Genomic DNA, 144,179 nt, shown 5'->3' with positions numbered 1-144,179 from the left:
AACTCGCAGGCGTACCCTGTCTTGTCCCTGTCCTGCTTCCGTAGTGGTACCTGCCAAAAGGCCGAGCCTAAATCAAGAGTCGTAAAAAATTTTGCATCACCTAACTTCGAGAGGCTCTCATCAATCCTAGGTATGGGATAGGCATCCTTCACCGTGACGGAGTTCAGGTATCGAAAGTCACAACAAAACCTCAACTGGTCGCCTTTCTTTTTGGCTATCACTACTCCACACGCCCACGGTGACTTGGATGGTTCTATCACGTCATACTCTAGTAACGTTTCGATCTCTTTTCTACACGCCTCCGATTTGTGCGGGGTCATGCGCCTCGCCCCCTCCCTGTGCGGTACCGCGATCTCCTCAAGTTCTATTTCATGCTCAACGAAATTACAACACCCGATATCCGCTGTGTGCTTCGAAAAAACTTCTTCGTTCCGCTCTAGTACGTCCTTGATGGCTTCGAGCTGTTCGTCTGTCTGTTTGCCCCTCAAGTGTTCAATCTCCGGGAGAACCGGTTTATCAATTTGCATTTCATCTAGTGTTGGCCGCTCTGGAAAGTTCGAACAGCTCGACAGTCCATCGTCCGTCTCTGACTTAAGTGATTTAACAAGACCTGATGAATATTTTATTTCTTGTAATCGTCTCAAGATACAAATTTTGTCCCTATGATCGGGACAATCAACGACTTCATTCTGTTTTGAGTTTTCAGTCATCTCATATCGGGTTTTAACCGGTAAAGCATATCCCAGTTCCCTCCCTCTCTGTATCGTGATCGGTATATCAAGGGTATTCAACAAGACACTGACGCAGAGGCCGCTCTTCGTTATCGAGAAGGATCTTCCTAAAACAGCAGCACTTTGACTATTAGGATTCGGAACTATACACACTTGCTTATTTTCACTTAATTCATTGTAATTTTTCATCCGCAAGCCTACGATTGCCGCTTCATTCGCCTTTAGCCTCACCCTCCTACTCAAGAACACCGGTGCTTTGCTTTCATTTGCCATTATTAAATTTACCGGTTTGATTGCGTACCTCCTATCCGGGTTCCGTATCCTGAACATTGCGTTGTTTAGATCAATCGCTACATCAAAGTTCCTGATGAAGTCTCTGCCTAAAATAAATTGGTCAGACTCATCTAGGTTTTCTACTACAAGAAAACTCATCCACAGGTTACGTTCCCCCAGATTGAGCGCTATTATCGGCGTTCTGCCCAACACGCGCAGGGCCCCTTTGTTCGCAGCCGATAACCGTATTCTCGAATCTATCAAGTCATCTTTGTTGAAGCACATTCGTTCCCATACCGCTCCCGTATCAAGTAACCCACGTAACTGAGTCTTCTTGCCACTTATGTCTAGCACGTGCCCTGTCACATCTGCCTCTGTCCCGATGTGCATCGCATCTTCTTCAATCATGGCGCAGTGTTCAATCGATCTCACCTTTAACTCTTCCTTCCCTACGTAGATTTGCCCAATTAGGTCTTCATCACATGTTATCATTGTTTTGGTATAGATGTTGATTCCATCTATATTTAACATCACCTCATGTGGACCATAAGCTTCTGTGTATCTGTTATCAACACGTACCGACTTGCTACCCCCTTGCGTGAGGAGTGCTCTCAATGCTCTAGAAGTCGATTGTGGGCTTATTGAACTCAAGTAATCTGCGTACACATCAATGTGCATTATTGTCTGGTCGCTCGGTTCGCTCAAGTTTCTGGTTACCTCGTGGCCGCCCACTGTGATTATCGACATTATTCTAGCCCCGATTTTTGATATGCCGAATGGTTTTCCTGTCACCATCTTTACAGTGTTACAATTTCCAGTCTTTGTCGAGCCCGATACAGCCTCTGGTGCTGGCTTCGATCCAGCTAATGCTTCGTTGAAATTCTGCTTTTCGATCTCCTGCTTTAGTCGTTGTTCTATTTCTTTCGCTGCCAGATCCTGCTTCACTTTGTTGATGGCCTCCGCTGCCGCCTTTTCGTAATCTATTTCTGGGGCTTTCTTCGCCGTGGCCTCTGCTGCACTACCACATTGTGTTACAGTTTTCATTGATTTCGTTGGTAGCTCTACATTTGGTCCCTCAAGTTTCTTCGTCTCAAATTCACCTTGTCTGTTTCTCTGGTTCTGCACCGCTGCTAGCGCCAACTTGTGTTTCGGATGACTCTGATTCTTGACCGCTTCCCAAAACAACGGACAGTCCATCCTTAAGTGCCCTTCTTGGTTGCAGAAGAAGCATCTTGCTCCTATTTTGGTGATCAAGCCGCTATAGAACTCGTGTTCTTCCATCTGACTCATATCTTCCTCATCAGGTGCATATCCCAAACTCTTCATGCCCTGTTTGTATGTCGTGCAATCCGCCACATGATGATCAACTGACCCGCAGTTAGCACACGACCTGCGTTTGTCCATGTCATCTCTGGGCTTGTACCATGGCGACCTCTGTGGCTGACTCCCCCCTTGGGTGTTCCTGTTGTCTGAGTACGAGTATTTCTTGGGTTTCATCAGCATGTATTCTCTTGACTTCTGCCTCATCTCTTCTGGAGTTGGCGCATTATCTTTCGACAATGTGTAATACGTTGCTAACATCGTTCTCAAGTCATCACTCTTTACCCCATCAATGAACTTTGAGGCTATGCTGAAGTTTCTTCTATTGGTAGATTCTTCTGGGTCACTCCTTCTTCTCAAGCTCTCGAGATCATCTAGGAACCTGTCTATCGATTCGTCATCTCTCTGTCTCCTTTTTTCAAATCGCATCATCGCTTGATGACCCTTCATGCCTGAGCCGAATCTATTCAACAGTATTTCAAAGATTTTGTCCGCGGTATCACGTTCTTCTTCTTTCTTCGCAACCACGCATTTTAATGCCGTGCCTTCTAAATTGCTGAGTATGGCTGTGCATGCTTGTCTTTCATCGTTCAAGTTGTCCTGTTCTAGGTGTAATCTCATCACTTCCACCCAAGTATCAATGCATCCATCAGAGTCATCTTTGAATTCTTTTGGCTTTTTGAATGTTTTTCTGGATTTTCCCTCTCTTCTATCATTCGAGTCAGTGTTCCTCGTGGCGAAGGCCTCTAGAGTTCTATTCATCATCTCCCAATTGCTTGCCCATGTAATAGCATCCGGAACTGCGTTGCTGTTAGCTGTTGAGTCCCCCGGACCAGTCGTTGTACTTGACGTTCCATTCTTCATGATTGTTTTAGCAGCTGTTGGTGCTATGCTCACCGTATCCCGGGTTAAAGGCAACGGTGTCGATTGCCGTTTGTTCCTTTGTGGTTCCACAAAGTCAACTCTGGTGCCTTGCGTGCGATCCGCTGCTGGTCTTTCTTGTGAGGTAGAATTTCTCAAGATTGCATCCAATTTCGCCTGTATTGCACACGAACTTTCGGCCTGATTTTTGCTCATTGTGTCCATTCTCTTTTCCAGGCTACCTAATTGGCTGTTGACATCATCATATCGGTTTTTCAACTGTTGCATATCTTTTTTGACGTTCCTATCTCGTTCTTCATTGGTGGCTTCTACCTTATCTGTCATCTCCTTGAGTCTCTCGTCTGTTGCCTTAGCCAGGTTAAAATAACTATCCAGATACTCGTGTTTGTTGTATCTTAATTCTTTTCTTATCACTTCTCTGTCCTCTTCGCTGTGCTTCAGTTTTTTGTCGATCTGATTCAGTTTTGCCATCAAGTCACCTAGCTCAAGAGTAGCCTCTTCATGGTCAGCCGTCGGTCTGTCTTTGGCCGTTGCTTCTGCTTTAGTTTCTTCCTCTCATGGATTGGCTTCTGTCGTCTTCGTGCTCACTGTCCCAAATGTTCGTGCTCTTTCAGCTTTTGGTTCTTCAGTCATGTTTTCTTTCGTTTTTATTCCGACCATCATCGCTAACTTTTCTGTAAAAGATGTCTTTTTTACTTGAGAGTCTTCTTTCACCGTTTCTTCGGTGTTGCCTATTGCATCTTCCACATTGTCTATTGGTGAGAACTCTATGGGTTTCGGGTTTGGTTCTTCTGCATTGGGCATTGGAGTTGACTCCGTCGCCATTTTCCTTGTTTCATCCACACTTTGATCAGGTGTCTCTAGATCAATCTCGATGGTGGGTTCTACTCGTTCCCCTTCCGTGCCCTCTTTTGCTCTGTTCTCCGTTGTACTCCTTGTGCTGACCATATTAACTGAAAAGCTCTTCTTTGTTATCTTCGGACCCATTGATGTTGTTTTGCGTAGCGACGAATTATACTTTGTCTTTGCTTCGGTAGATCTTTTTTCAGCTACCGGTACCCTGCTCCGCCTCATTATTTACAATTGTTATTATTTACAGTATTATTATCTACAAAATTTCTACTCTAAGGTTAAAACTCTAAGTAAAAAGAAATTGACAATTCGCTAAAAACAATTTTTCTTAAACTCTTGAAAACTTTTATGTGTTAGGTTAGGATAGGGAATGTGTTGTTATAATTGGTTACTTCAACCTAACTTAGTACTCTTGTAGTACCCCCTTCCTAATACTGTTCCAACACTTTCTCTCTACCGTCCCAAGACTATTCAGTGTTGTCCCAGTACTTCTTATTGGTATCCTGAGACCAATGTCCCAAGACCAACGTCCCTAGACCAACGTCCCAAGACCAACGTCCCAAGACTAACGACCCGAGACCAATGTCCCAAGACTAACGTCCCAAGACTAATGTCCCAAGACCAATGGCCCAAGACCAACGTCCCAAGACTAACGTCCCAAGACCAATGGCCCAAGACTAATGTCCCAAGACTAACGTCCCAAGACCAATGGCCCAAGACCAACGTCCCAAGACTAATGTCCCAAGACCAATGGCCCAAGACTAATGTCCCAAGACCAATGGCCCAAGACCAACGTCCCAAGACTAACGTCCCAAGACCAATGGCCCAAGACCAACGTCCCAAGACTAATGTCCCAAGACCAATGGCCCAAGACCAACGTCCCAAGACTAATGTCCCAAGACTAATGTCCCAAGACTAACGTCCCAAGACCAATGGCCCAAGACCAACGTCCCAAGACTAATGTCCCAAGACCAACGTCCCAAGACTAACGTCCCAAGACCAATGGCCCAAGACTGTTTCGTACCAAGACTGCTCTGGTCCAAGACTGCCCCAAGGCTGCACTGTCCCAAGACTGTGTTGCCCCAAGACTGTCCCCAGACTGCAATGTCCCAAGACTTCTTCGGTACTGTCCCAAGACTCGTCACTGAGTGTCTGGATATCGGATCTCTTTCTTCTTCGTTGTAGGGACTTCTTGATTCACTGTACCTTGTACCACCACTCAAGCTCTAGTAAAAATTTTCCCAAAAACCCTCTCTTAATGGCCAAATGCTAACCCCCCTTTTTGAATTACCTCTTTTTCTATGTTCCAAGCAACTTGAAACCAAAACCTGTGCGCAGGTATCTTGTGATCACCTGTTCGTATAAAAACCAATCGCAAATCCTCACCAAAATGCAACAATAAATAAAAAAAATATTTTAAACAAGAAAAAATAATAAAACAGAGAAATCAACCCACCTAAAATTCAAAGGAGACAAATGTCGGCCTTCTGTCGAAAAAAAATGTCTGGTACCTAACTGCCACGCGTTTTCCTCCCCCCACTAGCGATCTTATGGGGTATCACAAAAACTATCTATATCCGTTCCCCCCTACCAATCCCACCAGCGTACCAATCTTAACTCGAGTTAAATTTTGGATATCCACCTATAATTACCAACGCGTGTTGATGGCTAATGTAACTAAATCAACGATGTCGATTAATTAGTTACTCTAATTTCCCCCTTTTTTACAATTTACAACCGCCAACCTTTAACCTAACCAGCCCCCCTACTAACCTCCCCCCTCTTTAGCCCCCCTCTTAAGCCGAAAAATCCCTTAAGCGCCGGGTGCTAAACCTCTCGAGAGAAAACCGTAGACCTGTTTCCAGGCCTGCTTGAGTAAAAACTGCCTCAAAACAATGGGACTCCGCTTATCCAATTTTACACTTATTTCCTATAATGTAATGTGGATTCTAACGATACCCGTTGTTCGACTTGAGAACACCCCTGTGCGTCCTCTTGTAGTGGTCCTGTGCTGGTTGTCTCTGTTCTGCACTTGACAGCAGAACCAGTTTCCCACTCGACTGGTCACCTCTTCCAATCAAGTCTCCTAGTGGTCAGTTTCGATCCTTGTGAACCACTTTCCCACTCGACTGGTCACCCTTTCGAGTCAAGTCTCCTAGTGGTCCGGTTGGGTCGCAATCTATCTGAAAACCCTTAACAACGCCCCCCACTCGGGCACCTTACTGAATTCACTGGTTTAAATTGCTAGATTGATCGAAACGATCGGTCTTATAAAACAGTATGTGTATACTATTTAATTAATACAAAGGTTTGATCCAACTAATTTGGTATCAAAGTCACTGTCTTTTTTCGTTTTATGGTTTTTGTTCCTTTTTGTATTCTTTTTTGCTCGTGTTTTTGTCCCCCTAGTTGCCCCCCTTCACTCGGTTAGCTAAGCCTCGTTCGGAGAGCGTACCAGGAAGTTTTCTTGAGTTTTCTTAAAAAGCTATCACGGTACAACCGGAAGGTTTACACGTTCCCGCTGAACCGTACCACCGGTACTCTAGAATGGGCATGTAAACCGGAGCTGTGTCAAGTGGGTTCGACTCCGTAGTCATGATGTCGTAAAAACACCCAGGAGCGCCATAAAAACACTATGTAACATTCGTCTACTGCAGTCACACATGAGGCTTAAGAAAAATAGGCCCTATAACCATTGGCTCAAGAGTCAGGGACACTATCTCTTGTGTTTTTCTACCTCAAATCAGTCGGAGCCAATTCGGTTCGTTTGTGACATGAGACTACGACCCGTTACAGCTTAAAGGCTACTACTAAAATATCCCCCACTCTAGAATTAGGAACGTCCCCATACTTAGGTCTCTAGATACCCAAAATACATGAACGCCGTTAAAAACCGGGTCGGAACAATCCGCTTAGTTACTTTTTATTGGACAGTGGAACTTTGATCCATTTCAGATGGATCAACCTAAAACTCGCCTTATCTCAACATAACTATCATAAAATACACTCGAGAAATTTAAATTGAGAACTCACATGTCGATGCGCTTGAGTATGAGGAGTAATTAAAAGATGAGCAGCTCGAGAATCAAATAATATAACTAAATAAGTTTGATGCTAATTAGTTTTAACAACAGAAGTAAGTTCTGTCTCAAGAATCAAAGTTTCTGTATGAACCATCGGGACACTCGAGTTGTCCTCTCTTCCATTGAATGTTCGCTCTGTTCCGTTCGAATAATCGTCCTTTCTCAAGTCTGTGTTCTATTCTCCTGTTTTCGGGATAAGACAGCTCTACTCTCTTATTATTTCGTATCGAGAAATTGCGAATAGCAATTTCCTGCCTTTTTCTTGAGTAGTTTCCCGCAATTGTTAATTCGGTCGTTCTGATTTTTCACTTTTTGTTTTCAGTTGGTTCGAGAAAACTGAGCATGACAGGCTCCATTCGAAATTTTTAAAATTAAAACTTCACTCCAAAATTACGTGTTTCTCAAGGTCAAACCTCCAGACATGACCGACTGGCACATAATCAAATGTGACTATTAGCTGTTTTTTATAAAGCATTTTCCGAGCCTCGTCGATTCGGTTGTTGCTTCAAGAGTAAACTGTGTGTATATGAAATTGAAAAGCACAAATCTTATCGTCAGTTCGTACATTTGTTGAAAGAGGGTTAAACTTGATAGACCCTTATCTAGAAGCTAAAGTTTTTTGTTGAATGTTTTTGGTTGGATGGCCATATTGAACTTGTGCGCTGACCGTCGCAGGTCCTGTTAAATTCATCTTTGTTTGTCTAGTTCAATGCCCTTGTGTTTTTGGTAAAACAAAGGCGTCCGAAAATTTTCTGCCCCAACTTAATAGAGTGCATGTTGCTCTTCCTCTCACAAGATTTGGCATCTTTTTTGGTGACAAAAATCAAACAAGAAAGTCATTATTTATGGCGTTTCCTCCAATTATGAGGCATCCTCCAATAATGAGGCATCTCGCCAAGTCCAGACTATCATGCATCCGCGCTCTCGGATCTCGAAAGTTGCTGATAAACGGGAGACAGAAGAGCTACCGTATCTTCGAGACACAGAATAGGACTGTCAATTCAGCGTGGAAACGCTTAATGCGTCCTGGAACCCATAAACTCAAAATTCTGACCTATATGGTTCATTTTCTCTGTCGCTTAATAGTTTACTTTAAGTTTTCTTTTGATTATGCTTTCAAAAAAATTATGACCTTAAAGTCGTCTTAAGTTCACAAGTTCAATTCTGGTCTATAGGCTTCGGCCTCTATCGACCAGCTCTTTCGTCGACGTCCATTTCGTCATTCCAAAAACGATGCGTCGTACATTTCGGACGCCCATAGTTTGTCAAGTCTTGCTCTGAATATGTTGACGTTCTCACTCGATATTATTCTTTCAGGCAATGAGTTCCAGTCGTTAATGGCTGCGATAGTGAAGTAGTTTTGTCTTGCTGTTGTTTTGGTTTTCCTATGGAATTCCATAGTTTCCGAAGCAAAGAATAAAATATCGATCATTCCTCTTACCGCGTGATTTTGAGCTTCTGCTGCTACCAGATGAATTGGTTACTTCCTTACAACGGAGTAACTGACTCAATTCCTGGAAAATCTACACGAAGGCAGACTATGAACATCATTTTTTGCTTCGTTAGCTTACTATTTGGAAAGACAAGCGATCACCGGTTTGTGCGTCTGCGCCAATATGATCATATAATCTAGTGAGCAAATCGTGTATAGAACTCGTATGGCTGTGGCTAAGTTAATATTTCTGGGTCGTTCAGTTTGTGGGACACATTTCCAGACACAAATATGTTTCCTCTTAGTCTCATGCTTTGCTCACCACGCTCTTGGTTCTTTCGAAGGCTGATTTACTCACTTGATCAAGATTCATTGAAAATTGAATGCAGTGGTTTGGACTATAAGCCACATCTTGAAAAATTGATGTCAACCTAAATGAACATTTTATACTCAGACTAAAAGATCCGTCTCATATATTTTTTCTGCTGTTGTAATCCATTTCTTATAATTATCACGTTTTTTAATCCGAGGATATGGTGGGACGATTTCTGAATGGGTGATTAATGGCACACGATTTTCTTGTTAGTTTGAAAGTGAAAGTTATCACGATAACAAAAGCTACTGCAAGTGTGCTTCATTGTGTCCATCAGTCAAAAATATTGGGACATCTATAGATCGTTTTGCAATTAAGTAAAATACTGTTAAAACTTTCAAGTTAGATTTGAGTTTTCGAAGCTTTCTAAGGTAAAATTGGCCGAACTGATAATAGGAAGGACACCAAATTTCCTTGGATAGCTCCAGGTCTTATATGTTTGTTGTACTTCAAACGAGTACCAATTGTACTATTTTAATTATTACATCCACCAGCTGTTTTCTGGATGATTTTTTCAATTACATTTTCTTTTCAGGTAAATTGATTTGAAATCTTATTGATTAAAAGTTGACACACCTCTCCTCTGTCGATAGGGCTTCATGCTTACATGAGATAAGAACTCGTAATGTTAATTTGATATTGTGAAGCTGGCTGGCATGAAAGTGTGAGAGAAACCTAGCAAGAGTGAGTTGCGTATCCATGAACGGCAATTTTTTAGTGAGAGTTTTTCTAATGTGTATAATATTTTGACTGATTCAGGAAATTCCTGAAGTGCAAATCGAATTGTGATCAGCATGAGTTGCTGCCTCAGCGAAGAGGCGAAAGAGTCGAAAAGGATAAATGCAGAAATAGAAAAGCAACTGCGGAAAGACAAGAGAGATGCCAGGCGCGAGCTCAAGCTCCTTCTTCTGGGAACCGGAGAATCCGGCAAAAGCACTTTCATTAAACAAATGCGAATTATTCACGGAAAGGTAAATAGACTTTTAAAACAAACTATGCGAAAAGATGAGTTAAAGTTGCTGGATCATCAAATCAATTATGTTATGTTTTGTGTTTTAGGGTTACAGCGAGGAAGACCGAAAAGCTTTAATCAATATTATCCACAACAACATTTTCGTAGCAATGTCTAGCATGTGCAGTGCCATGAGGACCCTCAACATTTCCTACTCCATTGAAGACAATTATGTTAGCCGCTACTTTATTTTTTTCATATTTTGTAGTCAACCAGCCCGGAGACCTAAACCGTAGGTTAATTATTATTACCCTTGCGATTAGCAAGGGTATTGTAATCGGGTATTAGACTTTTCCCGTAAAAAACTCTGTTTTGGAGTGGTCAAAAATAGAAATGATAAATTTAGGTTCCAAATTTTGTGCCTCCGGTGCACTTGGTCTGGAAGTAACGAATACGCCTGGGACGGCAAAGGTCTTGGGTTGGAATCTGACAGGACCTATTTTTTCTCAAACGATAAATTCTCGCTTATTGTTTGTCTGCTTATGTATTGTCGACTAAGTTGCCGCATCTTTGAATTGTTTTTTGTTGTTGTACATAAGTTATTGTTCCGACCATTAAAAATGGGGAGGAACTTTGGATTTGGGGTGTTTTTTACGCAAAATTAGCTACCACAAATAATCATCGGACAGGGTTGAGTGATATATCATATTAAAGCCATTTTAGTCGTGATTCGAACGACATTAAAAACTTCAAAAAAGTTTTTACTGTCACGAGAAAAATTGGTTTGAAATTTTTGATTTTTGGTCTAATTTCGAAATAATATGGCGTGAGCGTGTTTTGGCTTACAAGCTGAATTATGCCTAGCTTAAGACCTTAAAATTTGAATTTAAGCATGTAAATCTAGTTTTTGAGTTTTTTCAGCTTGGTTTTTGGAACCAAAAACTTCAAAAAATTCCAAAATTTTGGCAAAAAAAATTTGTTTGATTTTTTAAAAGTTTTTCTAATCATTTTTCTACAAAAGTTTTTGTCCAATTTGCTTATACTACAGTGACTGTCTTATATGCCTAAATGTTTTTTTATTGTCAGATCCTTTTATCACACCAAATAGAAAGGAACTACACGAAAAAAAAAACGTTCTAAACCGTAGTTTTCTAAAGACTAACTATGGTCGGAACATTCTGTGCTACCTGCTCACAAAATCGTAATTAAAAGTAAAGATTTTCATGACTACAATTTTTTTAAGATTTTTTCTTTTCCTTCTTTCCGCTTAATAGGTTTAGGCTTATATTGAATCGGCTTAATGGCCTCATATTGCGTCTTTGGACGAGCGAAAAAAGTTTGCATATGCGTGTTTTTTGAGGGCGAGAAGGGTTGATTATTTTTTTGTTGTTTATTTTGATTTTCTTTTTTCGGCTTAATAGGTTTCGGCCTATATTGTTTTGGCTTAGTGACCTCAAATTGTTTCACATGACAAGCGAATAAAGTTGGTGTTTTGAGGGCAAGCTTTTAAAATTTTTATAAGTCTTACATCTTGTTGATTTTTTTTGGCTTCGAGGGTTTCTGCTAAGATGTTTTCGGCTTTTTTACCGCTTTGTAATTTTTTTCCGATGCTAATTTGACAATCTTTCTTCTTGTTTTTTTTTTTTTCAAAACTAGTCTTATTCATTTTGATCTATCTAGTTTTGCCGACATTTTCAATTTTTTTCCGACTTAGCGGCTTTCTTGTTTTGTATCGCAAGTGGTGCGAAGCGCAGCTTCACCTCTGTGTTAAAGTTGACTAGAGCGCATATGACCAACGTTCATTAAGCTATGACTTGCAAGAGCTCACCTTGCAAATCTCACCGCTCGTGAGAGTTGCATCTGCAATCATCTATTAACTATCTGTTATCTATTTATTTATTATACCTGTCTATTATATGTTCAAATGAAGGCTTCACTATCTCGCCATTTGTAAGTTTTTTCAACGTAATATTTTTGCATGTTTGACAAAAAAAAAATTTTCTTCGCTTAAGCCATATCGTATATTGCAATGGTTAAGACATTTTTTTCGCTTTTCAGTTTGAATTCAGTGTTTATTTAACCGAGTGTAAAGTTAGCAACCCAATAATGGGATGCTCTCAGGATTTCTACAGAGATGGCAAATTTAGTCTCCAAATATGAATACCCAAATCCTTTTAGTTTACGAGATACGACGATTTTTGTGATTTTTTTTTCAAATTTTTCAGAAAGCTCAATTTAAAAAATAATTTACAAAAATTGAAATTCCTAGGCTTGTTGTTGGGTACTGTAGAAATACTCCCAGGAATTATAAGTTCTAAATCTTGCGTCCAAATGCGACTGCTCAAATGCTCTTAGTTTCCGAGATTTGACGTTTGTTATGTCTTTTTTTTTAAAAATTGTTCAAAGAACTTAGATATAAAAAACTTCACAAACTTTAAAGTTACCATTTTAAGAGTGAGGCTCCATCAGGGTATTCTCAGGAGTTGAGAATTTCGTCTCCAAATATGACTGTTTAAATCCTTGTAGTTTTCGATTAATAACGTTTTTTATGATTTTTTTTGAATTTTTCTTTAAGCTTCGATTTAAAAAATATGAAATTGCCAACCATGTAGCTGGGTACTTTCAAGAGTTGCAAATTTTGCGTCCCAGTGCGACTGCTCTTTTTTATGAGTTGTCAAAAATTCGAAGCACCCAAGGTGCGTTATATGCTAGCATGATTGATATGCACCATACTAATCACTACCGGATCGCCACAAAGCCACTGTTAAATCATTTCAAAACTTAATTCTCGCTTGATTCGCTGTTTACCGGCAATTGGAAAATGGACAATTGATGAAGCAAAAAAGTGTGAGCTTTAACACATAAACGTGTGAGCTGAAAATGTGAGACATGTTCAAAAAATTTTTGATTTAGACTATTGGAGATAAATTTAAGCTTGAAAAGTGATAACAAAAGTGAAATGATATATTTACATGTTTTTTTACAATTTTTTTCTTGGTTTTTCAACGGTGTTCTTTGTTGTTATATAGTTTCATAATATTTGATTTTTGAGCGATTCAAGTTTTTTGGCTATACAACGTCTTCGAAGTTGTGCACGTTTTAAGTTAGTTTAAAACTTGATTGAGGTAGCTGTCTTTTAAGTACACCTGAATTTGAATTGTATGGACGGTGTGAGTAATTGAACTGTTGTCTTATTGTTGCTGTGTTGTGTGTAGGAGCACGCGGAGTTGATCCGGAGTGTGAATGCGGCCAATGACACGAGTGTGCGTCTGGAGGCGAAACACGTGGTGGCCATCAAGTCCCTCTGGCAGGACATGGGCATCAAGGAGGCCTACGACAGACGCAGAGAGTACCAACTTCCAGACTCATCACACTAGTAAGCGCAACCAACACACACTACTAAACTCTAGTTAGCACTAGTAAGAACAACTCCAACTACTACTAAACGGGTAAAAGGGGGCAAATAATAACTTCTACTTAGCTAGTAAAAGGGGGCAAATAATAACCTATATATTTCAAATGCTTCTCGGTAAAGACGATCTTGGGTAATGTTGAAACATGTGGCGGGACTTAATTAATCCTCGTGCATTTTATCTCCAACATGAATTCAGTCCCTTTATCTTCCAAAGGGTTTGACGATGTCCATGATTTTTCTGAAGGTGTCTTCGACGCCATACATATTAAATCTGACGGTACGCTCTTTCGGAAATGCGCGTACTGAGATACATCCTATCAGTGCGGTCTAAAGCTTTTTAAAAAGGGGGTCTTACTTTTTTAACTTTTTTACTTTCTTACTCGTTACAGTTTTCCGCGCTTTAAATTAGTGTGTCGTTTTTCAAGTTTTTCGATGTGATTTTTATTTTAAAACCCTAAAGCGTCCCCTTTACTTTTTCTCAAGGTTAAAATCTGAAAGGCGATTTGAGCCCCCCCCCCCCCCCCCCCCCTCGACACACTCGACCCGCAGCCCCTCTCTAAAAGCTCCACTATCGTGTCAATAAAGAAGTGATGTTTAATGACGTGTGTTGTGTGCGTGGTTTCAGTTACTTGACTAGCATAGACAGAATCAGTAGTGGGGATTATGTGCCGACGGAGCAGGACGTGTTGCGGGCGAGGGTGCCGACCACGGGCATAGTGGAGTACACTTTTCTGATAGAGAACATCACTTTCCGCATGGTGGACGTGGGGGGCCAGAGAAGCGAGCGGAGGAAGTGGATCCACTGCTTCGAGAATGTCACATCCATCATGTTCCTAGCTGCTCTGTCCGAATACGACCAAGTTTTAGCCGAGTCCGACAACGAGGTACTCTTGCCACTTACTACACACATTCATTTCGCTTGCGGTTATGAACTATCCACCATATATCTTCATACACCATTAGTTTCGCTGATGCTAAATCAAGCTGCGTTCCTTCTCGAGTAATTACAGACGAAGTAAATCAGGAATTATACGTCGTTTCTTATAGATTCCTAGACGCTTTTGGAGTCTTTATGATTTACAACATCGTAACCTGAGCTAAAACGTTCAAAATGAGAACAAATTTTAGGCCAAACGCAAATGTTTTTCTAAGTTTTCAGATGTAAAGCCGACGGCTGGATATTAATTATCGCCTCATTTTGTTTAAGTTTTTGAGTTTGACTCCTTTGCAGAATAGAAGCCATCATTCATTACACAATTGAATTAAGTTTTAATATCCATTGCAATTTTTTTTTGGCTCAGTGCCATTATCACATGGCCCAGGCCCACGCTCATAATAGTAAGATAGCGATTGTAGGGGTATTTCTTTTTGCTACCAGGATGGAGGCCCTCTTGTTTCCTCTGCGAGTTAATGACAGTTTTGCAGATTGATTATTTAAACATGCGACTGGTTGTGTGAAATTACTGTGTTGATTTGTTTAGAATCGAATGGAAGAGAGCAAAGCGCTGTTCCGCACAATAATCGCATATCCTTGGTTCCAGAACTCCTCGGTCATTCTCTTTCTCAACAAGAAGGACCTGCTGGAGGAGAAGATCATGTACTCACACCTCATCGACTATTTCCCAGACTACGATGGTCAGTACTACTGCCCTCCCCGTCTCTTATTTAACAAACACTTGTCGTTGATTTATTGTTCCGACCGCTGGAAAAAGGGAGGGACTTGTAATCGGATGTGTTAGTTTTTTTCACGCAAAATTAGGTACCACAAATAATTATCTAATGGGTCGAATGAATTATCATATTAAGGCCCTTGATGTGAAGGACATGAAATTTTTTTGAAAATGCTCCGGTGTAAAAAAAAAACTGTTTGAAGTGTTTGAGTTTGTCTAATTTTGAGCAATTAGAGCGACCGAATAACGTTTGTTACTTGAAAGCAAGGCTAAGCAAACCTGATTTCACTGAAAATAAAACAGTTTTGAACGCTGTTTATAGTGCTTCCTTTTTTTATTTATTGTTTCTTTTTTGGAAGAAAAATTTTGTCGATGAACCTAGTTCAGACTCTTATATAGGTCGCGATGATTTTGTTTTTCAGGAAAAATCTTAAAATTTTGTTCTGGTTCAAATTTATTTTTTCGCGGTTTGACTTTGGATTTTTTAAGCACGAGACGAACTCCATTATCAAACGGCGTAAAGGTCACAAAAAACGCGATAAAGGTCTATTTTCGAAAACATAATTAAGTTATCCGATTTTGCAGCGAAATTGAAGATTACCTATTGGTTCATTTTTATCAAATTGGGTCAGTTTATCAAAAAAGTGTCAATAATTAATTGTTCTACAAATTCAAAGAGCTTCAAGGCAATTTTTTGGACGCTCAGAAGTTTCGAAAAACAAGCCAGTATATTTTTTTCTATTTACTTGCGTTCGTGGACTCTTTTCCAACTATCTGTTGGCTATGTTTCCTAATTCAATAACTTTTACTCGTTTGTATAGATGTCTTATTGCACCACGCACTAAAACGACCTCAATTTGATCAGGAAAAGAAAAAATGTAGTTTTTATTATGTGAATGTGGTTGGAGGCTATCTTTGTTTTCTGTTTTTTTTTGTTTTTCACGTTAAATCAGGCACCAAAAATAATCGTCGGAAGGGGTCCATTGACATATCATTTTAAAGTAAGTGTAGAAAAAACCTCAGTGCAGAGAAAAACCCTTTTAAATATTCGAATTTTGAGATTTTTGGTCTTATTTCGAGTCACGAAAGAGAGCGATCAGGCCTTTAATATGGGAAGAGGCATTTTCCCTAGAGCCTCTTTTTTCTTGCTCTTTTTACTTGACTCTTAATATTTGACCCATATTTTTTATTTCATTTGTTTTCTCAAGAAATACTTTTCTCAAATCTGAGGTTTTGGTTTCAATGAATGGAGCGGTTTCAAAAAGCTGCCTGCATGAGTGGCTACGTTCAATTGTTTTTGCACTTAAAGTTATGGACCTCGGAATATTCAACTTTTTGAATATTCTCGAAAATTGCTATGACATTTTTGAGATTTTGGGTTCAATTCAAAGAATGGTTTGTGAGAAGCTCATTTGCTTATGCGACTTCTCACATATTTTTCCGATAACGAAAATTATGGCCCTCGGAAAAGTCAAAGTTTTGATTTTTTTGACCGGTTTTTTGTTTTTAATATTTGACATTTCTCGAGAACTACCCTCTCAAATCTGAGATTTTGGTTTCAATCGAATTTACAGGTTACATTAAATCGAATTTACATGAAAAGCTATGAATCTCCGAAATGTCAATTTTTTGATTATTTGACCGTTTTTTGGACTTTTCTCACTTATATCCTATCAAATCTGATATCCTAGGTTCAATCGAAAGAGGTAGTTGAAAGCCCACCTTTATAACTGGGAATGCTCCGTTTTTATAAGAAAAAAGTTATGGATTTTAAACAAATCGAAGATGAAGTCCAACTTTTAAAATCGCATCAGTATAGCAAATTCACTCAACATCAAACTCATACCTCCGCCCTTAGCTGGGCCCCTAGTTGTTTTTAAATATTCATAAATTTGTCGTTCGTAATATTCCTTTCTAGACTTGTAGCGATGTGGGTGATTCATGTTTCAGGGCCGGAAAAAGATGCGGTTTGTGCGCGAGAGTACATTCTAAAGATGTACGTGGAGCTAAACCCGGACGCTGACAAAATCATCTATTCTCATTTCACTTGTGCTACCGATACGGAAAACATTCGATTTGTTTTCGCCGCCGTCAAAGACACAATTTTACAACTTAACCTGAAGGAGTATAACCTAGTATGAGTTGATTGGACACGACACGACTTCAATCTCCAATGATGTCGAGGCAATTCCTTCCCCTCGGAAATGACTTACCCAACACTCCCCAAAATACTCTTTCAATTAAGTTAGACAAACCAGGTACGCTTACTTGAGTACAATACAGATAATTTAACACTAATTTACGATAGAATTCGAATTATAGTAATTTATGAAGAAATTGTTGCCAGCTTGATTTATTGTTACAATAATGTCAAATTCGTTATTTTTGCAATGCGCCACTTCTGCTGTGAGAAAGTTTCTTTCTTGGGCGGTCAATTTCATTGCTGTAAATTTAGTGCACTCTACTAAGTTGGCGCACAGTTTTTGCAGTGCAGTTTTATCAATGGCTATTATAGCCAGTATGATGTTTTTTGTTCTATTCTCTTCTATTTTTTTGTCAAGGTTTTCGTTTGAAAGTATTTTTGATAGTTTAAGGGAGTAAAGTGATTTAAGCAGAGGTTTGAAACTATATAAATTAATATCTCAATTTATAAAGTTTGCTCAATTCAAAGTTGCTTTATATCATTGCAATAGCTAAGCAGTAAATGACAACAAGCCGACATCCTCTTTTAGAAGGAATTTTAGTTGAATATTCAGACAGAATATTCGCATTTTGACAAAATATTCGCATTTTGAAGAAAGAAAATTGTCTGCTTGTTTATTTAGAATCTAGTGTTTTGAGTTGGAAAACAAACGAGTGAATTGTCTCAGTAATTTTTTTAAACCATTTTACCAGGATTTCAAAAGATTTTCAGTCTCAGAAGGAAACTCCAATTCTCGAATTCGAAACACTTTTCAGAAAGGGGTAGTTCGAAAAAATTTTCTATGAAATGTCAGATAGAAATGAAATTAGATCCAAATCTGATACGTTATGAAGAGACATTCTCGTGTGAAATTTGGCTCAAAACTCGGCTCGTTGTAATCTCAACGCCGCTAATGTGCAGTTCATACAAAAAGGCGCTATAGTTCAATTTAGTATTCGATGTGCAGTTAATAATTAAATGAGGTTATTTTAAATAAATGCAATAAAATTAAACAATTAATGGAAAGAAATTTCGTCTTGGAGCTCAGCTTGTTTTTATTTTTCTATCTTACGCATTTTCATCATTGGTGTCATTTTCCTGAGTATTAACTTTGCTATTTTGCCAGCCGTACTTCAAATATTTATTTCAGATTATTACTAATTCCAACTAATTTTGGTCCAATATCCGATCATTGAAATTCAACCCGCAAAAATCATCTCTACTCAGCGTTGCAATAATTGAAAATTAAGCTTATTCTGGAATCTCAATAATTGGATTGAACTACGAGTGTTTGCATCTTAAAACTCCTGAAATTCGATTTTAAACTGTTTACGTATGCTTTTTTGCCAATAAAATAAGATTTTCTAGTAAATACAGGCCGTTTTGCATTCACAGTGTTGAAATTTAATTTTATAGTTCGCTTTATATTTGTATAAATTTAATTACAATTTTTTTTATAAATTCAAATGTCTTCAGTCTAACATCTTTTTCATCTCAAAATCCCAAAACTGTTATCACAAGTTAGAGCTAATTGCCATCATTACCAAGGAAGGATTCATGTAAGTACTCGAGTTTTAAAGGAATGTTGACAAAAGAGGATTTTGAATTCAGGATGTTAAATTAGGCAGTTATTAAAAAGCGGAGGGATTTATCACTTGCATAAGTCAGTCTGGTTTTTGTTCCGTTCAAATTGTGTATCTGAACTATTTGCACTTAATTCGACATCTGTGAGTTGTTTCGAAAGTTGCTAATTAATAGTCGATGAACATAAAGAAGGCATTTTGTTTGAGTTTCTTTCGGTAAAAGTCATTTTTTCTCAGGCTCAAAAATTTTCTCGGTTTGACTTTGATTTCTTTTGTGTATCTGAACAATTTATGATGGGCACTTTTTTTTTGGTAAAATTAGTTTACTTTTCAGTTCACTTCATTTCCTTTGTTGAAAGGACGGCACATTCCACTATCGAACTGCAAAAAGGCAAAGGGGACGTGGAGTTTATTTTTCGGATTTCCCAGGGGAGTAAAAACTCAACATATTGATCCAGTTATCTTAATTTCAGTTAATTTTATCAAAAAAGTCAATCATAAATTTTTCTTAAAATTCAAAGAGCTTTTAGGCCATATATTTTTTTCTTTGAAATTAAGTCTTTTTCGGAAAACAAGTCAAGTTTTTTTGTTTCCGTGATTTCAACAGTCTTTATCAACTGACTGTTGTCTATGTTTTAATGAATTAGCACCCCGTGAGTCTATTTTTAAGTGTTTGGTGCTTAACTGCCTGCGATGTTTAATTGTCGAAAATTTCGCATGGAGAAAAAAAACATTTTCTAAAACGTTTCCATGATGAAAAATTTGTAAATTATAATTCAAAAAGAAAAACTATTTAGAGATTTCGAAAAAAGAAAGTTGCCTGATAATTGTTCCTGCATGTTCCAGGAGCGGATTTAGGGGTGGAAGACGCACCTTATCCTTCAGGAGTTCGAACCTCAGACCGTCTAAAGGGTCCCCCTCCCTTGTTTCCAGAAATGTCTTCGGCGACAAAATAAATTCCTGTTTGATAAAATGGGTATTATGAAAATGTATGGGATCGGATTTTTTAATGTTTTAAAAGTTTTTTCAGACGTTCTGGAAAAGTTTTTCACTTTTCAAAAAATTTAGTTCTTCTCAAAAACTACTGTTTCGATTTTTAAAAAAAAGTGATACCAACGGAAGTCCGCCTACTACCCTGTGGGCTTGCATAATTCCAGAGGCTCTTTATACCTTACCCCGCTTTCTACAGCCTACTAAAAAGTCGGTGGGGGGGGGGCGGTGGAGGAGTTTCCACCTATATTTTTGGGTTTTTGACATTTTCTCAAACTCCCCTCCTAAATCTGAGATTTTGGGCTTAATGAAAAGAACGGATTGTGTGAACCTCCCTTGCATAAGCGGCTTCTCCCAAAACTTTCAGCACAAAAAGTTCTGGCCCTCAGAATAATTTTGACTTCTCTCGAAAACTATCCTCCCAAATCTGAGATTTTCGTTTCAATGTTGAGAACGGGTTGTAGGAAGCGGTTGCGCCCAAATTTTTGAACACTCAAAAAGTTATGACCCTTGGAAAAGTCATTTTTTTGATTCCTCGTTTTTTGAAACTTGATTCCTCTCGAAAATAATTTAATTTGATATCAAGTGTTTAATCGAGGCAACAGTTTGTGAAAAGCCTCCGTGCATAAGATGCTACGCCCTAAAAATGGTTCAAAAAATGTGTGTCTCTAGGAAATTTCCAAAATCCCAAGAATTTCCTTCATATTTTAATACAGCAATAACTAGGTTTTGGGCGGAGCCCATTTTCTAAATTTTTGAAAATTACCTATTTCATCCCGCATCAGAACAAGAAAATGAAAAATTATCAAACAGGTATCTCCAGCTTTAGCTGGGCCTGTAGTCATATTAGAGCTAGATGCTCGCTCCAAAATAAGAATTTTTTGGTCAAAAGTTTTCAAAACGGCTATTTATACCGTTTCTACATGAGATCATTTCGGCGCAGTATTTTTTTGACGAAAAGAGACTTGATAGTGTTTTGGGAAAGCTCAGAGAATCAAATTAATTGACAAAAATAATTCACAAAACTATGAAATCATTAATTCCAGCCTTATAATAGGGTGATTGCAGGGTACTCTCAGAGATTGAATTTTTTCCTTCCAAGTTTGACTGCTTAAATCATCTAAGTTATCGAGATAAACCTTTTTTTTATGATTGATCAATTTTTTCAAAAAATTTTATCTAAATGTTTTTTTGAAGTTTGAATTTCTCAACACTATGGTGGGGTGCTGTCAAGGAACTATCAGGAAGCGCATATCTGGACTACAAATATGAATCCTTAACGCATATCATTTTCCAAGATAAGACGTTTTTATGATATATTCGTAAAATTTCAAGTGGTTGAAAAATCGTATTGAAATAGTCGACGCATTGGTAGGGTGAAGTCTGGTTGCAGATGTGTTTTCCATTCTTATTTTTTCGCTCATTTTTTTTGCTTGAGTTTTCGAAATTGACATTTTCAATGATATTTCAAAAATGTTCATTAAACTTAAATTTAAATGAAGAAAAAAGAGTCTGATAGCTAAGAATCAATTACGCTTGATTATGAATCTCATTTATAAATTGAAGAGTTTGCAAATGAAATCGTTTCAAACGCACTTTTTGAAATTTGGGAACCTCAGTTATATGCTACCGGCCCTTTTAGGGTTTTTTTATGAGTTAAGAGTACGAAGATCTGAAACCCGGTATTTTGGAGATTTGACCATTTTAGTTTAAAAACCTTCAAGTTATATTCTTTTTCTCGTTCGATTTTTGAAAACAAAAGGGCTGTTACTTTCTCCCGTTTATTGCTCCGATTGCATTCATTTCGTTGTTTCTCTTAAATTTTATGAATAAGCAAGTTTCGCGGGCACTAATATCTTTGAAACGCCGCAGGTGCGTTACACGCTAGTTTTATCTAATTGCTACATCCGCATAAAGTAACCACATTACCTCATAACGGCTTGTTAAATCTTGGAATATGACATTGTTAGACGAACTGTCCTACAGTTTAATCAGGTTGAAAAAAACCAAATTCTGAACTATAGAAAATATCATTTTTCGGGCGATGTAATTTCAAAATTTTTGTCTTTTGTCCAGGAAGAAATTGTCCACGCTCGACCACTTCACGAAGTGAGAAGGAACTATAGCGTAGCTTTTTTTTCTCAGTTTCGAGAAAAGAGAAGAAACTGTATTTTTTCTAAACCCCGATTTTTTTCTTGAAAAAAGAATTGTACGAGGGGCCATGTTAGGCATTACATGAAAGCCAGCGGTGTTCGGTGTAAAAAATGCAAAAAATTTGTATCAGTTTCGAGAAGAAATGTTCTGAACTTTTCCTTTTTTCTGACTAATTGCTTTTCCTGACCAAGAATACCGGACTGAATTTCCAATCTAATTGTTCTGGGATTTGGTTTTCTGCTTACTGATCTGGTTGTTGCTCATTAACCAATTCAGTCTCCTCTAATTAAAATACAAAATATATAACAAAAAAAATTCAGAAATTTCGTAGGGGAGGGGAGGAATATTGTGCCATTTGCCCAGCAACCGTCTATGCTAGTGTGATAAAGCCTTCATAAATTTCATCGAACGAAATTGTAGAAAAAATTAATATTTTAATGGAATTTTTTTGAACGACCAGGTTTTTTAATTATTTTTCGGTTCACAAATTGTTTTAAAAAATCAGCTGGGTCTTTTGATAGCTTGGTTTCTTAAATTCAAATTTCTTAGCTTCTCCGGTACATTTAGTTATGAGGTAACGACGACGACTGAGACGGCAAAGGTTACTGGTTGGGATCTGACCAGGACACGTTTTTTTTCGAACTGGAAATATATCGTTTCAAAAAAATTGCTGAATTTTGTGTGGTGTCTGCTTATCGATTTTGGCTTAGGTGTCACATCACGTTGTTTTGTGCTGCAAGTATTTCTCCTTGTCTCATTGTAATTGGAAGTGTTTTGAATTTATTTCTATTATTTGTGAATCTAATTTTTCCTAATTTCTTTTTTTTCATGCTTTATTTTCCTCAATTGTTATTTCAAAAGATCAAGTTTTGTTTTTTATGCGTGGAAAGAAACTAAAACACACCCTAAGACAAACAAACAAAAAAGCCAAAACTGTGAGAAAAATGAACTTGCTTCAAAGTCTATTTAATATTCAGGTTTCCAGCCTAAAAAAGTAAATCACCCGTGTGTCCGGTTTTGTTAAATTGGAGTAATTATTTCAAAAGTTGAGTTGAAAAAAAGTAAGCAGTTTTCAGGCGTCTGTTTTGTCTTTTCCAATAATAAAAAACATCACATAAAAGAAGGCTGTCTAATGGTAAACATTTTGCATTTGTTGTTAAAGACTGTTTTTTCAGAGAAATTTGTCTCGAATAATCTGCCGAGTATTTTGTTCGATTGTTTAGTAATTTTGTTAGGCTAAACTAGCAGCGCTGCTGCTATCGGCTCAATTGTTTGTTTTCTTGATTTCGAAATTTCTCTCTCCGTATGTTATTTTTGCTCAAATCTTTTTCTTTTCTTTTTGTTATTCTTTATTTTCTATTAAACAGTTTCAACTGTCATAGGTCAAAATTTCAACTAAGAGTCTCCAGTATTTGCAGAGAAAACGACATAAACGTGAAAAGAAAAAGATTCTTTCAGTTCATTAGTTGAAAACTAAAAATTTCGTATTATGAGTCCCGTGATTACTATTTACTACCTCTCAACCTTAGATGATTCTGATCACAGTGATGTACGACTATTTGAGAATGGCCTTTCGAGAAAAATTGCCCCTTGAGCGCTTTTTATGTTCAAACTAAAAGATTGTTTGTTTTCGGCAGGGAAGAGCAGATTGAACCTGTTCTTCCCTGTAAAATAGTGTCTATAACAATTCAGAAAAAATGAGTCGGCTATTGTTGGGCAAAAATGCATAGCGTTTATTTGACCTCAGGGAATTATTGAGTACTTAAGTTTGAGCACTTTGTTTCTAGGTTTCTGTCTAAGAATCAGATGGTTTGATCCACGCTCACGCTCCTAGACCATTCTGTTATTACACAAATAACCCTTTTTTTGTTAAACTTCACATTTTCCAACCAAAGTCTAATCAATTTATTAGTCAGTTTTGTTGCTGCATATCAGGACATGGTTTTTTTTTGGGGGGGGGGGGGGGATGAACGCCCTACCCTCATTAATTTGACCCCTCACCACACATCAAAGGGTCTCCCCTTTGAAACTAATTTACGACATCCATTTTCGACTGACAGGCCCTGAAACTTTTATTTAGACGCTTGGGTGCCAATATGTAGTAATTTTCAGGGGGAGGTCGTGCAGGAAGCACTTGCTATCAGCTCATAAATGTTGATGTAGCATAGAAAGTTCACCGAAGTTGCGAGTTTGAGGAACTGAAGGTGCGTGTTCGAGACCTGAAAACGCCTGTGTCAACTCATTTCATTTTTTATTATTCCCCGGTCCTGCTTAACGCAGGACCAACCGAGGGAGGGATGATGTCATCCATTTCGCCGCAGCCGGTCGCACATTCAGGTCAACTAAACTGTTTAGAAGCTCACTTTCAGGTCTGTCAGATTTTTTTTTCAATCTAACTCGCTAAATTATAATTTTATTTGAATCCTATACAATTAAATTCACTAATAGATTTAAACTTTTTAGCAACAGTTTTTCTCAATATCGTAATTTCAGCAAATTTTTTGTGAATAGACAAGCAGTATGGTTCGTAATTTTTGTTGCATAGTTGAGATTTTGGGATTGTAATTTGAATGAGCTATATCCGCGTAAATACATTTGCGAGAGCAAGTGTCTTGTAGTCAGTAATTATAATTTTTTGGCGTAAAAAACTTATCGTGAAAATCTGAAAAAATAATTGTATTTTCTTTATTATAAAACTTAAATTATGTCCATTTACGTCCAGGCCTCTTCCTACTTGGTCTAGTGGTAAAAAAGAGTGCCTTCCCATCCTATAGTCTTGGTTTCGAGTCCGGTGGGACCTTGTTTTTTCGATATGTATTTTTTTTTAATTTTTGGTTTATGATCTTCGACTCGTTTCTTGTAGGCTTCAGTTCCATTATTTTTTTTCTAATGGTCAAGTCGATTTTGCTTAAAAATATTTAATTTGATGCTGAAATTTGTGTTTAGCAATATGTGTTCCTCAAAATAAGTTTAAATGATATGAAGAGTTTAAAATTAACGATCAGCAAGCGTTATCAACTCTGATGCAGATTTTGTTTTTCCGGCCTACAACTTGATTAATATCACTCAGATCGAATCCGGCCAAGACTTGTTTTTTTCAAACTGAAAAAATCGGTTTCAAAAAATTGATCTTGCGTTAATATTACGCTTTGTTGGCTTAGTTCCCGCGTCATGGAGTTTTCTTGTGCTTTAAACATTTGTCATTGTAGTTTCAAGTAAATGTGACAACATTTTTTTCGGTCTAATGGTTTTCGTTTCACTTTTTGTCTGCTAGTTTTCAATGCAAGGGTTGTTTTGGCATTGCAAATGGTGCTAAGTATGTGTATTGAGCGAGGCTTACTAGTGATTTTGATTTGTGGCCGGTGGGAAGTTAATGTCCCTGTAGGTCAGGGGTTCAATTCGGGATGAAGCCCCATGTTCTTAATTGAGATGTTACTGAAGCTTCTTCAAATCAGCCGTGAAATCTTGATTGGTTGCTTTTCGCTTAGGGAATTTGAAGTGAAACTTCACCCCTGAGAAACATCGTATCTGAAATGATTTACTGTTTGTGATTGATAACACAGATAAAAATTTATAAAAAAAAGTTTGTGTCGAGAAGAACTGCTTTGAAATTATTGATTTTTATTCTAATTTGAAGCTAATAAGGTGAGCGTACAGGCTTAAAAAAGCTTATTTAAGCTTTTATTAAGCCAATAAAACTTAATTTAGAGTAAAGTTAATTTAAGTAGTTTTTAGCGCCTTTTTAGGAATCAAAAACTTCAAAAATTTGAAAATGTTATGCAAAAAAAATTTTAAAGTTATTTTGAATTTTTGTAAAATAGTTTTTACTTTTTTTCTTGTTTTTCTAGTCGTTTTAAGTTTTAGCGGCTTTCTCTGCAAAAACCGTTTTTTTGATTGACCTATTTGACCATGACTGTCGCATTTGTCTAAATTTTATTTTTTAGTGTAGATTTTTTTACCACACCACACAAAAAGAACGATACTAATTTGGAAAAAAAATAGTATTTTTTGAAGACTATAGTCGGAACCTTCTGTGCTACATGTTGGTTTATGCATGTGGATGGTATGTATAATTATGGTATGTATATTTATGGTATGTTTATTTAATGGTTGTATATGGGTGGTATGTATGTATGTTATTTATAGTATTTATTTATGTTATTTATATTATTGGTATGTATATGAATGGTATGTTTAATTGAACAGAAGATGATCAATTGCAGCTCAGGGGTTGTGAGAGGATAGAATTACTCGAAATTGATACGTACATGTTTAACTTTAAGGAGCGCAGTGTATTGAGCTAGTGTTTCAACAATTAAAGAGCTATGTTGTTAGTAAATTGGAGTTTTTAATCATATTGGCACTTGAAAGTAAACTGAATTTGAAGCAACAAGAGTTTATGGAGAAAATTTATTATATTAACTTTAATAAAATGCGCACTATTGATCCGGGTCTAATTACAGATTCAATGAAAACCATCAGTATTAGTCTGGAAAGGAGATTTTAGCACGAATTATTCTCATCTGGAAATCGAATGGTTGCTGGAATGACAGCGAAATCGGTATGTTTCTTATGAATGTATTACGTTTTTTTTTCATCTTCTCCTGATTAGCTGCTTTCATCGTAATCTAATTGAAATCATTATCCGATGCGAACAGTAAATTTAAATAAATGAATATAATGACAAACAAAAAAACAGCTTTGTGCTTGCAACTTAGATTGGGCAACTAAATGCTATGCTTCCTTCCAGGGGCGGATCTAGGTTTTTCTTGAAGGCGGGGGGGGGGGGGTTGGATATTTTCACAGAACTCTTTTGTCGTCCTTTTTTGAATTGATTTTCTGAGCTCTCTCAAATCTCTACATCGACCCTGTTTTGCCGAATTTTGTGCGCCAAAAACAGTTCAACAAGCGTTTTTGGGCAATTTTTGGAAAATTTCGAGCAAAAAATGCGGTTTCATCCCTAATTCCGCTACTGATTTCCGATCATATGCAATTTTAACTAATAGTTATTTGACGTAATTCGGGTCGTTAAAATGTGCAAAATTAAGGACTTACTGACTGAACCTAAAATTTTCCGAGAGGCACCTTTGGCGCCAAATTTACCTGCGAATCAGAGACTTTGGTCAAAATGGGGTCTTTATAGTGATCTGAGAGAGCTCAAAAAATCAATTTGATCAATTTTCGAATAATTTTTGAAAATCACCAAACCCCCCCCCCCCCCCCCCCCTCGAGAAAACCCTAGATCCTCACCTAGTTCTAGGGATGTCAAATCATACGGACGCTTAAGCGTAAAAGAACCACTATTTAAAGAGTTTCTCGAAAAGCGTTGTGGAATGATGTTTTTTCCGAATTTTTTCAGCTTTCGACACGATATTTTCTTTCAAGGCATATATTTCAAAATTATTTCTCAGTACTTTTTTTCGAGCTGAGTTTTTTGAGTTTTTGTATGAATGATTTCCTTGTGGCATTGGTTCTGATAATTTGATTAGATTTTGTGTTCATGTAGGAGTCAAGTTTCATCATTTTTCAAATAAAAGCGTTGTTTTTTTCTTCAGTTTTCTTGTTTTTCGCTTTTTTCTGGGTTTTTACACTAGCGAACTTTAGTGTTTTTATTTAAGTGAACTATTCTTTTTTTCTAATCTAAGTCGCGAATATTAGTGCCACTTTTGGGGCACCTTCAAGGCTTTTTGATAGTCTGTGCTTGGACATTCGAATAGTCATAAGTTATCACCGTTGATACATCTTACATTTAGCAAATGAAACGAAAAAAGCTATTTGTTTCAAACAACATAACAAAAAAAAACTCGATTTCAGAATTTTCCTGTTTGAATATATCTCGCAACTAATTAAAATGCTTAATTGTTTCATAATGTGGCTTTGTGCTTTGCCGTTTATTACATGCCAAATTAGTGTAGATGCCTTCAGTTTATATTCCAAAAAATTACTTGCAAAACTGTGTCTATTTGTATTTGGTGCCATTTTTGATGCATAGCATCGGGAATTTGTTAGCATATGTAGCTGCGGTATGTGTGACTAGTGTTTGCCGGTTGCTAAGGGTTTATGACCTAGAGGGAAGGGCGTGGGACTCCAACTCTCAAAGCTCGCAGGTTCAAAGCCCATACGAAGCAAGGTTTTACTAATTCTGAGGCTTATTTCTATCTTTTTTTAATTCACTCCAAAAAACTGCTTGTGTTTGCGATACGCAGCTTCGCCTCTGTGTAAACTGTTGTTCACACATAAGAGCGCGCGAGCATAACTTTTTTCTTAGCAACTCTTACTTTTTTGTTCGAAGTTTAGTTGTTCAATAAATATCATGATCTAGTTATATCCGCTTTATTAAAAAGCAACAACTGATATATGCTGCCCTATGCCTACAAAAAATTGCGTGAAAGTAAGTAGCCTAGATCAAGCCGCAACGGCTAAGTATTTAAGGCACTAGAAGTATGATTTGCAAGTACCGAAGTTTCTGCCTGTTTCTTATTTTAAGTTGAGTGTCTTGAATGCTTATATATTTTCTTATTGTTTTTTCATGTTAGAGCTCTTTTTTGATTTTTTTGTTTTTACTCACTACTCAAGTTTTTTGCTTTGCGAACAATTTTTTTGTCGCAATGGTTTCAACTTTTTCTGATGATTTGATTTGCGCCTTTAGTTAAGCTGCATTGTGAGAACCAAACCGTTTCTAGATGTGAGTTGTTTTTGCTATACTGTTTCGTGAAATGGAAATCAGTGAAGTTCGTTTTCATTGTCAGATTTGTTCTTTTCTTGGGTACTTTCTCGTCATTGTCATAATCATTCTTGAACTAAAAATTTTTATAAGACATTCTTAAATAATAAGCTTCATCAGTTGGCAGAATTTCATTGCAAACACTTAAATTGCAAAGGAACTTTGTATTCGGCTATTACTTTCACCCAAATATTAAGTGGATTCGCGTTATCTACTAATTTCCTACCATTATATTAAAACTTATTAAAAATTGCATCGAATCCCTATTGTCGTTTAAATTGTTTTTTAAATGACTTTTATATTAATTCAAAATTTTTAAAGCGGTCAGTATCTAGAAAATTCACGGCGGATCTACAGAATTTGCGATGAGTATTTCGAAGGTTGCCTCTAACATACGTTTATGTTAGTGGGTTCAATAGATTTTACCAAATTGTTTTGTTTCCTTTCAGCAAAAATCTGCCCTCTTCTCTCTCTTGAAATTCTCGATGCCTCCCCGTTGCCAAAAAAGCAGTTTTTTGAAGCTAAGAAGTGATCCTTTGTTTATTTTAATCGTAGTTTTTGATATCAATGGCTACATAAAACAGGTAGTTTTGGGAGTGGGTTTGAAAAGTATCGGCGTGCGCGTAAGGGGTCTCTTCTTTAACTCTTACCATATTTACCCAAAAGCGCTCCTCTTGTAAATTTAACGCATGATTTCATCTGTTTTTGGCGGACGAGTTCAATTTAAACCAATCAGATTGGAGCATTTTCACTTCTGCTTTGAGTTTTTGAGATTTGTTATATTGGGCGGAACAAGTAAAAAAAATCCGGAGAATTATTATGTGTGCCGTGTTGTGATAGGTTCGTGTGAATGGTAAGTTGTCGTGTGATGGTGTGTTCACGTGGGATCATTCTGTGTCTTATGCCGACTCCGCCTCTACCTCAATTGCCATTCTGTTCACACATCTGAAGGAGTTCCTCCAGTTTCACCTGCATCAGCAGTAAGTCAGGACCACAACTATGATACATTAAGTTAATTATTTTTTTTTGGTTCGTACTTTTCGCGCTCTGATTGTGCTTTACTTACTCTCAAGCGCAACTGATCAACTGATTTGAAACCGTGGATTTTATCTACTGTTCTACATTTAAAAGGAAATACTTGACTTATAACAATGATGTTTACAGCTTGAAATGGTATGTAAATGATGCATTTTGCATTTTTTATCAGTCAGAACTGTAAATAGATTTTAGTTGCAGTATCAAGTTCTAGTTGCAATTACTGTGTTCTAGTTGCAGGTAGAGAATTGGATCTTGTTTGTGCTAATCAAAACGTAACGTGTCATTCCTGACAACAACCTATTAACAAACTTATGGACCTTATCTCCCGACATTATCTCCCATTATAATAACCGGGTGCCGGACATCAAGCCGACGGGACTTCAAGCCGAATAGTAAAATTAGGGACTTCAAGCCGAAAATTTTTTCTCCAAGTCATGAAATATGATTAATTTGAAAAATTTTTCAAAGAATTTCTCAATTTCGTGATCTTTATTCGGTAATTATTAGCGTTTTCATTAAATTTAAGTCTCCAAATGATGTTTAGGAAAGTTGACAAATATTCACGGTTGAAGGTAATTTTCTTGTCTATAATTTATGCATTTCAAAAATGAATATAATGACAAACAAAAAAAACAGCTTTGTGCTTGCAACTTAGATTGGGCAACTAAATGCTATGCTTCCTTCCAGGGGCGGATCTAGGTTTTTCTTGAAGGTGGGGGGGGGGGGGGGGGGGGGGGGTTGGATATTTTCACAGAACTGTTTTGTCGTCCTTTTTTGAATTGATTTTCTGAGCTCTCTCAAATCTCTACATCGACCCTGTTTTGCCGAATTTTGTGCGCCAAAAACAGTCCAACAATCGTATTTGGGCAATTTTTGGAAAATTTTGAGCAAAAAATGCGGTTTCATCACTAATTCCGCCTTTGGCGCCAAATTTACCTGCGACGCAGAGACTTTGGTCCAAATGGGGTCTTTATAGTGATCTGAGAGAGCTCAAAATATCAATTTGATCAATTTTCAAATATTTTTTGAAAATCCCCAAACCCCCCCCCCCCCTCGAGAAAAAAGAAAACCCTAGATCCTCACCTAGTTCTAGGGATGTCAAATCATACGGACGCTTAAGCGTAAAAGAACCACTATTTAAAGAGTTTCTCGAAAAGCGTTGTGGAATGATGTTTTTTCCGAATTTTTTCAGCTTTCGACACGATATTTTCTTTCAAGGCATATATTTCAAAGTTATTTCTCAGTACTTTTTTTCGAACTGAGTTTTTTGAGTTTTTGTATGAATGATTTCCTTGTGGCATTGGTTCTGATAATTTGATTAGATTTTGTGTTCATGTAGGAGTCAAGTTTCATCATTTTTTAAATAAAAGCGTTGTTTTTCTCTTCAGTTTTCTTGTTTTTCGCTTTTTTCTGGGTTTTTACACTAGCGAACTTTAGTGTTTTTAATTAAGTGAACTATTCCTTTTTTCTAATCTAAGTCGTGAATATTAGTGCCACTTTTGGGGTACCTTCAAGGCTTTTTGATAGTCTGTGCTTGGACATTCGAATAGTCATAAGTTATCACCGTTGATACATCTTACATTTAGCAAATGAAACGAAAAAAGCTATTTGTTTCAGACAACATAACAAAAAAAACTCGATTTCAGAATTTTTCTGTTTGAATATATCTTGCAACTAATTAAAATGCTTAATTGTTACATAATGTGGCTTTGTGCTTTGCCGTTTATTACATGCCAAATTAGTGTAGATGCCTTCAGTTTTTATTCCAAAAAATTACTTGCAAAACTGTGTCTATTTGTATTTGGTGCCATTTTTGATGCATAGCATCGGGAATTTGTTAGCATATGTAGCTGCCGTATGTGTGACTAGTGTTTGCCGGTTGCTAAGGGTTTATGACCGAGAGGGAAGGGCGTGGGACTCCAACTCTCAAAGCTCGCAGGTTCAAAGCCCATACGAAGCAAGGTTTTACTAATTCTGAGGCTTATTTCTATCTTTTTTTTTTAATTCACTCCATAAAACTGCTTGTATTTGCGATACGCAGCTTCGCCTCTGTGTAAACTGTTGTTCCCACATGGGAGCATGCGAGCATAACTTTTTTCTTCGCAACTGTTACATTTTTGTTCGAAGTTTAGTTGTTCAATAAATATCATGATCTAGTTATATCCGCTTTATTAAAAAGCAACAACTGATATATGCTGCCTGATGCCTACAAAAATTTGCGTGAAAGTAAGTAGTCTAGATCAAGCCGCAACGGCTAAGTATTTAAGGCACTAGAAGTATGATTTGCAACTACCGAAGTTTCTGCCTGTTTCTTATTTTAAGTTGAGTGTCATGAAGGCTTATATATTTTCTTATTGTTTTTTCATGTTAGAGCTCTTTTTTGCTTTTTTTTGTTTTTACTCACTACTCAAATTTTTTCCTTTGTGAACAATTTTTTTGTCGCAATGGTTTCAAATTTTTCTGATGATTTGATTTGCGCCTTTAGTTAAGCTGCATTGTGAGAACCAAACCGTTTCTAGATGTGAGTTGTTTTTGCTATAATGTTTCGTGAAATGGAAATCAGTGAAGTTCGTTTTCATTGTCAGATTTGTTCTTTTCTTGGGTACTTTCTCGTCATTGTCATAATCATTCTTGAACTAAAAAATTTTATAAGACATTCTTAAATAATAAGCTTCATCAATTGGAAGAATTTCATTGCAAACACTGAAATCGCGAAGGAACTTTGTATTCGGCTATTACTTTCACCCAAAAATTAAGTGGATTCGCGTTATCTACTAATTTCCTACCATTATATTAAAACTTATTAAAAATTGCATCGAATCCCTATTGTCGTTTAAATTGTCTTTTAAATGACTTTTATATTAATTCAAAATTTTTAAAGCGGTCAATATCTAGAAAATTCACGGCGGATCTACAGAATTTGCGATGAGTATTTCGAAGGTTGCCTCTAACATACGTTTATGTTAGTGGTTTCAATAGATTTTACCAAATTGTTTTGTTTCCTTTCAGCAAAAATCTGCCCTCTTCTCTCTCTTGAAATTCTCGATGCCTCCCCGTTGCCAAAAAAGCAGTTTTTTGAAGCTAAGAAGTGATCCTTTGTTTATTTTAATCGTAGTTATTGATATCAATGGCTACATAAAACAGGTAGTTTTGGGAGTGGGTTTGAAAAGTATCGGCGTGCGCGTAAGGGGTCTCTTTTTTAACTCTTACCATATTTACTTAAAAGCGCTTCTATAGTAAATTTAACGCATGATTTCATCTGTTTTTGGCGGACGAGTTCAATTTGAACCAATCAGATTAGAGCATTTTCACTTCTGCTTTGACTTTTTGAGATCTGCAATATTGGGCGGAACAAGTTCAAAAAATCCCGAGAATGATATTATGTGTGCCGTGTTGTGATAGGTTCGTGTGAATGGTAAGTTGTCGTGTGATGGTGTGTTCACGTGGGATCATTCTGTGTCTTATGCCGACTCCGCCTCTACCTCAATTGCCATTCTGTTCACACATCTGAAGGAGTTCCTCCAGTTTCACCTGCATCAGCAGTAAGTCAGGACCACAACTATGATACATTAAGTTATTTATTCTCTTTTGCTTCGTACTTTTCGCGCTCTGATTCTGTTTTTTTTTACTCTCAAGCGCAACTGATTTGAAACCGTGGATTTTGTCTACTGTTCTACATTTAAAAGTAAATACTTGACTTATAACAATGATGCTTACAGCTTGAAATGGTATCTAGTTGATGCATTTTATATCAGTCAGAACTGTAAATAGATTTTAGTTGCAGTATCAAGTTCTAGTTGCAATTACTGTGTTCTAGTTGCAGGTAGAGAATTGCATCTTGTTTGTGCTAATCAAAAAGTAACGTGTCATTCCTGACAACAACCTATTAACAAACTTATGGACGTTATCTCCCATTATAATAATCATCTATCGGATCTGTATATGATTTTAAGTTGGTCTGGTCGCTCTGTTAATCGTTTTTTTCTACAAAAAGGGCAGGAGTATGGATGCTGCCAAATTTGTCTGTGAGCGGGTTCTTAGAAATCTTTCAAGTTTCTATGAGCGAATTTAAGATACTTATTTAGGGGACAGTTATTTAGAAGACACTTATTTAGGTCATTGAACAAATTAGAGAAACTTGTTTAGGTCTTGTGACAGCTCAAATTTGATGATTTTTTGCAGACTAGCCTCTTTTTTCTTTTCTCCCAGCCTTCGTGTTTTTACAAGTAGATTTTTTGTTGACTTAACCCGATTGTTACAAAAATTGGCTTACAAAATTGGCCATGAAATTAATGCTTTATTAAGATGGGGCGGTGTGGGAGTTGAAAAAAGAGCCGCATATTGCATTATCCATTAACAAAAGGGTACCGTTCAAAGATAGGTAGCTGAAAAAGATCCGAAACTTTTCAAAAACTAGGGCACAGATCCAATTTCTAGTGGGCACTTAAATTTCTACCGTTTGTATCGAGATCACTAGATTTAAGAAAGTTTTCTAAACTCTTTGAATTGAAATTTATGAAATTCTTTTTTTTTTCGCAGGCGTGGTTTTTCGCCTAGGAAAATGAGCCTGAAGTCTTGCAAAATTTTTCTAAAAAGGTTTAAAACGCAATTTATAGTGGAGCGCAACTCTCTTTTGCACTAGCCAGCTTACGCGAGCGTAGTGTAATAGTATGACTATGCTTTTATTCCCAACCTAAGTCGCAAATATTGGTGCCACTTTTGATGAAACGTGCTTTGACGTTCAACTACTAATAAGTTAACACAGTTGATGCATTTTCTGTTGATCAAATGCGCCTAAAAAAGCTTTTTTTTTAAAACCACAGTACAATAATAAAAACTTGGTTTCAATAAATTTTCCAACTCAAAATATCTCCGTTTTTTTGAAATGCTTATTTATACAATTTTTGGCTTTATACTTTCCAATTTGTTACATGCAAAGTTAGTGTGGAGGCCTTCAGTTTGATATATTCCAACTTTTTACATGCAAAATTGTGTCTAATTGTATTTGGTGCCGCATCGCATTGGCAATTTATTAGCATAATTAGCTGCTTTATTTGTGACTAGCGTTTGCCGATATTTACGCGTTCGTGGCCGCGAGAGCAGGGAGTGAGACTCCTATTCACGAAGTTGCATGTTCGAATCCGATACGAAGCAAAGTTTTACGAATTTGAGGTTTGTTTCTACTTGATAGAGCTGCTTTTTTGCCCTGTTCTCGCTAATGTTTGCGAAGAACTGCTTCGCCTCTGTCTCTAAAATTAAAACCAATCCACTGAACTTTTTCTTTTGTTTCAGATCATGAGGTCGTTTTATTACGTGACCATTGTGTAAGTTCGGATATCTGCATTATCGGATAATTGACCTCTCAGATGTTTGATATAGCACCTTAACAAAAATGCAAATGGAGCGAAAAAACGTGAATGTTTTAAGTTCATAAGTGCATTTTGATTTTAAACTAGCCCAGCAGAATGAGAGAATTTATTTTTCTCAAATTGTGTTAGTTTCATCATGTATTGTTGTTGAAAGTCAATGAGCTTTAATTGATATAGTTTTTTAGAACTGGAAGTTTGATGAAATTTTGTAAAGAACTCTTGAGTAGTTTCAACTAATTAAGTCTTCTCTCACCAACTAAAATACACCACAAAATACTGGAAAAAAATCCGTTTCATTTATTTTTATATTTTGCGTTAACGTATCGTCTGGAAAAATTCTGAGCTACTTGAACAGCAATTAGTTATCCCTGGTTTTTGTTTTAATATTATGAGGGCCTTCATTGAATGTGGCACGTTTCGCCCCTGGTAAATTTCACCCGAAATGTCCATTTTTGCACTATCGGATGTTCGATAGCATTTTCTTCAAAATTTTGAGGGGCAAAATTTGTCAATAAATTCGAACAAGGCGAAAATTTTTGATGAGATAAATGGGCGTAGATCATCTAAAGGGGGCAAACGTTTTTCAGGCTACAAATAAAAGCTATGCTCCTTGCCCCTTATGAGTTTAAATCTAAAAAGTCTCCAGTTAAACAGGTGAAATCTCTGAATTTCCCAAAATCAGCAAAAATGTTACATGTTTTTCGATCTGAGACAACCATTTGATTTTCTCGTTAAATGTATTGGACTTTTTTAATGAGTGAATAAATTTACAGGGGTTACGATATCAATGATGCACCTACTGAACCCCAGCTAATCTGGACACCTTCTGACGATCAAAACTGGAGTTTAGACTCAGAATCGATGACGCTGGACTTCCTATGCGAGCTGGCTGACCATTTCGGGGAACTGAAGAAGAGCGAAAGTGAAGTTGTTCTCTCGGATGTAAATTTGATCTGTTGGATTTTTAATCCGCATCCATTCACAATGGGTTGGTTGATTTTTTAAGTGCTATTGAACGAAGAAATGTTTCACTTGTTTAAGTTGGGTTTTTTCAGAAAAAAAATTAACAAATTTTTTAGTGTACGCATGTTAACTCAATTTGAAATTGGGTTCAAAATTAGCATAGGTAGTAAATTTGAATCAGCTGATCCAACTACTAAAATCAGATCCATCACAATATTCGAGTCTGGTTTATTATCGCAAGTACAAAGACATTTCATTTATTCTGGCTGAACTAAACTCGGTTCGCATAACGACCGGTACAAGCTTTTTGCACTTGAATCAACAAGTTTTTATGTACCATCTTTGCAAATATGAACCCGATTTTCATTTGATAGTAGTTTTTTATATAATTCATTTGACGATTTGAGTCATTTGATTGTAGATTTTTTCCGGCGGAGTAAGAAAACTGCCTGATAATCCTGTTTTTTTTTAATGGGGCTTGATGTATTTATGAAGTGTCAATCATCGTTGGTTTCTGGAAATTGTTGTAAGAGCTTTAAGGTGATTGATTTTGTTCAAAATACTTCAAACACTGTTTCTTAAAGCATTTTATTTCTGTTTTTTTGTGTTTTTTATGTTTTTTTTTACACTTGGGACAGCAAGTGTCTTGTAATCGGGAACTAGAATTTTTCCTGTAAACAACTTTTCTTACACATAGTAATTGAAAATGATGTTGCTTTTTACCGATCCTAAGCTTTTTTAAGGTCCCTTCTCCTTTGGACTGGATGTAATTCGCTTGCCTTTGCACCCTATGGTCTCGGTTTGAGTCACGGTCGGACCTTGTTTTTTTTCCAGAGAAAATTCAATAGTCGGACTATAGCTTGACGGCTTATGTTTTTTCGGCTTATTTGTCACAACGCTATTTTGGCTTACTTGCGCTGTGAACAGTTTTCATTGTAGTCTTAACCAAGTGTTGTTGATTAAACCCTGTAGTTTTCAAAAATTTACTATCCCTGGCTGGTATATTTTTCCATTTTTTGTTTTTTCGCTTAGAAATTTTATTCGGCCTAAATAATTTCAGCTTGTGTTTTCTCGACTGAGTGAGGTTATTCGCATTGGTTTTATGGGTAAAAAGGATTATAATTGTTTTGAATGAATCAGGTCGGTTGTAGTATAACAGTTAAAAATTCAAACAATTTAATCTTCAAACAATTTAATTTTTTTTGAGATTGAATTTTTCGTATTTCCAAAAAATTGTTGAGTTTTCTATGACAGTTTTCTTACAATTTTGTTTTCGGATTAATTGGCGTCTAATCACGTGTTGTTGGCTAAGTGAAGGCTCGTAAAATACTTAAAACTTGTTTAAGGCTAGTGGGTCTATTTATCAAATGTTTTTTTTTAGATTGATTTTTTTTGGTGTTGATTTTTTTATGACAACAATTTCCATCTCACTGTTTATTTGTTAGCTTGCCATTCTACGCTTTCGTTGTATGGAAAGTGATGCAAAGCTCCGCTTTGCTTAGTTTGGTGATGCAAAGGTTTTTGATAGAAGCGTTGAAATGTTTCACAATATATCGTTTTTGTAATAGGTCTTATATATAAAAATTGAAAATTCTCGTCCATTTTTTTTAGATTAAGACCATTTTTTGTGTCTTTCTCTCTCTCTCTCTCTCTCTCTTTCTCTCTCTCTGTGTTTGTGTGTGTGTGTGCGTGCGTGCTTGCGTGTGTGTATTTGATAATTTTTATTTGTCTTGAAATTTTTTTTTTATTTCCTTTTTGTTCGACCTAATTGTTTCGGTGTATATTTTGCGCCGTTCGACGAGCCAAAAAGTAGTTTTTAAGTGTGTGCTTTGAGGCTTTTTTTATTTCCTGAGGGGATTTAAAAATTTTTTTTACTAGTCTTTAATTTTTTTGACTTTTTTCTGCTTTTTTATTTTCTTTTTTTTTTCAGCTTAATAGGTTTCGGCCAATACTCTCAGCTTAGTGACATCATATTGTTTCATTTACCCGCGAATGAAGTTTGTGTGTGTGTGTGTTGAGGGTGAGGGGGACCCAGTACAATTTCTTTAAACCTTTTCCAGCTTGAAGGGTTTCTGCTGAAGTGTTTTCGGCTGTGTTACCTCTTGATTATTTTTCTTTCGATGCTAATTTTATCTTCTATTGTCTTGGCATGTTTTTGTTTCAGAACTAGGATAATTTATTTCGATAGATCTAGTTTTTTTTCGACATTTTCGATTTTTTTTCGACGTAGCCGCTTCCTTGTTTTGTATCGCAAGTGGTGCGAAGCTCAGCTTCTCCTCTGTGTTTAATTATTAATCAATGCTATGTTTTAGCTTCGAGGAAGCACAATGCTTAAAAACTATCATTGAACTCAACGTTTAAGAAAATCTTCTGAATCTAGAATGTTTCAAAGTTTTTGAGTCAAAATTAAATTGTCGCTTCAGATTTCTTAACCATTCTTAAGCTTGAGTATTTTAAAACGATTTTTGAAAAAGTCAATAACTCTTAAACAAGGTCAACTCGATTCAACTTCAAGGCTAGAGAGTACCTGGGCACGTTTTTCCAAAGTTTTGCGCTTCAAGATTCATTTCAGCATGAAATGAATCAACTGAAAACAGCAACCACCATGCTTGGGAAAAAATTTTTTGGGAAAACTAATTTTTGGGAATTTTCATTGTTTGAAAAGCTTGTTTTGAAACAATCCATTTTTTTTGCAAATTGAGCTGGTCCATGAAAGAAATTGAAAAGTTTCAAGGTTTTATAGCTTGAATAGCTTGCTTAGAAAAATTAAAACTTCTCGCGAACCGATTCTGTCTATGAAACTTGAATTATTCCATAGCTTCAATCGCTTGCTTAACGAAAAACTTAATTTTTCGTGAAACTTTTTGCGTCATGAAACAACTTGAAATAACTTGAATTATTTCATAGCTTGAAATTTTCCCTAGCTTGAATAGCTTGCTTGAGAAAAACTTAATTTTTTCGTGAACCGATCTGCATCTTTAAATTTTGAACTATTTCATGTCGTTGAAATTAGTTCAAGAACTGGATCCGAGATATTTTTCTGCTATACTTCGGCCGATGAGGTGAATTCATGCAAGTCCGGCCAGGAACCGTAATTATTGTAACCTAAAAATCTCCCATTATGATTTTTTTTTTCAGTTTATTGTATGTATGCTTACTTTTTGTCGGCTCGGTTAACACAGCAATGAATTATATGCAAGTTTGTATTTATTCTCAAAATGTTTTATCTTTACAAACCTTTAAACGAAATCTAATATTCCCGATTTTTATTGTTCACATTCTATTGATCTTCCTTTGTGTTGAGTTGTCAAAGGAGCCGTTATGATTCGAAATTATGATTCAGATATTTTAAAAAGTAATTCCTGCGAAATTAAAAATATTTCAGAATAGTTTCTAAAGAACTGTTATTTTGGTTGTTCTTTTTACGATACGTACAATCTCTTAGAAAAGTTTTCTCTTCTCTCCCATTTTCGTCTAACTAAAACTCAACGATCGTATTTAATTTAAGATTTAACTGTGCGAGTACGAGCACTAAGTGTTCTTAAATAGAGTTTCGATTTCAACTACGGAATTTTTCTAACTGCCTAACTGAATCATTTTGACTTGCTTCATGATTGAAATACGTTAAATCCAATGGATCTGCGCAAATTTAATAGAGCTACTTCCAGTATTTTGGACGATGAGGGAAAGTGATGCGAGTCCGGGCAGGACACGTACTTTCGATAAATTAAAAAGTTTTCCGTTTTGATGATTTTTTGAAGATTCAATTTCAGGAATGTAGGCTCACTTTTTATCGTCTCGTTAACCACAAGAATGTTTTTTTTTGGGAATCGAGTGTATTATTGTGTTTTTTTTTAAATTTTTTAAGTATTCTTTTTGTTGTAGCTATTTTAGTACAAGATTCGCGTCCTTTTTGTGTTTTTTTGGTCGAACGAAAATTTAGCATTCATTTATATTTTTTTAAATATTCTAAAATGTACAGGAAAGTAGTGAATGGAACCATGTGTACTAAATTATCCTCATGAATGTCTCATTTGATCACAAACTTTTAAACGAATTCAGTTTTTCCCTATTTCTTTTTCACAAATGGTTTTTTCCCTTGGGCGAGTTTGTTAAATGAGCCTTTTTGATTCAAAGTTTGGTGGTAGAAGTAGGGTCTTTGTTCCTCTTGGAATCTCTTTAACAACAACTTATTGAAACGTATTAATTTTTTGTAGTGCAATTGGCCCGACTCTCCGCTTCGTCTTGGTGTAAAAGTGTAAATTATGTTCACGTGTTAATAAATTGTTTTTGTTTCAAAGTAGCTGTTGGATATCTCAGTTGAATTAAAAATCTGATGAACGTAGCGATTGATTCACGTTTTTTAATCGGCATCTTTGCTCAAAGTTGTGATTAAAATTAACGTTTTCGGCATTTTAAAAAATTCTATTCTGTTTTGAATCAAGTTTTTTATTTTGAATCTTTGTAACATTTTATTTTGTATCAGGCTCAAAATAAATATCTAGATCTGGACGTATTAAAGCTTAATTTCTGATCATTACGTTCAAGATTATGTTTCTATCATCAGATCAGCTCTTTGTAGCTCTGTTTGTTATCAATGCTTTTCTCCCCAAAATGCACAGAATATGTCGCATGTTTTGCATTTTTTTTTTGAATCACATGTACGATTTTGTATTTATCATTTTATCATTTGGTCTTTTTGGTTTCAGTGGATAAAATTCTCTCAATTGGGCTTCGGATGCCTCCTATGGAACTGCTGAGTAGTTTGCAGTCATTCATCTCCAATCATCCCCAGATGGAACTTGATGTGCACAAGTTGTGTCGGTTAGTTCACCACTCAAGCCCAAATTATTCATTCAGTCAGCATAATCATTTAATTGATTTATTAATTTCATTTATACAATCATTTTGTTCATTAATAGAATTATTAGTACGAGTATCACCAGCGGATTTATGGGGGGGGGGGGGTCAGACGCCCTCTTCAGGGATTCGAACCCCTGCCGTCTCAAAGGGTCCCCTCTAAAGTTTTTCTTAAGGCGCCATTGTCGCCAAAATGTACTAATTTTGAGAGGGGAGCGCAAGTCAAAAAAACGCGATTTTTTTGGTCAAGGTTTTCCAATAAGTAGCTTGTTTTTTTTTCACGAAAAACCTTGCCTGCGGCGCAGAAAATTTTGTCAAAATGGGGATTTTTGAAGGTGAGCGCGCCATAAAACGCAATTTTTCGGTCAAAAATTTTCAAAAAGTTCCTTTGTTTCAAAAAAATTTGCCTGCGTGTAGAAAACTTTGTCGAAATGTGGTCCTTATAGTGATTTGAGAGAGCTCAGAAAATCAATTTGGTCGATCTAAAAAAAAGTCGGCAAAATTTTCAAAATTTTTTTGAAAATCCGCCCCCTCGAGAAAATCCTAGATCTGCCCCTGACGAGTATGATGCTTCCTGGACGCCTGAAAGAAGCAAATTGTGAAAATTTTTATAAAAAGCTCAAGAAGGCAAGTAAAGAAACGCAACAGCTGTATGAAAAGATTTGCAATATTTTGTCAGGGATTTTTTCCGAACTATCATACTTGTGTTGAATCGCTTTTAAAGCCGCGTTTCAACCGTTAATCATGTAGAGTTTATATATCCCACAAAACTCCTGCAGTTGTTTTCATTGAAGTTATGCTGATATTTCTGCTTAATGCGTGATATCAAAAGATGAAAACTACCAAGAACAAAAGTATCAAGTTTAAGTATCTGAACAAATTATCTAAACATTATTTTTGTTATCTAAATATTAGGAAAAAGCTTCTTCTTTATCTTACCAACCGTTCTATTTCGGTTGGTTCTCTTTAGTTAGATTTACACCAATGCTAATTGCTAGTTTCAAGCTAAGATTTTTAGGTCTCATACATGGATTGGACTATGCAAAACCACTGCTTAGTTGACGGCTGTGTTTAATAGTAGTCTGTACTTGGTCAATTTGGTATGACGATAGAGCCATTACAAGTAGTACTTCCAAAACAATTTTTTCCTTTCAAAAGAAGAATTATAAATTTTTCTGAGTTATAAACAGAACGGGCAAAATTTTGTGGGTATTTTAGTTTCGCTTCGCAGCAGGTTCGTATTTCTCATAACAAAAATCAAATCCATCACAAATTTATATGTTTAACTATATCTCAATCTGTTTCCAAAACATTACAAATTCGTTTCATCTGTGTTTAGGTTAGTTTTCCATCTAAGTTTAGATTGCATGTACAAAGCATTTGAGACTCTCATTTTTCTTGCACGATACGGTTCTGTTGAATGCTATGGTTTTGCTTAATTTGCGTTATTGTTTTCATTTTTTCCGCTCATAGTTCTTCTAATAACCTCAATAGAAAATGCAATGAAAAATTGTTCTCTATCTTAGAAGGGGTTACGTAGCAAAAAGAAGACAGGTCATAAAGAAGATACGTCTTAAGCCAATCAGAACTGCGAAAAGAAAATATTTAGTACGGATGTTTTCTTATCTCGTTTTTGATTGGCTGACTTCCTTAGTAGGCTCCCTAAACGACGTGGATTTTTTCAACCTGTTGCCTCGTATTCGGATGTTTTCTTAACGTAAATTCAGCCACACAAAGACACGTCGCAAGACGTCAAATCAGATGCTACATTTTGAGCCATGATTCGATCTACAATCAAAAATTTTGAAAATGTTTTCGCAGCGCCGAGAAAAAGCTGTCTGAATATAAATATACTTCCAGTTTGTATCCATTGAACGGGGGTAATTTTTTTTATGTTTCGTTCTTATGATAGATTGATCATTGAGGCAAAATGAAAGAGACTGCAAATTTTTAAACTTTTTTTATATTTTCTGGTTTTCATTTTTTGTATTGCTAATTATTTCACGCATGATTTTTGTTTTGAAATAAAAATTTTTGCACTCAGCTAGCGCTTGTTTTGTAAAACCAATGAGACACTTTAAGGTATTTTTTTTCGAATAGAAATCGCTCATTGTTTTGTAAATTTTCTTAAGCTGAGTTTCTGAGTACCAATTATTTTATTTTCCGTTACTTAAGCTTTTAATGAACGATATTTTATGAACTGTTGGCTCTACAGCAGCGGTGTTATCAAAACTTGCTTGATTTACATTTAAAAATTATGTTTGATAAAAAAACAGGTATTTTTGAAATGTATGGGATTTGGCTTTTTATTTTGTTTTAAACTTTTTGAGAGAGGTTTTTGAACATTTTTCTTTTTTTTTAGCAAAATGTAAGCTGTTAGCCGTTTTTAAAGAAAGAGTTACACATGGAAAGAACCGGTACTGCCTTGTATGACTGCGAGATTTCTTTTTAAAATTTTACTGCACCTTGTACGGCCTTCGAAATTAGCAATGAGGGCAAGGTTCAGCCGTTTTTTCAATTTTTTCGACAATTGATCTGCCAAAGGGCTCGAGCGCAAAAGCCCTTCTGCTCCCTCCGCCGCTCTGACCACTACTTGTTCAATTTCAAGATTTGGAAGTATTTCAAGATTTAAACTTTTTATTTTGACCGGGTTGTCAGATTGGTCAACCATCTGAAGATTGATGATCGATCTCCTTTTTTTGAATGGAAAAAGAAAGTTCAGGTGTTCTAAAGGAAAGCGTTGATGGCTTTTAATCAGAGTGTAAAATGTACTTGGCCAGCAAAATGTAACTGTTTTTATTGTCGATCCTAATTATGTAATTTTGTAATTTAAAGTATTTTTTAAAAATTTTTCAAGGGGTTAATTCAACCCTTCTCTCTGCCTCTCTATCCGCTGAATTAGATCTCTTTTGGTGCTGCTGAAATTTGAGTTGCAGTCAGGTTTCGTTGCTGAGTGAATAAGTCTGTGATTCTCAATCTGCAAGTTTTCAGTTTGAGTCTTTTTGTCTTGTGAAGCTCTTGTTTTAAATTTCGATGAGATATTTATGCTTGGTGTTTTTTTTCAGACAGACTTCGACTTTTCAGCTCAGCGTTTTTGACAGAAGCTTTCGATTCCATCTGAAATTGGTTTGTGTCCTGAGATCGAATGTTGAAAGACATGTTATGATGTTTTTGTTCAGTTAGATGAACTCCATTGCGTTCCTACAACGCCTAAGTGACAAATTCAATTTTTCTAATTTGATTTGAGGCAAGCAGTTTGGTACCTATTAAATCAATACCTACCAAACTGACCTATTTAGCAATATGAAGTCCATATTACTCAACGAAAACATCATAAAATAACTTTCAAACTTCACACTAAATAAGTCATTTTGTTCTTTGCTTAGTGTATGGAGGGATAGTATTAATTTTTTTTTGAATATTTTAAGCTTTTTTTGTCATTTTTGTTGCCAGTGTTTTCCATGTGCAGCTTCGCCGCTTTGCCAAAAAAAATAGGCAAGGGAATTCGTGAACAAAATATGCAGCAGCTTTTATCTTTCTTCACAAAATTCGTGTTTGATAAACACAGCTATTTTAGAAATGTATGGGATTCGGTTTTTTATTTTGTTTCGACATTTTTTAATTTTTGTGGGACGCCCTGGAACAATTTTCCTTTTTGCAACGTTTTAGTTGTTTTCGACAACTAATCTGCCTGTTTTCAACGAAAGGAAAGATACACGTGGAAAAAACGGCTACTACACTGTATGCCTGCGATCTCTTTTTCACATCTTACTCCACCTTGTACGGCCTTCGAAATTTTCAATGGGGTAAAGTTTTGCCTCTTTTTTCAACTTTCTCGAAAACTGTCCTACCAGAGGGTTCGCTCGGCAAAACAGGTATCGGTGAACTTTACACTTACTTCCTAATACGCTTTACCGCTACGTCCTATCTTATATCAAAAAAAGGTTAAGGCCTCAAAAATGCTACTCCTTAACATTTTGATATTTTTTCTTAAAAATTTGACTTTTTTCAACAACTACATTCCCAAGTCTAGGATTAAGAATTCAATCGAAAAAATTGAAAAAATTGCTTAAGCTTCTGTGCTCTAAAGTTTAAAGAAAAACTTTTACAGCTCTAGGAAAACGTCGATTTTGACATTTGACATTTTTAGTGAAACTTCTAACTTATCTCAAACACTAGCCTCCCAAAACTGGTCTTAAAGCTCAATGAAAAGAAATTGTTCTGGTAATTTTATTTGCATTGGAGACTACATACCAATTTTTGTGAGACGACCAGGAACAATTTTTTTGCAACAGTTTAGCTGTTCGCGACAACTACTCTGCCGGTTGTTTTACAAGGAAAGAAAAGGTACACATGGTAAGAACGGCTACTGCACTGTATGCCTGCGTGATCTCTTTTTTTACACCTTACTGCTCCTTGTACCGCAGTAATTTCCGATGGGGGCAATGTTTGTCCTTTTTTTCGAAAGCTCTCCTGCCAGAGGGTTCGATTGGAAAAGCAGGTATCGGGAGGGTAGTTTTTATCATAAGTCAGAAGTTTCAATAAAATTGTCAAATGTCAAAATTGACGTTTTCCTAGAGCTGTAAAATTTTTTCTATAAATATTAGAGCGTGGAGGCTCATGCAGTGAGTTTTCACACTCAATTTTGTCGATTAAGTTCTTAACCCTAGACTTGGTAATGTAGTTTTTGAGTAAAATTTTGAAGAAAAAAACCAAAATGTTAAAGATTAGCATTTTTGTGGCCTTAACATTTCTTTTGATATAAGATGGGGCGTAGCGGTAGGTCGTAATAAGAAGTAAACGGAACGTTCAACGACATCTGTTTCTCTGATTTAACCCTCTGGTAGGGCAGTTTTCGAGAAAACTGAAAAAAGGGCAAAACGATGCCCCATTGAAAATTGCCCCAGTTTACTAGCCGTTCTTTGCACATTTATCGTTTCTTTGTTGAAAACCGGCAGAGTAATTGTCGCAAACAGCTAAAACTTTGCAAAAAAATTGTTACAGGGCGTCTCACAAAAAATTTAAAAAAATATCGAAACAAAATAAAAAACCAAATCCCATACCTTTCGAAAATTGCTGTTTATCAAACATGAATTTTTTTTTTGAAAAAAGAAAAGTGCTGCTGCATATTTCGCTCAGAAAATTTTTTGTTCACGAATGCCTTTGTGTAATTTTTGGCGAAGAGGCGAAGCTGCACATGGCAAACACGGGCAACGAAATTGATAAAAAGAGCTTAAAAACTTCAAAAAAAAAACAAAAGTTAATACTATCCCTCCATACATTAAGAAAAGAACAAAATGGTTTGTTTGAGTGTGAGGGTTGAAATTTATGTTATGATGTTTTCGTTGAGTTATATGGACTGCAAAATTGCCAAATTGGTCAGTTCGGTAAGTTAAATCATTCTAATTTGAAATGAGGCTTGCAATTTTGTTTTAAAAGTTACCAAATTGCTTGCCTGTTTAATTTAGAATGGTTTTAGTTGCCATTTTTTTGCTGTATGAACGTAATGGTGTTTTAAAAATATCGTTTTTGCTTTATGAATGCAGAAAAATTTCGTTTTACTCTTAAAAAAATCATTATGTGCCTTATGACCGTCTTCGTGAAACTTACTTATTTTCTCGAAAACTATCCACCCAAATCGGGGTTAATTTCTTGGGTTCTGATGATTTTTTGTGCAGTAGTGTTTTCTCCCTAGTTTTAGTACAAAACCTCTATGGGCTGGAGAAAATTCCAAATTTTGACTTTTTACTGGTTATTAAAAAAATTTTTAACGATTGCTAACGCCCCAGACTACATACATACAGATATTAACATTTCGATACATTTTGGCATGAAAAATTGCTCCTTTGTCTTTCTTGGTTTTCATGAGCAAAGAACGCAAAATGGCGTGCAGGAGTGTATATAGCTATTTTTACCGTACATGAGAGTTTTAGGGTCCCTCTTTTGAATCGACATTGCTCGCAGCTAAAATTCTCGATTTTTTTCTGAATTTATTGAATCATGTAAGTTAACGGAATTTGAAAATTATATTGGCTTTGAACTGAATCGAACTGCCATACTGACAGCTGTCGTAGCTTCGCGACTGAGCGCATGAGCTCTTAAAATACAGTTTTGACTGAAGCCATTCCTTAGCCATATTTTTTTTACCCGGAGCGTTTCGAGATTTTGTTACCATTCTGTCGCCAATCAGTTCATTTTTCACCGGAAACCCCCCTTTATCACTCTTAACGTTCTACATTTGTATCATTTCTATATTTTCATAAAATACCAAGTCGTTTTCTCCGTTTTTAGCAGGGCTACTATTTTTGCTTATTTGTTCAACCACTTCAAGTTATGAACTTTCTTTAAATCGTCATCTCAAGTTTTTGATAATAATAATAGTGATTATCGATAAAAAAATTTGACAAAATGCCCGGGTTGACCTCCACACACTGAAATTGCTTATCATACAATTCAATACAACAAAAATCATTATCATACAAATCCATACATCAAGTGTATGGATGGAGAAAATGCTTGTCATTCAATTTTCATTCATTTTCGAAAAACAATAGAAAAAAAATTTACCCATTTATGCGGCTTTTTGAGAACAGGAAAAATGCTTTCCATACAATTTCCATATATATTTTGAATATTTGCCCCAAATTTTTTTTTGTTTTTTTTTTTCAACCGCAAATCGAATTTTGTACGCAAACAAACATTTTTCGAAAAAAAAACTTTTTTGCATGCAAAATTTAATTTTTTTGTGCATAACGTAGTCCTGAATACGATAATATTGGCTTTTTTTCTTTTCACTTGATTTTTTTTTCAAAAACGCTGAAAATTCCTATTTCTTTTGTATGACGTGTTTATGTATGCCTTGATCCATGTCTGATAATTTGAAAACTCAAAAATTTAAAATAATCATCACTGAAAAATTTTGTCAAAAATTAAAAGTTTGTTACTTTTGTTATATCATTTGTGAAAGACTTCTGGAAGACAATTCAGGTAGTTTTTTATGCATTGTAAATGTAAGACCGTCCAACCTTTGGTGCTTTGAGTAACCAAGGTCTTTGTCACTTGTGTTCGGTTGCAAACACAAACCCAAAATTTTTCAGAAAGTAAGTTTAAAAACAAAAAACAACGTTTTGGTTTATGGGGAAAATACCTATTATACAATTTCCATTTATGGGAAAATGCTCATCATAGAGTTTTCATACAATTTTCTGTACGTATGGAATTGTATGAAATTGTATGAAAAGAAATTTCCCATTTATGAGAATTGTATGATAAGCTTTTTTTGGTCAACCCGGGTGAGTGTAGTTTAAATGTAAATAAATAAAAGGCCGTTTCAACAAAACTTTCAAGCAAAATTCGATCTTCCTTACATCAGTGTAAAGTGCTCAGATTGTAAAGAAACAAGTCCTCATTTTTAGCGGAAAAAATTGAAAACGCCTTGAGTTTTTAAAATGTAATGTTGGGCTAGTATATCGCCAGAATAATTTTGTTTCATTAGAAGTAAAATTTTAAAAATAGAGATAGATTTAATAAGATAGAGACTTCTGGTTAAATAATTTTTCTTGGACGATCAGATTTTAGCTTTTTTGCACGGTTAATAATGTAGACATGTTTACACAAGCATCTTTTTTTCCAACCTAAGTCGCAAATATTGTTGCGACAAAATGTTTCATTTTAAAGTGTTCATTTTGATCCAACTATTAAGTACAACCAATGCTAAGGATATTATAACAGACTATTATATTACAAATAGCATTTTAGCTTTAAAGTATCATGGATATGTAGCGTAGAGGTAGGGAGGGTGACCAGCAGCAAAATAAGAGGGTTCGAACCTGGGCAGGGTCGGATGTTTGTAAGGCACTTTTGTGTACTAGTTTAAATGCTTCCGCTCTATAAATTGAGGCCTGGTGAGTTTCTTTTTTTAAGTTGACTGGTACTGCTAAAGCGTCTTAATTGGCTTCCGTCATTTAGCAATTATGTAAACTCATAATTGGCGTGCGTCACTTTTGAAATTTTATAGACTCAAAGTTTTACTCATTCAGTTTTTTCCAGTAGCGTTATCAGTAATTTTTTGCTTGTGTATGAGAAGTGCAACTTTGCCTCTGTGTATATCAAGTTTTTCTAGTTGGTTACTTTAGCGGTAGATTGTTTACTTCTGTGTTGTCTTTATTATTTTATTTTATTTTTTTCAGTTAAGCAACTTTTCTGAGAACTCTAGGAGAAGTTGACTTGGCTTATTTTTTTATGAAACTTCCGAGCACTTCCTTTTTTTACTAGTAGTATAGTTTGTTCCTTTAGAGTCCGAGGTTCGAGTTCTGCCCGGACCTTGAGTTTTTCATATCTATGGCGTTTGAGTTTTTCTGAGAAAATTTGAATTGTTTTTATATCGTTTTTCTGCTTATTTTTGTCGTTTCGTCGAGTAAAACGGACTTCTACTGAAGTCTCATGGATTTTCGAATACACTTACCTTTTTTGAAAGCTCAGGGAACTTTGCTTCCCGGTGAGCTTCAAATAAAATTCATTTCGACATTTTTTTTAGCTATAAAGTCTGTGTTACAGAGACTTGACGCAAGGGCGCTTAGCAACTGATTGAAAAGTTAAGTGATAAAAAACATACATTTTTATTGCCAAAAAAGGAATTTTTAATCATAGTTTCTATTAAACCTAATATAGGGGAATCTTAATCATTATTTAGATGGGAGTTCAGGGGTTTTTTATCGAGAAAAAAATTTTTAAAAAGTTTTCTCCGATATACGACAAACTTTAAAAGGCCAATTTCTGCTCTGGATAGATGCACGATTTGATGTTTGCAAGTCTCTGGAATCCCGAGGGATGTCTGTGAACATGTTAAATTTTTGTCGGAACGACCAATGAAAAGGAAAGAACAAAAGAAGAACAAAGAGAGCGACCTTGTTGCGGATTTTTTTTCAATTCACAAAATACACATTTAGGCCTCATAATGAATGTCAAATGACACTATACTTTTTAAATTTAGCAAATGAAATATTTTGAATCAGTTAACATAAGGACTGAAAAGAAGAAGATATATTGAATGCATATGGCCACTGAGAGTCTTTTTTTTGTATCAGAACATCATAAAGCATAGTGAAACTGCTATATGCGAAGAAACATTTGAAAGGAAAACGTTCACAAATTTAAGATATTTTTCGCCTATATTGTTTGCCTAAGAATCGATGAACATATTTCAGACTTTTGTGTGAGTCGCGATGATTTTTTTCATTTTTTTTCATTAAAATTCTTAAGATATGTTCAGGCTCGATTTTACTTTTTCGCAGTTTGACTTCTGACTTTTTTGAAGTTCAGGTCCATTCTTCTGTTAAATGGAGAGCGTACTAATTTTTACAACAGCAAAAGGGTAAAGGCCACGAAAAAGTGATCTACTTCTAACTTTGAACATCGATTTTTATTATCAGGTTATCCAGCCGTATAAAAATATTATCTTTTGATCCAGTTTAATCAAATTGGGTAAATTTACCCAAAAAAAGTCAATCTTAATTTGTTCTAGAAATCTCAAGCACTCTATGGCCATATATATTTTTCTTGGAAATTCCCGAAATTGAGATTTTTTTCAAAAAAAAAAATTTCAGTATTTTTTCTGTATACTTGCGTTCACTGACTCTTTTCCAACTGTCTGTTGGCTATGTTTATTGTTTCAGTCAGACCGCAAAGGGATCGAGCCTGTGGGAAAGAAGCTATCCGATCTCATCTCTGAAGAACCTCCTATCGATCCATCATCCACTCTTGGTAATTTCTCCTGCACACTTTTAGTATCAAATTAATCCGAGTTTTTTTGCTCGTTAGATTATCCCCTGCCAGTAGGTTTCAAAATCACATGATCTTGACTGTTTCTGGTTTACGAAGTTTTTGGGGTTATTTTAATTTAATACATAATAGGACCTGAAATATAAAAGTTCGCGGATTTGTTTTTGGTTTTTCAAATTAATTTAAGTCGGATAATTGCATAAAATGAAGTGTGCGAACATGAACATTTATATATAGAGAAAATTTGAGAAAAGTCGTGCATAAAATGAAAATAGCGATAATAGGCGAACGATCAGTTTTAATACAATCTAATTTTTTTCAGGACAATTCTGCCGAGACAAGAAGGACCTATCTGAGTGCATGCATCTGCCTTCTCATCAGCTACACGACAAAATAACGTAAATTAAGCTTACAAGTGTGGAATTACTTTTTGAAAAAAAGTCTCAGTTATAGAGTAATTGGGCCGAAGATCAATTTGAGAAAGTTACGCCCAGGCGACTACATCATAGATGCAATTTATCTTAATTTCTTTCATTTAAATGATCGATTGTGAGAAACTAAAACAGATCATCTTCCTATGAGATATACAATTTTTAGGTTTCTTCTGTGCATCCCATTTATGTTTCGTAAAATTTAGTAAGGGTTAAGTTATCAAGCGGTTCCGATCGGAGCCGCCAAAACAGTTATCCTTGGTTCCAAAATAATTGACCAGGAAAATAGAATGAAGGAAAATGTTTAAGTGTTAGTGGTGGCTGCAAAGACTTTTAGATGTTGTTTTTCTTAATTTATTTTCAAGGTATAGCTCAAATTTTGTTCAACAATATCCAAAATGTTTATTGTCTTCGGTTCTCCAAATACATTTCGTGGTTGCTTCTATCAACTTAATTGTTTCTGTTTTCCGATTAACACTGTGTCAGCTGACGTACATGCTGGAGAAATTAACAAAATATGCCATCGAAATTCAAGATTTGCAACCATCATTTTTTTGTTTTTGAATGATTTTCTATCTTTTTCTTCTCTAATGATTCCTCTAAATACTTCTGTGCGAACCGTGTTAAAGAGTATTGAACGTAGTGAAGACTCTTATATAGGTCTTCCTGATTTTTTTTGTTTTTTTTTCAGGAAAAACGTGAAAATATTGATGCACTTAGGTATATATGCACTTTTTGAGTTCAATTGAAATTCATCTGCTGAAAGTGACGTAGATTGCACTCTCCAAATACGAACGTACAAATGGCGCAAAAATTCGTGAACGATTTCTAGTTTCAAAAGTGGAATTTAATTTTCAGATTTCCAGTGGAATAAAAACTTTATCTGTTGATCCAGTTTTCTCAAGTTGGTTTAATGTTATCAAAAAAGCGCCAATCATAAATCGTTCTAGAAATTCAAAGAGTTTAAAGGGCATCTATTTTTCTTCTTTGAAGTTCGAAAGTTGAGATTTTTTCAACTAAGTCAGTGTTCTTCTATGTTTACTTGCGTTCATTACTCTTTTCCAATCTTCGATTGGCTATGTTTCTGAAACAGTGTCTTGTTAAGATGTTTTGTTAAGTTCAGTAGCAGTTTGTCTCGTGTGAGATGGATTTTCAGAGCAAACATTTTCATCCTAAAGAAAATGTTTTTTTTTTAATAATTAATTGTGGCTTCAGCGACACTCTTTCAATGCCGACAAACCTCAAGTTTCGACCATATGGTTCTGGAAGCTGCAATTAATATGATCATTGGTTTCCGCCGATTGTATTTAACATGTTTAAAGTCTTATCCTAGGATTCAAGTTACATACACGCACTTTGTGTGCTTCAAATTATCTACCGCTTGGTTTTGCAATGTTTCAGGTTCAAGTAACGTTTGAAAAGGATTTTTTTAATGATAGCACATATGACCGCGTTCGAGCGGTCCTTGAGTTACTGGATTTTGCGCGGGTTAATATTCAATGGTAAAGCCGAGTCGAGATTTCACTCTAAAAATATTGAGTCCTTACTATAGCACCGCGAATGTAATATTACTTTCTAAACATTTTACTCTAGCACCGCGCATGTTCCCCTCGATTTTTTTTGTGATTTCAAAATTTTAGCGGAAAAATCACCCTAAGCTTAGATCAAGAACCAAGTAGCTGTGTTAGTAAAAAAAAATCATTTTCAACTTAAAAAACGAAAATGCGCGCATGCAGTTTTTTGGACTTGTGCGAAGTGAGAATTGGCTGACGATATTTTTTGAGTCAATTTATTTTTCAAACCAGTTAATGGTATTTCATAGAACTTGGTTTCATTTATTAAAATCCTGGCCGGTCAATAATGATTCAAGATCAAAAATCAGTTTTTCTCAGCGCTATGATTGTTTTCTGATTTCATGTAGGGTTTTTCAAATCAAGAGCGAAATGAAATGACAGTGTAATAGTTGTTGACCGCTTAGCAAGATTTTTAGGACCTCGTTTTGCCGATTTTTTTTTTTCAAAAATGTCTTTTTTGTTTGAATCACGACTGAAAAACTTTTGTATGATATATTATTTGACTTAATCTGATGATTAGTTGTGGTATCTGATTTTTTGCGGAACAAAGGTGAAACACACCCGAAGACAAAATTACTCCCCACTTTCATTGGTCGCAACAAGGAATTGTTCAAAAATTTCGATAAAAATTAAGTTGCAGGAAAAGTGTTAAAACTCATTCACGCTCAAGTTTGATTTTTCGCGGTTTGACTTTTCTTTTCTTTTTAAGTTCAGTTCAGTTTGTTTCTCAAATTGAAGGCAAACTCCACTATCGAACAGCAAAAGTCTTAAGGCCACGAAAAGCGTGAAAGACTTCTAGATTCAAAAAATGGACTTAAAGTTTCTTCAAGATAATAGTGTCAATCGTTAACAATTCTTGAACTTAAAATAGCATTACGTACTAAAATTTTTCTTCGAAAATCGAAAGTTGCAAAATGTTGAATTTTCTCAATTTTTTGGGTTGTGTGTTCTTTTGCACTTTTTGAACTATCTGTTGGCTTTGTGTTTTTTCATAATCTAAAATGTTAGAGTTTTTAAAAACAGGCTCAGTTTAATGCGCTACTCAAAATTTACAAAACATACATTGAAGCGGTAAAAAACGATAAAATTGAATAAGAGTGATGAGCGTAATGATTTTTGTTTGTTTTTTTTTCAGGGACAACCTTTCTCTTCAAAAAAAAAGATTCAAATTTCCTCTTCAGTTTTTTTTTGCACTTCAATTTCAAATTTTTTGAAAGACTTCTTTTGCCGAAGAAGTGCTGAGTGATACTTCCAAATTTAGCTTCTCGTTTACTAAAATCGTGTTTTCGTCGTCTGAAAGCCTAAAAGAAAGTTGAGCTTTTGAGCAAACAACGTTACTCTTTGATATGTCTCTTAACACCTTCCAATGATTATTTGTGATACCTGATTTTGTGTGGAAAACAAAAAATGTAACACACCTGAATTCATAGTTGTTACCCGTTTTGAATGGTCGGAACAGCAAGATTGTGAAGTAAAGTAAATCAAAAAAAGAGCACAAAAATTGGAGAAGAAAATACAGAAACTATTGCCAGCAGAACTTTTGAAATGTTTTCATGAACTCAAGAAAACTAGAAAACAATTAATTGTTCCTAATTTTAATTTCTGAGTTTCATGAAACAAATTACAAAAATAAACTAAAAAAACACCCGAATACAAAGTTCCTTATCATTTTCCATGGTCGGAGCTATAACATATCAATATTTTCATTCTGCTGAGAGCTCGACGCTTAAATTTCAAATCAAAAATTATTGACTCGCGAATTTTTGTGATAATTAAACCACTGTTTTAAGTTTTTTTTGTGTTGGATTCTAGTTTGTAATTGTGATTTCGCGTGGAAATATCATGCTTGTCTTGCATAAGAATCAATTGCTTTTAATTTTTTTTGTTCAACTTTAGTCCATCTTGAAATAATGGGTCTTCTACTCGCAAAATTACTGCTCTTGTTTGAAAATATTTTGAGTTATAACTTTTTTAATTAAATATAATCAAAGTAGAGGAGGTAGAGAACTGTTATAAAAGAAAATTGAAACTAAACTAACTAAATCAACTATTCAAATTGGCACCAGCATGATAAAGTTTATTTTAGAGGGAAAACAGAAAGCAAAGATTCGCAACTTAGAATAATGCAACAAAATCGAAATAGTTTCAACGACGATAGGGAATCAAAACAATGAAATATACACTAATTAAGTTTAAAAGTTACGTTTTTGTCTTAATTTTTATTTAACGCGGACTGAAATGGGGAAGTTTTGAGTGTGTTTAGCAGCAGTAGACTTGGCACATCGCTCAAAGTGTAGAAAATGCTGCCACTGAGCTTCTGTTTGTGCAATTGCCTCCATGCGCTCTCGATCCAACTTTTCGTATACTATTTTGCTCGTCGGCTGTTTGCCTATTCGGATTCGATGCGCTTTTTGCGGCCGGCTATTGTAGTAACTCAAATTTGCGATTTCATGGTTGTAATAACTTTCAAATGCGGGGGGAGTTTGGTCTCTGGAGGCGACGGTCGGGTGTCGCAAAGTGCCGTTGGAGGAGTCGTCAGAAACTGATCGTGCTAGGCTGATATACTTCACTTTTTGGGTGGGGGAGCATTGGAGGGGTTGGCAGGTCGAAGTTGTCTGTGAACGTCGTATCTCGTCCTCCTCGAACTGTAAGCAAATTAAAATTTAAAGCTACTTTAAATTATTTTTATCGTTTGTAAGATTGGTTTTATTCACGATAACTTACATCATTTTGTCGTTTAATTTCAGTTTAATTTAAAGTTTAGGATTTTTGGAGTTCTTGCTGCACAAATACTCGAATAATGGCAAAAGGCTGTAATATTACAAAAGTAGAGAACTAGCAAAAAATAGCTTAAGAACTAGACGAACAGGCATGTCATCAATATGCTGAGCAGTATCCCGGATATTTCGAAAGTAGACCTCAACGCAGAGTTTGGGCTCTGCTGATTTTTGCCATGCCTGTGAAGTAAGTAATTTTAATTTGACTAACCACGAGCAAATCTGGGACTTCTGATTCGTTTGGATTCGTGAACACAACCGAACTGCTCGATGCAAACGGCGAGCATAACTCGTTCACTGCCCACGAAGCCGAGCATTCTGAAGTGCCGAAGCTGGAGCAGCCTCCATCACTATTTCGTTCGCTCCGACTTTGAGTCGTCTCAAATGTGTCGTAGCGTCTTCGGCTCCAAATTTTCTCCAACGCATTTCGACGAAGATCGTCGCTGTCTTTCTCGGAGAAGTTGCGAAGTTTCTCATTTTTGGCGAAAATTTTTTCGTATTTTCGATTATTTTGTTGCTCTGCTATTTGAACCAAAGGTTCATCCAGTTTGTAAAATGGTGAAAAACTAAAGCATTTATCGTCCTCGAGACTTTGAAATGTTTTGACCCAACGATTTCGTTCCGCCGAAGTCGCTGCTTCGAATAAATGTGACTCAATACTGGTCGTTATTTCGAACGAAGCTTGACCGACAGATTTTATCGAGACAACAAGAGACAAATCGATACTATGTGTAGCTTTGTATTTTTTATAACACTTGAAAACAATTTTTCCGTTTGGGAATTTAAAAAGTATGGCCGTTCTGTTATGTAATTGACATGTGTGGCCATTATGGCGAAGTCTATGCCATAAATGGATTGACGAATTTTTCTTTTCTGAAACGTAAATCAAGTTGCCCTCTTTAATTATTTCGACACTTTGTGATCTACTAATTTTGCGAAATCTACTCATAATGTGTGATTATGGTTTAGTTCGATCGGCTTAATTGGTTATATGAGCAAAAAAAATAAAAAATTTGATAATTTATTGTTGATTCTTGCTGTGATATTAATAGAATTTCTGAAATAAATAAAATTTGTAGGTTGCTTTTCGAAATAGGTTGTTGGAATTGTAAGTTTTTTTGCACAATTGAATTTGAACTCTAAATTAGGCGCGACTGAAATGGAAAATTTGAGAAAACGAGGGTTGACCTTTCGGTTCAGGCAATATTTGGTGTAGTAGGTTATATGTCCTGGACTCGATTCAAATATTAAATATCATAAATAATTCAGTATTGGGTTGGTTAGCAAAGTATTTAGTCAAAAAACAAGGGTTACCAATGTTATGCGTAGGCTGCAAATAATTATATAGTTACTTTACAATTTGGAGGTAAATCGTAAATGATAATCAACTTTTCGATAAACAACTATTGTGGTGGTGTGTGCTGTTGTTTATTTATTTATTTGTCGATATTCATGCAATAAGTTACTTTATAATTGCCATTTTATTTTATACCTGGTTTTGATATTTTGTTTTATTTCTGATCATTTTGTTCTCAGGTCCCGTGTTGTTTGTTGATTTAGACAGTTGATTATTTGTCCCAACTTCCGACCTATCGTAATTTTAAGACTTTGTTTCATACACTTCAGAAATGATTATTAAAACATTGATATGCCAATTTGTCACGCCACGAGAAATGTGCTTTGATCGAATCTCCGAACGCTACGGTAACTTTGTTCAGTGGTGATCGAATTAAGTTGTCCTTGGCGTTAATAAAACAAAAGCTCAAAGTTTCTACCCATAAGATGATACAAAATGACCTTTGGGTTGAGTCAAAAGTTCCGTAATTTTTGTTTTTCTTTTGAATTTGGTACCACCCCCAACTTTTCTTGAATTAATAGTAAATCGAAGTAGATTCACCACGTGTTGTAAGTTGTACCATGTTTTCACGTGATAAAAGCACTATTTTGATTGATCATATGACGAAGATGTCTCCTGTTACTATACTCTGTTTACGGTCGTTTGCCTAAAATGAACTCTCTTCTCATTTGCCGTTTTCGGGTCAAAAGTAAACTTTGGGTCAAAAAGTAAAATTTTCAGGTGTGGTCGATGAGTTTAATTGAGAGCGCATAAGCGGATAATGTTAATAATTTCCCCCTCTATTACAGGGGGGGGGGGGGGGGGCTTGGTTCTTTACCATATGCCATATTCTCAAATACTTCAGCGTTGAATATTTTCTTTATATGGCTGATTATTTCTTACTGGGTACCATAGGGGATTTTGTTAACAATTTCCGACCCTATAGTAGCTAGGAAAAAATTGCCAACTTTATAAAGAAATACTAATTCAACCGCTAAGCATATGTTAGTTTTGTACCGTGTAACGAATCTCCCCCTTTTAGAATAGGGGAAATAATTAATAAGATCCCAAAGGGGTAATAAATCGGCATGACATTTTCAGCGAGGCTGTACAACAGTGCCGAAAATAATGTTCTGTTCAACTTTAGTGTAAATAGTTTTCAATACTTTTTATAGGTAAATGATCAACGTGCCGAAGTAACAGGTTGCCGAAATTGTAATATATAACTATATATTTCAGTTAGACAGCTAACTTGGGTAACTAGATCGTAGGCCTGTCATCCTAGGGGGACTAGGTCTTTTTAGCAGACCGGTTTTTAGGAGACCAAACTTTTAGCGGGCACAAAACAATTAACAAGTCAGAACGCTCATTTCAAGGGCGGCATTGGCAAGTAGCGACCGTTTGCTCCGCTGCGCCTACATTCGACACGATTGGCATTGTGCGCGTGAATCAGGGCTTCCAGTTAAAATAGATTATTTTGTTTTTGAAGTTAGATCGAGTTTTGTTTTCTAACCTGCGAGAGAATTGTCCCCCCCCCCCCGAATGAGGAGTAAACTCAACCACTGACTCAGCATCTTTCCATAGTCTCTCAATCAAATATGCTTCAGTTATATAACAGATGTCTGCTTAAAGGCCCAGTTTTTACCTTAGCCAAGAGATTGGTGTGCTAAAAAAACCGGTACCAAAATCTAGGTTACGCTTAAACAACGCTTTTTATTCGTTTCAATATAAACAAAAGTTGGTGAGTCTTAAGCAGTCAAACCACCAGCCATGCTTTAGTGGGCGAAGGAATCGACTAGAACTGTTTTTCGAAAGGTGATGTGACACCACTTTATAGGGGATAGCCAATCGAGTCGAAGATTTTTTGAATTGCCAACAAACTGACACACGCAATTGCGGCATCGTGACCTTTGACATGCTGCCTTGTTTTTACGCATCCCGAATAACTGAAAAATTATTTAATTCTAAATGGCTGAAGATAATAACAAAAAGAATACCCAATTTAATGGATGTTGCTTGCTAATAGAAAGATCTACTGCACGGTTGATTTTCCGCTTGCTAGAATTTTCCGTAAACAACCTTTCATACAAGTTTTACTTGTTTTTCTGACTTGCTTTTTTGTTGAACCTTAGCACCTTCAAGACTCCTTGCCACCTAGACTAGAGGTAAAGTGGATGTCTTTGTACCCAAGCGTCTGGAGTTCAAGCGCCGGTTTGACCTTGTGTTTTTTAGTAAATATGAAATTGAAAGTTTTTTCCGTAAAAAATTGGGTACTCGGACTTTTGTTTGTTTGCTCAAATTTTGTCGTCGTAAGTGACCCATCGGCAAATTGTCTTGTGCTCTCAGCAGTTTTTATCGTAGATTGTAGTGTTTTTGATTTACTCCTGTAATTTGTAAAAATTAATAGCCCTGGCGTATATATTTTCCTGATTTTCCTTTTTTCTCACTTAAAAACTTTATTCGGTCTGAATATTTTCGGCTTATAAGTTATCGGCTCAGTAACATTATTTTGTGCGTTTCAAAAGCCAAAAAAAAGTGTTTTCTTCTTTTAAAATAAAATTGTCCAGGTAGTTTGTGTTTCATGATTTCAAAGTGCTTGAACAACTTTTTTGCTCAAATTTTGCGCGCAAGCGAATATAAAATGAAAGGGAAATCACATAATCATAAAAATTTGGAAATGAAAAAAGTTTCAGAAAACTGTCAAGAAACCTAACCACCTGTACCACCGGAGCCTCAAAATCTCTTTCGGACAACGTTTTTTGATGAAATTTTTTTTCTGCTCAATGGGCTTATACTCAACTTGTGTCGGGGTACTGGCCGCTCGGTTGATAAAAAAATTTATTTAGTGTAAGTGGTTGTGTTTCTTGACCGTTTTTCTGAAACTATTTTCATTTCCAAATGTTTATGATTTTGTGATTTCCGTTTCATTTTCTATTCGCTAGCTTGCAAAATTAGAGCAAATAAGTTGTTCTAATTTTTGAAATCATGAAACACAAACTACGTTAATAGGTTTTAGAAATCAAACTTTTTTTTGCTTTGAAACGCACAAAATAATGTGACTGAGCCGATAAAACATCAGCCGAAACCATTTAGACTAAATAAAGTTTTTTTAAGTGAGAAAAAAGGAAAACCAAGAAAAATATAAAACATCAGGGCTATTAGTTTTACAAATCACAGGAGTAAATCAAAAACATTACCATCTACGATGAAAACTGCTAAGAGTACAAGAAAGTTTATCGATGTGTCAATTACGCCGACAAAATCTAAGCTAACAAACGAAAATCCGACTATCCAATTTTTCACGGAAAACATTTTTAATTTCATCTTAAGTTTGTCTTCTATACCATGTACTTTGATAAGCCTTGAAGTTTTTTTTTTATATTTCTAGAAGCTCAAATTCTTTCTGAGCTATAAATTTTGTTGCCCGTATGATTAGTTTTTATCCATTGCGTCCAACAGGCGTTATAGCGCAAAACTGCCAACAGTTCGCTATTTGAGTTAAGATTTTTCAAAGATGCTTTTTGGTGGCTTGTTGAACAGTTTCTAATTCAGAGTGTGCTTGTTAACCGCCCAGCATAGGGCTTAGCTTTATAAATTTTTTTAATCGATGTACATATTTTGCTACTGGATATCTATGCGTAAAATATGCATGAAAAACGTCTAAGTTAGGAACCAAAAAACGGTTGATTTGAATTTGAATTCTTCAAAATCCTTTTTGTGAAGTTTTGATCCACTGATGGCGTTTTTTCTGAAGTTTTTTCTTGCTGTATTTACAGTTTAGTTTTGCCGTTTTTGCGTGTGCATGCAAATTATAGCTTCTTTCTGGGTATTTTCGTGCGTTTGTTACTTTTGGTCTTTGAATGGTTTATGTTTACCGTTTTATACTTTTGAAGAACTTGCATGCTTATCGGATAAAAAACTCATATTTCTTACAGTCAAGAGTGAGATGTCTGAAATTTGAGCAGATAATTTATACGACTCTGTTTGAAGTTGCATATGATGAATAATAAAAGCGCTTAGCGCCATGGCTTAGAATGTGTTTTTCCTTCCCGATTTTGACTACCTCAAAGAAATCTTGTAGGAGGTCAAATGTGTATCATTTGGAAGCTCTTTTGATCGTGATTCAGATTTGAAAAAAAAACATTGATTAAGAAATTATTTTTTTCTTGTTTTTGCAGTTTGTCACATAATTTAGTTTCCTTTTACTTGAGGAAAAATTATCTCTAAATTTAGAAAAATAAGATAAACTTCTGAGTTAAATTATTTCTGAATTTGATTTCTTTCTTGATAATTTTAATTTTTATGTTGAATCACTCTGCTATTTGCACAGCAACTGGATATCCTTGGCTTGCTTTAAATGGTTTTATAATCTCAGGAATAATCTTCCGTCAATTTATTCAATTTAATTCTATCTATTTTTTGCGATGATAACTGTGGTCAGAACAGAAAACGGCTGATCTTGTCAGTGCTTTAGATAATCTATTATATATTTAAATGCGGGCTTTACTGCGTCGCCATGCTTAAGCTTTTTCAACGTATTATTTTTGCAGGTTTAACGAAAGAATTTGTCACGTTTAAACTATATCGTAGATAGCAGATTGTAGAGAATTTATTTTAAATTTTCTAGTTTCATGTCAAGTATTATTTTATCCCTTTTGAAATTAGCAAGCGAATAGTGGATCTTGTCAGAGTTTTCCCAGTTTCCTGTCAAATGGAGGTTGCGAATTTGGCCTCCATTTTTGAACAAATGCCAAATCCTTTTAGCTTACGAGATACGACGAGTTTTTGATTTTTTTCAAAATTTTTCAGAAAACTTTAATTAAAAAATAATTAAAAACGTTGAAAATGTCAACCCTGTTGTTGGACGTTATCAGGTTACTTTCAGGGGGCGCAACTCTTGCCTTACTCTTTTTTGTTAATTGTTCAAAGAAATAAGATATAAAAAATTCCGGAAAATTTGAATTCACATTCCTTTTGTGAGGCCCTGACAGGTTACTTCCAGTACTTGCAATTTTGTCTCCAAATATTACTGTTCAAAACCTTTTAGTTTTCGAGATATGATGTTTCTGTGATTTTTTTTAGAAAAATTTCAGAAAAAAATTAAATTTGAATTTCGTTTTCAAATTTTGAAATTCCCAGCCTTGTAATTGGGGGCTCCGACATGGTACTCCTGGAAGTTGTGACTTTTATTTCCAAATGTGACCGCTCAAATCTTTGTAGTTCTCGAGATATAACGTTTTTTGTGATTTTTTCAAAAACTTTTCAGAAAATTCAAATTTGAATTTTTTTAAGTTTGAAATTTTTAACCTTGTGATTGGGGGCTGTGATCTCAGGGAATCTTTCCTACAAAAATGGCTGCTCAACTTTTTGTAGTTTCTGAGATATGATGTTTTTTATAGTTTTTTCAACAAGGATTTTTTAGGAAGGTTGATTTTGAAGTTTGTCAAAATTTGAAGTTCTCAACGCTGTAGTTGGGTACTCTGAGAGCACTGTCAGGAATTGCAAATATTGCGTTCAAATTCGACTGCTTAATGGCTTTAATTTTCCGAGATTTGACGTTTTCTGTCATTTAAAAATTTTTCAAAGAACTTAAATATAAAAAAACTTCACAAAATGTTACGGTTTTTCAAACTTTGAATAAAAAAAATTGAAATTACCAACCCTTTAATTGGGTTCTGTCAGAGTACACTCAAAGGTTGCACATTTTTTTTCCAATATATGTCCTGTCTTATGAGTTGTTACAAATTCGAAGCACCGGTTTTGCGTTACACGCTAGTTATTCGTGAAGTCCTCTGACTATTACACTGTTTTAGAGAAATTTGTTTGATTCTTCTTTCGTTTGTCTTTCGATGTTGTTTTGAATATTGATAATGTGGAGAAACTTAATATTCGGGCGTTTTCGTTTTCTCTTTCTGTATACCACAAATAATAATTGGAATGGGTCGAGTGATATATCATATTAAAGCCCTTTCAGTCGTTATTTGAAATTTAGTTCAATTTTCAATTATGAGCGAGGAAAGCGAGCGAGCTGGCTTATTTTGAAAATCTAAACCGGGAAATTTTATTTGAGCCCTCGCATTCAGTTTTTTCTCCAGTGAAATTAACTTTAGCACCATCTTGAAAAGTTTTTTTTTAATTTAATTTGTTTTATGTTTTTTTTCCAGTCGCTTGTCGACAAAAACTGTTGCCCAATTTTTTTTGTTCTGTGCATTTTTTCAGATCCTTTTATCACACCACGCACAAAAAAACCACACTTATTTGAATGAAAAACTTTTTTTAAAGAATATGGTCGGCTATCAACTTGCACAGCAACCGGCTATCTTTGTTTCTCTTTTTCTTTTTGTCGCTCTTTCATCCGTTGCTATTTCTTTCTTCCTCTCCATGTTCTCTCAAGATTCTCATTGAGCGGAATCAGACGAGTTGTTCGTGGTGACGCCACTACGAATTATGACGTCAGAAGTTGCTATCTGGAAGCAGCTCTCTTCTTCGGACACGACTCCCGCTCATCTTCGGTTCCTCTGGCTGAGAATGGATACCCCTGGAACCTGTCGGCAATCGTGAGGAGTCCCCAATGGGATGTGAACAAGTTGACGGGGGGGTCTGGAGTCCACTGGGAATGCACATTCAATGTTTCTCTCAGTGCGCTTCCCAAAGTAATTTGTGATTCACTCACGTTTCCGAAATTCTTGTACATTTGAAATAATTTTGCTAAACCTGCTCCTCATAAATTGTTTTTAAGCAAATTATATTTCGTATTTTCATCAAAAAAAAATATGAAAAAGGTGCCAAAATGAAGTGAAGTGGAGTTATACTGATTTTTGGGTTGATGTCACAGAAGCGCGAAATAAATTGGCTGTGTTTTACTACACAGCCAAATGTTTCAATTTATATTTGGTTTTAATTATCACTTCCGACTCTTTTGAATTGATTCATCAAATTCCTTAAACTTCAGGAAATCATACCTCAAATTTGGACGTTATAACAAAAAAGCATTCAAAATGTTTTTTTTTTGGTAGCAAACACGACTCTGCATATCTTTCAATTACATTCCGCGAGTGTTGCGGGCGTGCATGTACAAGGCACTAGCGAGGAAGTTCTTCTTCGACTACAACGAGAACTCGACACTGTTCTCCTCAGTGGTAGACTGGAATGCGTTCTACGGTGGGGAAGAGCAGATGAAAATGGACTCGCTGGTCGAATCATATCTCATCATTCCATTGTTCGACTCCAAGTATGAATTTTTTCCATCATCATCACAACTGGCAACAAGTTAAATATTAAGTTGGCAATGATGCCCCACACAATTCTGGTGAATTTTCAAGCTATTTTTGTCCTCATCCTTTTTTGTCTAGAATTAATCCGATTTTAAAGAAACGAGTTTGAAGTTTAATTTTTGCTCGTTTTATCATGTTGTTATCATGAGTCAGCACTATGTTTTGTTCACAAAAAAAGATTAATAAAAAATGCGTTTTGAAAACACCTTGTATATAGTTTGATTTTTATAATTCAATTTTAGAGTGAATTTTTAATTTTACTCAAGTAGTTTAATTTTCGCAGTTTTTCAGCGCTTTCTTCAGGATTTTCTTAAATGAAAAAAGTTTTCTTCTGTTGTCGAATATACCTAAATACATTTGTAACTAGTTGTCTTGTAATGGGTAACTAGACTTTTTTTTACCGTAAACAACTTTTTCTTAGTTTTTCAGTTTGATTTATTATCACACAAGCATAGCTTGTATTATAGTATGAGCTTTCTTTTTTTTCCAACCTAAGTCGCAAATATTGTTGCGATGTAACTGCTGCGACAAAATGTGTTCATTTTGAAAGTGTTCATTTCAAAAGAAATGAACATTTCAAAAGTGTTCATTTCAAAGTGTTCATGAAAGTGTTCATTTCAAAAGAAATTGCCTAGAATTTTAGTTTGAGAAAAGCTGGTTTCTTGAAAATGTATGGTTTTTTTAAATTTATTTCTTTGAGACGCTTTGGAGTTTTTTTTTAACTTTTGCAAAATTTTAAAAAGTTTTTCTGTTAAATTATTCTTTAATTTTTAATTAATTGCTATCAATGGAAAAAACGCCTACGCTTCCGTGTGCCTGCATGCTCATCTAGTCTCTTTTTACTGTACCTCTCTGTGTACAGCCTTCGAAAAAATCTGTTGGCGGATATTCGACCCAAATTTGTTTTTTCGTTTTCTCAAAAACTAGCCTGTCAAATCTGAGATTTTGATTTAAATGAATAGTAAGATTGTTAAAGGCCCCTCTGCATGAAGCGGCTAAGCCCAATGTTAATTACACAAAGTTATAGCCCTCGGGTTAGTCATGTTTTTGATTTTTTGACAGTTTTTCTCGAAAACTGACCCCCAAATTTAAGGTTGTGGGTTCAATAGGAAAAAGGGGCAGTGTGAAGCTCACCTGCAATATCTGCCACTCATAAGTTTTTTACACAAAAGTTCCCTCAGAAAAGTCAAATTTTTATTTTTTGACCTTTTTCAAAGTTTTGTCTTAGTTGCCACATCACGGATTTTTTGTGTTTTTGTTGAAAGCAACTATCATAATAGTTTCAAGTGTTATTCATTGTAGATTCAGCAAGGGTATGAAACATTAAAAAAATATATAAAATCATTGTTTTTAGGTTCAACTGGTGTCTGCTCAAAGACTGTCAGCTTTGTTTCCGCTTCGTTACTTTTTCAGTTGATAATTTAAGATTGAAATGTCTTGCTTGGCATGTTTGCCTAGAATTTTAGTTTGAGAAAAGCATATTTCCTGAAAATGTATGGTTTTCTTAAATTGATTTTTGTTTGAGACGCTTTGGATTTTTTTGATCTTTTGCAAAATTTTAAAAAGTTTTTCTGTTCAATTATTCTTTAATTTTCAAACAATTGCTATCAGTGGAAAGACCGCCTACGCCTCCGTGGGCCTGCATGCTCATCTAGTCTATTTTTACTTTACCTCTCTGTGTACAGCCTTCGAAAAAATCTGTGGGGAAATATTTGACCCAAATTTGTTTTTTTTTTTCGTTTTTTCAAAAACTAACCTGTCAAATCTGAGAATTTGCTTTCAATGAATAAAACAGTTTTTGAAAGGCCCCTCCGCATAAGCGGCTGTTCGAAATGTTTTTTACACAAAGTTTTGACTCTCGGATTAGTCATGTTTTTGATTTTGACAGTTTTTCTCGAAAACTGGCCTCCAAATTTTAGGTTGTGGCTTCAATAGAAAAAAGGGGCAGTGGGAAGCTCACCTGCATTATATGCCGCTCATAAGTTTTTTTTACACATAAGTTGACCCCTCAGAAAGTCAATTTTTTGATTTTTGACCGATTTCAAATTTTTTTGAATTTTCTCGAAAACTACTCTCCAATATCTGGGTTTTGGTTCAATCCGAAAAATGGGTTGTCAGAAAACTATGAAAACTTTGATTTTTTGACCTTTGTAAGAAACTTTTTGACTTTTCTCGAGAACTCCCCTCCCAAATCTGATTTTTTGGGTTCAATCTTCTGAATGATTGAAATTCTTCTGAATGAGCGTTTACGCCCAATTTTCTTCCACAAAAAGCTATGGGTCTCGGAAATGTCAAGTTTTTGATTTGTTGACCAATTTTTAGACTTTTCTCGATAACTAGCCTGCCCAATCTGATATCATGCTTAATCGAAATCACAGGTTGTTGAAACCCTTCCTTTATCATTGACTACGCTAAAATTTCTTTTGCAACAAAAAAATGGTCTTCAACAAGTCAAAGTTTTGAAGCTTCCGTTTTTTTGGAAACTTTTTGACTTCTCGATGACTACCGTGCAAAATTGTAAGGTTAAGTGTTCAATCGAGAAACCCAGCATTGGGAATGTTTTCTACCTTAGATACCAGGACTATGCTTTATGCAGAAAAAGTTATGGATTTCGGAAAGTCAAGTTTTGAACTTTTGACCGTTTTTCAAAACTTTTTTGATTTTTCTCAAAACTAACATATCAAATCTGAGATGAAACGTTCAATCGAAAGAATGGGTTCCAAGATTTTTCGTGCAGAAGCGGTGACTCATTCATTTTTTAAAAACGAAATGTAATATCCTTGGTAAAATTCTATTATCTCAAAAATTTTCACTCATCTTTTGTGTTTTAGTCGAAACAACTAAGATTTTGAGCAGAGTCCAATTTTTGAAATTACGCTTTTGGTCCGCATCAGTATAACAAATTCAAAAAATCAAATCCGTAACTCCAACTTTAGCTGGGTCCCTAGTTGTATTTTATCGAGACTTACGAAAAGTTTGGTTCAAGTTTCTTTTTCAACCTTTTTCATTTCTTCGATTTTTTATGCTTTTTACGCTTGCCATTAGCAAACGTTATCGAACTGGTGTTTAACAGAATCACTTGAATCGTTTTACTTTCGGTTTATATCAAATCAAAAGTCAGACGTTAATTCATGCATTTGTCGAGAGTTAATGCACTTGACTATAATTACAAAGGTCAGTGGTTTGAATCTTGCCAGTACCTGGTTTTTTGTAGCGGGAAATTGTCCATGCGTCAAAAAATCTTCGTCGGACTTCAGTTTGTCTGCTTTTTTGTCGGCGGCTTAGTTGCCGCAGCACTAAGTTTGCCTAAAATTTGAGCATTTTACTCAGCTTAAAAAACATCTCAGTGTATTCCGGTTTTAGACAAAAAAACTGAGTTTCAAGAAGTTTTGCATAGTTTTTTGCTATTTTTTTTATTCTGTTCATTAAAGTTTTTGGAAGTTGTTTTTTTTTGTAAATTCAATGAGTGTTCTGTGCAGTGGTACCACCCAGGCTTGAGACGAAAAATGCTAGAAGTTCCATTCCAGTCGGGACCTGTTTCTTTCTGGAAACTGAAAATTTTCGAATAATTTAGTCTTTGTCTGCTAATTTTGTCGGCTTAAATTTCGCAGAAAGGTTCGGTTTGTTTTTTAAGCATTTTGAAAGCTCTTTGTAAAGTTTCTTATGGTGCAGGTAATTTTTTTTACAGAAATCGTTTGTCCTTTTAGCAATTTTAGTATTTTTTTTTTGATAAAAAAAGCGATGTTTTGAAGGTTTATTTTCAATTTTTGATTTGTTTTTTCATTTGCTTAAAATCATAGTCATTCATTTTTGTATCGCAAATGGTGCGAAGCTCCGCTTCAATTCTGTTTTATTACTACTTTCGAATATGTCTAAACTCATTTACATCTTCAATTTAGATCAAATCATCACAGCGCGAATAACAACACAATTTGAAAACGAAAACAATTTGAAAAAAAAAAATGTATTTTTTCACAGCTTTCATTTTGTCTCTGTTGCCCCGTGCCCAGCTTCGCGTCTGTATCTTATAACTCGGACAATCTCAACAACTTTTTGAGATTTGTCTAAATTTTACCGTGAGTAAGGCAGTTAAATAAGAAATGGTCATAAAGATTTTTCAAAACAATAGCTTAATTTGGAAAAAAGTAACTATCTGTAAGTAACGCGATAGAAATGAATCTCTTACCCTTTCTCAATGTATGTGTTTTTAGTGGATCCTTCATTCTTAGTAGGAGCGATCTCAACTTCTGGTCTTTTCCAAGCAGTGAGATGGATATCAACATACTTTGCTCTCCAATTGGCTCAATCTATCAGCCAATGGGATGTGGTCTATCAAATGATGACACTGCATTGTTAGTCGTGTCCAGTTTGCGCTGTGACTCCTTTGGAAAATTGGAGTTAGGGACTAGCCTTGCTATTAAATATTCAAGGTCAGTGAAATATTTGAACCTAGAAAGCTTGTCCCTTCCCCAAAAATTTTTTGATGGTTTTGTTTGGTTTTCAACTTTTTTCTAAAGGCTTGGCCATCCAGGGTAACAAATAGCTCATATTTTTCAAAAAATACTGAATTTACAAATCATTAAGTCTTAAAAGCAACGGTAAGACGCAATAAGCCGAATAGTTTGTATGTTTGCTCTTCTTTTTGTCAATAAATGGTCTCTTTTGAAGATTTCCTCGTAGTGATGAGAGTGCCGAAGATAAAATACTGCCAGATTTACAAAAAACTGCCAGTAGCGACCTACACGACTTTTTCAAGGAATTTGATTGGTCCAATAAAAGGGAAGTGGACCAATTAGAAACGGAGTTGGATATTCTGAATAATGATGACGTGTCGGCTAAAGAAATCAAGAGTGTCCCAATTTGGCTGTGCTTGAAACTGTTGACCTACAAGTACACCAGCGAAGCTGTGAGGAAGTTTGCTATTCGAAATCTGAAAAGAATCGACAACAAAATGTTGCGTCCGCTTATGACTGCTTTAGTTCAGGTTAGCAAATGTTTGATTCCTGTATTATTACTAACCTTGGAGAATGTATTGTTATAACCCTTGCGATAAGCAAGGGTTTTGCAATCGGGGTACTCGACTGCAGCTATAATTTTTCGTTATTCACTGTTGGAAAAGTTTTTTTTTTATATATTTGAACTATTAGCTTTTTGCACAACTCACAGGCCTGGATTGCTCTAAGTTAGAGCGAGCAAAACCTGCGAGGGGCGCGAAACCTTGAATAAAAACCGCAGAAAAAGTTTTAGAAGAAAAAAATGCATTTGAAGCTTCAATTGGCGCTTCCCTGGTGTCAAATTTTTTCCTGGAAGAACTGTTTCCTCCAACTTAACTCGCATAAATTAGTGCTCAACATAAGTGCTCAAGTTTACTAATCATGTGCAGCATTAAATTATCCGGCCAAAATGAACAAAAATTAAACTGCGTTGTTTTTCAAATTGGGTTTTGAGATTACACAATAAGTCGAGAATACAAAACAAGGCGTAAAATTTTACCAAAACTTTTATGGTGCAATTTATTTTATGGTCCAGAAATTGTTTTTAAACAAAGATTTTAAGTTTAATGTAGTAAAATTGACATTTTTTGACTATAAAACCAAAATTTATTCATTTATGAAGATTTTTGGAGGTCACACTGGAGGTCTTATTCAGTGTTGGACTGAATAAGAAGCTATCTTTGATATAATTTGCCTAGCAATTAGCCCATTAGATTTAGCGTATTTTTGATTGACTAAAAGAAACCAAAAATGACCCGGTTTTGGGATAAAATTGTGGACCCGGAAATTGCAAAGAAAAAAGCACCATAATAATTCTGGTAAAGTTTTAAGTAACTTTGTTTCTCTTCATGTTTTGCCTAATCTCAACCCAATTTGAGAAAAAAGCGTTTTAAATTTCAAGTGTTATTTATTTTGCCTGTATAATTTAAATCAGCTCTGTACTGCTCATGTGTTTAATCTGCAAGTGTTTTGTCTGCTTTTTTGGCTGGTGTTTGGCGGATAGTAACAGCATATGGCGCAATTGTCAGAACAGTAGATCCGAATCTGTGTGTCGGAGTTTCAAATTTTGTATCCGGAATTTTTGAAAGCATGTTGATTGATTGTTTCTTTTTCTTGCAATCTTTATTTAAATTTTCAATTGAATGCAAGCTCTCTCCTGGTACATAATCACAATCTGTCAGTTGCATACGGACCATTCTAAACTTGCGAGTTGTCATGCTTGTTTTTTCAAAATTTTCAATTTGTACACATGCGGGTAGGAATTGTAATGAAATCGCAACATAGAATCTAGCAGAATCACTGAATCTTTTGTCTTCTTTTTTTTTAACATTGAAATGACATATTTAGAGTCTGCTTGCATTTCAAATATTCGTTCTGTTCGGTCTTAATGGTGTTTTTAATGCTGTTTGTAATATTATTAACTCAATTCTGTGTAATATCTACCTTTTTCTGTTTTTAAGATTTTTTTGCTAATATTATACCGGAAATTGCATTTTTGCATGCTTTGCTAATTTTTGCTCAAAAAAAATTGATTCAAAACAAATGAAGACAGCGTAGAAAATTTTTGTTATAGTTTTTTAAAGCATTTGTTTTTGACTTCGTGATTTTTGTCTTATTTTTTGTCTTTCAGTTGGCATTTTTGCCTGCTATCTTTCTATTGTGTCGCAAGGGGCGAGAATTCCGCTTCGCTTCTGAGCGAACTCTGATAGACTACTTTATTTTTCAGGCACCAGGGTTTCCTCCAACAAATGTGATATTTTAGGCGCTCAAATTTGAGACTTCAGTGGACAATGAAGTAGTTCATTTTCTGTTCACACGCGCCCTCTCCCACTCCCAGTTGGGCTACCAGCTCTGCTGGATTCTTCTGGTCGAGTGTGAACATACTCACTATCGGGGCTTGTACGTTCTGCTGTTGCAGACGTTCTTACAAAACTGCAAACCACGAATATGTGTAAGTTTTTATCGACATATCTTTTGTTATTCAATAAGTCTAGATAATTTTAAATCTCTCGTGCTTTTCCATGTCAGGAATTGTTTTTAATTGTCGATGAACTTAGCGAAGACTTCTACATAGGTCTTCTTTGTCTTTTTTTTTCTCGAAAACTCTTAAAATTTGTTCATGCTTAATTTCAACCGGCAGGGTTGGTAAGAACAAAACAAAGGTGTTTGAAACACTATTTAAAAGATTGTTTGAATTTGTTTCAGCATCAATTTTTGAAAGCTCTTTTGACCGACCGAGAGATGTCAAAATGGGCCAAAAGTGTTCAATTAGCCTACCACAAATATTCGCCTCAAGCGGCCCACTACTCGCTCATGCGAAACATATCCGCTTTCGAGGGATCCCCAGTGCCGTATGAGTCGGCTAGAAGTTGCTTCTACGTATCGGTCGATTCCTGGAACTGCTTCAATGACAGCTCAACTTCGAATGAAGTCAGCAAAAAGGAAAAATTTGTAGTGCCCGTATGCAATTTGTACAATCCGCGTGACAATGTAGTTTCAATTGACAAAGCAAAATGCAAAATTATGAACTCTAAAAAGGTAAGTTTGTGCTGTGTTCAGAGCTTCATCTTCAGTCATCTCTCTAAAATTCAAGACATGAAAATGTCGTAGTTAACGACCCGTTGTTATTTCATGGCATTTTGTTCTGACACAAGTTAAGAGAATTTTAAAAAAGAGTAATAAAAGTTGCGAAGCTAAGAAGCATGCAAAAATGGATCGCACGGTTTTGAAAAAAAACGTGTATTTTTTGGGCTCTTTTCCACTTCCACTCACAATTCAAGTTTTTCATTTTCTTAGTCGTTTTACGTGTTGTAACGGCTAAGTGTGTGATGTTACGGTGTAAAGCTCGGATATCAATTTTGTTCACAATTGTTAGTTTGTTCGCCATGCAAAATTTTATTGCATCATGACAATGTAAAATAATTTTTCGAAATTTAATTTCAAGTGGAGGAATAGGTGGTGAGGAAAAGACATTTTTGACATTTGAGCTTAATATGTACATAGTCGAAACTTTTTTTGCGCGCTAAGATATGATTGCCCTTGCGATAAGAAAGGTATTGCAACCGGGTACTAGACGTTTTGTTGTAAATAAATTTGTTCACAGATTTTTGTAAATTTTTGTGTCACTTCAGCATGTTCGTTCTAAATTGTTGCAAGCCTAATTGTTGTGATAAACTTATTAGATAGCTTCATTGATTGAATGCATATGATGGATACTGAATCTAATGATGAGATGAGCATTTCCCAATCAATGAGAAGGGCAATACAAGGAATGGCGAGTAATTGAACAAATCAACGAAAACAAATAAAGGAGCTGCACGAACGCCAAGTTTTAATGGAAGAACGTATCATCCAAAATAGTAATGACTTATACTATGTTAGCTGCCGGGTTGTCGAAGTCGAAATGTACTCGCGCAAATTGTGCCTCATATTCAACAACCTCAGTTGGCAAGGTGACCCCATACAAACTGCGCTATCCGTTCTCAGCACGTTCTTGAACATCAACCTCAAACCATCGAATTTCGCGGCCTGTCACCCACTTGGACCACATCACAACGTGACTTTAATAGTGAAATTTATCTATCATGCCGACAGGGACGTAATCTGGTATCGACGAACGTGGCTGATGGGTATTGTTAACCAAAATGGATAGCCACTCAGCATCGAAGAATGCCTGACACCTAGGGATCGAGGTATCAAAGAAAAAGCCAAGAGAATGGGAGTTATGTCCCACACTCATAAGCAAGACGTGTACACTTTTAATCAAAATTTACCGAACTTCAATGCTGTACGAGTTACTTCTGAAAACGAACTATCAAGTTTCATCCGAAAGAATGGGGAATGCAACTCAGATGCAGATGTTGTTTGCATATCCAACGACACAGTGCAGCAAACTTCGTTATTATCGCGTCCGCCGCCGGTTATTCGGAAGCCAGATTCGTGTAAAGATCATTGCAACAAGAAACGAAAACTAACTTTATCTCCTGTGTTTGAAACGAACCATGTAGATATTGTTGGTGGTATTGTTACGGCTCTCTTGCCAGCTTTATCTAAAGCAGTGGGGGGCATTAGCAACTCGGGCTGAAGTGTAATAATCAATCGCCAAATTCTGCTTCGAGTGATGGGACTGAAATCGACTAGGGGTTTCAACCCAAGGAGCCAGATGATGACACTTGAGCCAATGATGAAGGCAAGGGATGACAAATGTGCAGTGATACATTTAAACATACGTTCTCTTAATCGCAATTATGGTGAATTGGTTCCTTGTTTAAGTTCTCTATCTTTTAATCCTATAGCTATTTGTCTCTCTGAAACTTAGCTCAACGATGAACAGCATGATCCAATGCAATTTGAATAATAATTATACAACTCTTGTAACAACAAATCGTACACAAAGAGGTGGAGGTGTTGCTATATACTTAAGAAATGACATAAAACTTGTATCAAAAATTCAGTTGGAGCTCTAAATTTTGAGCTAATTTGTTTTAGCATTGCTGCATTAAAAAATTCTTAAACTCTTGGGTGCGTATATAGACCTCCAGAGTCGAAGCTTACAGATTGTTGTCCGGAGTTGGATAATTTTCCCGAAAACTCAACAAGTAAAAATTTAATCATTCTAGGAGATTTTAATATTGACGTCTTTAAAGAGGGCAACATGCAGTACATGTATCGATTTACTATAAACTCAATTAGCCTCCGTCAAGTTATAAACAAAGCTACGCGCGTGACTGCTTCAACTTCCTCGTGTATTGACCCTATACTTACAATCCTCGACAAAAATAAAGTTCGTTATGCCGGGGTTATTGAAAATACAATATGCGACCACTCTGTTTTTTTTATTGAACTGAATAATCTATTCAGTAGAAAATGATCTGAAAAAATGACGCGAAGTCTAAGTTTTTTAAAATCCGAAACTTTAATAGATAATTTTAATGATGTTCTACAACCCGAACTCACTATATGCAAAGTGGACTCTGTCGAATCTTCGACTCATCATTTGATCCTAACATTAAAAAAAAACGGCTCCGCTCAAAAAACTAAAATTATTCTGTCATGAAAATTCATGGGTATCGAATAAATTAAAAAATACCATCAACAAAAGAAATGAATTGCACAAAAAAATGGTTTCAAATCGTAGTTTCACTTGACTTGAAAAAGCTTTTGATACTGTTAATTAGACGATATTACTTGAGAAACTCGACGCGTATGGAGTATGCGGTCCGGCATTAAGTCTCGTAAAAAACTACTTAACAGACCGATTCCAGTTGGTAACACCGGACCAGTTCAGCTCAGATATTTACCGGTGAAATGTGGGGTACCTCAAGACTCAATTCTTGGTCCAATACTTTTTCTTATTTATGTTAACGACAGGCATCAAATGTGCAAGTATTTCAAAACTGTTCACAACGGAGATGATACCGCTCTGATATCTAACTCAAATGAAAATTCTCTGCAGATCGATCTTGACCCAAAACTAATACTGGTTAAGCGCTAGTAAACTTACTTTGTCCGGAGTTGGATAATTTTCTTGTTCTAAACTGTCTATACTTACGTTTATGCACTGAAGAGGTTTATTTTTATTATTATTAAGATAAACTATTTTTGGTTGATTCTTAGCCTGCTGGGTGTCTGGCCTGTTTTTGTCGGTTTTCTCACCGACAGAATTAATTACCTTTTAGTTACCCCTGGTTTTTTCTATTGATTACTGGTGTTTTTCTCTTTAATTCGATATGCGTCTGCCAAAAGTTGTTTCAAAGCTCAGAACAAGCCTCACAAATTAAGAACTTTCAAAAACTCATTATTACTCCTATTTTAAACCTAAAATTCAGTTTGGAGTTTTGGTTTATGGTTGCGCAAATAAAACTGATTTGAGCAAAATCAAGCTACTGCAAATTTTTTTTAAGATTCATTAATTTTAAAAGCAATTTAGAATCTAGCGATCATCTTTTAATTGTCTTAAGTTGTATGTATATGATCTACTTAAGTTGACAATGAAATCAAAAGCTTGTTTGAATTCAGAGTACTTTTCAAAACATTTTGTTGAAAATGCGAATAACTGTAAAAGCAGATCAAGTGATCAGAACCTGTTATATTTAAAGTCAGTCAGAAGTTCGCCCAGAAATCATTGAAAGTTAGAGGAGCAATGTTATATAAGCACGTGAAAAAGTCGCACTTAATCCCTTTGAACAATATCATAACGTTTGATAATCAAATAGAAAACTTATTTTTCTGATTGAGCTATTGTTTGTGATGACGAACACAAAAATTTAGTACTTTGTCTATCGCCATACACGTACTTTTGAAGTATGTGATCATTTGCTACCTGCCTGAGAAAGGGTAACCAAAGAAAGGTATACTTTGCCTGTCGGTTGTCCTCTTTGGTGCGAAAACTGCCTATATGTACGTTTATGCACTGAAGAATTTTTATTATGATTTTTTTTTATTAAATATTTTTGGTTGTTTTTAGCCTACTGGGTGTCTGGCCTATTTCTGTCGGTTTTCTCACCGACAGAATTATTTTACTTTTAGTTACCCCTGGTTTTTTCTATTGATTACCGGTATTTTTTTCTATAAGTCGATTTGCTTCTGCCAAAAATTGTTTGAAAGCTCAGAACAAGACTCACAAAATTCAAAATGTTCTTTCTAACTTTTTTTGATTTCTTTTTTTCCCAACAGCACCAAACCTTATTTGCTGCTTCAGGGCCGCTTTATATCTCAAATGTTTTTATGACGACTATTTCATTACGAGGGCTATGTGTGTCATTTGTGATTTTGCAGATTCGTTGATTCTGACTTTTCAGCGCTTGTGTTGTAATTCGAGTTCTATTTAAAATCCAACTTAGGTCGCAAATTTTGGCAGGACAATTCTACCGGGACGCCAAAACAACCGTGACAATTGTTGTTCAATTGAAAAACCCAGTTTTAGGATTTTTATATGTTTAAGCGGCCACAACCTGCTTTTTGCAGAATTGTTGTGAGTTTTTTAAGCTTCTTTTGACCGTCTTTAGAACTTCTGACTGTTGTATAGAATTCTTATGAGTTCTCTGAAAATTTACACAAACAAAATTGAGAGGAAAAATTCAATTCAATGAACCGCTTGCCATAAATGTTCCTTCAGAAGCGGCGATTCCTTTATTTTTAGTAATCTTATGTTATCTTCTTGGGAAAATTGATTATATCTAAATTTTCAACTTTTTTTATTGAACTGAATAAGCTATTCAGTACAAAACGATCTGAAAAAATGACGCGAATTCTAAGTTTTTTAAAATCCGAAACTTTAATAGATAATTTTAATGATGTTCTACAACCCGAACTCACTATATGCAAAGTGGACTCTGTCGAATCTTCGACTCATCATGTGATCCTAACATTAAAAAAAACGGCTCCGCTCAAAAAAAAACAAAAATTATTCTGTCATGAAAATTCATGGGTATCGAATAAATTAAAAATTACCATCAACAAAAGAAATGAATTGCACAAAAAAATGATTTCAAATCGTAGTTTCACTTGACTTGAAAAAGCTTTTGATACTGTTAATTAGACGATATTCCTTGAGAAACTCGACGCGTATGGAGTATGCGGTCCGGCATTAAGTCTCGTAAAAAAATACTTAACAGACCGATTCCAGTTGGTAACACCGGACCAGTTCAGCTCAGATATTTACCGGTGAAATGTGGGGTACTTCAAGACTCAATTCTTGGTCCAATACTTTTTTTTATTTATGTTAACGACAGGCATCAAATGTGCAAGTATTTCAAAACTGTTCACAACGGAGATGATACCGCTCTGATATCTAACTCAAATGAAAATTCTCTGCAGATCGATCTTGACCCAAAACTAATACTGGTTAAGCGCTAATAAACTTATTTTGTCCGGAGTTGGATAATTTTCTTGTTCTAAACTGTCTATACTTACGTTTATGAACTGAAGAGGTTTATTTTTATTATTATTAAAATTAACTATTTTTGGTTGATTCTTAGCCTGCTGGGTGTCTGGCCTGTTTTTGTCGGTTTTCTCACCGACAGAATTACTTACCTTTTAGTTACCCCTGATTTTTTCTATTGATTACCGGTGTTTTTCTCTTTAATTCGATATGAGTCTGCCAAAAGTTGTTTCAAAGCTCAGAACAAGCCTCACAAATTAAGAACTTTCAAAAACTCATTATGACTCCTATTTTAAACCTAAAATTCAGTTTGGAGTTTTGGTTTATGGTTGCGCAAATAAAACTGATTTGAACAAAATCAAGCTACTGCAAATTTTTTTTAAGATTCATTAATTTTAAAAGCAATTTAGAATCTAGCGATCATCTTTTAATTGTCTAAAGTTGTCTGTATATGATCTACTTAAGTTTACAATGAAATCAAAAGCTTGTTTGAATTCAGAGTACTTTTCAAAAAATTTTGTTGAAAATGCGAATAACTGTAAAAGCAGATCAAGTGATCAGAACCTGTTATATTTAAAGTCAGTCAGAAGTTCGCCCAGAAATCATTGAAAGTTAGAGGAGCAATGTTATATAACCACGTGAAAAAGTCGCACTTAATCCCTTTGAACAATATCATAGCGTTTGATAATCAAATATAAAACTTAATTTTCTGATTGAGCTATTGTTTGTGATGACGAACACAAAAATTTAGTACTTTGTCTATCGCCATACACGTGCTTTTGAAGTATGTGATCATTTGCTACCTGCCTGAGAAAGGGTAACCAAAGAAAGGTATACTTTGCCTGTCGGTTGTCCTCTTTGGTGCGAAAACTGTCTATATGTACGTTTATGCGCTGAAGAATTTTTATTATTAAATATTTTTGGTTGTTTTTAGCCTACTGGGTGTCTGGCCTATTTCTGTCGGTTTTCTCACCGACAGAATTATTTTACTTTTAGTTACCCCTGGTTTTTTCTATTGATTACCGGTATTTTTTTCTTTAATTCGATTTTCTTCTGCCAAAAATTGTTTGAAAGCTCAGAACAAGCCTCAAAAAATTCAAAATGTTCTTTCTAACTTTTTTTGATTTTTCTTTTTTTTTCCCAACAGCACCAAACCTTATTTGCTGCTTCATGGCCGCTTTATATCTCAAATGTTTTTATGACGACTATTTCATTACGAGGGCTATGTGTGTCATTTGTGATCTTGCAGATTCGGTGATTCTGACTTTTCAGCGCTTGTGTTGTAATTCAAGTTCTATTTAAAATCCAACTTAGTTAGCAAATTTTGCCAGGACAATTCTACCGGGACGCCAAAACAACCGTGACAATTCTTGTTCAATTGAAAAACCCAGTTTTGGGATATTTATATGTTTAAGCGGCCACAACCTGCTTTTTGCATAATTGTTGTGATTTTTTTTAGCTTCTTTTGACCGTCTTTAGAACTTCTGACTGTTGTATAGAATTCTTATGAGTTCTCTGAAAATTTATACAAACAAAATTGAGAGAAAAAATTCAATTCAATGAACCGCTTGCGATAAATGTTCCTTCAGAAGCGGCGATTCCTTTATTTTTAGTAATCTTATGTTATCTTCTTGGGAAAATTGATTATATCTAAGTTTTCAACTTTTCCACTGCTCTCAGTAGAGAAACAACTAAAGTTTCTGGCAAGTACAGCTTTTGAAATCACAGTTTTTGTTCCGCATCGGCATGACAAGTTCATTCAATTTCAAACTCGTACTTTCTGCTTTAGCTGGGCACCTAGATGTTTGTTTATCGAAACATACCAACATTTTGGTTCATGCGGTTTTTTTTCAAAATCTAAATTCTTTTTACTGATATATTTTTTTATGTTTGTGTTGTGCCGCAAGTGATGCGAAGGTCCGCTTCGCCTCTGTTTATAATTTCAAATATATTTCTCACTTTTTCGATTTTCATAGGCCACTTTAGAGGGATACTTTACGCAATTCAGCAAGCACGTACGCGAAGTACATAGTCTTATTGCATTATTACATTTGCGATTAAAAAGCGTCACTGAAAAGGAACGAGATTTTATTATGTTAACAGCTTGTCCACAAATCATTTAACAGCTTCATATACTATAAACCAACTAAAGCGGCTTGTTCTGCACATTTGTCAAGTAGAGCGTTTTCAAATCGGACTTGGACTTTTTCGGGTCAACATGTTTTTAAACAAATCACTTGAATGACTGCCTCTGTGTTGCTGAAACGCTCAACTTCCTGAAAATTCAAATTTAACTACTGGCTTCTAATGTAGTTCAAATGGCTGTTTTTGTGTTCAATTTCCTGAAAATTCGGATTTAACTACTGGCCACCAATGGTAGTAACTACTGGTAAATGCTATGATGTCGACTTAAGCTCTGTGTGTATATTTTCTGAATTTTAAATATAATCTCGAATACACTGCATGTAAGGCACTAGTGGATCCAGCGTGGTTGGTACATGCAGTTTTCTCCGATATATTTTTTATTGCCGTTGGCTTTTTGTATCAAAAAAGGTGCGAAGCTCAGCTTTGCCCCTTTGTTGAATTTTTTAGAACATTTTTTGAAAAGTTTTCATTTTATCTTTAAAATGCAGTCTTAGAAAAAGCAGTCCTAAAAAGCATTGACTGGAGCCTTATCCTAAATTTATAAACTTGTCATACCAATGCTTTGAACGCACCTCCTGTCGGTATAATAATCCGAATAGTCTGCGTAAACTCTATCTCATGACGCTGAAACAAAAACCCTCGCCCTGCCTATCACTCCTTCCCCCTCCCCAAAACAAAATATCAAAAAATAAATTGAAAATTTCTCTTTTTTTTTCCATTTTGAATGATAGAAAGTTAATTTCTAGTCAAAAAATTGTTTAATTATTTTTTTTTGACCGTGTGGATAATTTGCCTCAGCAATGATTTGGTGAAGTTTTCTCTTTGTTTCTAACATTTATATTATTTCCAGCTGCCACTTTGGCTGACGTTTCATCGGCGCAAAAAGGCAGACGATGGCTCCAAAAGTTAGTGCCGTTTTCAATTAAATACAATATACGTCACTAACAAGCTGAGAGTATCAGCTTTACTCGAACCAGGGTAGACAGTCTGAGAGTTGTGCGCATTTCCCTGGCTCTGAAAAAATCAAAACTAGAATTAAAACAACTTGATTAATTGAGTTTAATTTTGGTGCCAGTACATGCTTCTATACGTTCTTTATTGTAACAATCGTTCAGAAAAAGGTTTGATATTGAACTCAATTGCATATTTTTTTAAAATTTAATCGAGATGAACTCTGCGCATTTTTCTTGTTGTTCAAAACGTTTTTTATAAAAAAAAACATGAGTTCAAAAAACATGAGCTCAAAATTGTTGTTTTTATAGAAAACCCCCAGACCAATTGCTCCCTTGATGATAACGATTGTACCGAGTATCCAAAGATTATTGGAAACTTCACAACAGATGAATATGCAGAAATTTCTCCAGAGAACAACCTTCTATCCGAAACTGACAAGTTCGAATCAATATCGAATGCAGATACTTTTTTCACCTTCTCCGAATTCTCTTCAGCTGATCAAATTAGTATAAGTAGTAAGTAATGAAACCAAATTCGATGGTCTGATTTTTTTTCTTATACTTTAAGTTTGATTTTTTGAGTTGATAGCCATCAGACAGTCGGCAAAGTCTTTGTTTTTTTTTCAATTTTCCAATTTCAAAGAAGCAATACGTCACATTAAATCGCTTTCATTTTTAAGAATGTGTTATGACATTTTTTTTGCTGAAAATGACCCATTTTGAGAAAACTGGATGAAAAAGAAAAACTTTCATCCCACTGAAAAATCTCTAATAAATAAATTCCACTTTTCAAACTAGAAGACGTTCATGTTTTTTCGCGGCATTTCTTTGTCTTAAGTAGAGAGCGATATTTGCCTTTCTTTCAGCCCATGAACTTGATTTGAAAATCAAATTCAACTTAATACATGAAATAACATATATAATCCGAAGAAGTTATGAACAAAGTTTCCAAAAAAAACTGCAAGAACTCAATCAGAGTCTGAAACATGTTTGTTGATCAACACTTAACAAAACATGAGCGTCTTCTAGTTTGAAAATTGGAACTTAAATAATAGATTTTCTTAGTGGGATGGAAGTTTTTCTTTTTCATTCAGTTTTCTCAAATGGCTCATTTTTAGCGAAACAAATTAAAATGTGTCCGCTCTGCAAATTGAGGCATGTTAGTTGATAATTTTTTTTCAAATTGACTGCTAATGCGTCACTTAGCAGTTATGTAAACTAAAAGTTTTACTCATTCAGTTTTCCCCAGTAGCGTTCAGTTTTTTCAAGTTATTTTTTCAATTTGATCTTTGTTATTAGCAGCGAATGGTGAAAACACTTTGGAATGTTGTTTGATTAAAAACATTCCAAAATAAGTCCAACAATTTTCTAAATATTTTCCTCAAATTGAAATAATTTTCATAGAATGGTTTTTATCGTTTTATAAAGAAATTTATTTTGTCAATTTCATTTTGTATCAAGTTTCATCTGATTTTTATGCATAGGTAAAAATGAAGCCGAGTTTGAAGAAAATGACCCGCGAGCAACTTTGACGACTTTCCTGTCGTTTCCCGAGCGCAACAACTCGCTCGGATCTAGTTCGTGTCGCGACAGTATTGCGAGTTTTTCTAGCATTATGGACGAACCTGACGAAACAGAACCGTCGTTGCCACCGAGTGACGATTCGCAGTCTCCTGATTTGGCTAAGTTTAGCTTGTCGGGGTTTGCGAGGCTTACTCGGAGCCCTTGCGAATTTCTGAAGGTGTTCAACTCGTTGGTCGGTGGGAGCTCGCAAATTTATGAAATCAGGTTCGCTATATGGATAGTATGCAAGTCTTTGATATGCGTTCCAGTTTTTTAAATAATACAATTATCCGGAATCTGGAAAAATTTTGAAATCCAATCGGGCATTCAGTCAAAATTTGTCTTTATTTTCGAAAGACAATTCTTATCTTGTAATCCGAGTATTGTTTTAAACTGTAGCAAAATTTCAGCGTAGCTTTGCGTGATAACATTTTTCTAAGGTCTTGTTTTTTTGTACACCTATGACGTATTTTTTACCCTCGAATCGAATAGACATTTTGGCCATTTTTCAAGATCTAAACCACGCGACGTGCTATTTTTCTTCGGAAAAGTTGTTGAAAAGGAGAAAAATGCGCATTTATAAATTTTCGGCACCCTCAAAAAACTGATTTCAAAACAACTAATTTGTTTTTAGATAAAAAAGGAACTATTCTGGAATTTTTAAGAAAATTTACGAGAGTAGGTCCACTCCAAACTGAAACAAGAACTCTGAAACATTTTTTCAACCAAAACAACTTTTCTATCATCTAACAGTCACTTCTAGATCACCCAGTGCTGAAAGTGAAAAAGATATCCCCATCCGCATCCAGTTTTAAGCGTTAATAATTGATTATATTACGATTTTAGTACCAGTGTTACTAAAATTGAGAAAAAATTGATTTTAATTTATTAATAATTGATTATAATCTCTCTTTTTGAAGTCAATTTATAGTCAATTATAACACATTTTAATCGATTATAATCGATTATTTATTCATCTATTTTTCGATCTAATTATAATAGATTATAATTCAATATTTTAATCCCAATTTCTAATTCATATGTTTTGCACAAAAATCCATTATAATCAATTATAATTCTTTGTGTTTGCCCATTTTGTCTGCGAACTTGCATCTGAGTTGCCTATATGTTATGCTTGTTGTAGAAATTGGTTTCTTTGAAAAATGAGAAAACTGTTTTTAAAGTTTTCAAATTTATAACTTTTTTTCTTCGTCATTAGAGTAGTATCATGATGCACATCTTAAGCTTTTTTAACCACCAACATATCAGCAAACTGTTTTAGTTTCATGATTACTTGGGGAAATTTTATTCTATGGAATAATTTGTTTCGTGGTAAAACTTTGTGTTCAGATGAAACAGTGTGACAAGAGATCTCGCTTTTAAAGATTTTTTTTGACAGAAAAGTGATAACTCATAAGATATAATTCAAATGTTGTTTTGATTTGACAAAAATTTGGCAAAATCAGAGATTATAATCGGTTAAAATTTAAACTCCTAATTTAAGTAACTATAATCATTATAAATGTCAAAAAATCATCACAATAATCCGGTAAAATCGATAACTTACGTGAATCGACTAACCTTGGATGTGAGCACCACCAATCCTTTTTTGGTTTTTCGATTTGGTCTTTTGGTTAAACAAATCTCCTCGATCTTGTACAAAGAGGTTTGCATCGCCTTGCAATATTTCGACTGCGCCTGATACAGATACTCGTTTCTAGGCAGAAATATCAAAATTCAAAACAAAAAAATACTTAAACTTGAATGTTTTCAGCTTAAATAACAGTAGTTTCTTTTCTTTGTCTGTAAATAATAATTCTATTAATAATCCGCAGATTCTGAGTTTTTTTACTAATTCATATTTATCTCCTTCGTCACTTCAGTTTGTTCTTTTGATTCATTTTTTTGTTACGCTTGCTATTAGCAAGCTTTATCAGATCGGAACATGGTAATTTTTAGGCTAGCAGCTTGTCCAACATAGTCACTGAATCATTGATAGTCATTTCTTGAAATACGATTTAAGGACAATTTGCTCGTTCCAGTTGCAGGAACGCAAAGAACGGCGTTTGTTTTTTTGTGAAAACGTGATTTCATCTGATTGCTTGTTTGATAAATTCACCTTATTCACTGCCGAAATGAAAGCAAATTACGCACTTCAATTACGAAATAGCAAACGACGCGAATAACTTGAATGGCTTCCTGTTTCGAAAGTGGATTTATATACATATTTTTTCGATTTTCTACTTGGTTTGGACATCCACTTTTCTCAAATTAGGGTAATTTTGTGGAAAAAAGTCAATCCTTAAGGTTTCAACTCTTGAGCTTTTTTGTGATATGTCTTCCGATATACGAAACTTGGAAATTGTTCGAAAATAAGCTTTTGTTGGCGCATTTTTTTGTTCATTGACACTTATGTAACTGTCTGTTGTCTACTTCAGTCTTAATAGTCAATAGTCTTAAGAGCTTTTCACCACAAAATGTTAGGCAAATTTATCTCTTCAGTTGCTTTTGGCGCAAAGATAATTAACTGGCATCTAGCTTAGAAGATGTATTTAAATGTTAAGGTTGGCCTATGTTAAGATTCTTAGTTAGAGCAACTAGGATCAAGAGCTGTGGTTAGAGACTGAGGTAGAATCTGAGGTTCGAACTGTGAATTGAGAAGAGGTATTGATTGTTAAAGAATGAATTGAGAAAATGAAAATAAATGACATGACAAACTAAGCATTACAAAAGTTTCAGTTAATTAATTACTGACTAATATGTTAGTTTGTGAACACTTGTTGACCTTGTCTGAGTTAAATCAATTTTGACTATTTGAATCATTTTTGACCTCGCAGCTGAATCTTTTCAGTGAATCCGTTTGAACTTGAGATGAATTGGCTTTGTCCAATGTCAGGCTGCAACCCTTCGAGGCTCGACGATGCAATTCCACCTTAACCTTGCTCAGGGCTTTTTTTTCAACAAGTCAGCTTCCATGAAATCAGTAGGGTAATATTGGAGTTCAACTGTCTCATCTTCAACTCGTTCTCGAACAAAGGGGTTTTTCACATCGAAGTGTTTCGTTCGCTTCTGCCTCACAGGATCCTTGAACATCTTGATGCAGCTCTCATTCTGCTCCTTGATGACGGTTGGGCCGTCGATAACTACGCCCATCTCATCGAGAAGTGATCACAGATATAGAGCATCTTGAACTGCTGCTGTCATTGCTTCGTACTCAGCCTTACTGGTAGGTTTGGCTGCAGTTGGTTGCTTCTTGGTGCTCTAACTAGTTGCTGCCCCTGCCATCTGCAAATGAAAGCTGCAGCCAGTAGTTGACCTTCTATCATTCAAATCTCCAATCCAGTTAGCATCTGCAGATCCATAGAGTTATCACTAGCGTCCTTAATGTAGCACGGCTGCAGATCTTTGCTCCCCTTCAGGTAACGAAGAAGCCTCTTTGAAGCCACCCAGTACACCCTTCCCGGATTTTCCAGGAAATGAGGGAGTTGCGTCACAGTAGCTAAGATATCAGGCTTTGTTTGCTTAGCTGTGTACAATAATGAGCGCACAATGCCTGTAGTTTTAGCCTTCATGGACACTGCCTCTGCTGACCCAGCCGCATGACAGTCCTTCTTCGACAGTTGTGCGCTAATGTCCGCTGGTGTGCCCACTGGTTTGCATCCAGCTAGGCCAAAACGCACCAAGCAGTCGTCGATGTAACGTGGTTGATTCACTGTTACCGTCCGAGGTGATTGCTTGACCTGCATTGCCAGAAACCAGGACAAGGCGCGTCTGTCATCCACCTTGAATCGTTGGGAGAAACGGCTCCTCAGCTTGTCAACTTCGTCCTGACATCTGCACCCAATGATGGTGTCATCCAGCACATAACCAGCACATAAATCATTGTATCCTCTGTTCCCCTCATCATGAACATACAGAAGTTGTTGCTGCTTCTATTGAACCCTTCATCAAGTAGGAGTGTGCTCAGCGTCTGATACCAGTCTCTTCTTGCCTGCCGCAGCCCATAGAGACTTCGTTGATGCAAGCACTTTTGGCTTTCACCGCTGCTGAACCCCTCTGGCTGCTCCATGTACACTGTCTCTGCTAGAGCAGTGTTCAGGAAGGCTGACTTAACACTCATCTGATGAAATGCAAGATCATCTTGTGCCCCCAGAGCCAGCAGTATCCTCTTTGTTTCGGGCTTACAGGTCGGAGCAAACGTCTCATTGAAGTCAAGTCCTTCCACTTGCATGAACGCTTTAACCACATATCGGGATTTGATCCGCTCCACTTATCCCATAGAATCTCTCTTTACAGCAAAAAGCCATGCCCAGGAATAACTTTTCAAGATCGTGGTCTATCAACAAGTGTCATGTTCCCTTGGCTTCTATAGACTTTACCTCTTAAGCCATAGTTGCCAGCCACTGCTCCTTTTCAGGTCCAGACACTACTTCTGAATAGCCCTTGGCTCTTAGATTCCAGTCACTAAAACATGGGTATAGGCCAGTCTGTATCGAATGGGTGGGTTCTTTGTCCTAACGGACTTCTGCACTGGATGATCAGTAGAATGTGAATCTAATGCTTCCTCCTCGACGAGATTCTCCTGAGTAACCCCCACTGAATCTGCAGTATCACCCTCAGTTGGCGCGCTTCGTGCTTCGCTAGTTTTTGTCGTGCTTGCTTCCTTAATATCAGTGCATCCCTCGATTGATAGCTTCAGGGTGTGTAATGGCTCACTGACCACCATGAAGTCATCTGGAATGATGTTCTCATTGAATGTCACGCTTCTTGCTCGCACCACTCGTCTTGTATCTAGATCCATCAGCAAGTAGGCTTTGCTCTCCTCGTCGCAGCCGATTAAATTGCTTTTCTGGTCCTTTGGATCCAGTTTCCGTCTGTTGCCTCGATTCAGATAGTACGCAAGGTAACCGAACATACTCAAATAGCTCAATTTTGATGGTTTCCCATAGTGAATATCTTTCAGTGAAAGGCGCCTCTCGTTGCTGGATGTGGGACACAAGTTGCGAACCCTCACAGCTGTCGACAATGCTCGCACCCAGAAAACCTTTGGTAGTTTTGCTTTGAACCAGCAGACACTCTGTTGTACCGCTCTGCTTCACTATTCTGTTGGTGAGTATTGGGCACAATGAACTCATGTCTAACCTGGGATTCTCTATCAAATCTCCTAAAGGCATTTGACGAACACTCACCTCCATTGTCAGTTCGCAGGCACTCCTGGGCTCCATGCTCAGCCACAAACTTCTGGAACTTCAGTAGAGCGTTACCCTTCTTCACCAAGTACTTGACCACAGCCAGCCGACTGAGGTCGTCGATGAAGATCAAGGTATAGCGTGCACCATGCATACTCGGTGTTTCAAATGGACCCTGAATGTCACTGAAGACCCGCTGCCCCACTGCAGATGCTCTGATATCAGTCTTCTTAGGCACTATTACTTCATGCATCTTGGAAGCTGTACACACTTCGCAGAACTCTAGCTCGCCCACATGGACAAGCGATAAAAGATCATACTGGTTGAGGTGCCACAACATTGCATCACTCGTATCTCTTCTTATTTTCGTCACTAGAATAATTGGGTTTCTTCTGAAATTGCACTCAAGGAAGAAAGGCTTGCCGCGCTGCTTCACAGGTAGCTCTCCCCCATCTGGCGCCAGTAGACATGAAGCATCTCGACGAAATTGAAGCTTGAGCCTCTAGCCTTAGCTGAGCTCACAATCTTCAATTTCACATTGTAGCTCAGCACAAACAGCTTATTGTGAAAAGTGTAGCTCCTCGCAGCATCATGGCAGTCCCTGATCTCCACTTCCACTGATCCTTTGCCCTCAATCCTAGACAGCGTGCCGTTGGGGTTATCCACAGTTGTCCTTTCGTTCCAGCTCTCAAAGCTAGAAAGACAGCCTTGTCGCGCACCGCATGGTCAGTGCATCCCGTATCCACAATTAGGTCGTCTCCCTTCTTTGAAGTTGTAGCACAACTGAAGAACCCTGTCCTCCTCTGCTTGCACTTGCTTGCATAATGTCCAGGTTGCCCACTCTTGAAGCACCCTTGCTACTTTGCTCCTGATCCACGTGCTTTGTTCGAACCAATTCCTTGAGCACTGGATTTTATACCGTCACTTTTGGATTTGCAGTCCCTCGCCATATGACCCTTCTGACCGCACACATAGCAGCCACTACTTGTCTTTTTTTTCTTTCTCGCAGATAGAATGGCTTTGTGACCATGTCAAGTCCTCTTTCCACATCGAGCCTTCCTTGAGTCATCGTAGTTCCTCAACTTCGTTCTCAGCTCTGAAAACGTCTTGGCTGGTTGGAAGCTCTCTTGCACCGCAAAATGCGCATAGCTGTCAGACAGCCTATTGATCACGAAAGCATTGAACAGTGTGTCCCTGATTGCTTCTCCAGCTTAGCTCAACCGCCCGCATCATCAGCTCTTGACTGCGAACGAATTAGTCGTCCAGATCCTCCTCTGATCCTAGGCGCAGCTTCGCAAGCTGGCCTACTAGACTGACCACCGTCCCATCGCCATAGCCATCTGTTCCCACGTAGTCGTTTTTTCAGTACATCAAAATGGTGTGTTGTTGAGCACCAGAGCCAGGTGGGACCACACAGTGTTTCGATTGTCTTTCTTCTGCTGGATCAGCACTGCTCGCTCCTGCATCTTGGTATCGTAGGCTGCCTGCTGATCAGCATTCGGACTCTCGGTGAGAGTAGGCTCAGCCTCTAGCAGATCATCATTGTCCATCACTACCCTGAACAGGCCCTTGGTGTGGACCAGCGCCACAAACTTCGTCGACCAAGCAGGAAATTCTTCTGACTTTCCAGTGAAAGCCGCCACTTTCAAGTCCATCGTTGCTTAAGGCTGTTAGCTAAAAGCTTTAAACTCTGACAGAAAAAAAATACAAGACAAATTAGAAAACTCGACCCATAACCTGTTAAGATTCAGAGTTAGAGCAACTAGGGTTAAGAGCTGGGGTTAGAGACTGAGATAGAAACTTAGGTTCGAACTGAGGATTGAGAACAGGTAGTGATTGTTGAAGAAAGATTTGAGAAAGTGAATGTAAATGACATGACAAACTAAGCATCACGAAAACACCAGTTATTTCATTACTGACTAGTTAAATAGTTTGTGATCAATACTTGACCTTGCCTGAGTTTAAATAGTTTTGACTACTTTACTCAGTTTTTGACCGCTAACTGAATCGCTTCAATTAATCTGTCTGATCTTGAGATGGTTTGACCTCAACAGCCTATGGTTTAGACCTCAACTTTCTCAAATTGAGATAATTTAATGGAAAAAAAGCCAGTAAAAAAGTTATCGGAATGTAATATTTTTTCCGATATCTGAAAAATGGTAATGTTGGTAAGTAAGTCAATTATTTTTTTTTCGGTTTCTTATAGCTCATTTCTTACACTTCTTACTCTCTGATGACTAAGTTTCCTATTTTTTTACCCTTCTCGTAGAGTCATGACATCATGTTTTAGATAAAATTGGTGTTTAAGAGTCGATGAACGTAGTTCGGGTTCTTATAAGGGGTCTGGTATTTTTGTTTTGTTTTTCAGGAAAAGTGTACAAATTGTTTCACTCACAAATTTATGTTTTTTTTTGCGGTTTGATTTTTGATTTAATTTTAAGTTTAGTTCATTTGCTTTTGTAGAGAATGAATTATTCAAGAAATATAAAGAGAACATTTTTTGTTTCCTTGCGTTCATTGATTCTTTTCCAACGGTTTGTCGGCTATATTTTCTTGGTTGGAGTTGGCTTTTCGTGTTTTTTTTTCGCATTTTGACTTTTTCTCCTGTTTTTATCGACAGCCAACAATATCTTGAATTTTTAACAAGGTTGTTGATTGGGGAAGAGCTTTTAACACACCAAAACTCTTAAGTTCCAAAACCCTTATTTAAAAAAACTTCTGTTAGAAACAATGTTTCGATTAGGTGGAGTGCTGAACGATTAATGCGCAGTGAGATTGGCAGACTGAGAACTGCGGGAAGGATCCTCGCAAGCGGCAGCATCGCTTCCGAACACTCTCAAGTCGGAACATTCGCAACCACAGGCATGAGTCGAGAGTTTTTGTTCGTTGGACCACTCAATTTGATTTTTTAAACGCAAAATCTGACCAGGCAGAAAATGGCGTCATTAGGGATCCATTGAGGTATCAGGTGAAACTATACCTCACAAAATGATTCTCCCTTATTGATTTTCCCCACCCAATTTTACCAGTCTCGAGAAAAAAAGAGCGGCCGAAATTTGGTCGAATGTTGTCAATTTGGTTAAGTTGAAAATTTGTTAGGTTAAAATAATCTTTTAAGGATTTTGCGGTTTTATTTCATTGTGTACGTATTTTTATGATGAATATTTTCAGTTTGCTGATTACAAATGGACAAAAACAAACTGATGATACAGGCAATACATACATTAACCCGAATACAGTCATTGTTACAAGAAAAACGCATTCAGAAAAAAAATTGTCGCTGCTCCAATTTGACTAATATAAAATTTGGTAAGTTCTGCATTGCTATTTTTTAACAGGAGACAGTGTGAAGGAATGGCGATCGATTCCTACTTCTCAGACAAGCATGAACGAACAGACCGCCTCTGCTTCAAGAGGAGAGCAACGAAACAGCCTTTCTGCCCAATCATCAGTCGAAGAACAAGTGAGAATTAAACGGTCAAAAGCCGTCCATTTAATTTGATAGTTTTGAAAGTTCGAGTGTTTTAACACTTGCGAAGCTAGTGTTTTAGTACGAACCTTCTTTTTTCCAACCTAAGTCGCAAACATTGGTGCGGCACCCCAATAATGATGGGGCATCTTTACAGCTTTTTGATAGCATGTACTTTGACATTCGAATACAGTGCTGATTTAAATTAACCGGACAAAACGCGTTAAACTTGAAATTTAAAACGCGTTTTTCTCAAATTGGGTTGAGTTTAGGTGAAAACTTATGAAGACGAAACTTGCTTAAAATTTTAGCAGAATTAATATGGTTTGGCAAAATTCGGGCCCAAAATTTTACCCCAAAAATGGTTCATTTTGGCTTTTCTTAGTTAATCAAAAATTACGCCAAAAATAACAAGTCGATCACAGACATAATTATATTAAAGTGAGCCCCTTACGTAGCCCAGCAAACTTTAAGAAGGGTGTATTCTCCAAAAAAAATTGCAAACCGTTTAAAAATTAATTTTAAATCAAAAGTGGGTATTTTATATAGTAAAAACCTTTTTTGTCTCTCAAACAAAAATAAATTAATTTATACAATGTTTTGGAGAATATACCCTTCTTAAAATTGTTGGGTTACGTAAGGGGCTCACTTTGATATAATTATTTCTGTGATCGACTTGTTATTTTTGGCGTAATTTTGATTAACTAAGAAAAGCCAAAAAATTTTGGGGTAAAATTTTGGGCCCGAAGTTTGCAAAACAAATTACACCATAGTAATTCTAAAATTTTAAGCAAGTTTTGTTTTCATAAGTTTTCACCTAAACTCAACCCAGTTTGAGAAAAACGCGTTTAAGTTTCAAGCTGAACGCGTTTTGTCCGGTTAATTTAAATCAGCACTGTAGTAATAAGTTAACACCGTTGATGCATTTTAAATTCATCAAATGAATCGAAAAAAGCTACTTGTTTCAAACAACAACATGACTGCTCGTATCAAGGCGAAGCCTTGATAGTTCCGGCTGCTTTAAAGGTTTATGGAGCAGTAGTAACATAAACAAAATTAAATGTAAAAAAAAATAAAAATTAAAAATATTTTTTTTTATGTGAAAACATCCCCGCACACGCCATATCAAGTACAAACTGATAGATTTGCTCCTATTAACAAATCATATAAGCTTTTTTAAGCCAAATTGGAACGATTTCTAAGACGGATTAAATCTCGCTTACGCGTTAATAGAGCGAAATTTATCGCGCGTTAAATGTCTCAAATTGGCCAGAATGGCAATCTTAAAACCCCCATAACTTTACAAAAAATGATCACAGGTAAAATATATTTTCATATTTAAGCATAGGACAACAATTTTTTTTAATGATGAAAAAAATTCCGTCAAAATTGGCTAGTTAAAAAGTCGAAATTTGTCTGAAGAAAAAAAACTCACCCCGAGCACAAATATTCCGTTCCTTTCGTATCGAAAGTCGGAACAATGATAGAAACTCGATTTAAATTTTTTTTTATTCAATATATCTCGTAATTTTTTGAAACGCATAATTTATACATAATGTGGTTTTATGCTTTGAGATTTGTTTCACGCAAAGTTAATGTGGATGCCTTCTGTTTGCTATATTCTAAATTATTAATTGTAAAATTGAGGTTATTTGTTTTTGGTGCTGAATCGCATTGGCAATTTGTTAGTATAAGTGGCTGCTTCATTCGTGAATAGTGTGTATCGGTTGTTAAGCTTGAGTGGCTGAGGGGATAGTGCGTGAGACTCAAAATCTCTTGATTGCAGTAGGTCGCAGATTCGAATCCTACACAAAGCCGAGTTTTTGCTTATTCGAGGAGTATTTCTACTTTTTCTTATTTATCTTGATAGAGCTGCTTTTTGTTCGTGATCTCGAAAGTGTTTGCGAAGCGCAGCTGCGCCTCTGTGTAATTATTGAGTGAAAGCTTTCGATAAAAATGATATAGAAGTTTTGCGCAGAAATTGAATAGTTTAGGGTTGTTTTTGGGCTTTGATGTAGATGAAACCTAACGGAAATTGCCGCTGTTATTAAAAGAAAATCATATTTTTCTTAAGATAATTTTTAGATAAAACCTAACGTAAATTACCGCTGTTTTTTAAATTAAACCTTTTTTAAAATTTTTTTTGTTAGAATTTTGCTTCTTGGGAGGTCTAAGTTTCCAGCTGAAATAAAAACCAATGTTTGCTTCTGTTACGGTATTTTAGTAATCCAATATTTTAGTGTTACAGTTTTCTAGCATGGAACTATTAGTTTTTGTCATCAGCATTGTTGTTCGAGCTTTCGAAGAAAGGGACGGAATATTTATGCTCAGGGGCTTTGTTCGCGACAACGTGATTTTTTTGCGTTCTTACAGCAGCCGTAAGCATCGGATTTATGCGTTCCTGTTTGATTTCAGGCTAGTCATTGTTCCGATTTTTGAAGAAAATGACCGACCGAATATTTGTGCCCGGAAAAGTTTTTCTCCAGACACATTTCGACTTCAACTAGCAGTTTTAAGAAATTGGCGGAATATTTGTACTTTTGAAGAAAGTGAAGGAATAATTTTGCTCGTTTTTTTTAGATTTTTAAAATATTTAAACTGATCGTGTTTTGAAAAGTTAGGTTTTAAAGATTGCATATTCGGGACAATTAACGAGCGATTTTTCGTGCTATTAACGGAAGAGCGGAGATTTAATTTAATTGGTTTTATCTATTTAATTTAATGATCAAATTTGTTTCAAAAATGTTGATAATATAAGATGTTACTTTTGTTGATCACTTCTTACCCAGAAAAATGATTTTCATTACTTAATGATTCCTTTCCACCAGCGTCTAGTATATTTTTTGAATACTTTCTGCTAGCAAAAGAATTTTGAAAACAGATAGATTTTCGAAATCCGAAGAGCTTTAAAATGATGAATTTTTATTTTTTCTGGTTTCCCTGAGTTCAATGAAATTTTTGATGTTTACTATAAATTGCAATCTAATTCTAAATGTTAGATGAACTGTTTTTCTTTCTTCTTTGACAGGTGAGTGATTTTGAAAAGACTGTGCTGATTGACCCCGTGGGCTTCATAGAGGACAGCTTCACAGTAGTGTGGGTGGAGCAGGGTAGAGGTGAAGGAGGAGGTCAAAGGTCAAGTGGACTGCAGAGGGAAGGCAGCACAGACTCGACAAATGGGACAACAGAGAAAAGAGGTGAAACTATTCTGGGATCTTACTTCCTATTTCCTCTTTTACAATGGGGGATTCGTTACCAAGCACAAAATTCACATATGCTTAACTGTTGAAATAATCCATAATAGGGGTGAGAATTTGTTACTAGGTACCAAGGGGGGGTAGTCAACAAGATCTTTCCATATTCTGAACTAATTGTAAAGCTCAAAAGACAATTTAAGTTCCTACTATTAATCTGCATTGTTTTATGAAGCTATGTAAAAAGTGGTTAGAGAAAACTGCCGATAAAAGATACATTTGAGGCCTCGTCGCTGCTCAATATTCTGTTGGCATATTGCCCGCTACGGCTCAAGTTAAAAAATAAGAGGCATATCTCAGACAGAACTTTAGATTGCTTTTTTGAACAAAACAATTGATTGAAATTGGGCATATTGCATATCATCATGTTTTGAAGTTGCGGACGATCCGTATGTGTATTGGTGCTTTCAAAAATCGCCATTGAAGAACTGATTTTTTAAGGAGTCTAGGGTTTTAAACTGAAAACCAGGGGGTTTTGTCCTAAAGGCATTTGGTCCTAGGGGGATTTTGTCCTGTAGATTTAGTTCCACGGCGCATTTTAAGGTCTTTGTGGGAACGCTTTCGTAGCTCTATGGTTCATTACGCAGTTTCCCAGAATAGCCCCCCCCCCCCACACATCTGCCAGCTAATTATACATAACCCCTAATGATGCAAAAATTCCAATCTGGTGTGACTTTTACTTATTGCTACTATGCGGAGGTCCCAGTGTCTTCCGCCTCCTCAAGAAGGAACTGGAAATGGATGACATCCCCCCGTCCCAACAGTTGGTCCTGCATTGAACAGGACCGGGGGTGTAAAAATGATAAATTTGGCTCTAGGCTCGAGTGTGAAAGATCTGCGATTGCCGGCGAATGATGTTTCAAGCCAATCAGAGGCGAGATTTTCATCTCGCGAGGAGAAGAAGGAAGAGGCGAAAGAGAAAGTGTGTGAAATGATTTACAAAGCAGGCGATGACCTCAGACAGGATGTCCTCGTCATGCAAATGTTCCAGCTAATGCTGAATGTGAGTCATCAGCCCTGGATATAATTTTTCCGTTTTTTTTTTCTAAGAAAAATTTTAGGTCTAGAGAGTTTGTTCACAATTTTAAATTTAATCTTTGATGCATCTAAGGGTGAGTTTCTTTGATTTCTGTTACGGAGGAAAACGCTTGGTAGTCATAATTATTTTTGAAAGAGGTTTGGGTTGAAATATTTTAATATTTAGTCAGTGAAACATGGTCTGTCGATGTGTTCGTTTTTCCTTGATTTTACTTAGTGGATTATACTTACTATAGTACGTGAAGTATAAAAAATAAAATGGCGTTATGCAAAAACAATACAAATTTTTTATTGGACATACAAAAAAGGGTCTCTAAGCGTGCTGTGTGTTGTTAGATTTGGAAGGAACACCCCATGACGAAGCATATCATTCTGAGGAAGTATGGATGTGTGGCCTCCAGTCAGAACACAGGGGCCATAGAAGTGGTCCAAGACGCAGTGACCCTCTGCAAAGTTAGTCACTTGTCCACTCTTCAAGTGTTGCTTTCCAGCCTCTCGTGCGAGAAAGGGGCTTAGTTAATCAATTAAAGCTTCCGACTACGCAGTGGCGTTCTAATGAAAGAACTAAGTTCATATTTATCACCTTCGTTGGGGTACTAGAGTAAATCTTTTAAAAAGTTTTAGCTCGCTGAGAAACAGGTTCTGTCCAAGTTGTCATCAATTTGGATCCAGATTTTAAGCACTCGTTTCTAAATGAGAGTTTGCACAAACGAATAAACTCTTTTAACCGTTTTGATTCGAATTGTTCAATAATGTTATTGATTAGTTTATCTTGTTTTAGAGTAAAATTCATCAAAAGATATTTGTCAAATAACTACTCAATCGTCCAGGTGCTCAAGTTGTGCTTTGGTGCTCAAGTTGTGCTCAATATTTAGCTTTGGGTAGATATCGTATTCTGGCTAGTTTTCCTTTCAATTCAGCAATCGTGACTTAGATGTATCGTAATTTGGTCGGCACATCTTAAGCATAATAGCACGATGACCTCAGAGTCGTTGCTGTACTTATGCTCCAATATGTGCAAATGGGGTTTGAGAAATTAGACGACAAGCAAATTAGACGGAGGTACTTAAAAGGAATATAGACGATTTTGCAAAACTGCAATTGTGAGAAAATAGACGAAAGTGAGAGAGATTAAAATTGTTCGCAGACAAATTGCGCGAGAAAAATATAATTGTTTGTAGACAACAGTTAAATTTCGGTAGCCAAAAATTTTACAAGTCAATCACGCATAATTTATTTAAATCAAAACTCTCTTGTAATATTCGGATTTGACATTTTTTGTTCATTTAAACTAATTGTTTTGATAGGTATTGACATTCTATGTTCTTTTTGTATTTGTGAAACTTGAGTCTTAAGAAAAAATTTTGTTGGCCTTTTCTTTTTCATAGCTTTTTTGTCTAAAATGCCAGATCTGTAAAAAAAATCCGTCTAATTTCGTTTTTGTTGTATCCGTCTAATTTGCTTATCGTCTAATTTCCTAGGCCCCTGTGCAAATGCACACGTGTTTAGCTTCGTGGTGTTTTGTAACAGTCCTATTGTACCGGTCCTAGCAATTTCCCGCCTTCAATTAATTTCATGTATTCAAATTTACTGACAATTCTAACGCTGCGGCTGAGGTTAATGTCTTTTTTGGTAGCTTTTTTGTGAATTTCGGGTTCTTAAACTTCTAGAATTTCGGGTTCTAGACTTTTTCCCGTAAACAATTTTTCGTACAATTTCTCTCTTCTTTATTCACTTCTTTTCTTCTCTTAACATCTGTCAGGTTCTTTTCCACCTGGCCCAGTGGTAATGCAGTTGCCTTTGCACCCTAAGCTCTGTGTTTCGAGCCCCGGTCGGACCTTGTTTTTTTTCAGTATGTATGGAATTGAAAACTTTGTTTTGGTAAAAATGAATTGTCGGACCCTAATTTGAGCAATTTTGATTGAAGTTGCAAGTGCAAGTGTTGTTCATTATAGTTCAGGGGGGGTTTGAAGTATTTTGAAAGTTTTATCATACAATTTTTATGGTGCAACTAGTGTCTGCTCATAGATTTTTGGCTTAAGTGCTGAATCACTGTTTATTCTTGTTTTAAGCAATTTTCATCGTCAGTTTTGTTTTCTCTTCATATTTTTTGCTCCGTTGCTAGTGTAATATTCAAATAGCTGGCATGTAGGTCTAGAATGAATTTCTATCGAGACATAGGTAATTTTGAAATGCCTAGTATTTTTTCAATTTTTATTTAAATTTGTTTTCGACTTTTTATGTTTGGGATGTATCACAGGTTGTGCGAAGCTCCACTTCGCCTCTGTGCGATATTAGGGAGCCACAGCTCCTCTGCTAAGCCTAGTTTTTGTTAGAAGGAAAGCAGTAGGACGATCGGCTACGTTTTTTTAGATCCAGCCTCCAGGTTCTTTTCCAAGCTTTGATAACCACTCTTCAAAAACAATTAAAATGTTCCTTCCAAACGCTATGTTAAGTACAAAGAGAACTTATTAACCCCGAAACGTATAAGTGAGTCTAAATTGCTTGCATCAAATCATTTTGGAAAGATTTTTGAGCCAGATTGAATCGCCGCTTTAGCGTTAAAAGTACAAAAATATTGCGCGTTAATTGTCCCAATTTTTAACACCAATAACAAAAAATGATCAAAGGCGAGTTTTGTTCAATTTGAGCTTAGGGCACCACAATCTTTTAATTGGTAAAAAAGAATACTCATATTTCAGGGCAAGTCCTGATGGTTCCTGCTTCCTTTAATTGTGTTCACTTGTTTTTTGGTAATTTTTTTGATAAATTATTTTGATAATTCTATCAAATATTGGAGTTAATATGTGATTATTTTTTAGGAAATATTGATGCAATTTCGTTTCGCTGACTTCAATTTGGAACAATTTTGTGTGCAAGATTTCAATTTGTGTCACGTTATCAGCATCATAGATAAAGTCTTGGAAAATTGAAGGAGGCTCAAGTTTACGTAGGCTCAAAGAGCAATAAGCATATTTCGTACGCACCCGCTTTAAAAACGTAGTTTCTAGGTTCGATACTCGCGACAACTTTCATTCAGAAGATCAGTTGATTAAAAAACCACCCCATTCACTTACATAAAATTATATATCGAATAATATAAAAATAATTGATTTACACGAATTTTTTTTCAAAGTTGCCTGTTATTTTGGTTTTTGATTGACGTTTGCTTTGAAGATTTTATCTGATCGCAAAGGAGATGGTGTTATTGTTCCGACTTTCGATACGAAAGTGACGGAATATTTGTGCTCGGGGTGGGTTTTTTTTTCTTCAGACAAACTGCGACTTTTTAACTAGCCATTTTTGACGGACTTTTTTATATCATTCAAAAGGTATTGTTGTCCTGAGCTTAAATTTGAAAAGATATTTTACCTGTGATCATTTTTCGTAAAATTACGGGGGTTTAAAGATTGCCGTTTTGGGCCAATTTGGGACAATTAACGCGCGATATATTTCGCGCTATTAACGCGTAAGCGGAGAGTTAATCCGTCTTAGAAATTGTTCCAAATTGGTTGAAAGAAACTGATTTGCCATAATTGATTTGTTCCAAGGAGCGAAATCTATCCTTTTGTACTTTATATGGCGTGTGGGGAGATGATTTTCATAAAAAATTTCAAATTTTAGAAATTTTTTTTTTTTTTCATTTTGTTCTACTTCATTTAATTTTTAAATGTTATTACTGCTCCATAAACCTCAAAAAGCAGTCGGAACATTCAGGGCTTCGCCCTGATACGAGCAGTCTTGTATATTTTTTAAAAGCTAAGAACCATAACCGTAAGTTAGATACATATCAACGCAGCGTTCTCATTATCTCGGACTTAATGCTGTCTTTAGTTTCCATTTTGTTGGCCTGAAACTCTTTGTGTGTTTGTGTTTTTGTTCCGACTTTCGATACGAAAGTAACGGAATATTTGTGCTCGGGGTGGGTTTTTTTTTCTTCAGACAAATTTCGACTTTTTAACTAGCCATTTTTGACGGACTTTTTTATATCATTCAAAAGGTATTGTTGTCCTGAGCTTAAATTTGAAAAGATATTTTACCTGTGATCATTTTTCGTAAAATTACGGGGTTTAAAGATTGCCGTTTTGGGCCAATTTGGGACAATTAACGCGCGATATATTTCGCGCTATTAACGCGTAAGCGGAGAGTTAATCCGTCTTAGAAATTGTTCCAAATTGGTTGAAAGAAACTGATTTGCCATAATTGATTTGTTCCAAGGAGCGAAATCTATCCTTTTGTACTTTATATGGCGTGTGGGGAGATGATTTTCATAAAAAATTTCAAATTTTAGAAATTTTTTTTTTTTCATTTTGTTCTACTTCATTTAATTTTTAAATGTTATTACTGCTCCATAAACCTCAAAAAGCAGTCGGAACATTCAGGGCTTCGCCCTGATACGAGCAGTCTTGTATATTTTTTAAAAGCTAAGAACCATAACCGTAAGTTAGATACATATCAACGCAGCGTTCTCATTATCTCGGACTTAATGCTGTCTTTAGTTTCCATTTTGTTGGCCTGAAACTCTTTGTGTGTTTGTGTTTTTGTTCCGACTTTCGATACGAAAGTAACGGAATATTTGTGCTCGGGGTGGGTTTTTTTTTCTTCAGACAAATTTCGACTTTTTAACTAGCCATTTTTGACGGACTTTTTTATATCATTCAAAAGGTATTGTTGTCCTGAGCTTAAATTTGAAAAGATATTTTACCTGTGATCATTTTTCGTAAAATTACGGGGGTTTAAAGATTGCCGTTTTGGGCCAATTTGGGACAATTAACGCGCGATATATTTCGCGCTATTAACGCGTAAGCGGAGAGTTAATCCGTCTTAGAAATTGTTCCAAATTGGTTGAAAGAAGCTGATTTGCCATAATTGATTTGTTCCAAGGAGCGAAATCTATCCTTTTGTACTTTATATGGCGTGTGGGGAGATGATTTTCATAAAAAATTTCAAATTTTAGAAAATTTTTTTTTTTCATTTTGTTCTACTTCATTTAATTTTTAAATGTTATTACTGCTCCATAAACCTCAAAAAGCAGTCGGAACATTCAGGGCTTCGCCCTGATACGAGCAGTCTTGTATATTTTTTAAAAGCTAAGAACCATAACCGTAAGTTAGATACATATCAACGCAGCGTTCTCATTATCTCGGACTTAATGCTGTCTTTAGTTTCCATTTTGTTGGCCTGAAACTCTTTGTGTGTTTGTGTTTTTGATCCGACTTTCGATACGAAAGTAACGGAATATTTGTGCTCGGGTGGGTTTTTTTTTCTTCAGAAAAATTTCGACTTTTTAACTAGCCATTTTTGACGCAATTTTTAAAAATCATTCAAAATGAATAGTTGTCCTGAGCTTAAATTTGAAAATATATTTCACCTATGATCATTTTTGGTGAAGTTATGGGAATTTATGGATTGTCAATTTGGGACAATTAACGCGCGATTTATTTCGCGCTATAAACGCGTAAGCGGAGATTTAATCCGTCTTAGAAATCTTTCCAAATTGGTTGAACGAAGCTTATTTGCCATAATTGATTTGTTACAAGGAGCAAAATCTATACTTTTGTACTTTATATGGCGTGTGGGGGGATGTTTTTCATAAAAAATTTCAAATTTAGAATTTTTTTCTTTCATTTTGTTTTATTTCATTGAAATTTTTAATGTTATTACTGCTCCATAAACATTAAAAGGCAGTCGGAACATTCAGGGCTTCGCCCTGATACGAGCAATATTGTTAATTTAAAGCCCTTTTTAGACGCAGAATATCTACAACAGCCGATTGAACAGGGGCAAGATGTCGTGGGACAAAGAGTCCCTCAAACGCTGGCTGGAGGAGAACAACCCCCCGGAGAAGATGCCAAGAGTGCTGGACAGGTTCTTCTGGTCTGCCCTCGGCAGCTGCGTTGCCACCTTCATTCTGGTAGACTTTTTTCCCTTCCCACCTCTCCTCAATATGACGTTTTAGCTAGTATAGACTGAATACCTTTATGAGCCCCGCTGGCAGTGTAACATCATTTTCGTAATTCATAGTGAAGGCTATCATTAATCATTGAAGAGCAAAAGTATCAGAGTCGATTTGTTGGTAAAGCTTAGTAGCCTCTGTTTGAGACTTAGGCATGGAATAATCTATGATGTGAAGAAGTATCGAGGTTTTTTTTCGGTTGGGCAAAAAAATGGGGATCAGCTTTTCCTTCCTTTTGGACTGTTTTGTGTATTTTAAACTCAAGGAGCTGGTAGTACTTCATTGGACGTTATTAATAACTCGCCGACGCTCACATAATCGAATCAAATGTATTAAATTAGAAAGCGCAAAATTAAAAATTGTATTATTAATCAATCATTTAGCTTTTGGGGGCAGTACAACAGTGCCGAAAAAGAAAATCTTCTTCAACAGTGCCGAAAAGAAAATGTTGTTCAACAGTGCAGAAAGTTATTTTGAATACTGTTATTTTGAAAAGTCAAAAATGGTGGCGTCCCTGATACTTGAAGGAACAAATGCTTGAAGTTAATTTTAGCTTACTTTCAGCCAATCAGAATTGAGTGTTCAAAATCTCGAAGTAAATCGTGAAAATCTCAAAATAAGAAAATAAATCCAGGCCATTAGTGTTAATATTGACCGATTAGATAAAAAGCAGATCAGTTTTCAAGACTGAAAATTTCTTATGATTATTTGAATAGTATTGCGGTTGTAACCCGCATTTTGTAATATTTTCGATTATTTTCCACTGATTTCAAACATTTTCTGTTAATATTGACTTCGATTTTGTGAGAAAAGCATTTAGCCAATAGAAACGCTAGCGATTTTGATTGGTTGAAGTTTTTCAAGCATTCGGTCCTTCAAGCATGGGAACCCTCCCCCTCATACGCAAAGGACCGAATGCGCGAAAACAAAAATCAGGCAATCAGATTTCAGTAATCTAAAATTTGGAAAGAAAATTAACATTTCCAGGGATTGAATATTGGCCGAATGTAAAAACGGCAGAAATATGCAAAACTTTCAAATTGTCTCTGACCGCCACCGAATTGGAACAAATTTTTTATTTCAAGTGTTTCGTTATGAAAGAAGCAAAATATTGCTTCAATTATTTCATTTTAATTGAATGGCAACTGCTTCTTTTTAAAAATTGACTTTCGGCTAACTTGTTTTCGGTCTTTTCCCCACGAGTTTTGTTTCGCGCATTCGGTTCTTCGCGCATGAGAATAGCCCTCGAGTTCATTATTTGTTCAGAAAAGTTTAAGACGACGCGCTTGGGGAATGTTTTTTTTTTTGTTCAACCAGCGATATCAATGAAAATGGCCATTTTTGATGGGGAGGGTCCTCATGCTTGAAGGACCGAATTCTTGGAATACTTCAACCAATCGAAATTGCTAAGCGTTCCTATTGGCTAAATACCTTTCTCACAAAATCGAAGTCAATATTAACAGAAAATGTTTTATTTTAGTGGATAATAATCAAAAATATTACAAATTTCGGGTTACAACCGCATTACGGTTCATATAATCATCAAGATTAATGTGTTCAAAATCATAAGATTTTATCAGTCTTCAAAGTTCATCTGCTCATTTTCTAATCGGTCTGTATTAATTTTAATGGCCTGGATTTATTTTCTTACTATGAGATTTTCGCGATTAACTTTGAGATTTTTGAATACTCAATTCTGATTGGCTGAAAGTAAGAAAAAAAAATGAATTTCAAGCTTTTTGACCTTCAAGCATGAGGGACGCCAACCGTTTTAGGAACCATTAATCCGGGGCTAAAACAGCAAAATCAAAGAATGCTATTGCTGATTCAAGAAATTTATTATAGCCCCCCTCTCACTTAATACAATTTTTTTTACAGTATGGCTATAATTGTTTATTGTTAGGCTGGGGCGCTACAATGAGAAACAGGCAATTTAAGTATGTTTTACCAAAGAGAATCCTTTATGACAAAAAAATCAAAAAAACAGACTGTTTTCCTATATTTTAAATGAATGACAGAAAAGTTAATGCCATGTTTTAGCTGACATAAAGCGCAATGGTTAAGCAGGTATCAAGCGCAACGCTTAAGAATCAATCAGAGCTAGATGAACTTGATTCAACTTCAAGGCCAGACAGTACCTGCCCACTTTTTGTCCGAAATTATGCGGATACAGATTTATTTCAGTCTGAAACGAATCAACTATAAACAGCAACATTTTGCTTAATACACACATTAAGCAAATCAAATCAAGATATGAAATAATTTTCGAAGCTTCAGAAAAGGTTTCGTAGGAAACGTCTTCTTCTTACCAACTGATTCAGTGTATGAAATAATCCTCGTTTTTTCTCTTCTGTCCAGTCTGACTAATTCAGTTTCAAAAAAACTGCATCTCTAAAATTTGCGGTAACAGACTTTGCCTCAGATCGTTAAATTAATATTGTTAATGAAAATAAACAAGGCAAACATAAATCAAAGCTAACACGCAGCAGCAAAGCAAACATAAAGCAAAACAAAAACGCAGCAGCGTCCAAATCACAGAGCAACAGGTCAAATTCACTCCCTATTCCCACGCCAATTCTATGTTAGCAATCAATACATTGTGCCGGAGGCTATTCTCATGCGCGAAAGGCCGAATGGAAGAAGAAATTGTGGGCAAAAAACGAAAACAAAATTAGTCGCAAGTCAATTTTAAAGTGAATCAATTGTCTTTCAATTAAAATGAAATAAATGCAGCAATATTTTGCTTCTTCACTAACGAAACACTTTTTGAATTATAAAATTTGTTCCAATTCGGTGGAGGTCAGTGACAATTTGAAAGTTTTGCATATTTCTGCCGTTCTTATATTCGGCAAATATTCAATCCCTGGAAATGTTTACTTTCTTTCCAAATTTAAGATTACTGAAATCTGATTGGATGATTTCTGTTTTCGCGCATTCGGTCCGTTCAGTATGAGGGATTCCACCAATTAACTCAGCAAATTGTCAAGTTTTTTTCTCGGTTGCGCTCCAAGACAAAACCGTGCGTATCAATAAGTCCCAAAATGAAAAATCAGTGCCACAGGCCTCAGAACAGGTGTTTATGTTTAGATGATTGCACGGGAGACCACGCCTTTTTTTTTCACGCCAGACATCGTTGAAGTCCTGGGTGGATTTGTAAGTTGAAATTTCGACAAATATGAAATAGTACCCGGTTGCTGTTCAAGTAGCACAGAATGTTCTGATTTCAATTGTCTGTCAAGACAACACTAAATATTAGAAAGAAGTAGCCTCTTCCAAATATCTCTTGACTCATTTTCCAATTTTCTGCTGATTTTACTTGCAGCGCTGAACAATTTTAATCTGAATCAAACGCTGGGGTTGAAGATGTTAACTTGGTCAGTTGTTTTTTTCTGGGGGGAGGGTTTTGGTGTAGGGTGTTAACTTGATCTCGAGTTTCTTGAATACGGTTGGGTGTTCACTCATTCTCTTTCTTTTCGTGGAAGTTTGTCTGAGGAACAAAAAACTCCAAGCTTTTCGTAGCACAGGGATTTTTCTCGAGGTATCTTTTGAAGTGTAGTCGCAACTTTGCAAAGGCGTTCAACGTAATATCATATTAGGTTCTACAGGCGCTTGCATTGAGGTAGTTGATATCACGTGAAAAATAACTCCTAGGCCTTAGTTCCTTCTTGTTTTAGAGGGGTCAAAGCAACAATTTTCTAAAAAGCTTGGGAATAAAAAAATTATCCAATGATTCCTGTGTCTCGAATTATGGTAATATTCACATAAAAACCACTCAAACTTTTATGTATTATATAAAGTGCACGTGCAAACAGAAGCTGAAGGTTGGTTTCAATTTGAAGAAAATTTGAAACAACAAAAATTGTAACTCAACAAAACCATGGCTTGCTTAGCTAATATGAACAATGCAGTTCTGCTTCTAGAGGCTAAAAAATTGCAATTGCTAGCGGAAGAAAAAATCAGAAGCTAGACCATGAAGATACCATTTTGAAAAAGCAAGTACAATTACAAGAAGCTCGTCTACAACAACAGACCCTACAATATAAACAGGAAACTATCCGAAAACAAACTGAAAACATGATTGACAACTTACTAGAACAAAAACAACAAGTATCAGACGTTTAAACAATACAATGACGAATTTCAGCCCGAATTTGTCCCTCGGTTATTTTCCGCTCAAACCGAAAAATTAATCAACAGGATATTGGACCACTAACTGCAATATATATTCATATTCATCGGCTACTCTAATTGACGTTAATAGTATTGTTGACAAGTATACTTATGGGACAAAAGTTGAAACTCTTGTTAAGCATGTGGGACATGATGCTAGTGATGGGGGACTAACCGGAAAAGAAACTTGTGAACAATTTCGGGAAACGATTGAGAAATCCGTTAAGAAATTCAAGCCTCATAGAGTTGCAGCTTGCAAAATAACTCCTGTGAAAAACGGTTTTTTTTTCGGCAGAGATCAAAACAACAAGCATTCCATCCCCTCATACGCAAAGGACCGAATGCGCGAAAACAAAAATCAGCCAATCAGATTTCATTAATCTAAAATTTGGAAAGAAAGTAAACATTTCCAGGGATTGAATATTGGCCGAATATAAAATCGACAGAAATATGCAAAACTTTCAAATTGTCACTGACCGCCACCGAAATGGAACAATTTTGTATTTCAAGTGTTTCGTAATGAAAGAAGCGAAATATTGCTTCATTTATTTAATTTTAATTGAATGGCAACTGCTTCTTTTTAAAAATTGACTTTCGGCTAACTTGTTTTCGGTCCTTTGCCCACGAGTTTTTTTTCCCGCATTCAGTCCTTCGCGTATGAGAATAGCCGTCGAGTTAAATATTTGTTCAGAAAAGTTTAAGACGACGCTCTTGGGGAATGGTTTTTTTGTTCAACAAGCTACATCAATTAAAATGGCCATTTTTGATGGGGAGGGTTCTCATGCTTAAGGGCCGAATGCTTGGAAAACTTCAACCAATCGAAATCGCTAAGCGTTTCTATTGGCTAAATACCTTTCTCACAAAGTCGAAGTCAATATTAACAGAAAATGTTTTATTTCAGTGGAAAATAATCAAAAATATTACAAATTTCGGGTTACAGCCGCATTACTATTCATATAATCATCAAGATTAATAAGTTCAAAATCATAAGAGTTTATCAGTCTTGAAAGTTCATCTTCTCATTATCTAATCGGTCAGTATTAATTTTAATGGCCTGGATTTATTTTCTTACTGAGTCTTTCGCGATTAACTTTGAGATTTTTGAATACTCAATTCTGACTGGCTGAAAGTAAGAAAAAAATTAATTTCAAGCTTTCTGACCTTCAAGCATTAATGACGCCACCCGTTTTAGGAACATTAATCCGGGGCTAAAACAACAAAATCAAAGAATGCTATTGCTAGTTCAAGAAATTTATTTTAGCCCCCCTCTCACTTAATACATTTTTTTTATTACGGTCTGGCTATGATTTTTTATTGTTAGGTTGGGGCGCTACAATGAGAAAGAGGCAATTTAAGTTTGTTTAACAAAAAAGAATCCTTTATGACAATAAAAAATCAAAAAAAGAGACTGTTATCCTTTATATTAAATGAATGACAGAAAAGTTGATGCCATGTTTTAGCTGACATAAGGCGCAATGGTTAAGCATGTATCAAGCGCAACGCTTAAGAATCAATCAGAGCTAGATGAACTTGATTCAACTTCAAGGCTAGACAGTACCTGCCCACTTTTTGTCCGAAATTATGCGGATACAGATTTATTTCAGTCTGAAACGAATCAACTATAAACAGCAACATTTTGCTTAATACACACATTAAGAAAATCAAATCAAGCTATGAAATAATTTTCGAAGCTATGGAAAAGGTTGCGTCGGAAACGTTTTTTTCTTACCAACTGATTCAGTGTATGAAATAATCCTTCTTTTTTCTCTTCTGTCCAGTCTGAGTAATTAATCAGTTTGAAAAAAACTGCATCTCTAAAATTTGCGGTAACAGACTTTGCCTCAGATCGTTAGATAGGCATGGAATAAAACCTAGGCATGGAATAATCTATTCTGTGAAGAAGTATCGATGTTTTTTTTCGGTTGGGCAAAATATGGGGATCAGCTTTTCCTTCCTTTTGGACTGTTTTGTGTATTTTAAACTCAAGGAGCTGTTAGTACTTCATTGGACGTTATTAATAACTCGCCGAAGCTCACATAATCGAATCAAATGTAGTAAATTAGAAAGCGCAAAATAAAAAAATGTATTAATAATCAATCATTTAGCTTTTAGGGGCAGTACAACAGTGCCGAAAAAGAAAATGTTCTTCAACTGTGCCGAACAGAAAATGTTGTTCAACAGTGCAGAAAGTTATTTTGAATACTGTTTTTACTGCTCCCAAATCACTGACAAGTACATAAGTTCGAATCGACGGAAGTTGAAAAGTCAAAAATGGTGGCGTCCCTCATGCTTGAAGGACCAAAAGCTTGAAATTAATTTTAGCTTACTTTCAGCCAATCAGAATTGAGTGTTCAAAATCTCGAACCAAATCGTGAAAATCTCAAAGTAAGAAAATAAATCCAGGCCATTAGTGTTAATATTGACCGATTAGATAAAAAGCAGATTAGTTTTCAAGACTGAAAATTACTTATGATTATCTGAATAGTATTGCGGTTGTAATCCGCATTTTGTAATATTTTCGATTATTTTCCACTGATTTAAAACATTTTTTGTTAATATTGATTTCGATTTTGTGAGAAAAGCCTTTAGCCAATAGAAACGCTTAACAATTTTGATTGGTTGAAGTTTTTCAAGCATTCGCTCCTTCAAGCATGAGAACCCTCCCTCTCATACGCAAAGGACCGAATGCGCGAAAACAAAAATCAGCCAATCAGATTTCTGTTTCCGATTTTGTGAGAAAAGCCTTTAGCCAATAGAAACGCTTAGCAATTTTGATTGGTTGAAGTTTTTCAAGCATTCGCTCCTTCAAGCATGAGAACCCTCCCTCTCATACGCAAAGGACCGAATGCGCGAAAACAAAAATCAGCCAATCAGATTTCAGTAATCTAAAATTTGGAAAGAAAGTAAACATTTCCAGGGATTGAATTTTGGCCGAATATAAAAACGGCAGAAATATGCAAAACTTTCAAATTGTCACTGACCTCCACCGAATTGGAACAAATTTTATATTTCAAGTGTTTCGTTATGAAAGAAGCGAAATATTGCTTCATTTATTTCATTGTAATTGAATGGCAACTGCTTCTTTTTAAAAATTGACTTTCGGCTAACTTGTTTTCGGTCCTTTGCCCACGAGTTTTTTTTGCGCATTCAGTCCTTCCTTCTTGGAAATCCTCAACCAATCAAAATCGCTAAGCGTTTCTATTGGCTAAATACCTTTCTCACAAAGTCGAAGTCAATATTAACAGAAAATGTTTTATTTCAGTGGAAAATAATCAAAAATATTACAAATTTCGGGTTACAGCCGCATTACTATTCATATAATCATCAAGATTAATAAGTTCAAAATCATAAGAGTTTATCAGTCTTGAAAGTTCATCTTCTCATTATCTAATCGGTCAGTATTAATTTTAATGGCCTGGATTTATTTTCTTACTGAGGTTTTCGCGATTAACTTTGAGATTTTTGAATACTCAATTCTGACTGGCTGAAAGTAAGAAAAAAATTAATTTCAAGCTTTCTGACCTTCAAGCATCAATGACGCCACCCGTTTTAGGAACATTAATCCGGGGCTAAAACAACAAAATCAAAGAATGCTATTGCTAGTTCAAGAAATTTATTTTAGCCCCCCTCTCACTTAATACATTTTTTTTATTACGGTCTGGCTATGATTAATAAAATCATAAGAGTTAATCAGTCTTGAAAGTTCATCTTCTCATTATCTAATCGGTCAGTATTAATTTTAATGGCCTGGATTTATTTTCTTACTGAGGTTTTCGCGATTAACTTTGAGATTTTTGAATACAACCCCTCTCACTTATTACAATTTTTTTATTACGGTATGGCTATAATTTTTTTTATTGTTGGGCCTGGGCGCTACAATGAGAAAGGTGCAATTTAAGTATGTTTTACAAAAGAGAATCCTTTATGACAAAAAAAAAGTAAAAAAAAACAGACTGTTATCCTATATATTAAATGAATGACAGAAAAGTTAATGCCATGTTTTAGCTGACATAAGGCGCAATGGTTAAGCAGGTATCAAGTGCAACGCTTAAGAATCAATCAGAGCTAGATGAACTTGATTCAACTTCAAGGCTAGACAGTACCTGCCCACTTTTTGTCCAAAATTATGCGGATACAAATTTATTTCAGTCTGAAACGAATCAACTAAAAACAGCAACATTTTGCTTAATACACACATTAAGCAAATCAAATCAAGCTATGAAATAATTTTCGAAGCTATAGAAAAGGTTTCGTAGGAAACGCCTTTTTCTTACCAACTGATTCAGTGTATAAAATAATCCTCATTTTTTCTCTTCTGTCCAGTCTGACTAATTCAGTTTCAAAAAAACTGCATCTCTAAAATTTGCGGTAACAGACTTTGCCTCAGACCATTAAATGAATATTCTTAATGAAAATAGACAAGGCAAACATAAATCAAAGCTAACACGCAGAGCAAAGCAAACATAAAGCAAAACAAAAACGCAGCAGCATCCAAATAACAGCAACAGGTCAAATTCACTCCCTATTCCCACGCCAACATTTTTTTTCTCCAAAAATTGCTCTCTCGCAATCAATTAATAGCAATATTCTATGTCAGCAATCAATACATTGTGCCGGAGGCTATTCTCATGCGCGAAGGGCCGAATGGAAGAAAAAATCGTAGGCAAAAGCACGAAAACAAAATTAGTCGAAAGTCAATTTTAAAGTGAATCAATTGTCTTTCAATTAAAATGAAATAAATGAAGCAATATTTTGCTTCTTTCATAACGAAACAATTGAAATATAAAATTTGTTCCAATTCGGTGGAGGTCAGTGACAATTTGAAAGTTTTGCATATTTCTGCCGTTTTTATATTCGGCCAATATTCAATCCCTGGAAATGTTTACTTTCTTTCCAAATTTTAGATTACTGAAATCTGATTGGATGATTTTTGTTTTCGCGCATTCGGTCCGTTCCGTATGAGGGATTCCACCAATTAACTCAGCAAATTGTCAAGTTTTATTCTCGAATGCGCTCCAAGACAAAACCGTGCGTATCAATAAGTCCCAAAATGAAAAATCAGTGCCACAGGCCCCAAAATAAAATAGCAGTCGCATAAGTCCCAAATCTTTTCAATTGGTCAAAAGACTAAATTAGCCGAGTCTCGGTTCAAAGTCGCCGGTGGGTACCGCGCTTCGCCGCTTTGCGGCGATAACCGACTCTAAATTTTGTATAGAGTCCTACACTTTGGTGGCAAGCTCGCAACACGTTAGCGCGGCTGCGGCGGTCACTATTCTGCAGCTTGAGTTTAGGCTGCTTGAACAGTAAACAATCAATTCATAAACTCGTTGGCTCAAATTTCAACCAATCAGAATTCAAGAAGATAAATTTTGGGACTTATGCGACTGAGTTTTTTATTTTGGGTGCTATGATATTGGGACCTATGGGAATTCACCGACAAAACAGTCTTCAAACAAATTGACAACAATTCACAAACAGAACTCAAAATTTTCGAAAATCCCTCATTTTTGGCGCTGTTGAATACTTCAGTTTCGGCTCTGTGGTAATTCGGCAGTAGAATTAACACAATTTGAATATTTGCTTCAAATAGCGACCCATCAGGGTTAATTTACCGTTTGTTCATTGCCGTTTGTTATTGGAGTAGTGACCTTTGTGCATTTGTGTAGGGGATCGGAGACCGGCATTCGGACAACATGATGATAGAGAGAGATGGAACCTTTCTACACATAGACTTCGGACACATGCTTGGAAACTTCAAAAAGTTCAAGGTCATTTTAGTAAACCAACAAGCTGTTAAACAGTTAGACGACTAGATCAACATCCGCTCTCAACCGTCCTGAAAGAAAACAAATTAAGTTCTTTTTGCCCACTTTATTGCTTTGTATGATCTATACAGGTAGTTTATAGCGGTTTAAAATTAGGTTCCCCTGCTGAAAAAAAATAATGCCAAATCATTTTTCATGAAGTTTCATTGGGTTAGCTTATCTGTATTGAAACTGTAATTATAATGAGCAGATGTTCAACAAACCGCAATATCTTGAAGACGAAAATACATCAGAGTTACGTCACAATTGCATGCAACAGTGACAATCTGTTGTTATGTTGCATACCTATATTATTTTTCGGCTCGTCGGACTGGTATTTTTTTCGGCTTGTTAGATTTTCGGCTTGTTGGACCACAGGATCTCTATAACTATTCCCCCCTACCTAGTAACGAATTGCCACCCCCTATAATGCAATAATTCAACGGTTAAACATATGTGAGTTTTGTACCTAGTAACGAAATCCCTTTTGCAAAAAAAGAGCAGTGATAGTTGAAGAGATCCAAGAAAAACATCCAGTCTGATTTGTCTTACGAGAAAGAGTGGTTTATTTGTGCCTCTTGTTTGTCTCAGAACAGGTGTTTATGTTTAGATGATTGCACGGGAGACCACGCCCTTCTTTTTCACGCCAGACATCGTTGAAGTCCTGGGTGGATTTGTAAGTTAAAATTTTGATAAATATGAAAAAAATACCCGGTTCCTGTTCAAGTGGCACAGAATGTTCCGATTTCAATAGTCTGTCAAGACAACACTAAATATTAGAAAGTAGTAGCCTCTTTCCAAATATTTCTTGACTAATTTTCCAATTTTCTGCTGATTTCACTTGCAGCGCTTAACAAATTTAATCTGAATCAAACGCTGGCGTTGAAGATGTTAACTTGGTCAACATTTTTTTTTGGGGGGGGGGGGGGGTTATGGTGTATGGTGTTAAATTGTTAACTTGATCTCGAATTTCTTGAATACGGTTGGGTGTTCACTCATTCTCTTTCTTTTCGTGGAAGTTTGTCTGAGGACCAAAAAACTCCAAGCTTTTCGCAGCACGGAATTTTCTCGAGGTATCTTTTGAAATTTTAATTGCAACTTTGCAAAGGCGTTCAACGTAATATCATATTAGGTTTTACAGGGGCCTGCATTGAGGTAGTTGATATCACGTGAAAAAATAACTCCTAGGCCTTAGTTCCTTCTCCTTGTTTTAGAGGGGTCAAAGCAAAATGTTCTAAAAAGCTTGGGAATAAAAAAATTATCCAATGATTCCTGTGTCTCAATTTATGGTAATTTTCACATAAAAGCTACTCAAACTTTTATGTATTATATAAAGAGCACGTGCAAACAGAAGCTGAAGGTTGGTTTCAATTTGATGAAAATTTGAAACAACAAAATTTGTAACTCAACAAAACCATTATTCTGGCCTTTTTTACAACTCAAATACAAACAGGAAACAGAATCGGTTTAATTCAAGAGAATCAAGAAACGGCGAATTTTAGTAATTTATATTGCACGGAATTAGCAACAACATTACACGTATCAAGTTAAAAACTGGGCTTGTTCATGCGCTGATTTGTGTGATTTATGTGTTTTTTCACAATGAATTCACACTTAGTTCACGCAGTTTAATTAACAGAAACTCAATTGCAAACCAATTTTGAACCGATTAAAATATTAGCATTTTATGTTCTGTCAGGTTCGGCTCAAATAGGATTCTCAAATGAAACGACTTACGTGAGAATCGAACCCACGCCGAACTCCCCGGAACGCACTAGGTATACGCTGAGCTATATAGCTGGTATTGCTAAGCAACTATACTGGCTTTATACTATACTTTCAACTTTAATGCTATGTAGCATTAACATCCTCCACCCCCGAAGGAGCGAGAACCGGAGCGAGCTTAACGAGCGGCCGAGTGTAGTTTCCGGAAACGGTCCTTAGGTTTGCGGAGCGGGCGGTGTTGTCTTTGCCGTATTTTAGCGACATTATGCGTGCTAGTGTGTAGTGGCCCCTAGGGCTAGTGGATTCAACTAACCACACCATATCTCCCGTTTTCAAATAATATTCGGGAGGAGCATGCCACTTAACTCTTTTATTGAGTGTAGGGACGTACTCACTTAACCATCGCTGCCAAATTGCGTTTGCGTACGACTGCGCACGGGCATAGCGTTTAGAGTGAGAATAGTTTTTACTCGACCTTAGAGACGGAAACGTTAGACTGTGCTGACCTAAGAGGAAATGATTCGGCGTCAAAGCATCAAGACTATGTGGGTCGTCAGAAACGGGAGTGAGTGGACGGCATTTAGTGAACCTTCAACTAGGCACATGGTTGTGTTCAAAATCTCGTCAGTCAACTTTCTTGGCCCTAAGATTGCATAAAACACACGCTTACAACTGCGCACCATTCGCTCCCATGCTCCACCTTGATGTGGTGCACTTGTCTGATTATATTTCCTCTTAATGCCTTTGTGTACGAGCGACAGTGGAGCTTCTGCGTTCCAATTTTTGATGCACAGAAGAAGCTCTTTTTCGGCTCTTACAAAGTTTGTTCCGTTGTCCGACCAAATTATTGAGGGTGTTCCTCGCCTAGAAATAAAGCGGTCGATAGCCATCACACATGAACTGGTGTCCATGGATGGAACCAACTCAATGTGAATTGCGCGAGTCGTTCAGCAAGTAAATAGAAAACCCCAGCGTTTCTCGGAAGATCGACGAATGGTTACATGAATTGGTCCAAAATAATCGACGCCGCAGTTCGAAAACGGTGGCTGGCAGTAACCTAGACGCTCCGCGGGAAGATCAGACATCATTGGAGGAACGGTTTTTGCTTTCTACAGCACACGCAATGTGTTTCAATAGCTCTTAGTGCAGATCTTAAGCGTAGTACAACAAATTGCTGATGAATGACGGAACGAAGGTAGTCGACTGGCTGATTTTCGTGCTTAATGTGATAAAAACGGAGAAACAATCGGATTAGGCGATGGCGGCTATCCAAAATTATTGGATGGCGAGTTTCGAATGCGGTTGCGGAAAGACGTTGGATACGGCCGGTAGATCTAATTAAACCGTTCGGTCCGATAAAAAGCGAATACGATGATATACGGCTCGATGTTTTCACATATTTTCCAGCTGCTAATTGTTTACTTTCAGCTGGGAATGACTCTAACTGCGAAAGTTGCGAAAGTTTTCCTTTGAAATGACAAGTTCTGCTGCATCAATTATGGCCTTATCTGGTGATCTGAAATGTCTATGCTTCTGTGAGAGTCTCAACATATATGCGACCAGTCGCTTTATCTTAAAGAACGAGCTATACTCTTACCAAGGGAAGGCAAAGTCAGTCGAAACTGCAGTGCACGGAAAATTGGAAGAGACCTCTAAACCCTCATTTAGATCGCAGACCGGACCATCCAGGCGAATTTTGTCATTAACTTCCGTATTTGGATTGAAAGGCCAATCAGAAGTTTTCAAAAAGGAAGGGCCGTTTACCCAACTGCTTTGCTTGACGAAGTCAGCAGTAATACCTCTAGTTCCGGTGTCAGCGGGGTTGTCTCCACTCAAAACATGGAACCATTGGTCAATTGATGTTGACTCCAGAATCTCGGCTACTCGGTTGGCTACAAAGACGGGCTGTTTGCTTGTCGAGTTCAACCACTGAAGGACTGTTGTGCTGTCAGTCCACATGAACACTTTGGAAATACTCAGTGTCAGAGCTTTCTCGATATCATCCTTTAGGCGACTAGCAAGAAGCGCAGCCTGAAGCTCCAACTTCGGAATTGAAAGCATCTTCATCGTGGCTACTCTTGCCTTACCGAAGACAAACGCTAGTTGACATTTGGAATAGGCGTTTTCTGAGCTCGAAGGAATGCTACAGAACAGAAAACGTCCAATGAGCTATCACCGAACATGTGCAGCTCAACCTCATCTACTGGGAAGTCAAAATAGCAACGAGGTATTTTGAGCTGCCCTAAAACTGGCAAGCCAGAGTGCCATTCAGTGAATCTGCGGCACAACTCAATTGGCAGTGGGTCGTCCCACTGTTGGCCACTCAATCTCCAGATATCTTTCAGTAGCAAACGTAAGCGTACGGTATACGGGGCGACAAGACCTATGGGGTCGAACACGGAGGACACAAAACTAAGGACCGATCGCTGCGTAACAGAGTCATTGAGTTCGCGGTTGACTCCTCTGCTCACAACCAACGTATCGGTGACGTGGTCCCATTTGAGACCGAGAACATGCGATGCGGTTTCCGGATTAATCGCAGCGGTAATAATTTCCTTACTGTTGTTGGCGCTGGTCTTAGGAGGGTTTAGTTTCGAACACAAATTGGGAACGTTGCTATTAAATTTTGTAAGATTAAACCCACCCAACTTAAGCAGTTTAACTAAACTGCGGCTTAACCTTAAAGCAGTTTCTGGGTTTTTCACAGACCCAAGGTAGTCATCCATGTAAAAGTTGTTTAGCACGGCGTAAGCGGCATCGGGGTAACGATCTTGGTTATCGACGGCTGTTCGGCGAAGAGCATAATTAGCACATGTCGGAGAATCTTTCGCTCCAAATATATGCCTTGCATATTGAAATACACTCACATCTGATGTTGGGTCCTCCCGCCACAAAAAACGCAAGGAACGTTGATCGCTTTCTAGTGAGCCGACCTGCATAAACATGCCTTCGATATCTGCGGAAACTGCGTATTTGTGCTCTCGGAAGCGCATTAAAACGAATAAAAAGTTCTGAGGCAGATCGGGACCGACGAGAAGGGAATTATTCAGTGATTTGCCGTGAAACTTAGAAGCACCGTTTAAAACGCGCCGAACTTTGCCGGGTTTGTTCGAATTTGAAACTGGGTGGTGCGGGACGTACCATACTCGGTCTGAACAGTTTTTTGAGTCGTGAGGGCTAACCGGGACTACGTAACCCTTCTCGAGATCACTTCGGATATCTGATGCGTATTGAGTTTTCAGGTTTAAATCTTTCTCTAGACGCTTTTCAAAAGACTTAAACTGGACCAATGAAGCGTAAAAGTTATCGGGAAGATGAATGTTGTCATCAGCCCAGAGAATTCCGACAGCATAACGGCTGACATTATGAATCGTGGTAGAGTCAATAATTTTTTGTGCACGTTAATCAGCTGAGGAACGGGGATCAGCTTGTTTAAACGTGCCATACGACTCTAGCTCGTACCATTTCTTCACTTGGTCAGCAAGTGCTACGTCTTCAACATTGCACTTGAAAGTGGTGGCTCGAACACCAATTGGTGATGGGAGTGGGCCACTGAGAACCCAGCCAATGGGCATACGGACAGCGACAGGAGTATTTTGATTTCGTCCTTGGAAGTATTCGAGAGGCTTGATTGCATGAAAGACATCCTGCCCTTATATCATCTCAACGTCGGAATAGTTGTAGACAATAGGTTTAATTGGCTGCAGATGTGGAAACCTGTCTTGGAGAACGGGAACGTCAATGGTTTCGGAACCAACGCTCAAACTGTCTTTCACAAACGGCGTAACCCTAAATTGACTTCGGACCTGTTGCGTGGGAACGGATTCCGTCGAATTGAAGCCGTTTACCAGAATATCTAGCTTTGGGCCAGTTAAATTTAAATGCTGTGCTAGGCCCGCCGAGACCCATGAGTGGGTGCAACAGGAATCGCACATTTCAAGAGCAGTGGTCACGTCTGTGTGTGAACTCATTTCCAATTGAAGCACAGGAAAGAGTCCCGTTAGTTTCTTGTAAGACGGCGAACCGGCTACGTTCGATGACGAAGTTTGCGGCTTGTTCCCGTTCGGCGGGGCGGTACTGTTTGAATTTGAATGGCTGGCGTTATTGCTATTGTTTAACTTTTTGTTTGCAGACCTTACGCTGAAAATTTTCTCAGCACCATGCAACAAGACATTATGGGTGCTTTCACAACCAGGCTTAGTGCATTTGCGGGCTTTAGGGCATTTTTGGAACATGTGGTCAGGTTGAAAGCAAGCAAAACACAACCTATTTTGTGCGGAGAATTGAGCTCGTTGAGTTGGGGTCTTTTCCCTAAACACAGAACAACTCCAGAGTGGGTGTTTACCCTTGCACTGGAGGCACGGAGCATAAAATGGTTTTTCAACTTTTGAAGCAGCGGCAAAAACTTTTGTAGATGGTTTATGGAAACCAGTCTTTGGAGTCTCCTCAGGTCGTGACTTATTCTGACTCACACGCATAAGTTCATGTGACTCAGCCTTGTCGAGGAGCCAATCATTAAAATCTAAAACGGTTGGCTGTCTCCAACATTTCTTTACAGAGTGGAGAGACCACGACTCTTTCATATTTGGCGGCAATTTTGAAATAACTTGATTCAAAACAGATGTACTCTTCAAGTCGTACTCATATCCTAACGATTTTAAAACAGCGACAAGACTGGATATACAGGAAGCAAAATTGATAATGTTTTCGGAATTGTGAATTTTGAGAGGTGGAAAATACGAAAGTTGTTCAAGATGAGCTGCCACAATCGTCTGTGGTTGTCCAAATTTCCTCTCTAGAGTTTTCAAAGCGTCCTTGTAGAATACTCCACTGTAAGCGAATTCGGCAATTGCATTCTTCGCTTTTCCTGAAACGAGAGTTTTGAGATATGTCAGTTTGACATCATCACTTAAAACTTTTGCATCGATTGCACTTTTGAACTGACCAAACCATTCAGGCCACTGCAATGGATTTCCGTCGAAAGAAGACAATTTCCACTCAGGCAAGGGACCTTTCTGGCTCAGTGTCAAGATTTCAGCTAGATCTTGATTAGTGATTCGTTTACTGCCCGAGGACGTAAATGGGCCATATTGTTTGTTCTCATTTGTATAAGGCGCCATCAGCGGTTTTGAATAAATAGCAGCGTCTACAGCTTTAGGATCACCGACATAAAAAGTTGTTCCTCCGCTAGAACGGTTAAGCATTCGATGGCTGTGTGACATAATATGAGTTAGGGGAGAAGGTGACTGTTGGAGGATTGAGAGGACCAACTTTAGTTGGTAAAAGCGGTTGGTACACAACATTTGCAGAATTTCTTGGGAAAAAGGTTTGTTGAGCAATGGTCATTGAGCTCGTCGGGATATTAGAATGTTGAAAACTACTGTGCATCAAAGGGTTGTAATTGCAAAGGTTGGTCAAAGGTAGCTGTTCCTGTGGCTCATACGTACTGTTTACATTTGGATTTGGCAAGCTGACACTTGTATTTGGTGTATGAGGGACGTTAACACTTTTTTTGTGAGTTTATACACGTGTTTTCGAAATAATTAGCATTTGGATGAGAGTTATTAATCATCGTCAGATTTCTACTGAAAGGCATTTCAATACTTGAAAATGACAAGAACTCGGAAGCTGGTTCCAGATTGACACTTTGGACTGGCGCCACGGGCTGAACTATCTCCTTAGTTGGGAATTGAGTGTTCACCCAACTTCTTTTCCTGTCTTCCTCCGTTTGGTGCTCCTGAACGGCCATTGCCAATTTTGATCTGCTACGCCGAAGTTCACAAATTTCAGAGGCGTCTTCCAGATATTCAGCCTCTTCGATAGTTGCTTCGGCTAGCTTTTGACGGCTTTCCTCTGCAACCACATCAAGATCAAGTTGACCCTTCATCGACTGAATCTGGATCTCTTGCTTTTTCAAACGAAGCTTAGCCTCTACTTGGCGTTCAACTTCCTCGCGTATATTTTTTGCAAGGGCTGCCTCTCTTCGACGCTCACTCGAAGTCATTGATGCAATCTTAGAACGCTGTGAAAGGGGTTTCTTGGAACGGACGGATTCGCTTGGCGTTGGGATTCGTGCAGTTGCTATCTGGTTATCTTGATGTTTAATTTGAAAGTAATTTTTAGCTAACCTAATACATCGTCATTTTTTGCAGTGATAGATCCTAGGTAAAACTCAAGTTGATTTATTGTTTCAGCAGCGTTGTTGCTGTGCATAGACAAAGATTTAAGCTCATCATTTTTCTCTATAGTTTTTTGTAAGCAATTGCTAGATTTTTCGATGTATGTTTCAATTTTAGCTGGTCTATCATTCGCACTTATATATTCCGTAATTTTAGCATGTTTCCAACTCTTTCCTGGCAATTTTTGTTTAGCTTCTGGCCGAAGTCAAGCTCCATTCATTTTAAAATATTTAATTTTAAATAAGAGCAAAAAAAAACAAATCAGTGTCGATTGACGGAATCAAACTAAAATCAATTCAAGTAGCCGCGTCCTATACCGAACGAGAGGATCCTCGCAAGACCCCTACGATTCTCGTTGGCTACGGAACAGAAGGACATCAAACTACAAAATTGAAAATAAAGATGAATTTAACTAATGGAAAAAAAACAAATCAAGATTTATAATGCCTAACAAATGTTAAATATTCTTCGACTGTTGTCATTTGTGAAATCTTATGCCTATCTGCTTTTCTTTTCCTTGAATTTGTTCGACGACTTTTAACTTTATTGATAAGTTTGGACAGACTGGGGAAATAACGTCGAATGATTCTCAAATTTTTTTATTTCTAAAAACGCCGGAGGATGAATTAATTTAAGCTTACGAATTAATTCTTTGTTGCTAGCTGTTCTTTTTGAGATTGAATGTTTGGTCACATTAATGGTTAATATTCCTGTTTCAACCAAACGTCCATAATTATTGGGGTTATTTTGACGGGGTACGTAAATAATGGCTGATATTTTGTTTTCATATTCTTTTAAAATTTCAATCAGATTTTCTGGTGTAAGTGGGTTATCGTTGTTTGATCTATGCTTGCTCAATGATTTATTTATAACATCGTGCCAAATTATAAAGTTTTTCTCTATCATACATTTTGGGGAATTGCATAAAAGATATTGAACAGTCTTTTGCCGGTTATTTGCATTCAAATTAAAGCTTAAACCTGGAACTGCTTTAAAAGTGTCGTCGAGGCGTTTTTGTAGAGTTAATAGTAATGTATTTACGGAGTGATGGAGAGAACTCGCAGCAATGATGAACACCATTGAGAGTGATAAGCGATACGGTTGTTTTAAAGGCAATCAATTTAAGGAGTCTGTTGTTGTAAAGTCGTCACATAGAAATGAGAAGAAAAAAAAATATCACGCTTATAACTTTAAGAACCCTTAGCTGAGGGTTTTGTAGGGTTTTACTAAGGCTTTGATTCACTCCTATTTAAGTTAACGCATACGGTTTATCGGTTAAAATCAACGAAGTTACGGCAGAACGATAGTAGTAACGGTCGCGGCGGTATGCGGCCGAAAATGAGGCGAGCCGAGTAAATTTTTCAAGTTTATCCAACCACTGGAGGAAACCGAGGTAGGGATTCACTCAAAAAACTTGCTCGACACGATTGACGGTTTGAACGGTGAAAGTTTTTGGAAAAGTTGGTATAACTTTTTTTTTTTCGTGAAAATTTTTTTTTTTTTTGAAAAAACTTTTTTGCGAAAATTTTTTTGGAAAATTTTCTGGATTTATTTTTCACAAATTTTTTTGGGTTCGAGACTCTCCTGGGGTAATAGGGCACTGGGTATGCACGAGTATTAGGGTTTCTAATAGGGTCTTTATCGGTTTGCAATCAATTATATCGTATATGATTTTATAGCACTGATAATCAAAAAAGTAGCACTTTTTTTTGGTTAAAAAACTAGATCAAATTAAAATCTATAAGTTAGATGAAAACACAGGTTCGATCTTACAAGTTTTTTTGCAGCGAGTTCACCGAGCTTCAGACCAAAAGTCTACAAAAAATCCACAAAATACCACTTTCGGCCTTGTGTGTGTTGTCGGCTTTCTGGGTTGTCGGCTTTGTTTTGACTAGGGCAGATTTTGGGATGATACTGCTACAGGAACTGGTTTTTTCGACAAAAGTATTTTGCTGTTGTGGCAAAAGTTGTCGATCGTATCGGTTCGGCTAAACTCGGGAAGCGCCACCGTTCTTGATTTCGTTAACTGGGTTGTTTTTCACAATTTCTGACTTTCGGCCAATCGACCTGTTTCTGATTTTTCGGTCGATTGCACTAGTTTGAATTTTCGCGTAATCTGACCATTGGTATGGGTTTCGTTCAGTTTGAGGTCGCACTAAAATGTACAGATATATTTTGCTTTTGGATAACAATTCCCGAGTCGCGGCACCAAAATATTCTGGCCTTTTTTATAACTCGAATAAAAACAGGAAACAGAATCGGTTTAATTCAAGAGAATCTATAAACGATGAATTTTAGTAATTCATAATGCACGGAATTAGCAACAACATTACACGTATCAAGTTAAAAAGTGGGCTTGGTCATGCGCTGATTTGTGTGATTTATGTGTTTTTTCACAATGAATTCACACTTAGTTCGCGCAGTTGAATTAACAGAAACTCAATTGCAAACCAATTTTGAACCGATTAAAATATTAGCATTTTATGTTCTATCAAGTTCGGCTCAAATAGGATTCTCAAATGAAACGACTTAGGTTAGAATCGAACCCACGCCGAACTCCCCGGAACGCACTATGTATACGCTGAGCTATATAGCTGGTATTGCTAAGCAACTGTACTGGCTTTATACTATACTTTCATACTTTCAACTTTAATGCTATGTAGCATTAACAACCATGGCTTGCTTAGCTAACATGATCAAAGCAGACCTGCTTCTAGAGGCTAAAAAATTGCAGTTGCTAGAGGAAGAAAAAAATCAGAAGCTAGACCATGAAGATACCATTTTGAAAAGCAGGAACAATTACAAGAAGCTCGTCTACAACAACAGACCCTACAATTTAAACAGGAAACTATCACAAGACTGGAAAAAGATGTAGAATTCTTTCGAAAACAAATTGAAAAAATAATTGACAATTTACTAGAACAAAAACAACAAGTATCCGACGTTTCAACAATACAATGACGAATTTCAGCCCGAATTTGTCCCTCGGTTTGCAAAATCCTCATAATATCGGACCGCTCCTACCGAAAAATTAATCAACAGGATATTGGACCACTAACTGCAAAATATATTCATATTCATCGGCTACTCTAAATGACGTTGTTAGTATTGTTGACACATATACTTATGGGACAAAAGTTAAAACCTTGTTATGCATGTGGGACATGATGCTAGTGATGGGGGACTAACCGGAAAAGAAACTTGTGAACAATTTCGTGAAACTATTGAGAAATCCGTTAAGAAATTCAAGCCTCATAGAGTTGCAGCTTGCAAAATAACTCCTGTGAAAAACGTTTTTTTTGTAGAGATCAAAACAACACTGAAATAAACTTTTTCAAGGACGCTCTGGTCAAAAGTTGAGTGTCTGAATACTAATCTATCACCTACTAACATTTGTGGCTAGGGATAGTGGCATTCAACTACTAGTGGAAATTCTAAGGGGCTGTTTTTCTGAAAACAGTCTCGCCATTTCCAATGCTGAAATTAAACAGCAGAAAATAGTTCGCAAAGCAAAGGACGTTTGAGTTACAATTTTGACTGTTCTTCCACTAAAGGAAAATAATACAATCAAATACCGGTCTTATTTATATCTGCATGTACTATTGTATTCTATTTACTTAAATTTTTTTTGCTTATCTTAAAAAGACTCAAGTTAGTCCTCTCAGAAGACATTGAGAAAATCCTAGACCAGCAAGAACTATTATCTTTTGAACATTTTCTGCAAAATGAAGGTCAACCTAACACAGTGAAATTTTGCTTGATAATTTTCAGAACCGCACAAAACAGTTATCAGGAAATCGACGATTTTTTAGTGAAATTTTGATGAACACTATAGTTGTAGCAACAGAAACATGGCTCAATAAAACCAGCAGAAAATACTTTTTTAAGCTCAAGGAATAATTTTGTTCGTCTTCCACGCTCCGAATGGACAGGTCTAAAAAGAGGGGGAGGTGTTGGAATTTGGACTCCTTCATTATTCAAAATGCATTTTCCTAAGGATCTCATGACTGGTGAAAGAAAGTTTTTGAGTCACAATGGGGTAAAATTGAATCATCAAGCATGCGAAAAACTTTGATTAATTTTTCGTCAATTTTGCTCTCGATATTTTTGCTCACGAAAAAACCTCTCCGTAGTTTTTTGACGAATTAAGTGGTGAAATTTCTCAAGCGTTTGCTTCAAAAGTGGTAGTTTTTATGTTTGAGGACTACAATATAGATCTTCTAAAAAAGGACGAGTCATCAAAACTTTTCGACTTTGCTGCAAATTTTCGTTTAACTATACCAAACTTCACTTAGCCATCACGTGTAAAAGATAATGATTTTTCACTTATCAACCATTGCTTAGTTTCCAACAACCTTTTTAAGATTTTTCAAGATTCCAAGATTTTCATTTTTTTAAAGGGGATAATTCAACTTAGATCTTGCCTTTTTTGATTGGTCAGATACGTATAAAAAATCCTCGGGATCGGAAATGTTTGAGACGTTTGGACTTATTGTTGAAAAAGTTATAAGTGCGCATGCTCCATATCTCACAAAAACCATAAATCAAAAACTGGTAACCAAAAATAAAAAAGCATGGAATGATAAATCCTTGAAGACTCTGATAAACAATAAACATAGGTATTTCAATATATGGAAAAACACTGGTTGTGAGGTAGCGCACAGAGAATACAAAAAGGTTAGAATTTTGGTCAACTGGAATCTGGCAATTGCTTGACAAAAATATCACATTGAAAATTTTCAGCAGCTTTCCAACAGTAAAGAACAATGAGATTTCATAAACAAAAAAAAACAAAAAAATAGGGAAAAAGAGTAATCAAAAGTCAGTAACTATCAGCGAAATAGATCTGGAAAATGGTAAAAAAAACAAAACATGTTACTGAAATAGCAAATTATTTGAATTAAGTTTTCTCAAATATAGGTACTTTTAATGGTGAACATATATCCCGAAAAACAAAAGATCAAATTACAAGTGCAGTTTTTGATTTTGGTTGCGTCACAAGAAAAAAAATTTAGGAAGAAATGAATAAAATATCGTTGAATAAATTTCCAGGGCTAATGGTAATATAAGCTTTTTGCCTTCATCAAGGTAGACTTGCTCTCGGTACACACCTCCAATTCGCAATAAATGAAAGTATATTACAAAACCAGTTTCCATCCTTGCTCAAAAAAGCATATATCACCATTGTCTTCGAAAAAGGTAAAACACAGGTTGCATCAAATTATGTTGCAAACACCTTGCATCAAACTATGTTGCAGTTTAGGACAAACACGCTTTCAAAAGATTTTGAACGCTTGTTTGAACCAAATTAAGGAACAAAATTCTTTATTAAAGTCTAACAAATCGGATTTCAGGAAAACGAATCTGCGACTGATGCAGTTATCACTTTTACTGAAATGGTTTTTGAAAACATGGATCAATCAAGAAAAACAAGTGCACTTTTTCTCGATCTTGCTAAAGCTTTCAATTCCATTTCTCATGAAATTGTCTTAGAAAAAAATTGACATGTGTGGTTTTTCCAAAAATGCATCAAATCTCCTAAACGCTTTTTTAAAAGACCTTCAAGAAGGTGTAAAGCTTCAAAATCATTAATTTGACTGGATAACACTTTATCATAGCGTTCCACAAGGTGCTGTTTTCGGACCCTTAGATTTTTTTCTTAACGTAAATGTTTTTAAAAATTAAATCAACATTAACATGAATTTAGTACAAGTATCTTATTAACAGGAAACTCATTTTAGGACCTAAGAACCTCAATGCTAGAAACACTAGAAAAAATTCATAAATATTTGAATAAAAACAAACTTGTCCTTAATTTTGACAAAAACGGAATTTGTTTTCTGAGGGAAAAAGATTAAATTAGAAAAAAATTTTATAGAGAAGAAAAACTACCTACAAAAGAACATGCCAGGTATCATGGAGTTTTAGTGGACAGAAATCTTACTTTTTCAGCTGAATTGAATAAATTTTAAGCAAAATGGCTGTTGCAATTAAGTCAATATACTGCGTTCTACACATGGTACCGTTAGAAACAATAATTATGCTTTTTAGATCACTAGTTTCGTCACATTTATCTTTCAATTCAGAGCTTTTTTCAAAATCTACCCATTTCTCAAATTAACAAAATAAACAGACAAATTAATTTAAGAAGCAAAGTCTGCTATCTCCGCAAAAAATATGATCATGCATGAGATTTACTTCTCAAGTCTAAGGTCTTACCAGCCGAACTTTTCATTACCCAGCATAGCTTGACTAGAATGTTCGGTGTGGTGAAAAGTATTTAAAAATGAATTTGGTAGGCAGTTCATCTATAACAGAGTACCTGTGAAACTAAACGAACGCACAAAACAAATGAAAAGAAACAGATTCCTAAAAACAAATTGGGGGAAGAAGTCTGCCTTAAACAATAGTTGTTATAAATGGAACAATTTAAACATAAAGTTGAGAAAAGTTAAAGCTAAACAAAATTTTAAATTTGATTTGAAAACTTTTTAAATAGAATTACACGGAAAAATTCTTATTGACATATCCATAAGTTCTTATCGAAATTGTTTTTATATTAAGTTTTAGTATGGTTTTATTCATTTTCATTTCTACTAGTTGTATTTGTATATTCACACGCCGGTTTGGTTGTTGTTTTTTAACTTATTATGATAATTACTTTTTGTAGCAGCATGTATGTTTAACCAAGTGGTGATTTTGAATTTATATGTTTGTAAAAGAAAAAAGTAATAATTTAATTATCAGATTTCCCAGTGAAGTAAAATTTTTACCTATTGATTCAGTTTTCTCAAATTGGGCAAATTTTATCAAAAAAGTGGTAATCATAATTTGTTCTTTAAGGCCATCTATTTAGTCTTTGAGTTTCGAAATTTTTTCGATCCTTGACCTTTTTGCAACCGTCTGTTGACCGGGTTTTGCTTTGCACTATAAACGATGTTGTCTCCAGTTAAGGTTGTTGTTTGTAGGACAGTGCCAACTACATCAAGTTCAAAATGTACTTTGTGCAAGCCCACACGAAGATCCGAGACCATGCTGATCTGTTCATTGCCCTATTCGAACTGGTAAATATATCATCAGAGTTTCTCAGTTTGAAGGGCGCGACAGTCTAACATAGTTTTCAAAGCTACTCTTCTCGTAAACTTGGAAAGAATGATGAAGAAGAAAGGGTTTAATGAACCGAAACTAACTCTTAAAAACGTTTTTAAGTCATTTTTGAAAAGTGTTTGCAATTGATTTGTTTTCATTGGTGGGCCAGGGTGACCACTTGGTCACTATTTTAGTGACCAGTCACTATTGGTCACTAATTGGTAACTATTCTTCCAATGGTCACTAAAAGTCACTATTTACAACGGTTTTTGGCGACGGACCCTAAAATTTTTCTAAAGGCGCCAAAATATACTAATATTGAGGGGGGAGCGCGCGCCAAAAAAACGCAATTTTTTTTTTTCAAAATTTTTCAAAAAGTGCCTAAAACTGTCTTTTTCAGCCTGTTTATTCTAAATTATGCTTGCGGCGCAGAAATTTTGGCCAGTTTTAGTGCTTTGGCAGAGCTTGAAAAATTAATTTGGCCGACCTAAAAAAAAGGTAGACAAAAAATTCGAAAATTGTCATAGTCACTATTTTTCTCTCAAAAAAGTGGTCACCCTGTGGTGGGCGGGCTTTAAAAACAGCGCACATTTTTTATCAACAAAAAATTAAATAGTTTGAAGTTTTTCATTTACTGCGGGAAGGTAAGTATATATTTTTTCATTTTTCTGCGAGTTTTTCATTTACAACGGATGCGAGCCATACTTTAAATAAATCCTATCTGAAAAAGAAGTGGTCAATTTAAGATGCTGGGTGCGGGTATGCCGGAGTTGCGATTTGCAGAGCACATCAATTTTCTCAGGGACAAAACACTGTTGGTTGGGACAGAAGACAGGGGTAAAAGTGTACAGCAGAAGATCATGGATGTGTTTGATGCGGCGGCCACGAACCAGCGCCAGATTTTGAACCAGCGCATTCACCAGTTGAAATAACAGAAAGCACCCAGATTCAGTATCTTTTTACGTTCAAGGACGACTTTTACGCGGAATCATATAAAACCCGGATAACAACTAAGAAAACTGATCGACACTTGTCAGCTTCTTGCCAAAAAATTTATTGAAAAATTGTCATTGTGAATACTAAATTTTGGTACAAAAATGAGTACGTGAATATTTTCGAGAAGAATAGTATTTTGAGAATTCTGGTATTTTAAGTTTAAAAGCTTTTTTGCGGGTTAATTTATAGTTACTTCTTGTTCAATGTTTTCATCGCTGTCATTTAAAAAGTTTTTGGGTGCCGTTAAAAAGCTCTATCAATTATGATAAGGGTTAAAAGTAATCTAAAACCATTTACAACCCATTCTTAAAACAATTGGTTCACAAAATAGTTTTTGAAACCTATTCTAGTTTTACTTTGTTTTGAACAATTTGTTAAAAAAACAGTTTTTGGTGCTCTTCGATCTGTTTTGCTTTGCTTATAAAATTTTTGTGCAAAAAATTTCCTTGATATTTTTTGCTCTAAATTGTTGGCTAATGTAGATTTTGTGCTGGATTTGGGCTGCAGTAGATGTGGTTTAACGATCAAATAAAATAAGTTTGTTTCATTCACGAAATATTTAAACGTTTATAAATCTAAATATCAGGAACTAAATGAGTCACGGCTGGCAATAATTGGACAAGTAGTGTTTTATTTAACTATATAATTTCAATTAAGTTTCTGTATTTTTTCGATTACAAATTTTGGTAGCTTATTTATAACGTACTACAGAAAATAACCGGATTTCATCATGTTTACACTAGCGAACTTAAGTGAGCGTTAATTTAATTGTAAGATTCCTCTTTTTCCTAACCTAAGTCGCAAATATTGGTGTCAACTTTACGGTTTTTTGATAGCATGTGCTTTAAAATTCGGACAGTAATAAGTTAACACAAATGACGCATATTTAATTCATCAAATGAACCGAAGAAAGTAATTTGTTTCAAACAACAAAAAAACTTGATTTCAGAAATTTTTTAACTCATTGAATCTCGTAATTTTTTGAAATGCTCAGTTTATACTTAATGCGGCCTAATTTTTTCCATAGTACTTCATGTAAAATTAGTGAGGATGCCTTCAGTTTGTTAAATTCAAATCATTACTTGCAAAATTGTGCTATTCGTATTTGGTGTCATTTTTGCTGCATGGCATTGGCAATTTATTAGCATATGTAGCTGCCGTATGAGTGACTAGTGTTTGCCGGCTGTTAAGGGTTCCTGGCCAAGAGGGAAGGGCGTGAGACTCCAACTCTTGAGCTCGCAAGTTGGAAGCCCATACGTAGCAAGGTTTTACTGATTCGAGGCTTATTTCCTACTTTTTTTTTATTTCACTGTATAAAACTGCTTTTTTTGTCATGTTCTCGCTAGTGTTTGCGATGCGTGGTTTGTCTCTGTGTTGAAAAATTTTGTGGGGCGTCTTCACATTCAAACAGTTTAAAACATCAAAAAAGCTGTGATCAATCTGATTTGTATGGCTTACCTTTTGAGACTTTTTCAACTTAGTAAAATCAGCCAAAAAATCTCTAACTGAAATAAAAATTGAACGCCAAAAATGAGAACAAACTAAATGTTAGCTTAATTGAGATTTTATCACTGAACAAAATGTTGAAGACAAGTGAAGTTTTTAAGACAAGAAAGTGCGTATAATCTCTTCTAATGAATTGACATTTGTGGTATTTTATGAAACTTTTGATGTACGTTGTAGAAATAAAGTATTAGTCTTGAAAACCAATCAAGAAATATACTGGTACAGAAACCTTTGCGGCTTTCAATAAAGGCTTTTCGATTTTTGCCAGACGTGAATGTATTTGTGTATAAATTGTCTCATTGAAAAATGATAATTAAATAATTATATTCTTGTAAAGTTCGTTTATTGTGCATTCAAATAATATCAAATCAATAAAATGATCGAGAAATTGATTGTTTGAGAAATAATTGAGTTTTTTTGGTTAAATAGAAGTTATTCTGATTGTCTAGAATTGTAAGGCTTACCTGGAAGTGCAATTTTTCTTTTCGAGAGATCGTTCTTGATAATTGTTTTTTTTTTGAAATTTGTCAAAAAATTAACCGTAAACAAGTAAAAACGATACAGGTTTCAAAAATAAGAATAGTTGCTGTGCAAGTAGCTAATAATGTTTCGATTCTGCAAATTTTGGTAAGATCAATTTTTGATTCAGAAAAAAAGTATGATAAAATGTCAAAATTGGTCTTTCTTTGGAGAGTTTTTCTGTTGTTGAGTTTTTAGTTAGTGAGAGCAGACGGAATTGGGAACTGAGAACTAGCTTAAATAAATCCGAAAATTTTTTAATTAGATTGGACATTTGGCCTATAGTTTCCAGTCTGCTATAAAGCATGCGACTAAAAAGTAAAAAGATACTTCCAGATTTTTTAAATAAAAAACAAACCCATTACGAGGCCAAACTGTGCATTTTGTGCATTGTAAGGGGATTCCGCAACAAGGACGCTTACTTTTCTCTTCTTTTGTTCTTTACTTTCCTTTGATCGTTCCGACAAAATTTTCACATGTTTAAAGACTTGTCTCTGGAATCCAGGAACATACAGACACAAAATTGTGCTCCTATCCAGTGCACAGTTTGGCCTCGTAATGCCCAACGCTGTAGTTCAGCGCTATTGGATCAAGCCATAGCATCAGTTGGAAAAATTGTCCTGTCTCTTAAACATTACTCCGCTGTAAAGTATACGGGTAGGGCCCCGCGTCAAGTGTTTTTGGCCGACCGGTCAAACCGACGAAAACAGGTCAATTGGGAAACTCTTGCTGTTGCATCGCTTCATACGGATCGTTTTTTTGTGCACATCCTTGAAACCATTTTGTTCAAATATATATAGTAAATAATCATATAAAAACGAGGGCGCACTAAATACATTTTGCGCTCGTTTTTTTCCTCCTTTATTTCAGCAATTTAGCAGTTTCAGTTATTTTTCAAATGCTGGATACTTTTGTCAAGGTCAATTGTAAGCCCGGAAACAAAGCCAGCAATTGCGTGTCTCTTCAACACTGTTTCACAGAATTTTTTTGGCTCTTTCTTCTTATACACCATCCCACGAAAGTTTATAGTTTACCATTATTGTACAATACTTTTGTTCAGAAACTGACAGGTGTTACTAGGAAAGAGCCGATTGTGCACTGACATAAGGATTGGCTTCAACAGCCGATAATTTTAAAACAAAATCAGAGTAAAAGAAACAAATACCACACTAAAAAAACTCAATTTACAAGTGATACTAATAGAAGAACCTGAAGGTAGATTTAGCTGTGAGATCATGCCATGTTGACAATTTTTTTTGCAGATATTTGTAAACTTTTTAGGTTGGAGACAATTTTTGCTTGACTGTATTTCAAATTTTATTGGCTTACTGTAACTCTCACATTCCGAATTTGTCATTTTTATGTTTGTCATAGGTGTTTTATGGCTAAATATTTTTACTATATAAAGTACGCAGAACAATTTGTTTCACAAAAATTAGTTTTTCCCCCAATCTGAAGCTTCTTACATTAAGATCAGTTTTTAAAAATTTCTTATATTTGAAATTAATATGAAGGGTTAAAGAGAAAAAGAGCAAGTTTTTGATAACTTGGAATGTTTTTAACAGTTTTGTCGCTTCAGAATTATTTTGCTTGTCAGAGTTATTTTCTTTTTAAAATGAGCTTTTTCAGATAGCTTCGGATAAATGATATAAGACAGAGAAAGTTTAACAATTTTCTAAAGATTTTGAAACATATCAAAACCACCAGAGTTTGATGGAGTCACTAGAGGCCAGTTGCAAAGCATGAGCTTAATCAATCTATTAAAAAATCTACAATTGACTTTGCTTTTGTTCCAACTATTGAAAATGTGGAGGAACTACGTATTCGGAGCTGTTTTAAATTATTTCCCAAGCCAAATCAGGTACCTTAAATAATCAGTGAAACGGTTCGAATGATATTTCATGTTAAAGTCTTCTCATTTGTAGTTCCAATACCATTAAAAGGCTCAAAAATTGTGCCATTGGAGCACTCGAGTAACGTTCGTTATCTGAAAAATAGTTGAAAAAAACTTGATTTTACTGAAAAGAAAACTAATTTTGGAAGTTTTCTTTTGCGCTTCCTTGGCTGTAGTATTTTAACAGTTGAAATTTATTAGGAAAAAAAAACAATTTTTATTAAATATTTTTTCTTCGTTTCATTTTTGTTGCTCATTTCTTTGAAAACTCTTTGTCGATTAAAGACTATGTTCAATACATTATTTTTCCACGAGTTTCTAAAAAATTTTGTCTCACCACGCTCTACCAACGACTGTTTTCAAAAAAAATTCCTATATATTTTTTTTAAGAATGTGAACGGAGCATTTTGTGCTACTTGCACGGCAACCGCCTTTTTTTTTTATCACACTGCGAAAAAATTTTTGAGATGGCTATAGAAAATTTTCAAAATAAGCTTCACAGGAACAATACATATTAGAGATAAAAATTTTGTTGGTTTCTGACAATTTGCTAACACATTTTAGAAATAAAACCTGGCCACTTTTTGCATAAAGAGCGAACACTTAATTTTGCCAAGATATCCGTCGCTGACACTTCAGTTTTGCATGAAAGTAAACACATTTACATCAAAATCCTTATCAAATAGTCTGTAGACAGAAAGTAACTGAGACAAAATCATTTCAGCCTACCTCTGCCAAGGAAGCCATTGAAAACTTAGCCCAATTCAGATATGAAGCCATTAAAAACTTTACGTCAGACTAAACTGAAATTTTTAAAAGGTGAGTAAATCTGATTAGTCAAAGGTTTTTGCCTGATTTTGTCCTTGAGGCAAAACTGATTGCAAACTTGAACAAAACAACTCAATTTTTTTCAAGTATTTAAACTGCGTGACTTTCGAAATGCACTCTCGTATAAAATTAAAATTTTCATGGTAAATCATCCAAGCCTTTCTCTCAGCAAATTATAGGGTCTACCAAATACAAAAAAAAGCTGTTTGGGTGCTGTTGGTACCTTTTTTATTGGCTATTTGGTGACATTCTTTAATGGCAGACAAACTCTATATTCTATTATCTAATACGAACTTTAAGTCAAAGCTACAGCATTATTTTTCTTTTAATTAACTCCTTGGCTGTAATGGTGAAGCATCCTTTAAAAAAATCATTACTTCGTATGAAATCTATCTATATTGGAACAAGACTGCTTGTATTAGGGCAAAACCCTGAATATTCTGAGTGCCATTTAATTGGTGTTAGGCTATTAATATCAATTTTGAATTGTTAAAAATTGAAACGTATATGAACTTTAACAGAACATTTAGCATGCTTCAATTCAATTTTGAACATTTTTTTAGGGCGGAATAATTCGCCAGGCGTAAAAATTTTGGATTAAACTTTTTGCATAAAATCATCAGAACCGTATAAAACGATCAGTCTACTTAGATTAGCTTAAGACTCAACAACCAGTCATGTTAACATAGGGGTGTGCAAGCACGGCAGGGGCCATGTAGGTTCGTGGAGCGAGCCCCAAATGATCCAAAATGGTCTGAATAATAATAAGAAAAAACCCCATGCATATATATTGCCCACATTTGTTGAAATTCGGAATCATTGCTTGTGTAAAAATCAATAATCAAATGTCCTCCACTAGTTCATGCTTTAGCAACAAAAGAAGCTTTTAAAAATTGTTCGTCTCATTTAAGTCATTAAGTTAAAAATACCCGCAGTTAAGAAAAGTGAAAACAAACCAATTATAATGGATTTTTGTGGTCTAAAGTGTTGTAAATATAATCGATTCCCATGTTAAGTTCAGACAACAAAATTGGACTAAAAATGGATTTAAGTCCATTTTTTTTTCGCCAAAACAAAATGCATTATAGTTCATTTGGAATCCATTATAATGGATTTTATATTAAGTAGGAAATCATATTATCATGGATTTTTTCCACTTTACTTTTGTTTCGCGCGCCGAGCAAGTGAGTTATGCGGAAACGTTGCAAATTGTTTGCAGTTTGTTGTAAATGGGCAAACTCTAGGTGGGTAATGGAAAATGGAAGGAGAATCAGTCCACCGCCAGTTTTACCCTCCCCCCCCCCCCCAAGTTTCTAATAGTTTAACAAGACTGTTGAAAGGAACAAAATTGATGAAAGGAACAAAATTCAGTTTTTGAGTAACACAAAAAAGTAACAAAAATATCAAAGTTAGGCAGAAAAAATTTAAATTGAACAACAAGTAACCAACGTAACCATTATAATCGATTTGTTTTCTCTTTTGTGGACACTGACAAGCAAACTCAATTTTAATCAATTTTTATTCATGGAACTCCAATGCGGGTAGGTACCCGATATATACAATCTATTCAAAATCTGTTTTCGTTTTTTAGCATAAAAGTTATAAACCTCACGCGCTCAAAACTGCGCCCTAGAACGCGCTCTTAGCACTACGTGCTCAAAATGGGCACGAGCCAACTACATAGCAATTCTGCAATACAAAACAAAGTTCAATACATTCAACATTGTTTTGCATTGAAATGCTGCCATTTTACCGCGCTATTTTCTATTTTAAACCACTAGCTTTCAAGTTTAATCTCTAGTTAAGTAGTACAATCAAGATAAAGCTAATGTTTTTTAACAAGATCATCTTTCGACCGAGAAAGCATTTTTGCGGAAATGATCACCTTGTTTTGAAAATTTTCTGTAAGAAATCAAGACTCGTGGCTAATAAAAACAACTAATAAACAGTTCAATTTTGATATCAAAACCCGTGCGAAGACTTTTTGCTAGCGCGCTCAAATCATACACAAGTAGCAAAGTCCACTTTTAATATTTGCACTAGATAGTACTCAACCATTTTTGTCTGAATTTATCCCATTCACTCACTAGTTTAAAAATTGTTGCTGAAATAAATTTGAAATTTTAAACGTTGCTTGAAATTCACTCATGGTGCAAAGAATCAACGTTTCTAAAACCAATTTCCTTCAATTGAACACACATGTTCAGTATGCTTACGTGAAATTTTTTAAGGACACTAGTGCATCATTTGATTATTTACTGCAATGTTTGAAACTAATACCGCATTATTTGAAATTCTAGTGCACTATTTTTCCTAGAACAATCATCGAAACAGCAAGAAGTCAAAATTGCATGTCAACGTGAAAACTTTTTCAAATAAGTGTGTTTTGTTCAATTTTGCTCATTTGTTTTGTTCCAGATAAGCAACAACTCATTGCATCTCGAAACTTATTCATATCTCGACACTGTGTATTTCGATTTCTTCATAAAATGTCTCGATGCAAATATAGTGGATAAGCAACAGCTATGTTTTGCATCGAGAAACTTTGTGACTAAATTGAGACATGCTGTGCTAGCTTATGCTTCTCTGGTATGAAAAACACCTGAAAAGCAGTATGGAGAGATAAGCAACAGCTATATATTGCATAGAGAGATTTGTGAATAAAACGAGACATGCAATGTAAGCTGTTGCTTATCTGGCAGAAGCACAAATGAACAAATTGAACAAAAAAACATACATTAGAAAAAATTTCTTGCTAAAACGTGTTTTTTTCTCTATAATGTTTTGCTTGATTGTTCTAGGAAAAAAATTGAACTAGTTTTCAAATAATGCTTTGTTGTTTCAAATATTGCACGCGTTTTACAAATTTTGCCATGATGTTTCAAATATTGCACTATTTTTCCAAATATGGCACGGAAACACAATGAACACGCGTGTTTTTTTTGATTGTTGCTTATCCACACTTCACGCATGTTTCGCAGCCCACACTAGTTTAAAAATAAACACTAATTCATGTTTCAATCCATTAAAACGATCAGTATCATCACTATCAGGGAAAAAAACTATCACAAACATTGTTTTTCATACGGCTAGGCAAAATTATCCTGTTTTCGACCTCATTTGAATTGATTTTTGTGACAAGGTTCCTTGAAGTCAAACAAAATTGAATATTTCCTGACATTTACGCTTACAGCTACAATTTTTTTTGTGTATTATTTCTTACTACAAAGTCAATCATTTTCTCCTGTTTGTTTGGACGATCAAATTGGACACTTTTTTTCATGAAACAGGGGATTACAATCAAATGTACTTTTTGAGAGAGTACTAAAATTTGGCTGAAGAAATTAACAATTTAATCCAAATAAATAGTTTAACTTGGGCTTAACTCGTGTAACAAAAACCCAATGTTCTATCTTTACAATAAAAATTGGACTAATTGGAAACTTTAACATCCTCCCCCTCGCATGCTGTTTGAAAGTTGAAACATACCCAAATTCGGTCGAGCATGGTCGAATCAATACTTGCTTGGATCGAGCATGGTCGAGCACTTTTTTTCTGCCGAGCACGGTCGAAACATACCGAATTTTGGTCGAGCACAGTCAAAACATAGCAAATTTCGATCGAACACGGTCGAAACATACCGAATTTCGGTCGAGCACGGTCGAAACATACCGAATTTCAGTCGAGCATGGTCGAAACATACCGAATTTCGATCGAGCACGGTCGAAACATACCGAATTTCAGTCGAGCACGGTCGAAACATACCGAATTTCGATCGAGCACGGTCGAAACATACCGAATTTCAGTCGAGCACGGTCGAAACATACCGAATTTCGATCGAGCACGGTCGAAACATACCGAATTTCAGTCGAGCACGGTCGAAACATACCGAACTTCAGTCGAGCACAGTCAAAAAAATACCGATTTTTGGTCGAGATGGTCGAAACGTAACGTGAACACCTCAACAGTCTTATGCAAATTTTTCTATCCTCAGTAAGCAATGCAATTTTTTGAGTAAGCAAAACCCCACTTTTTTTAGTCAAATTTTATTGATTGACCCCGCCTTGAAAAAAATTACTTTAGTGTATAACCGGCATTCTCAAACTCGAAAGAGCGAACAAAAAATTGAACACAGACTTGAATAAAACTAGCCTTTTTTCCTTGCCTATTTTTGAAGCCATTCCTAAACGACGACCAAACTGTAACAATTCAGACGCTGATTATTAAACATTGCAAAGAAACTTCATGCCCGCAAACAAGTGAAAAAATGCTTAAAGTCAGTCGGTTGAAAAGTTTTTGGAAATTATGCAATTGCTTTTTTTGTTTTGGGGGTTTTATCGGAATACAAACTTTTATTGAAGTATGGTTAGTTTTTATACTAGTGTATTTACTGCAGCGAAATGGTGTATTCAGTATGCGCGTTCGACAAACTCGGCAGCTTTAAATTATCAGTTTTGGTTCAATTAGCACAAAGAACATGATGGAGAAGTCAGTAATTTTTTTTTGCATTTATGTATAACAATTTTTGCAGGGTAGCATTTAATTTAGTTTTGAATGATTTGTCAAAAAAAATTGCAGAAAGGAGGTTTTGACCGTAGGGTGAAAAAATGTTTATTCAAATTATCAGTCCATTTAGATTAGTGAAAAAAATATATAACGCAAAATCAGATTTTTATACAGTTATGAACCTGCTTGTGAACAGAACTGCATAATATCTAATTGAAAATCTTTTACGAACAAAAAGGAGATGGTCAGACAATTTCTATGAAAGTATCGATACTTCTTCTGCTTAAGCTTAACAGGAAAGTATTGATAGTTTCAAAGAAATGAGCTCTGCTGATCATCTGCTCTTAGTTCGTGAAAGAATTTTATGTAGATATTGTGCAATTCTCTGTTCCAAGGAATTACCATCTCATTTTGGGTTTAATTACGCCAATTTTTACATGCTGTCATGAATTTCCGCAACGGCTTGAAAAAGTAAAACTACGCGAATTTAGGCAAACTTCAATAATGAGCAATCATTCAAGTTGTTGCCAGACTTGCTTGCTGAGTAATAGAAATAGCCGAAGCGAAACTTACTGCAGCATGTAAAAACTAGCTTTTCTAGATCCAGAAAAACTGATAGGTCGTTGAGATGAAGTATTGATACTTTCATGGAGCACAAACACATTTGCTCTTAGGTCGGGTGACATTTTGCTTTTATGAACAGTTAAGAATGTTCAAAATAAAAACTAAATGCTAGTAGGCGCAGATATGCACGTATTTTTGACATAAATCACTAGGTTCCAAAAAACTAGCTTCTTTTCACTATAATCGTTCAAGGTGGAAAGAAGGTGACTTTTGAAAATTTTTGAAAGGTGAGTTTTTTACATACCTTGATATACATTTTTGTTGACATTTTCGAAGAAAGTGACGGAAAATTTGTGCTTTGGGAGGTTTTTTATTCAGACAAGACGTTTCATCTGTGATCATTTTTTTGCAAAGTTATGGAGATTTCAAAAACGCCAGTTTGGCCAGTTTGACATTTACGCGTTAGCAGCTATTTCATCCTGCAGAAAAGATTTTTCAAAATGAAACGAGACCTACTAGATGTCTAACTATTACATTACTTCGATAAAATAGACGGAATATTTGTGCTAGTGTTGTGATTTGTTTTTAGTATCTTAAAATGACCTTCGGTATTTTAATTAATACCTGTTAAACATTTTAGTTACGACCATTGGTCGATATGAACGAAGTTCAGTTGTCCATTTTAACGATTTTAATTCAATTACTTCCTTTTACCGTTTTATCCTTTTAAGCTTATGTACATAACTTGTACATATAGAACCATTGAATTAGAATAGTTTATTATGGCGCAGTCAAATGATTCGAACGTGCGTGGAATTCCCCCCTTTTGGCCTAAGCATACTCTAGAGCCACCGCATGCCTGGACCCAATGGAGCGACCAATTCCAATTGGCGATCATTGTGAAAGAAAATCTGGATTTAGAGAGCCTACACGGACCAGAGATACCGGAGACGCAAATTCCAATCTTGGAACAAGCAACAGGCAGCGAGTCGGACGCGGAAAACGCCAACAGAGAGAGCAGGAACAAAAGCGCAATGAAACAGTATGAATCCGCCGAAGAGAAACGGATCAACGAAGAAAAGAGGAAATTTAATGGATTGAGACGAACGGAGGCGGACAAGAAACTGCGATCAATTTTATTTCTAGCCCTAGGGAGCGAAGGAAAAAAGAGTTTTTACACAAAAGAACCCTAGAGTCAAGATTCTAGCAATAACGTTCTCTGAGTTCTGGACTCTACTAGACGCAGCATTTAACAAACCGCCCAACACTACGTTCGTAAGATATAAACTACTAAATTGAAAGCAAAAAGACCGCGAGTCGTACGAACAATTCTGGGGAGCACTGACGGACCTGGCCAGCACGTGCAATATCAAGGAATCTGACGAGGCGGAATGGATAAGGGATATCTTCATTTGCAACATGAAGAACACAGACACCCAGAGGAAGCTACTTTCAGCTACCATAAGCCCGTCGGAAGCACTTAATCAAGACCTACTTGACGAAAAGAGATATTTTAACCACCAGAAACTGACAAATATGTCACGGTCATCGACCAACGGGACAACTTTCAAATCTTTTAGTAACCACAATCATATCAAAAAGGAACCAAGTTTAAACATCGAAAGGAGTAAATCGTGCATGAAATGCGGGAATACATTTACGAAAGGGAACTTAAACGTTTGCCCAGCAAAAGACATAACCTGTAAAAACTGTAATTATAAGGGACACTTCGCCAAATTATGTAAATGACGTAATAAGAGACCAACTGTAAATACTGTATCAGATAATTATGTAAAACCGAGAATTGTACGTACACACCTCCGGAAAACTCGTGGATGGAAGAAAAAGAATCGTGCGACGTTATAAATGCGTGGAACGAGAACGGACAGAGTGACGATGACGATTTCTCGGTGTTGAGTGTCAGAGCTATTCACGACAATAATGGTCTCGAAACAAAGAAACTCCTGAACCTAGGCATCGGCTGGGATATGATTGTAAATATGAACATACCTGTAGATTCAGCAAGCCCTGTAAGTTATTTAAAACAGAACGTACTACGCGAAATTAAACTAAGATACCCGAAACTCAAGATACACCCAGTGGAGAAAAGAATAAAAGATCTATACTGCGGATTCACCAACGATACGATCAAAACTTTGGGAAAAAAAATTGTCAGAACACAGTCCAATGGGTGGATCAGCGAAGAAACCCCATTCTTCATAACCGGCGGACACGAGCAAAACATCTTGGGGAACGACAATTTACCCAAACTAGGCATAGAAATAACACAGAGGAAATGCCCCCAACCAATATGCATGGTCAATCAACCCACGCTCGAGAGTGAGTATAAAAACTTACCTTCTTTATCTGACAAAATTTTTAACGAGTTCAAAAACTTATTCACTAGAGTGGGGAAAATACCTAACGATCGAAAGGTAACTCATTTTCACACACCTTTTAAACCAATAGAGTCCAAAGGAAGAAAATTTCCACTCCACTTACTCGCGGGAGTGAACGAAGAATTAAAAAGAATGGCAAAAGAAGGCCATATAATAAAATTAGATAAATGAGACGAAGATTGTTTTATCAGCCCAAATGTAATCGCTCGGAAAAAGGATACTTCAATAAAACTGGCACTTGACTCTAAGCTATTAAATGATCAAATTTTTATAAGTAAGTATCAAACGCCGAACATCCATGAACTGATTGATAACGTGGCGCTCCAAATTTCAGAAAAATCCAACGGGCGAGTGTGGTTTAGTAATTTAGACCTGAAAATGCCTATAGTCAACTTAAACTATGCGATCAAACAAGTAAACAGTGCAATTTTAGCATAGTAGGCGATGAAACTACCGGAACGTATCGATTTTTAACGGGGTTTTACGGATTGGGAGACATGCCCAATGAATTCCAACGGGTCATGGACTCACTGTTGAAGAATATCCCGTTTACAAATTGTTACATAGACGACATCCTGGTAGCCTCGCGTGGATCCCTGGAAGAACACAAATCAATAGTGTATAAAATTTTATCAATATTAGATAAGAATAACATGGCAGTTAAATGGGGGAAATGCGCATTTTTCAAATCGGACATCGAATGGCTTGGCTTCAAGAGCTCAGGCGATGGAGTACGACCGTTGGTCGGTAAAGCCGACGCAATAAAAAATTTGCCAACCCCGAAAAATATTTCTGAACTTCGTTAATTTTTTGGCTCGATAAACCGATACGTAAAATTCGTCCCTAACTTATCGACTTTAAGCTCTCCTCTTTGACCTCTTCTAAACAAAAAATCGGTATACAAATGGGATACTAGCCATTCAAAAGCGTTTGAGAAGTTAAAAGCGGAAATTGTAAATGTTACAGAAAACAGCCATTTCGAAAACAGCCTTCTACATTTTTTAATACTAAACAGACATTTCATACCATCTAGCAAGAAACAACCAGAACTCCTAATGGATAAAGTGAACGAACCTCTCTTGATCATTCTCGAAGAACATAATATCGCCCTCAAATTCAGAGACGACCGACTTCCACCCGACCACGCAGACCTCGTAAGAAGATATAAGGCCGACCTGAAATTACCAAACTCCCCAATTCGCCCGGAAAACCACTGTTCGAAGAAATTGCTTCAGATCATGACTAGAGAAGACAAGGTGCTGTGGGATTTGATAGAGACGATAAAGAGGAATCGACCTATGGGCATACACGGGACTTACATGAAGAACTATGCCAAATATCTCCACGTAAAAGATGAGCTACTCTTCTTAGACAATAAATTAGTCGTCCAGCTACCATCAGGGGAACTTTTAATTCGATGCTACATGAGACTCATCCAGGACAGTTTGGGATGAAATCTCTCGCCAAATGCTTGTGGTGGCCGCATATTTACCGGGAAATTTACCATCACGGGAGAACATGTAGCCAATGTCTAAAAGCGGGTAAGAACATTAAAGTGTTACTAGGCACCCATAAAATTTCGAAACTCCCGACGTTGACATTCGCGAACGCAGGAATTATTTTGGATTTTGCGGGACCGTTGGACGCGTGCTGGGGTAACAACAAATACATCCTTCTTTGCATCGACCGTTACACAAAGTTTCCTTCGGCCAAGATAGTTAACAACACCTCTACAAGAAATGTATTTTCATTTTTAATCTATTACTGTCACCTACACGGATTCCCAAGAAAAATTAGAGTCGACCATGGGTCATGTTTCTTATCACATGATTTCAAAAACTTCTGCGATAAATTTAATATGGAAATTGTTTACTGCACTGTCGGAGACCACAGATCCAATGGGCTAGCGGAAAGATTAGTTAACACAATTAAATCGAAATTATTGGCAATGTCCTTCGAATTACCCAAGCCATCTCTAAACGAATCGATCGAGAAAATCATCCTGAATTCGAGAATCACAAAACAATCTGCGATTGGCTGTACTCCCATTCAAAAGCATTTTAATAGAGTAGCGAACACTAGGTGGAAAAATCTTATGTCCAATTTTGACCATTTAGATAAAGGGAAGGCTATAGTGTCCAAAGAGCGGGCCACGAACTGGGAATTCCACGACGGGGCAGAAGGTGGTTATATGGACGAGGAAAAGGACAGCACGTCGGAGCCAGAAGAAAACATGCCACTAGCTAGGACTTTCAACCTACACACAACCCCGGACGTCACTATCCGAACTTCAGAACCTCTGGCAAAAAGAAAAGCAGTAATGGGAGGTAACTTATAAAGAAAGGTGTCTAACAGGAAAAATAGGGACCCATATTTTAATCTGGTTAAGAAGGATATCATCGATTCTTCAGAGCACACAGTTACTCTTGACAACGGTCACGTTTTACGTTAATCGGATCGGGCTATAAAAGGAAAAATACTCCCAGGGCCCAAAAAGATAATAGTGAATCAGACACCCATTGGGCATAATCTTCATACTCATTCGAGTTTAGCTGGGAAAAGGAAACTCTCTCCACCGAAGAAAGCTGGATCGACACCCGCTGGTCACTCGAGTCAAGGCACCCCAAGAATGGATAATTCCAGAGCAGGGACTAGTGCACCGTCCGCGAGCACAGCCACTAAAGACTCTCCAAAGTTTTCTTCAGGTTCATCTTCCTTAAATCTAGATTCGTGGGACGGGATAATCGAGAATTACTTCAACGATGTGACCAAAAATAACGTACCTCAAAACCCCCATACCGAGTCTAATCAGGGCTTAAAAATTACAGGTCCTGTCGAATCTCCACAACAGAGCTCAGAAAGGCCAGCGAATAATGACCCCCGGGAGATTGTTGTTATCCACGATGCGACTACTACTGAAGGATCACAAGAGAATCCAATTCTGGTAGACAGTATTCCGGAACAGATGAACAGCGCGACCCCAAAGACCCGAAATTCTAGACCACGCAGAAATGTGCCCCCCCACAATTTTACGGAAATCGCAGATTTATAGAAGTGGTTCAAGAGAAAGACGACCTAGGGGCGTCAACTTCCATATTCTTTCCAGCACCGGACTCCCACAGGACTACTTTCTCGGTCAACTCTCCATCTGACCTATTGACTCCTTTAGCGGAGGCGCCTCCCAGACAGATTCTCGTCGCGGAAACTACGTTGTCCTGGTCTTCAAGGAACTCCCTCCCGACGGTCAGACTTGCAACTTCTACCACGAAGACTCACCTTCACGAGAATTCTTCGGACTCAAATCTAACTTACCCGATCTCGAAGGACCCCACGCTCGAGGTGGACAACTATAGCGAGATCTCATCGACTATAGATTCGGAAGTGAGGGCTAAATTGGATGAGTATGAGGATCAATTCAATTAAACGACATATCAAGTTAAACTGAACAAAACAATTCTTTAATCCATATTTTACCGCCGGACTTTTTAATCTTACCTGTAGATACAATTGTACATGTTAATGTACATGTTGTGGATTAGTTTTATTTAGTTAGTTACTGTATACTGTAAAGTTTGTAATTCTGTATAGCCACCCTGTACATTGCTACATTCTCTTTCAAATTGTGGATTCTATTTTGCTTCTGTATATTTACCTTCTGGGTACAGTTTGTAAAATTCTTCCATTTTCGGAGGGGGAAAAAGGGTGTATATAGAGTTATGTAGTTAGTTTGCAGTTTCATTTTTTCCCGGTGGGAGCTGTTGTGATTTGTTTTTAGTATCTTAAAATGACCTTCGGTATTTTAATTAATACCTGTTAAACATTTTAGTTACGACCTTTAGTCGATATGAACGGAAGTTCAGTTGTCCATATTAACGATCTTAATTCAACTACTTCCTTTTACCGTTTTATCTTTTTAAGCTTATGTACATAACTTGTACATATAGAACCACAGAATTAGAATAGTTTATTAGCTGGATGACTTTTTTCTCCAGTTCTCCAGACCAATTTCAATTTTTTAAGTAGCTAATTTTGAAAAAAATTTCTTCCATCATCTGAAAAGAACAATTGCTTAAGGCTCAAAAAAAACTTATCTGTGACCATTTTTCATTGATGTTGGGTCTGAGAACTACCATCTTGGTCAATGTAGGATAATTAACACAGGATACACTTCGTGATATTTAAGCGTTAGCGGCGGGTTCAACTGTTCCAAATTGACATTAGGCTAGCAATTTGCTATTATTAGTTTGTTACCAGGCTCAAAATACATCATTTTAAATAAAATTTTACTTAGCGCAAGAGGGTTAACATTAGAAAAAATTTTGGATTTTTTCCGATTGTTTCATTAATTTTCAGCCAAAAAAAAAACTAAAAACTTTTTGTTTGACTTTAATTGGCGGTGGGATTATTGAGGGCATTGCTCTGGTATGAATAGTCTTGTTGCTTCAATTTTCGAAAAGCTGACCAAGTGTTTGGGCTCGAGGGCTTTCATTTAAATAAATTTTGACTTTTTGAGCAACAGTTTTCGACGTACTTTTTCGTATCATTCAAAAATTTGTTGTCTTCTGCTAAAGTTTGAACCGAATTTTTATTCCGGTTAATGTGTGTAAATGTATGGGTGTTTAAAGTTTGCCAATTAGGCCAATTTATGATAATTGGCGCGTTCCTATAATTATTTTGTGCCGTTAACGCATGAAAGAACATTTAAGCCGTCCTAGAAATAGTTTGAAACTAAATTGGGACATTTTCCCCAAACTTATGAAGGGGCTCAAAAAATGCGATTTTGTACAATTTTGAAAAATTAATGTGTGATATTTTTGAAATATCAACTCGTAAGAAGAGGCATTCGATTCTGTTTTTTTAGTACTGCGCTTTTCGAGAAATATATCATTTTGTGCTTAACATACTGTTTCGGGGGGAAAATCTCCAAAAAAAAAACAGAAAAAATGTTTTCATTTTTTTTTGAAAATTTTATCGATCTTTTTGAAGCAAACAATTTTCCATTTAGTCTAAAAAGCTGTCAAAACATTCAGATCAGCGCTCTGGTACGAGCAGTCTTATTTCATTTTGTACCTTGAATAGCGTGTGGGCTGATGAATTTGACAAAAAAAAACTTTTTTTAAAACTTTTGTTTCAAAAAGTCGACCACTAGTCTATCGGTAACCGGAACTATCGGCCTAACATGAGCTGGCGAGCAATCCTGTTGAGGTTATTATTTATCACTAGTGGTTGCTTTCAGGGGCGGATTTAGGGGGGCGGACGCCTTCCCCCCCTTTAGGGATTTGACCTCCTGCCGACTCCCACCTCCCCTCAAGAAAAATCTAGATCCGCTCCTGAATGCTTTGATTCTTTAGCTTTGATTCTTTCTTTAAATCGATGATCATCCTGGTTGCTTATTTTGTTCAAAATCAATTGTAGAAAATTGCGCTGAATAAAACGCTGATGAATACATTAAACTCTTGCAAAATTGACAACCCGTTGATTAATGCTTCTTTTCGGATGGTAATCAATTTTTAAAGTAAATTTTGCATGATTTTGTTGA

The 144,179-nt window shown here is 36.1% G+C and overlaps 3 protein-coding genes across 3 annotated transcripts; 2 read left to right on the top strand and 1 right to left on the bottom strand.

The window, feature by feature from the left end:
* The first annotated feature begins 9,485 nt into the window (after nt 1-9,485).
* On the top strand, nt 9,486-17,874 carry LOC134853928 (guanine nucleotide-binding protein subunit alpha-11-like). The gene is made up of 7 exons (XM_063869900.1): nt 9,486-9,630; nt 9,706-9,917; nt 10,006-10,131; nt 13,114-13,274; nt 13,939-14,197; nt 14,795-14,948; nt 16,934-17,874. Exons 2-7 carry the CDS (start codon nt 9,741-9,743, stop codon nt 17,122-17,124), a joined length of 1,068 nt encoding a protein of 355 aa, XP_063725970.1. The 5' UTR covers nt 9,486-9,630; nt 9,706-9,740; the 3' UTR covers nt 17,125-17,874.
* Nucleotides 17,875-32,579: 14,705 nt separating this feature from the next.
* On the top strand, nt 32,580-126,590 carry LOC134854839 (uncharacterized). The gene is made up of 26 exons (XM_063871198.1): nt 32,580-32,594; nt 33,057-33,196; nt 35,797-36,011; nt 40,696-40,810; nt 42,065-42,080; nt 50,521-50,608; nt 50,949-51,024; nt 63,139-63,397; nt 63,761-63,975; nt 68,230-68,448; nt 68,687-69,002; nt 70,775-70,963; nt 71,218-71,550; nt 79,890-79,944; nt 80,302-80,508; nt 81,477-81,780; nt 89,488-89,606; nt 90,083-90,207; nt 93,242-93,410; nt 94,286-94,470; nt 94,842-94,958; nt 100,255-100,419; nt 110,298-110,399; nt 111,046-111,111; nt 125,308-125,403; nt 126,175-126,590. Exons 1-26 carry the CDS (start codon nt 32,580-32,582, stop codon nt 126,358-126,360), a joined length of 4,092 nt encoding a protein of 1,363 aa, XP_063727268.1. The 3' UTR covers nt 126,361-126,590.
* On the bottom strand, nt 54,637-56,821 carry LOC134854185 (uncharacterized). The gene is made up of 2 exons (XM_063870336.1): nt 55,620-56,821; nt 54,637-55,276 (listed from the first exon to the last, which is right to left on the bottom strand). The coding sequence occupies exons 1-2, from the start codon at nt 56,355-56,357 to the stop codon at nt 54,851-54,853; spliced, it is 1,164 nt and encodes a 387-aa protein (XP_063726406.1). The 5' UTR covers nt 56,358-56,821; the 3' UTR covers nt 54,637-54,850.
* Nucleotides 126,591-144,179: the final 17,589 nt, after the last annotated feature.

The sequence above is a fragment of the Symsagittifera roscoffensis genome, chromosome 9 (assembly GCF_963678635.1).
Source record: "Symsagittifera roscoffensis chromosome 9, txSymRosc1.1, whole genome shotgun sequence".
In the NCBI taxonomy this organism is placed as follows: Eukaryota; Metazoa; Xenacoelomorpha; order Acoela; family Convolutidae; genus Symsagittifera; species Symsagittifera roscoffensis.
This window is presented reverse-complemented; position numbering and strand designations above follow the sequence as displayed.

Coding starts and splice junctions, on each gene's coding strand:
- LOC134854839 (XM_063871198.1), top strand. Junction 71,551..79,889: donor AAATTATGAACTCTAAAAAG/GTAAGTTTGTGC, acceptor TATTATTTCCAG/CTGCCACTTTGGCTGACGTT. Junction 90,208..93,241: donor AATCATCAGTCGAAGAACAA/GTGAGAATTAAA, acceptor CTTCTTTGACAG/GTGAGTGATTTTGAAAAGAC.
- LOC134853928 (XM_063869900.1), top strand. CDS start 9,741: ATGAGTTGCTGCCTCAGCGAAGAGGCGAAAGAGTCGAAAAGGATAAAT. Junction 10,132..13,113: donor ACTCCATTGAAGACAATTAT/GTTAGCCGCTAC, acceptor TGTTGTGTGTAG/GAGCACGCGGAGTTGATCCG. Junction 13,275..13,938: donor CTTCCAGACTCATCACACTA/GTAAGCGCAACC, acceptor GCGTGGTTTCAG/TTACTTGACTAGCATAGACA.
- LOC134854185 (XM_063870336.1), bottom strand. CDS start 56,357: ATGAGTAGATTTCGCAAAATTAGTAGATCACAAAGTGTCGAAATAATT. Junction 55,277..55,619: donor AAGTCCCAGATTTGCTCGTG/GTTAGTCAAATT, acceptor ATTTGCTTACAG/TTCGAGGAGGACGAGATACG.